The sequence below is a fragment of the Chiloscyllium plagiosum genome, unplaced genomic scaffold (genome assembly GCF_037043375.1).
Source record: "Chiloscyllium plagiosum isolate Xiang-an unplaced genomic scaffold, Cpla_swu_hap1 HiC_scaffold_3, whole genome shotgun sequence".
Classification (NCBI taxonomy): Eukaryota; Metazoa; Chordata; class Chondrichthyes; order Orectolobiformes; family Hemiscylliidae; genus Chiloscyllium; species Chiloscyllium plagiosum.
Window position 1 is genome coordinate 110,091,588 of NW_028270141.1, and position 144,179 is coordinate 110,235,766.

Consider the following 144,179-nt stretch of genomic DNA (forward strand, 5'->3'; position numbering starts at 1 on the left):
CAATTGTAAAACCTACCCTGTTGCACGCACCTATCTCTCTCCATAACCAAGGTGAAAGTCACAGAATTGTGGTCACCATCACCAAAATGTTCACCCACTAACAAGCCCATCACTTGTCCCGGTTCATTACCGAGTACCAAATCCAAAATGGCCTCCCCTCTGGTCGGACAATCTATATACTGCGTTAGAAAAGCTTCCTGTACACACTGCACAAACACCGCCCCATCCAATCTACTTGATCTAAAGAGCTTCCAATCAATATTTGGGAAATTGAAATCGCCCATGACTACTACCCTGTGGCTTCTGCACCTTTCCAAAATCTGTTTCCCAATCTGTTTCTCCACATCTCTGCTGCTATTGGGGGGCCTATAGTAAAAACCCAACAAGGTGACTGCACCTTTCCTATTTCTGACTTCAGCCCATACTACCTCTAAAGGCAAATCCCCCTCGAACTGCCTTTCTGCAGCTGTTATACCATTTCTAATTAGCAACGCCACCCCCCCCCTCCTTTTTTACCACCCTCCCTAATCCTACTGAAACATCTGTAACCAGGAACCTCCAACAACCATTCCTGTCCCTCTTCTATCCACGTTTCCGTGATGGCCACAATATCGAAGTCCCAGGTACCTATCCACGCCTTAAGTTCACCGACCTTATTTCTGATACTCCTTGCGTTGAAGTGTACGCACTTCAACCCATCTCTGTGTCCGCAAGTATTCCCTGTCAGTGCTACCTTCTTCACAGCCTCCCCACATACTTGGACATCCTGACAAACAGCTAGCCTACTTGCTGGACTACAACTCCGGATCCCATCCCCCTGCCAAATTAGTTTAAACCCCCCCGAAGATAGCTAGCAAACCTACCCCCCAGGATATTGGTGCCCTTCTGGTTCAGGTGCAACCCGTCCTGCTTGTACAGGCCCCACCTTCCCCAGAATGCAGTCCAATTGTCCAAATACCTGAAGCCCTCCCTCCTACACCATCCTTGCAGCCACGTGTTCAACTGCACTCTCTCCCTATTCCTTGCCTCACTGTCACGTGGCACCGGCAACAACCCTGAGATGACGACTCTGTCTGTCCTAGCTTTCAACTTCCAGCCTAACTCCCTGAGCTCTTGAATAACCTCTCCACCTCTCATCCTACCTATGTCGTTGGTGCCAACGTGCACCACGACCTCTGGCTGCACACCCTCCCCCTTAAGGATTCTGAAGACACGGTCCGAGACGTCTCGGACCCTGGCACCCGAGAGGTAACAAACCATCCGAGAGTCTCGCCCATGCCCACAGAATCGCCTGTCCGTCCCTCTAACTATAGAGTCTCCTACAACTAGCGCGCTCCTCCTCTCCCCCTTTCCCTTCTGAGTCTCAGAGCCAGACCTCGTGCCAGAGACCCGGTCACTGCAGCTTACCCCTGCTAGGCTGTCGCCCCCACCAGTATCCAAAGCGGTATACCTATTGTTTAGGGGAATGACTACAGGAGATCCCTGCACTGCCTGCTTCCTCCCCTTCCCACCTCTAACTGTTACCCAGCTACCTCTGTTCTCTAGCATAACTATGTCCCTGTAGCTTCTATCTATCACCTTCTCAGCCTCTCGAATAATCCTCAGTTCATCCAACTCCAGTTCCAGTTCCCTAACTCGTTCTGTGAGGAGCAGGATCTGACTGCATTTCCTGCAGATGAAGTCGGCAGGAGCATCGGTGGTCACCCCTACCTCGAACATCCTGCAGGAGGAACATTCCACTGCCTGCGCTGCCATTACTCTACATTTCATCTCCAAAGCAAGACACTGAGTAGCTTATCTGTGAACTTTAAAGTTAGGTTAGAGGAGGAGGATGGGAGGGAGGCCCTACTATGTAGGGCCTGGGGTATAGAACACACCCACTCAAATATCAATCACTTACCTTCCCGACCACCTCAGCGCTCCAACCTCACTTCTGTCCAGCTCGCGCCGCTCTCTGCTGTGAAAAGTGTACCTCAACTCATTACTTTCTAGCTAATACAAGGAGCAAGTACCAGAGTTTCTTAACAAGGAAGTAAAAGACAAAGTAAAAGTTAAAGTGCCAACTGAGTTAACAGTCAAATTTTAGATTAGATTACTTACAGTGTGGAAACAGGCCCTTCGGCCCAACAAGTCCCCACCGACCCGCCGAAGCGCAACCCACCCATTCCCCTACATTTACCCCTTTTACCTAACACTACGGACAATTTAGCATGGCCAATTCACCTGACCTGCACATCTTTGGACTGTGGGAGGAAACCGGAGCACCCGGAGGAAACCCACGCAGACACGGGGAGAATGTGCAAACTCCACACAGTCAGTCGCCTGAGGCGGGAATTGAACCCAGGTCTCTGGCGCTGTGAGGCAGCAGTGCTAACCACTGTGCCACCGTGCCGCCTTGTCTTTTACTTGTCTTTCATCTCTGTTTTCACGTTTCCCACAACTAATTAACATGATACATAGAGTCATAGAGTCATTGAGATGTACAGCATGGAAACAGACCCTTCGGTCCAAACCATCCATGCCGACAAGATATCCCAAACCAATTTAGTCCCATCTGCCAGCGCCTGGCCCATATTCCTCCAAACCCTTTCTATTCATATACCCATCCAAATGCCTCTTAAATGTTGCAATTGTACCAGCCTCCACCACATCCTGTGGCAGCTCATTCCATACACATACCACCCTCTGCTTGAAAATGTTGCCCCTTTGGTCTCTTTTATATCTTTCCCCTCTCGCCCTAAACCTATGCCCACTAGTTCTGAACTCCCCGACCCCAGGGAAAAGACTTTGTCTATTTATCCTATCCATGCCCCTCATAATTTTGTAAACCTCTATAAGGTCACCCCTCAGCCTCCGACGCTCCAGGGAAAACAGCCCCAGCCTGGTCAGCCTCTCCCTGTAGCTCAGATCCTCCAACCCTGGCAACTTCCTTGTAAATCATTTCTGAACCCTTTCAAGTTTCACAACATCTTTCCGATAGGAAGGAGACCAGAATTGCACCCAATATTCCAACAGTGGCCCAAGCAACGTCCTGTACAGCTGCAACATGACCTCCCAACTCTTGTACTCAATACCCTGACCAATAAAGGAAAGCATACCAAATGCCTTCTTCACTATCCTATCTACCTGCGATTCCACTTTCAAGGAGCTATGAACCTGCACTCCAAGGTCTCTTTGTTCAGCAACACTCCCTAGGACCTTACCATAAGTGTATAAGTCCTGCTAAGAGTTGCTTTCCCAAAATGCAGCACCTCACATTTATCTGAATTAAACTTCGTCTGCCACTTCTCAGCCCATCTGGTCAAGATCCTGTTGTAATCTGAGGTAACCTTCTTCTCTGTCCACTACACCTTCAATTTTGGTGTCATCTGCAAACTTACTAACTGTATCTCTTATGCTTGCATCCAAATCATTTATATAAATGACAAAAAGTAGAGGGCCCAGCACCGATCCTTGTGCCACTCCACTGGTCACAGGCCTCCAGTCTGAAAAACAACCCTCCACCACCACCCTCTGTCTTCTACCTTTGTGTCAGTTCTGTATCCAAATGGCTAGTTCTTCATATATTCCATGAGATCTAACCTTGCTAATCAGTCTCCCATGGGGAACCTTGTCGAACACCTTACTGAAGTCCATATAGATCACATCTACTGCTCTGCCCTCATCGATCTTCTTTGTTACTTCTTCAAAAAACTCAGTCAAGTTTGTGAGACATGATTTCCCATGCACAAAGCCATGTTGACTATCCCGAATCAGTCCTTGCCTTTCCAAATGTATGTACATCCTGTCCCTCAGGATTCCCTCCAACAACTTGCCCACCACCGAGGTCAGGCTCACTGGTCTATAGTTGCCTGGCTTGTCTTTACCACCCTTCTTAAACAGTGGCACCACGTTTGCCAACCTCCAGTCTTCCAGCACCTGTGACTATCGATGATACAAATATCTTGAAACTCTTCTTCTGAAAGTGACCTGTTCGAATCAGTCTTCCTTTGTTTCTTAAGATCAACTTAAGAAGCAGCAGAGTAGAAAGAAGGACCACCTTCCTCTGATTCCAGTCATGACAGCGTGTTCCTCAGTCACCACTCTGCCCCACAAACAGCAAAGAGACATCCACATGAGAGACATTGTAGAAGGAACCAGTAGGAAGAGTTCGAGGCAATGGACAAAGTATGAAAGAACAGTTGAAACCGGGGTTAAAATACAAGAAGGATTACATGCCACATTTTGGGTGGAGAGACTGATGATCCAGGTATATAAAGGGTCTATTCAAGGCATCAAAATGGCCAACATCTAAGATTGCAGGAGTATGCAGAATATAGCTTTGGTATATAATTATTCATTTTTTAATTATTCATGGAATATATGTGCTACTGATAACACATTTTATTACCTAATGCAAATTTCTATTGAGGAGTTGAATTATTTTGGTCTGTGTGATGAGTGTGCTTTCACAATACCAATAGGTTGGCATTGCTTGGATTTTGACACAGCAATGTGAAACAACGCCAATGAATTGCCAAGTCAGGATAGTTTGTGACTTGGAGTGACACATAAAATGACTATGGTCTCATTTGTCTGATGCGCTTGTCCATCTAGGTGTTAGAGATTTTGGAGGTATTATGATAGTGAGCTAATGCAACACATCTTCTATATTGTACACACTAATCTTCTTCCTTAATATGTGCTTTATCAACTGCAGGATATTTGTACCTGATGAGACGATACTTTTGTTACCCTTCATAACATAAGAACTAGATGTGGGTAACAGTACTGAAAGGTTTAACGTGCTTATTACAGTCCGTGATAAATACATATTCCAATCAAAGGCATGTCAGTGTCTGGACTAATACTAAGCTATTCGGTAACAAACGGTAGTGTACTTTCAACAGTATTTCATGCTTCAAGCGACCTCAGACAAAACGGAGTCTGAGAGCTTTATCCTTTCAGGTCACATGCTGTGATACAGTGATGATATCACCAGCATGTCTCTAAAAGGTATACTGCATACCTGTGTATTAGCTGTAAGACATAACACAATACTTACTGCAGCCACTTTTCATTCGTAGTGGATGTTTAGGTTCATGGATATGACCAGCTGGTCTATTTTGTCCTGGATGGTGTCATTCTTTTTGGGTTTAGTTCGAAATACACTCATCCAGGAAAACGGCGAGTAATCCATAACAGTTCTGACTTGTGCTTTGTAGATGATGGACAGGCTCTGAGGAGTCATGAGGAGGACTGCTCATCACAGAATCCCCAACCTCTGATCTGTTCCTGGAGTCATATTATTCATTTGACTGGTCAAAATCAGTTTCTGGGCAATGCTGAATGCCAGGCAGTTGATGGTGGAGAATTCCATGAAGCTAATGCTACTGAAAGTAAGTTAGGATCATGTAAAGTGAATGGTATTTTCTCATCAGCCAAATTCTGAATGTTGTCCAGATGTTGCTGCATATGGGCATAGATTTTTTCATTTCTTCATTAGGTGAAAAGTTGTAAATGGTACAGTACACTTCACAAGAATCAACAAAGCATTCCTACTTCTGATGTTTTGCTGGAGGGAAGTCATTGATGAAGTAGCTGAAGATGTTGGGCTGAGGACACTATCCTCAAGAACACCTGAAACAATGTCCTGGGCCTGAGGTTCTTCATTCCAACATCCACTAGCTTTTTTACCTTCCCTAACTCTTTTTTGCATCGATAGCTTCTGTCTTAATTCTCTTGGGTTACAATCTGACCCTTTCTGATACTGTTTAATTCAAGACACACTTCCTGAGTCACACCAAACTTCACAAATTCACTGACCCCTGCGGAATTTCTGACTCTCCCTTGGCTCGTGGCCTCTTTGATGCTTCCTGTTGATTTTATTCAAGTCACTCTTCTTGAATCATCCCTCCCACTGGGTTTTTCAGACTTTGTGGAATTTCTGGACATGTTCCAGTTCCTGGTTTCCCTCTGCCACCTGCTACTCCGACCACTCGGAACTGGCCTTTACTGTTTAAGGGAGATACCCTGCAGCCAGCCGAACTTTTCCTGGATAAAATAACTATCCATGTCCTTAGCAAGCTTGTGGTCACCCTGCTGTTATCAGACCCACATCAACTTCATTCTCAGAGTCCTCCTCAATCAATGGCATCCCTCTCGTCTTTCCTATGAACTCTTTTATTATAACACTAGCATTTAGATTGAATTCAGGTAGAAAACCTTTCATTGCCTGGTGCCTCCTAGAATGCTAATCTCTGTCTCTGTTTTTACTATTTCTGTATTTAGAAACTCCTGACAGCCACCCTGATCAACCTCTATTACTCCAGACAGTAATTGTGCAGCCTGAGATGTCAAAACCAAAAACTTCCCTTAAGTGATCTAATCTGAAAAAAAATGTGGAACAGTACAGCACAAGAATGTCCATGCCAAAGTACATCCCATCCACAACTATCCTCTAGCTTCTATGACCAAGCCAGCTTTGTATCCAACTTACCAACCCATTTGGAGCTCATGTGACTTAATCTTCTGAACCAGTCTACCGTGATGGATGATGTCAAATGCTTGAGCGAAGTCCATATAGACAACATCCACTGTCCTATCCTCATCAACCATCTTTGTCATTTCCTCAAAAATTCAATCAAATGTATGAGCAAGACCTCCCCCCCCCCCCCCCACTCCACCACCACCACATAGCCATGCTGACTGCCCCTAATAAGGCCATTCTTTTCCAAATGCAAGTAAATCCTGTCCCTAGGAATCTTCTGCAATAGTCTCCCTCCACTATTGTAAGGATCACTGGCCTATAGTTTCCTGGAATATCCCTGTTCCCCTTCTTAAACAAAGAAATGATTATGGCTATTCTATAGTCTTCTGGGGCCCTGCCTGCAGCTAAAGAGGATAGAGAGATTGCTGTCAAGACCCCAGCAATCTGCTCCCTTGCCTCCCTCAGTATCTTGGGATAGATCCCATCAGGCCTAGAGGACTTATCAGCCTAGTGTTTTTCAAGAATGCCACACCTCCTCCTTCTTAATAGTGACATTCCTTAGAATATCAACATACTCCTCCCTAATCTTACCATCATTCATGTCCTTCTCCTTGGTGAAAACTGATGCAGAGTATTCATTAAAGACCTCACCCAAGTCTTTTTGCTCCAGACATAAATTCCCTACCTTGTCTTTGAGTGAACCATATTTCCCTAGCTATCCTGTTTTTCCGATAAAATGCATAAATGCCTTGGGATTCTCTTTAATGCTACTTGCAAAGAACATTTCATGTCCCCTTTTGGCCCTCCTAATGCCTCATTTTAGTTCCTTCTTGCTTCCTTTATGTTCCTCTAGGACCTTATTTAATTTCAATTTCCTAAACCCTACGTATATCACCTTTTTCATTTTGACTACATTTTCAATGTTTCTTGTCATCTAGGGTTTCTGAATCTTACCATCTTCATCTTTCATCTTCCCAGTATCATACTGGTCCTGAACTCTGATCAACTGTGTTTTAAAAGTTTCCCAAATGTCAGATATGGATTTACCCCCAAACAGCCACCTCCAATCTAATTTCCCCAGTTCCTGCCTAATGTTATTGTATTTAGCCTTCTCCTAGTTTAAAACTTTCACCCGACGACCAGACTTATCCGTATCCAAAACTATCTTAAAATGTATGTAATTATGATCACTGTTCCCAAAATCTTCCCCCACTAGAAATTTGATCACTTGGCCAGACACATTCTCCAATGAAAATTTCTAATATGGCTCCTTTCCCAATTGGATGATCTATGTATTGTTTCAAGAAACCCTCCTGAATGCACTTAACAAAGCTGCCCCGTTTATACCCCTGCTACTAAGGGAATGCCAGTCAATATTGAGGAAGCTAAAATCACCCACCTTGTTGTTTTTCCATCTTTCCTACAGATATGATCTGCCTACATATCTGTTCCTTGGTCTCCCACTGGCTATTGGTAAGCCTGTACTATAAACCCCATCACAGTGATTTTACCTTTCTTATTCCTGAGCTCAAGCCATATAGCCTTATTTGATGAGCATTCCAAAATGTAGCTGTGACATGCTCCTTAATCAGTAATGCAACTGCCCTGCTCCTCTTACATCCCTCTCTATCATGTCTGAAATATCTAAATCCTGGAATGTTGAGCTGCCAGTCCCATCCTTCTCTCAACCGAATTTCTGTGGTATTGACATGCCTTAGTCTATTATCAAGGAAGAAAAAGCTAGACATCTAGATATAAATTGTCCCATTGGGCAGATGCAACATTGGTTCATGAAGGGCAGGTCATACTTAACTAATCTTTTAGAATTCAGTGAAGACATTATGAACATTGTGGACAATGGGGACCCAGTAGATGTGGTGTACCTCGATTTCCAAAAGGCATTCGCCAAGGAGCTGCATAAGATAAAGATGCAAGGCATTATGGGCAATGTATTAGCATGGATAGAGGATCAGTTAACCAACAGGAAGTAAAGAGTGGGAATAAAAGAATGTTATTCTGGTTGACAATCAGTAACTCGTGGTGTGCCTCAGGGATCAGTGTTAGAACCACAATTATTCACAATTCACATAGATGATTTGGAAATGGAGACCATGTATAGTGTGTCAAAGTTTGCAGATGGCACAAAGATGAGTGGTAGAGCAAGTGTGCAGAAGACTGTAAAATTTTGCAAAGGGATATAGATAGTTTAAGTGAGTAGGCATAGGTCTGGAAGATGGAACACCATGTTAATAAATGTGAAGTCATCCATTTCGGTAGGAATAACAGTAAGAAGGAATGGTCAGAAATTGCAGCATGCTTCTTTACAGACGGACCTGGATGTCTTTGTGCATGAATCACAGAACAAACCTACTTGCAGATGCAACAGGTAATGAAGAAGACAAATGGAATTTTGTCCTTCATTGTGAAAGGGATTGAGTTTAAAAGCTGGGAGGTTATGTTGCAGCTGTATAGGGTGCTGGTGAGGCCACACCTGGAGTACTGCGTACAGTTTTGTTCTCCTTACTTGAGAAAGGATGTACTGGCATTAGGGAGGTTCACTAGGTTGATTCTGGAGTTGAGGGGGTTGGCTTATGAGGAGAGACTGAGCAGACTGGGATTATATTCATTGGAATTTGGAAGAATGAGGGGGGAATCTTATAGAAACATATAAAATTATGAAGGGAATAGATAATATGGAAGTAGAGAGGATGTTTCCGCTGTTGGGTGAAACTAGGACAAGAGGGCCTCAAACTTAGGGGGAGCTTATTTAAGACTGAATTGAGAAGGAACTTCTTCACCCAGAGGGTTGTGAATTAATGGAATTCCCTGCCCAGAGAAATAGTTGAGGCTTCCTCGGTAAATGTTTTAAAAGTTAAGATAGATAATTTTTGAACAGTAAAGGAATTAAGGGTTATGGTGAGGGGGTGGGTAAGTGGAGCTGAGGCCATGAAAAGATCAGCCATGATCTTATGGAATGGTGGAGGGGGCTGGCAGGGCCAGATGGCCTACTCCTGCTCCTTATATGCTTATGTAATGGCTACAACATTGAAGTTCCATAAACTAATCCAGACTCCAAGCTCATATGCGTTATGTGTTATATTCCTTGCATTAAATTAATTACACTTCCGACCACCAGTCCCATCATATCCATTAACCTGGCCTTGCTTGTTCTTCCTATTAGACTTATTAGAGTTAACTTCTACCTTCTCCTCAATCTCTCCACATGCTGATCTACTGCTCTGGTTCCTGTCCTCCTGCCACATTAGTTTAAACCTTCCCAACTGACACGAATATTGATGCCCTTCTATTTTAGGTGCTACCTGTTCTTCCTCTACAGATCTCTCCTTCCCTGAAAGAGATCCTAATGATCCAGATTTCTGAAGCCCTTTAACCACACATTCAACGGTATTATCTTCCCCTTTATGGCCTCAACAGCACATGACCCAGGGAGTAATCCCAGGATTACAACCTTCAGGGTCCTGCTTTCCAAATTTACACGTGACTCCTTAAATTCCCTTTGCAGGATCCCATCTCTCTTTCTGCTTATGTAGTTAGTAACAATATGGACCATGACCTCTGTTCACCCTCCTGTATCCTGTGCACACTCCAAGATCCTTGATCCTGGGGCAAGAGAACAACACTCCATCCTGGAGTCTCGCTCAAGCCACAGAACTGCCTATCTATGCTCCTAATTACAGAGTCCCCTATCACTCACCTACACTTCAACTCTCCCTGCTTTACAACAGTGCCAGTCATGGTGTCACTGATCCGGCTGCTGCTGTTGCTTTCCCCTGAGAGGACATTCCACCTGTCACTATCTAAAACAGTATACTTGTTTGAGAGGGCAACAGCCTCAGGGGATTCCGCCTACCACACCTAGGTCAAAGTAAGGACTGCAGATGCTGGAGATCAGAGTCAAGAGTGTGGTGCTAGAAAAGCACAGCAGGTCAGGCAGCATCTAAAGAGCAGGAGAATCGACGTTTCAGGCAAAAACCCTTCATCAGGAATGAGGCTTGTGAGCCGAGGGGGTGGAGAGATAAATGGGAGGGGGATGGGTCTGGAAGTGCGATAGGTAGTTGCAGGTAGGGGTAATGGTGATAGGTCGGAGAGGAGGGTGGAGCGGGTAGGTGGAAGGAAGATGGACAGATAGGACATGTCATGAGGATGATGCCGAGTTGAAATGTTGAATCTGGGATTAAGTGGGGGAAGGGGAAATGAGAACCTGATGAAATCCACATTGATGCCATGGGATTGGAGGGTCCCGTGGTGGAAGTTGAGGCATTCTTCCTCCAGGTGTCAGGTGTTTAGGGAGTGGCAATGGAGGAGGCCCTGGACGTGCATGTCCTCGGTGGAGTGGGAAGGGGGAGTTGAAGTGTTCTGCCACGAGGCGGTGGGGTTGGCTGGTGCAGGTGTCCCGGAGATATTCTCTGAAGTGCTCTGCGAGAAGGCGTCCTCTCTCCCTAATGTGGAGGAGAGCAACGGATACAGTAAATAACGTGTGGAAGTGCAGGTGAAACTTGAATGGATGTGGAAGGCTCCTTTGGGGCCTTGGATGGAGGTGAGGGGGGGGGAGGGAGGTGTGGGTGCAGGTTTTGCCATTCCTGCGGTGGGAGGGGAGGGTGTGTTGGTGGGGGGCTTGGACTTGACAAGAGAGTCGCGGAGGGAATGGTCTTTATGGAAAGTGGATAGGGGTGGGGAGGGAAATATATCTCTGATGGTGGGATCCATTTGGAGGTGGCGGAAATGTCAGTGGATAATGCAATGTATACGGAGGTTGGTGAGGTGGAAGATGAGGACCAGGGGAGTTCTGTTGTTTATGTGGTTGGAGGGATGGGGTTCAAGGGCGGAGGTGGGGGATGTGGATGAGATGCGGTGGAGGGCACCTTCAACCACATGGAGGGGAAATTATGGTCTTTTAGAAGGATGCCATCTAGTGTGTTCTGTGGTGGAACGGTTGTCCCGGGAGCAGATGTGGCAGAGGCTGAGCAATTGGGAATAAGGGATAGCGTTTTTGCAGGAGGTAGGGTGGGAGGCAGTGTAGTCCAGGTAGCTGTTGGAGTTGATGGATTTGTAGTCAATGTCAGTGTTGAACCAGTCATCTTTGATGGAGATGGAGAGGTCCAGGAAAGGGGGGGAGCTGTCAGAGATGGTCCAGGTAAATTTAAGATCAGAGTGGAATGTGTTGGTGAAGTTGATGAACTGTTCAACCTCCTCATGGGAGCATGAGGTGCTGCCGAAGCAGTCTTCAATGTAGTGGAGGAAAAGGTGGTCAATGGTGCTGGTGTAACTGCAGAAGAGTAACAGTTCCACATAACTGACAAAGAGACAGGCATAGCTGGGCCCATGCGGGTGCCCATGGTTACCCCTTTGGTCTGCAGGAAGTGGGAGGATTCGAAGGAGAAATTATTGAGGTTGATGACAAGTTCAGCCAAACAAATAAGAGTGTCAGTGGAAGGGTACTGGTGGGGACATTTGGAGAGGAAGAAACAGCGGGTTTGGAGGCCCTTGCCATGGTGGATGGGGCTATACATAGACTGGATGTCCATGGTGAAGATGAGACATTGGGGGCCAGGGAAACGAAAGCATTGGAGGAAGTGGAGAGCATGGGTGGTGTCCCGAACGTATGTGTGGAGTTCCAGGACCGGGGGCATAGGACAGTATCAAGGTATGTGGAGATGAGTTTGGTGAGGCAGGAACGGACCGAGATAATGAGTCGGCCAGGGTAGTCAGGCTTGTGGATCTTGGCTAGGAGGTAGAACCCGGCAGTGTGGGGTTCCTGAACTATGAGGTTGGAAGCGGTAGATGGGAGATCCCTGAGGTGACGAGGTTGTGTACGATCTGAAAGGTGATAGTTTGGTGATGGGCGGTGAGGTCATGGTTGAGGGGTCGGTAGAGGAGGCGTCTTCGAGTTGGCACCTGGCTTCAGTGGTGCCGACCACTCCTGGTCACCCATCTATCTAGCTTAATCTTTGGTGTGAGCACATCCCTGAAACTCCTATATACAAAACATTTTCTCTCCTGTATGCTCTTCAGTGAGTCCAACTGCTACTCCAACTGATCTATGTGGTCTGAGAGGAGCTGTAGGTGGACACACGTCGTGCAGACATAGTTCTCAGGGAGATTTGACTTCTCCCTGATCTCCATGTCTCACCTGAGGAGCAGACCACTCCATTAAGTGTTATTACTTCCTCTCTAGTAACTACTTGATTAAAAGAAAATGAAAGACCTTATCTTGTCGTACCTTAGTACTGCTCACCCTCCTCAGTGAGGCCTAATGCTCACCAAAAGCCTGCGCCTGACCTTAACAGCAACACTTTGACCTAACTGCTGAGGTTGTGCTGTTTCTAAGCCACAATTAAATTTTCTAATCACTCCTCATATGCTCTGTCTTTGATGGGAGAAGGGTGGGAGGGGTGGCAGTGGGGGAAGGGAAATACTACGCTAATGTAATGTACATGCCATGACATCCCTGTGGGTTTCCCACCTGGACCGCTCTATTAACTGTCAATGACAGTTCAGCTTTTTCTGTCTACCTGCTCTTTTCTCAGATGTTTTTACCTCATCCTTATCTCCCTCTGGTCTCTGAAGGTTTCCAACCTACTTGAGTTTTAGGGATCTGCCTCCTATTAAGCCACCAATGTGCTAATGTATTGTCTTCTACACCACGATCTCTCTTATTTTGTATAGTAATCTTTAACGTGACACACTATTCGGATACCTTTTTGGAAATCTAAATACACCACATTTAGATATTCATTTGCATTTCCATAGTCTCCAGGGCAATAGACCAGACACTAGACAATTGCAATAGTATAGTCAGATATTTGTTGACTGGCACAAACACAATGGGCTAAGGGGCTTCCTTCTGTGCTGCAAACACCTATGAGTCTACATCTACAAGTTCTCTTTTACCCACTTGGGTTTGCTTCCTCAAAGAACTCAAATAAATTAGTCAAACATAATTTTACTTTCACAAACTCATGATGAATGTGCCTGACTCCATTTAGGTTATTTTAAATATCCTGGTATTATCTCCTTAATAATGTATTCCAATATTTTCCTCATGACTAATGTGATAAATGGCCTGTAGTTTCCTGCTTTCTGCCTCCCAACTCCCTTGAAAAGAAGTGTCATATTAGAGATTTTCCAAACTTAAGGTTCCCTTCCAGAATGTAGGGAATTGTAGGATCAACATCAATGTATCTACTATCTCTGCAGGCACTTCTTTTAAGAATATTCAGAGATGCATATCCAAGATCACTTAATAGTTAAGACGTGCAGAAATTGAACAACAGAAGAGGCTTACTCATTCGTAGAATGTGGGCATCTTTTGCTTGGCCATCATTTATTGCTCATCCAGAGTGTGAAGTCCTACATAAACTATTTCTGTTCCTTTAATTCTCTGACAACCTCCACTCCTTCCCCATCCCATCCCCACGATTTGAGACTGACTAAATGGCAGAGTAAAGCAGCAGGCAGACATGACAAACCTACTATTTTTTTCCCTGAAAAGGACTGTACAGGGGTATATCTTTTGCAAGCATTTTTTTTTCTTACAGATTTTATTTTTGTAAAGTTGGATAAGATAATTATTGACACTTTAACAAAAAGGTGACCCTGGGACACACTGATGGGTTTAGAAATTATAAGTGAAGAAAGCTGGAAACAAAGTGATGAAATTCATGATGAGACTGGAGGGAATGAAAAGGAAACAATTAGTATTGCAGACACACCTCTGGAACAGACTGGATTTGAACTGAGGCTTTCTGACTCAGAGGTAAGGATACTCCACTGTACTATAAGACCCCCTTCACAGCAATGTTAGTCTTGTCATATATTTAGGCATAATTGCACAGTTAAGGAGTTTAATAAGTTTGCTTACAATAATCTGCAAGCACCTGCCAAAGAGCTAACCAACACTGTTAAGTAAAATAATACTACTCCATGTCATGTAAAACATAGAAGGCAGGTGTATGGTTTTGAAAATTTATCCCTTTATCAAACATCTGGCAAAATGATCATGAAGTTGGAGGTGGTAGAGAAAAGTGAACATTTTCCACTTGAATTATTTCCTAATGCCAAATCCAGAACCTTAATCCAACATGAGATTTATTTTTGTTAATAATCTGAGCAATTGACTGTCATTCATCATCAATGATCAGGCCACCTAGGTACTGGAGGAAAACTGCTGATCTGACAATGAACATTTTCCAACTGTCATTAAGAGAGTGATTGTGTGACACGTTAGACCCAGGACTATGTGTGTCACATCGTTAAATTTAGATGAAAACTTGTCAAGAAGGTGAGAAAATATTTTGTCAACAGTTTCTTGTACTGTGAAATCTTCGCTGTCACTGCTGTTTGAGCTTAAGGGAAACCCAATAAACATTCAACACTGATAAGAAACAAAGACTGATTTGGAATGATTAAAGAGTGCAGACCAGTAAAGAGGTACATCATAATGTGTCAGCTCCATAGTACTGACATGGAAGCAGTAGAGTGCCAATGATAGCTGCCACATTGCACAATTCATGCTTACCTTGGAGGATAATACATTTGTGTTTGAACAAAGGATCTAATTCAGGTTGATGAACAGCTCAAGAGAACACGTGTTAAAGGATAAGTCTAGAGCTTGTCAACAGAAGTTAATGACCAATGCATCACCACCTCCTATTCCTCTCCTCAGGAATTCTTATAAATGCTTTCCAGATCCTACATATTTTCTTGGCTTTAACTTCCAGTGGGGATCCACAGAACTCCACATTAGAAAAGCACTTGATTTAACTCACAATAAATTAACTCTTGCTCCAGAATACCAGCAAAGCAGCTTGAAATTTGAATCTAAATTGCCAAAAATAAACATGAGGCAGTGAGAACAAGAAATGCTGAAAACGATAATGTAATTTTCAAAAATGTAGGGCAAACAATCAGACAAGCATCAGATGCTTTGGTCCACTTCCCAAAAATAGTGGGAATGAAATTTTCCTTTTTGCATAAACAGTGAGGTTTCATTATGTTTCCTTTTTATTAAGCACATTACTAAGAGAGTGAAATTATCTTTGTTGGAAGTTTTGGGGGTGCCAAAAAAAATTACAGAAGTAGAATAATAGAACAGTCAAGGGCAATGAAGCTGTCTTTATATCTGTGGAGAACAATATATCCTTAGTGCAATCTTTTTTGTAGAAGTGTGAATTTTTTAATGAAGAATCAGTGAGATTCAGTACAGAGCATTCAGATCCAGAACTCCACATGCTTTTAGAAACAGAAATTTCTTCACTGTCCTTCTAGACTCCCTCTGCTGGTACATGTATCATAAATTTAAAAGGACAATTTGTATCTTGCAATTAGCATTATACAATATCTATCTTTTCTTGGAATAGCATATTTCAATGGTTCATTTGCAAAAATGTGAATAATAAACTTAAACAAGAGATTTAAGTTTTTTTTCTGTGTTGTTCAAGTATTTCTGCTTTGCCCTACTATTCAGTCCAGATGCAAAGCCAGACAGCTTGTCATGGTGGATATGTGACTGCATACCTATGCTATATCCATCTCATACCTACATGATATGCCAGCAGGAAACGTGGTGGCAAACATACTGCATATGCATCAACCAAATGGCCATGTCTCCATAGGGTGGGATTATTAGTCAAATCAAGGGAGACACCCTTCCTTCAAGAGATCCCAGTATATTAAGTCAATGGCACATTTAGCATCAGTCCTGGGGCTTAGACACAATTAATCAACCACTTCGGGCAGTCATGATCAGGATCACCATGTGTCCTGGCTCTTTCTGCCCTAAAATGTACTGTTTCTTCTCTAATGAGAGAAGGGGAAAACTTGAGTGAGATGAAATTGGTTAACATGGTTGTTAGTGCTGGTGTAACTGGAACAAAGAAGCAAGGTTCCCAAGTGAATGGATGATGCAGAGGCCATATAGTAGTCTGGGCGATCCTGTGGGTGAAAGCAATTGAGGGAAGGCATTGCATATGATAGTGGAAGAACATACGCTCTGGTGGGAGGTCAGTATGGTAGCAGAGTGTGAGGTATCAGAGAGAAGATGGTGACACTTACCCTTTCAGTGTGAAGAAGACCCTCTTGGGATATTACCGGGTGTCCCTTTGGACAGCTGAAACTGTACTGAACAGGCGAGCAGAGTCATGACCTCCTCTGCTTGTCCTGGGGCAAGAAGATGGCCCTTCTCTTCACCATGTTGTCTACTAGTTCCCTGTCTGCAAAGTGGGGTTCCAATTTTTCCTTATAGAGTCAGAGAGTCATTGAGTGATACAGTACAGAAACAAACCCTTTGGTCCAAACAGTCCATGCTGAACATAACTGCAAACTATACTGGTCCCACCTACCTGCTCCTGGCAAATATCCCTTCAATCTTATGCTTATCCAAATGTCTTTTAAATGTTGAAATTATACCTGCATCCACAACTTCCTCAAAGTTTATTCCACATGCAAAATACTGTGTAAAACAAGTTTGCCCCTCATGTCTTTTTAAAATCTTTCTCCTCTCACCTTAAAAATGTGCCCCCAGTTTTGAAATCACCCATCCTAGGGAAAAGACAACCACCATTAACTCTATCCATACTCCTCATTATTTTATAGACTTCTTTCTGATTGCATTTCAACCTCCTATGCTCCAGTGAAAAAAGCCCCAGCCTATCCAGCCTTTCTTTATAACTCAAACCTTCTATACCTTGCAACATCCTGGTAAATCTCTAGCAACCCGTCTGCAGCTTAATAATATCCTTTCTATTATTGGGCTACCAGAACTGGACACAGGATTCCAGAAGAGGCCTCACCAAAGTCCTGTACAACCTCCACATGACCTCCCAACTCCTATAGAGATAGTGAAAACTACAGATGCTGGAGATTCAAAGTGGATAACAATTTGAGCTGGAAAAAGCACAGCAGGTCAAGCAGCATCACAGGAGGAGGGGAGTCGATGTTTCAGGTCGGAACCTTTCATCAGTCCTGATGAAAGGCACCAATCTGAAACATTGACTTCCCTTCCACTCTGATGCTGCTTGACCTGCTGTGCTTTTTCCAGCTCCAATCTTTATTCCCAACTCCTGTACTCAAAGGACTGAGCAATGAAAGTAAGCATGACAAACGCCTTTTTAACCAACATGTCTCTATGTGTTGCAAACTTCAAAGAATTATGTACCAGCACCTAGAGTCCCTCTCTTCTACAGCACTACCCAAGCCCCTACCATTAATTGTGTAAGCTCTACCCTTGTTTGTTGTACCAAAATGTAATACTTCTCATTTATCCAGATTGAACTCCATCTGCCATTTTTCAGCTCATTGACCCATTTGATCAAGATCCCTTTATAATCTTAGAAAAACTTCTTCACTGTTTATTATGTCACCAATTTTGGTGTCGTCTGCAAACTTACTAACCATACCTTTGCCATTCTCATTCAAATCATTTATATAAATGACAGACAAAAGAGGACCCAGGACCCATCCCTGTGGAACACCACTGGTCACAGGCCTCCAGTCTGAAAAGAAACCCTTCACCACCAGTCCCTGTCTCCTGCTGTTAAGGCAAGCTCCCCCTAAATCCCATGACCTAACTTTACTAATTAGACTGCCAAGTCCAAGGCATGCTGTGCACCTCTGGACTGCTAGCACATGATCAGATGACAACAGCCTTTTAAATATGGTACTTATGCCAGGGATCCCAGAATATCCTGGTGGCGGCAATTCCTTCTGCCTCCGGTGAGTGAGAAAATCAAGCATTGGATGAGTGGGATGCCATTGGGGTATTGTACCTGGTTTTGAGGTGAGTTTGGGATGATAGTGCAAGAAAAATAATTGGATCTGACAGAGAGTGACACTCTCCAAGAAACTCAGCAAAACATATACATAGCTGATTTCTGGTAACCATCAATCCATTATATTCCATCTGTCATGTTCTAGTCCATTCAGTTGTCCTGTCTAAATCCTCTTGAAGCCTCTTGCATTGTCCTCACAACTTACATTCTCAATTTAGTGACGTCAGCAAATTTGGAAATGTTACAATTGATCCCCAAATCATTTACATGGATTGTGAATAGGTATGGACTTAGCATGATGGTATTCTCACTAGTAACAGTTTGTCATCCTAGAATGATCCATTTATTCCTGCTTCCGCTTTCTGTCAGTTGATTAATTCTCAATCCATTTCTCCCGAATCCATGTACTCTAATTTTGTACTAATTTCTTGTCTGGGGTATTATCAAAAGCCTTATAAAATTCAAATCCAGCACATTCACTGGTTCTCCATTATCAATACTACAATTAGTATTCTCATAAAAACTTGAGATTTGTCACATGTCGAGTCGTCACATCCTTTATGAAAAATTCCCACATTTTCTCTACCATTGAGGTCAAACTAATATTAGGTAGTTATGCAAACCAAAACATACCTGTAAGGCTTCATTCTCTTTCTTCTTCCCTTCTTAACCAGTACGATTACTTTTGTTCTTTTCCAGTTCAGAGGAACCTTTTGTAAAATCTATAGAATTTTGAAAGAGAACCACTAGTGCATGCTTTTTGTTTCTAGCCACCTACTTCAGTACTTAGGGACACAGCTCATCTGGTCCAGGTGATTTATCAGCCTTCAGTGCAGTTAAGTTTCAAGTGCTACCTCTTTACAGATAAAATTATTTTAGCTCCTCCGTTGCACAATCACGTCATCTCCTAGTATTTCTGGAAATCTTTTATATCTCCATGTGAAGATAGAAGGTAAGTAACCGCACAGTTTCTCTAGTCTTCACCACAGATGTTCCTATCTCAGTCTGTAATCGGCCCCCATTTGTTATAGCTGATCTTTACTTTTCCTGGTCCTCTTTAACTGGCTTTTAAAGCGCTTCCAAACATCAGATTTGTCACTTTTACTGCCATCATTATATTTGATCTCATGCAATCTTGAACTTTTTTCATTAACCATGGTTAATTTATCTTTTCCTTTGGGTATTTGCATGTTGGGAGAATTTATATCTGTTGCAGTGACTGTATAGTATTCTTCAAATATTAGTCATTGCCTGGCTACCATGAAATAATTTTGTTTATATTTCCAAACCACTGTTGATAATTTGACCCTCATAACTTCATAAGCTGAGATTCTTAAATCCTGAAAAAATAATTAGAATACATTATGCATGACTCTATCATAGTATGTTTGCTATTTCCCAGAAGTTACGTTATAACAAGGTGATTACCCTGTTACACACAACAGTAAATCCCAGATAGTCCAATCCTAAATTGGCTTCTCAACTACTCTGGACATGTACTTTATCCACACCCCAGGAATTCATCCTCCACAGCATTTGTACTGATTTGGTTAATCCAATCTATGTGTAAATTGAAGTCAGCCATTATTACTCCACCACCCATGTTACAATTTTCTTGATTTATGTTATTCCCAACATTATCACAGTTTGTGATTCACAAACAATTCTCATCAATGTTTGCTGGCCCTTGCTGTTTCACAGCTCCAGCCAAGCTGTTCATCCTGATTTAGGAATGTAACTCCATCCTTTTCATTTTTGCCCATCCTTCCTAAATGCCCAGTATCTTTGAATATTTAACTCTGAACATTGGTTACCTTGCCTCGCCTCCATAATGACAATTAAATCATATCTTTTTACTTCATAGAGTCAGAGTCATAGAGATGTACAGCACGGAAACAGACTATTCGGTCCAACTCATCCATGCCGACCAGATATCCCAACCCAAGCTAGGCCCACCTGCCAGCACCTGACCCATATCCCTCCAAAACCTTCCTATTCATATACCCATCCAAATGCTTTTTAAATGTTGCAATTGTACCAGCCTCCACCACTTCCTCTGGCAGCTCATTCCATTCACGTACCACCCTCTGCGTGAAAAAGTTGCCCCTTAGGTCTCTTTTATATCTTTCCCTTCTCACCCTAAACCTATGCCATCTAGTTCTAGACTCCCCCACCCCAGGGAAAAGACTTTGTCTATTTATCCTATCCATGCTCCTCATGATTTTGTAAACCTCTATAAGGTCACCCCTCAGCCTCCGATGCTCCAGAAAAAATAGCTCCAGCCTGTTCAGCCTTTCCTTATAGCTCAAATCTTCTAACCCTGGCAACATCCTTGTAAATCTTTTCTGAACCCTTTCAAATTTCACAACATCTTTCCGATAGGAGGGAGACCAGAATTGCACGCAATATTCCAACAGTGGCCTAACCAACGTCCTGTACAGCCACAACATGATCTCCCAACTCCTGTACTCCATACTCTGATCATTCAAATTATACCCAAATGATCATCCTTTTTGTGAATGGTACATGCATTCTGACAGAGGGCATCTAATTCGGCTTCTTTAACATTGTTCTGCATTCTGATTCCATTTCTTCATCTGTCTTCAGTTTTAGATTAGATTAGATTAAATTCTCTTTGGCTCGACAAGTACACACCAACCCTCCAAAGAGTAACCCACTCAGACCCATTCCCCATATTTATCCCTGACTAATGCACCTAACACTATGGGTTATCTAGCATGACTAAAACACCTAAGTTGCACAGTTTTTGAATTTTGGGAAGAAAACCGAACATCCAGAGGAAACCCACGCAGGCACGGGGAGAATGTGCAAACTCCACACAGACAGTATCTGTGAGGTAGCAGTGCTAACCACTGAGCCACCATACTATCCCTAGCTTTCTACTTTTCGACCTCCTTAGATGTTCAGGAAATGTTGACATTTGAGTTGCATGACATGAAAACATTGATTAATTTTGTGTTCTATAATATGGTCAATTCCTGGAAGCCATATATTTTTCGTAAGCAGTTGTTTGTTTTTGACAAATCCCTGGTGATCTTGATGTGCTTTACCTGCAACAACCTGCCTAAATAATTATGGAATGACAATACAGTTGCAGCATAACAGGAGATCAGATGTGGTTGTAATGGTGAGCACAGTTGAAGCATGGAGAAGAAGTGGCATATGAGTGATTTCATTTGTAGACATGTGTTCATTTATCACACAGTTGCAATGCCTCATCTATTTTTGCCACCATTTTGATGTCAGTTAGTTTTAGTGACTTTAGTACTGTGTTTTGCATAGTTATGACATTATCAAGGTCAGGTAAGCGCTGAGTAAGTTGCTTCTCTGTCTACTTTGTGACCTGAAATGGTATTTGGCACCATTAATACATGACTGGGCACTTTAGACTCTATGTACAGTTTGACAATAGACAATAGACAATAGGTGCAGGAGTAGGCCATTCAGCCCTTCAAGCCTGCACCACCATTCAATATAATCATGGCTGATCATTCCTAATCAGTATCCTGTTCCTGCCTTATCTCCATAACCCTTGATTCCACTATCTTTGAGAGCTCTATCCAACTCTTTCTTAAATGAATCCAGAGAGTGGGCCTCCACTGCCCTCTGGGGCAGAGCATTCCACACAGCCACCACTCTCTGGGTGAAGAAGTTTCTCCTGAGCTCTGTCCTAAATGGTCTACCCCGTATTTTTAAGCTGTGTCCTCTGGTTCGGCACTCACCCATCAGTGGAAATATGTTTCCTACTGCCAGAGTGTCCAATCCTTTCATAATCTTATACGTCTCAATCAGATCCCCTCTCAGTCTTCGAAACTCAAGGGTATACAAGCCCAGTCGCTTCAGTCTTTCAGTGTAAGGTAATCCTGCCATTCCAGGAATTGACCTCGTGAATCTACACTGCACTCCCTCAATAGCCAGAATGTCTTTTCTCAAATTTGGAGACCATAATTCCACACAGTACTCCAGGTGTGGTCTCACCAGGGCCCTGTACAGCTGCAGAAGCACCTCTTTGCTTCTATACTCAATTCCTCTTGTTATGAAGGTCAGCATGCTATTAGCCTTCTTCACTACCTGCTGTACCTGCATGCTTGCCTTCATTGACTGGTGTACAAGAACACCCAGATCTCTCTGTACTACCCCTTTACATAAATTGATTCCATTGAGGTTGTAGTCTGCCTTCTGTTCTTGCCACCAAAGTGGATAACCATACGTTTATCCACATTAAACTGCATCTGCCATGCATCTGCCCACTCACTTAACTTGTCCAGGTCATCCTGTAATCTCTTAACATCCTCATCACATTTCACCCTGCCACCCAGCTTTGTATCATCAGCAAATTTGCTAATGTTATTGCTGATACCATCTTCTATATCATTAACATATATTGTAAAAAGCTGCGGTCCCAGCACGGATCCCTGCGGTACCCCATTGGTCACTGCCTGCCATTCTGAAATGGAGCCGTTTATCACTACCCTTTGTTTCCTATTAGCCAACCAATTTTCAATCCAATCTAGTACTTTGCCCCCAATACCATGCGCCCTAATTTTACTCACTAACCTCCTGTGTGGGACTTTATCAAAAGCTTTCTGCAAAGGTACACTACATCTACTGGATCTCCCTCATCCAACTTCAGAGTTACATCCTCAAAAAATTCAAGAAGATTAGTAAAGCATGATTTCCCCTTCATAAATCCATGCTGACTCTGTCCTATCCTGTTACTACTATCCAGATGTGCAGTAATTTCATCCTTTATAATAGACTCCAGCATCTTTCCCACCACTGAGGTCAGACTAACTGGTCTATAATTTCCTGCTTTCTCTCGCCCACCTTTCTTAAAAAGTGGTATAACATTAGCCACCCTCCAATGCTCAGGAACCGACCCCGAATCTATTGAACTCTGGAAAATAATCACCAACGCATCCATGATTTCCCTAGCCACCTCCTTCAGTACCCTGGGATGCAGACCATCAGGCCCCGGAGACTTATCAACCTTCAGACCTAACAGTCTCTCCAACACCAAATCCTGGCAAATATAAATTCCCTTCAGTTCAGGTCCTTCAGCCACTGTTACCTCAGGGAGATTGCTTGTGTCTTCCCCAGTGAACACAGATCTGAAGTACCCATTTAATTCCTCTGCCATTTCTTTGTTCCTAGTAATATATTCCCCTGTTTCTGTCTTCAAGGGCCCAATTTTTGTCCTAACCATTTTTTTGCCTTGCACATACCTAAAAAAGCTTTCACTATCCTCCTTAATATTCTTGGCCAGTTTACCTTCGTACCTCATTTTTCCTCTGCGTATTTCCTTCTTAGTAATCCTCTGTTGCTCTTTAAAAGCTTCCCAGTCCTCAGTTTTCCCACTTATCTTAGCTATGTTATACTTTTTCTCTTTTAACTTTATATGTTTCTTTACTTCCCTCGTCAGCCACGGCCGCCCAGGCCTCCTCCTGGGATCTTTCTTCCTTTTAGGAATGAACTGATCCTGCAACTTCTGCATTATACACAGAAATATCCACCATTGTTCCTCCACTGTCATCCCTGCTAAGGTATTGCCCATTGAACTTTGGCCAGTTCCTCCCTCATAGCTCCATAGTTCCCTTTATTCAACTGAAAAATTGTCACTTCCAATTGTACCCTCTCCCTCTCAAATTGCAGATTGAAGCTTATTGTATTATGGTCACTACTTCCCAATCGCTCTTTCACTTCGAGGTCTCTGACCAATTCTGGTTCGTTGCACAATACCAGATCCAGAATTGCCTTCTCCCTGGTCGGCTCCAGCACCAGCTGCTCTAAGAATCCATCTCTGAGGCACTCCACAAAGTCTCTTTCTTGAGGCCCAATACCATCCTGATTCTCCCAGTCTATCTGCATGTTAAAATCCCCCATAACAACTGTAGTGACATCTTTGCGGCAGGCCAATTTCAGCTCCTGATTTAACTTACATCCGACATGCAGACTACTGTTTGGGGGGCTGTAGATGACTCCCAAGAGGGTCTTTTTACCCTTAGTATTTCGAAGCTCTATCCACACTGACTCTACATCCCCTGACTCTAGGTCCCCCCGCACAAGGGACTGAATATCGTCCCTTACCAACAAGGCCACCCCACCCCCTCTGCCCGTCAATCTGTCCTTACGATAGCACATGTAGCCTTGAATATTCATTTCCCAGGCCCTGTCCACTTGAAGCCACATCTCAGTTATCCCCACAATATCGTATCTGCCAATTTCCAAAAGAGCCTCAAGCTCATCCATCTTATGTCTAATGCTTCGTGCATTCATGTATAGTATTTTTAATTTGTTACTGCTCTCACCCTTCCCATCAACCCTTATTTCACTCAACCTTACAGCATGATGCCTTTCCGAGTTTTCTGCCTCATTGATACAGTTGTCTTTCTTGACTTCTCTTGTTCTAACTTTCCCTTCAATTTCCTTTTTAAACATCCAGCTTGTCCCCTCCCCCCCGCTACTTAGTTTAAATGTAGCGGTGTTGCAGTAGAAAACCTGCCTACCAGAATGCTGGTCCCTAACCTATTAAGGTGCAAGCCGTCTCTCTTGTAGAATTTATGTTTACCATAAAATATACCCCAGTGATCCAAGAACTTAAATCCTTGCCTCCTGCACCAGTTCCCCAACCACATGTTCAAGTCCATTATCTCCCTGTTTCTGGCCACACTAGCCCGAGGAACTGGAAGCAAACCGAAGATAACCACCTTGGACGTCCTGCTTTTCAGCCTTCTTCCTAGTTCTCTGAAGTCTCGCTGTAGTATGTTCCTCCTCTTCTTCCCGACAACATTTGTGCCATCATGTACCACCACCTCTGGCTCTTCACCCTCATCCTTGAGGATTTCCTGCACTCTGTCCGTGATGTCTTTCACTCTAGCACCAGGAAGGCAACACACCATCCTTAAATCCCGTCTGCTGCCACAAAAACCCCGGTCAGTTCCTCTCACAATGGAGTCCCCTATTACCACGGCTCTGTGCAATGTCCGACACTCCGTTCTGCCTCTGCGGCAACTTTTGATTGACAAACTTGGCCGCCTTGCGAACTGGCAGTGTCATCAGTCTCTGTTTCCAAAAGCTTCAACTTGTTCCTGACAGGTACTTCTCCCGGGGTCTCTTGCACCTGTCTCCTCTCCGCCTTCCTCATCGTCTGCTCTCTTCTGCTCTCTTCTGGCATGATTGGTGTAATAACATCGCTGAAGGTCTTGTCCAGAAAGATCTCGTTCTCTCGGATGAGCTTAAGATCTTCGAGTTCTTTCGTCAGCGCTGCAATATGCTCGGTCAATTGCTGAATGTGCACACATTTTCCACACATATACGAGCCAGACACACCAGAGTCGTTGACCTCCCACATCAAGCACGTAGCGCACTGAACCAGCTGGGCAGTCATGTCTTCCCCCTCTTCAACTGTGGTGTAATCACTCAACCTCCTTGTCAAAGATTCCTGAGCTGAAGCCTCACTCTTCGATCTAAACTTCCTTAGACCCTCTTTTTGTGGCCCGTCTGTGGACTCTTAATTAAGGTTAGAGGAGGAGGGAGGGAGGGAGACCCTACTTTGTAGGACCTGGGGTTTAGTTTGTGTGTAACATCTTTCATTTTGCTGATATCAGTGAACTGGATATCATACAGTTCAAGAATGTTGTTAGTATGAATAGAAACTGTGTATGTGATGGCAATCATGAGCAGATATGGAAACTGATATGTATGTCACATTTTCCAGATATACAATAGAATGCAGCATTCACTCTAGTGAGTTGGACCTTTCAAAGGTTCTCAGAGACTTCAATGCTGTTCCAATCTTGGAAGAGAAAATTGTTGATTTCCCTGGTATATTCAGTGTTACCCACATCTACGCAGGTTACTGTTGCCCTTTTGTTATGAGTGTGCGACACTCAGCTGGTGGTATTGATTTTACAAGTTGAGTTTGATAATGAGTGATAAACATAAGCAAAGTGGTCAGATTTTACAAAAGCTTTACGTTGTTTGCAGGTAGCAGGATATTCTGTCCAGTGTGAATAAGCACCACCGTAGAAAGAGGTGCTTGGACAAATCACAACTCTGAGATTTCTGTTATCATTTTGCAAATTATTTCTTGGAATGTGAGCAATGAACAGAGTTCACAGGAGTTGAGTATGGATTATGCTAGTCACTCTTGGCAGCCTCAACTTCAGTAGCTTTGGACTCTGAAAGTGATAGAGATCTCGTTAACTCAAGCAGCTTTGAAAACTCTCCATCTTTCTCATGTGACTCTCCATACAGTTAACCAGAAGGATAACCTTCCATTGTTTGTGTCTTGATCTCCTGCTCAATGTGTTTAAAATCAGCTTTGCCACATCTGGCTGTTAGTTGTTACAAATGCAGGCAACATTGATCAATTTTCATGTTTGCATCCTGCTCAGTGCATTACATAAGTATTGTTTTCTTATTATAATTTTCTTTGGCATGAAATTATCTGTTAGTGCATTTGTGTCTGACTGTGTGTGGTTTTACTCAGGTATCAAAAATACCTGTTAATTCTTCACCTCCATACCGGAGAAGTGAGGTCGATTTTCTTTAGTCATCTGATTGAAAAACTGACCTTTACCCCTTTGAAACCACTTTTGTCAAATTAGGTAAACAAATGATGGCACGTGAAAACCTGGTAGATCAGGCAGAGACAATGTCACCTTGAACAGCAATGCTAAAGTTATGGCAGAAGTAAAGCAGAGCTCAATTGGAAGTTCAAGGCTAGTATGTGCTAAACTAGGACATTGACATGAGGAATTTTAAGAGGATTGGGAACACTTAGTGACCACTCCATTGACAATTCTGTGCCAATTTACTGCATATTAGCACCTACTATAATGAATGTGCTGTAAAATGTGGAAGAATTTACCCAAAACCTCAGGTCTGTGGATGTTTGGCTTTGACTTTGTGCTCAATCTATAGTTTGACAAGAAAAATGATCTAAAACAGTCCGAGCTCCTTTCCATAACAATTCTGTGTTAACAGGCTGTGTTTATTTTCTATGTTGAGTACACTAATTATTAATGAGGTCTGTGTGTAACTGTTTACATGGGTGATTAGAGATGAGAATTGAGCGTATAGGCTGCTCCTGAATGAAAGGCCTGTTGAAGTCATCAGCACCAGCCATTCATCAAGCTAAATGTGCTGAATCTGACTGCGAGCAGCGAAATGTCACTTCCAATATGCTTTTCTCATAGAATTCCAAAAGGCAGTTACACGTGATTCTATTTAGGTTATCTGACCGAACAGAGTCCAATAAGATCTGAAATGGTTCAGCGTTGCAGGTTTCCTGCATTTCCTTTTGTACCTGATTAGTTAGGATCACCAGATTGAAATAAAAGTCAAGGACCTATCCTTCATCTGGTTTGAGTGAGCCGAAATACCTCCGTGAATAGATTGGTAATAATTACATGTTAGACAAAAAGTATCTCACATCCCTTTTTCCCACCTTCCAAGCAACGTCTATCTCATTCCAAGAAATGGATATGTTAGAAAAAATATCACCATTCTTTCTAGACTAATTGGATTGTGGATTCCTTAGACAGTGTCACTCATTTCACTCAGGCATGGTTGGAGGAAAAACAGGAGTGCTGGAAATGCTCAGTATCTAGGGAGTGAGAAACAGAGGCTAAAGTTTTAGGGCATTGACTTTTTGATTCTTGTGAAGCATTATAGACCTGAACATAGTGTTGAATTTTCGTGACCCCAACATTGGCCTTATATAAGGATCCTGAGATTGTTCATTTGCACAACCTATGGCTCAGCCTTGCAGGAGGCAGTTTCTGATTTGGCTGGCTTCATGTTTAACATCTATTCAGGAATAATTGGCCTACTAAGGCTGAGACCCAATCTAGAGGCCCACACAAAAACACCAGATCAGCAGACCCACTAGGAAATGGGGATGCTGCTAAGGCAGTCACATGAGGCTGACAGTTGATCAACAGGAGGGCCTTTCATTTAATGCCTGGATAGAAGTAATCCGTTCAAAAGACCTGAAAGCCTGTGAGATAATCTCCCAAAAGATCCAGTTTTGCAGTCTGTCTGTGTGGTGTGGAGCCTTGAACTTTCAGGGCCACCCAGCCTGCTCTTGGGGGCTGCCTCAGTTGAACTGGAGCCCTTCATCAACATTAGTAAAATACCAGAGAAAACTGATCCATAATTGGGATATGAACTAGACTAATTGTCTGCCTGTTTCCAAGGAGAATACAGCTGGCCTGGTTCCCAGTGCATTTCTGAGAAAGATCTCTCAGAGTAGGGAATACCTCGGAGAACTGCCCCAAGCAGAGTCTGTTATTTTCCTAATTGTCCTCCTAAAACTCATCAGCTTGGTTTCTGTCTTCAGATGCTGTGAGATCTGATAAGTATATCCAGTTTTGTGTTCCTTGCTTTTTCAGATTTCCCACATCCACAGTATCTTACTTTGGAGTTTCAAGGTGGTTGGCCTCCATTTATATATTGATCATGTCACAGGCAACTACAGGAAAACAGGCATTCAGGATACTTGCAGAGATATGCTGGAGCTGATATAACCAACCTCTGAAAACAGCAATTCTCCTCCTTTGGGCCAGGTACGACTCCAGCCTGTGGCGAGATTTCCCCCGATCCCCATTGAACTGAGTTTTGCTAGGGCTTCTGAATACCATCCTTGGCTAAATACTTTGATTCCTATTTTAATTAGCAGATGTGGACCTCGGGTTTCTGCAATGTTATGTTGGCTTTCTTATCACCATTCTACCTCAACACTGACATGGCCAACACAACAGATGATGGAACTTTAAGCACAAATTCCTTTCAGTGCAACGGAGTCTGAAATTTTAATGCTAAAACCAGCCCCTCAACACCTACTGTGTTTCTGTGTACCTTCTCAGGGTGAATCAATCTGGTTGTGAATTTTGACAATGTATCTATTTGCAGATCTTTGAGAAAACTTCAGGAATTAAGATTTGGCTTTGGCTATTAGGGCACTCAAAGACTCATTTGAAAAGGTTTAAAAAAGTTTTAAGGAGTTGAATAAAGAAAAAAGAATTAAATATTATGTATATTTTAAAACATTATTTTGAGTCATTTAAGATTGGACTACTCCCAGATGGCAGGTGACCTTCTAGTTAAATGCTCATTTTTCTTGAAATGTTCATTTTCTATGATACTAGAGTCATAGAGTCATACAGCATAGAAATATACTTTTTGGTCCAACTCGTCCATGCTGACCAAGTTTCCCAAACTAAACTAATACCACTTGCCTGCGTTTTGCCAAATCCCTTTAAACCCTTCCCAGTCAAGTACCTGTCCAAACATCTTTTAAATGTTGTAACCACTTCCTCTTCCACATATGAACGAGGGTTTGTGTGAAAAGGTTGTTCCTCGGGTCCCTTTAACATGTTTCTTGTCTCATCTTAAAAATATGCTCCCTAGATTTAACTCCAAACTGTAGGGGAAAGATCTTGCTATTCATGCCCATCATGATTGTAAAAGCCTCTATAAGGTCACCCCCTCAACCTCCTCTGCTCCAGTGAAAAAGTCCCAGCCTATCCTGACAACTCAAACCTTCCAGTCCCGGCAACATCCTGGCAAATGTTTTCTGAACCCTCTCCAAATTAATATTATCCTCCCTATAGCCGGGTGACTAGAACTGTACAGAGCACTCCAAAACTGGCCTCACCAACATCCTGCACAACCTCAACATAACATCTCAATTCCCTTTGTCATGTTGCCATGCTTAAAATTGGCAAGAAATATTTTTTAGGCGACGTTTCAAGTTATGCTTAAATTTGACCAAATTGCATTGATTCATGATGGATGTACTCAAAGTGGAAACTTTATCTTTATACCAATAAGATCCCACTAAAACACTTCTTTTTAAATGACCACATTGGAGGTAGACTAAAGGTGGTGAACAGCAGTTAATGAGCTTTTCCTCAGCAATAGAGGAAGCAGCACAAATTACTGCCATAACTGTAAATGCATTAGCACCATTAACAAAACACCAATGCATGTCATTAAATTGCCATTCCTCCTGTTGGAAATGTGAAGGTTCAGCTTCTTTGCAATTGGGCCAAGTTCTGGACAAACTTGGATACCCAGCCTCAATGGAATGCCTTCCAGTCATTGTCTGCTATTCCAGGTCATAGAGTCATAGAGTCATAGAGATGTACAGCATGGAAACAGACCCTTCGATCCAACCCTTCCATGCCGACCAGATATCCCAACCCAATCAAGACCCACCTGCCAGCACCCGGCCCATATCCCTCCAAACCCTTCCTATTCATATACCCATCCAAATGTCTCTTAAATGTTGCAATTTTGCCAGCCTCCACCACATCCTCTGACAGCTCATTCCATACCTGTACCACCCTCTGTGTGAAAAAGTTGCCCCTTAGGTCTCTTTTATATCTTTCCCCTCTCATCCTAAACCTATGCCCTCCAGTTCTGGACTCCCCCATCCCAGGGAAAAAACTTTGCCTATTTACCCTATTCACGTCCTTCATAATTTTGTAAACTTCTATAAGGTCACCCCTCAGCCTCCGACGCTCCAGGGAAAACAGCCCCAGCCTGTTCAGCCTCTCCCTAAAGCTCAAATCCTCCAACCTTGGCAACATCCTTTAAATCTTTTCTGAACCTCTTAGAACTATCTCACAATCATTTCACATCTGCCTTAATCAGGGAACAAGGAGTTATGTGGTAATATGTGATATACCAGTTGCTACTAAAATCGGAGACTTAAGGTGTTGAAGATGCTGTTTTGTGTTGGGAGAAGGGAATGAAGTGATTCCTAGCTAGAGGCTGGATTTCCCCAGTTTGAGCTTGGTGTACATGCCTGAAGCCCTGAACCAAAGCAGACAGGAACTTCATTTATAAATGCAACTATGATCAGGGAGAGGCTTTTGCCATTTTCTGGCCTCTGGAATGCTGCATTTTCTGCATGAAAAGTTGCCAGTATAAAGGCTTTGAAGTATAAGGATGTCTTAGAAGTTGAGAGATTTTTAAAGGAACCTTTTAATTTTTCCAGGTGGGCCTTATGCTTTCTGGCTTTTGCTGTCTTGTTTGCTGCCAAATACAACTGTCTAAGCAGGGTTTTGGGAAGAAATTTTGGATATTGTTCCAAGTAAAGTAAGCAGAATTTACAAGACAATTGAGCTGACGGCCTTGATGTTCTCCTTCCTCTGAAAAGAATGAATGGAGCAGGGGATGGAATTCTAGTGACACTCCGGTTGTGTCATCAAAACAGTGACTCTCAAGTTCCTGGGACAGGAGATAGCTCATGCCCTAGGAGTCCGTGATATGGGCCAGAGCCCTGTTTGGTTGTGGGGGGAGCAAAGTGGCATGAGGTCAAGCCTTTGAATAAACTGGGGTGAGGGAAGATGGGTTAAATATGGGGAGGGGGGTACAGGTGAAAAGGGGATCAATCCCGGGGGAGGAAGGTTCAGAACGATCAATAGGAGGAACAGAAAGCCAATACTGGTGGTTAACTCATGGAGTGAACAAAAGAGGGGATGTAGAGTGATCGATTTGGGGAGATAGGCATGCTGAATCCAAGAGGTTAGTGTAAAATGCATTCATCTCTTGGGTACTTCCTCACCTTTGAAGTACCTTTCTGAGGCTTGTGAAACCCAGTTGAAAACCGGTCAGGTTGGCAAAATTATCACATGGAGCCAGCCAATTTGCCCTCTTGGCTCTGGTTGCTCACTCACCCACCTTCCCATCCCACTTAAAGCTGGAGATAGGTAGGTTGGAGGTGGTTTGTGTCAAAATTCTGGATGTAAAAGTGCAAGCAACTCATCACCTGCCTCCCCTCTCCAGCAACCGGCCAGTCACTCACATTTCAGGCAAAATCCAAACCCCACCCAACAACCTGAAAAGTCAGCCATTTCCTTCAAGTTGCATTGAGGAAGGAAGCAGGCATTGGTGAATGTTGAGTTGTTTTAAGCCTTAATAAATTGAATCATAACAGAATCAATCTTTGGCTTTGATGGAATGTGACATCAGGTTAGTGTTAGCATACTTCAGACATGTGGATCTCTTCATGCAGTAACTACCAATAGTGTATTTCAGGCATACAAATTAGATTTTGAACCTGAATTATACTGCATTACTGAGTTGTGGAAGTCAACTGCATGTTTTTTTTTATTCACTTGTGGGATGTGGGTGTCCCTGGCTGGCCAGCATTTATTACGCGTCCCTAGTTGCCCTTGAAAAGATGGTGATGAGCTGTCTTCCTAAACCATTTCAGTCCACATGCTGTAGGTTGAGCCACAATGCCATTAAGGAGGGAATTCCAGAGTTTTGACACAGCAACAGTGAAAAAGCAGTGATATATTTTTAAATCAGGATGGTGAGTAGCTTGGAAGGGAGCTTGAAAGTGATGGTGTTCCCATATATCTGCTGCTCTTATTCTTCTAGATGTAAGCGCTGTCTAAGGATCTTTGGTGAATTTCCGAAGTGCATCTTGTAGATCGTACACACTGCTGCTACAAAGTGTCAGTGGTGGAGGGAGTGGACGTTTGTGAATGTGATGCCAATTGAGCATGCTGCTTTACCCTGGATAGCATCAAGCTGCTTGAGTGTTGTTGAAACTGTACCCATCCAGGCAAGTGGGGAGTATTCCATCACACTCCTGACTTGTGGTTTATAGACGCTGGGCAGGTTTTGAGGAGACAGGAGGAGAGTTACTCGCTGCACCATTCCTAGCTCTTGACCTGCTCTTGCAGCCACTGTTTTTATATAGTGAGTTCCATTCAGCTTCTGGTCAGTGGTAACATCCACAATCTTGATAATGGGGGCTTCATTGATGGTAACACCATTGAATGTCAAAGGACAGTGATTATGTTGTCTCTTTTTGGGGATGGTTGTTGCCTGGCATTTGTGTGGCGCTATCGTTACTTGCCACTTGTCAGCCCAAGTCCAGTTTTTGTCCAGATCTTGTTGCATTTGAACATGGCTGCTTCAGTCATCTGCGGTATCAGGAATGATGCTGAACATTGTGCAATCATCGGAGAATATTACGTTATGATGGACAGAAGATCATTGATGAAGCAGCTGAAGATGGTTGGGCCTAAGACACTACCCTGAAGAACTCTTTGTAGAGATGTCCTGGAGCTGAGATGACTGCCCTCCAACAATCACCACCATCCTCCTATATGCCAGGTCTGACTCCAGACCATTTTGCCCACTGATACTCATTGATTCCAGTTTTTTGCCAGGGCTGCTTGATGCCATGCTCAGTCGAAAGTGGCCTTGATGACAATGGCTATCACTCTCACCACTTCTCTGGAATTCAGCTCTTTTGTCCATGATTGATCCAAGTTTGCAATGAGGTCAGAAGCTGAGTGGTCCTGTTGGGACCCAAACTGGGCTTCACTGAGTTGGCACTGAGCTGAGTTTCTCTAACACTTTGTTTTTATTTAATAAAAAACATCATATCAATTTCCCAGCCTAAACTGAACATCGACTGGACTGAATCATCAATCCCCGTGCTTCATTCTCATCAAAGATCAACTGTCACCACTTTGTCGCAGATACAAATTGAATTTTCAACGAAGTGTGCGGTTATGCAATCACACTTGCTCCATATTAGGTAACAAACTATTGGAACTAATAAAAAATAACCATAAAGCAATAAAGCAAAATCAAAATACTGTGGTTGCTGGAAGAAAAAAGTAATAATGTTCAGGATATATTCATTGAGTTTGAAAATGCCATTAGCGTAGCTGCAGATTCTCTGCAGTTGTACACAGTGGGTGATAACTGGTCATGTACTTTATATCCAGTGATTGCAAGTTAAAAGAGAGGGGAATCATAAAGTGGCTTGTTGACTCTTTATGATCTTCTTTATGAAATTGTGCAAAGTCATGATCTAGCTTTGTTGGTTACAAGTGCTAAGTCTAAAACATTTGGAAAAACTGTATACCGAAACAACTCAAGGTTCAGGACAAATAGCTGCTAAGTGTCCCACTAAGTATGTGAATGATAAGGCAAGGCAGGAATTCACTGCAATTGTGTGTGAACTTTAGGTTTTACTCACATCTGGTTTCCCATCAGCCATATTTAGCTCCTCAGAATAAAGAAAGTCCTGTGATGATTGCTCAGCACAGCACTTTTGAGCTCTGTGCAAATCTCAGAGCTCTGTACCGCTCTGTTCGAGTTCCCCTCTTTTGTTTATTTGTCTTTTTCTCTTTCAGTTCAGGAAGTTTTTTGGTGAGTGGTGGGGGGATTCAGATGAAATTCTGTTTATGTTCTTTGGTGCCTTTGGTGAGTTGAACTGCTTGTTGCTGCTAGTCAGGAAAAGGAAGAGACAAAGTATTGAAAAAATAGGGTCAGAGATAAAACAAACAGTGTGTACCTTGGAAATACAGACTGTCACACTGATGTGTCAACGTTTCTTTTCTATACGTTGCAAACAAATATCTGTCAGCACTCAAGCAGTAATGAATTCTGTCTGGTATTAATATCTACAGTGGTAATGCCACATGACAAATGAAAATACACATTAATGCATCATTTGTAATGGATGGAGAGGAGGAAATGGGATTCTTTGTACAATGCTCTTCATCGCTGCTGTCCACCTAATTAAAAAAAGGCACGATTTGTTCTTTATAGGTTTTTCTATAGGTTTGGAATGTCGTGGACAAGTCGTTCACTAAGCCCTGTTGCAGTCTTGCCATTCTGTTTACCCTGTCTGTTCTTGCACACATTTTCAAACTCATTTTCAGACACATGAATGAAAAAATCAAGATGTGATGAAGAATGTCATGTCATTCATGTCAGTTCATCCTCTGTTTAAATGCACAATCATTTTGGCAATGTTATGAAGAAATTCCAGTTTATATTGACTGCTATTGCGGCTAAGTGTAAAATGAAGATAGACATATTGAAAGGACAAGTTGAATATCAGGGAAAAAAAACTGAAACAAGTTCATGATCACTGGCAGGGAATTAGAGAACAACCTCATCTAAGGTTGTTCTCTAATTTTGAGGTCATCTGCTTTTTGACTGAACAGAGCAATCATCTTTCAGACTCAAAAAAAAAGCCACTAGTTAATAAGCCTGCATTATTTTCACATGATTCTGAAATAAATGTAAGAATGGTATATTTTTCTGTCCCAATATGAAGGCTCATCCATCAGGCATAAATTGGAAGGCTTGCTCAGAGTCTTGTCTGGAGTAAGTTAGATTTTCTTTAGCATTTTAAGACTGTGATTGGATTGATCATCTGTTGTTCTTGGGTGGAAAGTTGTGGAGTTAACGCCCAGGATTGAACACAATGGAATGCTACATCGTTGGTGAGTTTGTCACAAGACCTGACTTGCTTGCTCAAGTATGCTAAAAGAATTCATGAAAATGTTTCCCATGGTGGTAGTTGTGTGGAATGAGGGATGGGGTAATAGATAAGTGGGATCATACTCTGCCATTTGATCATCTGTAGTTCAAACCAATCTAATTTCAATCAGGGATGTATTGAAGGAGAAAACCTGTAAATTTGAAGAATTTCTTGGTGCTCAGAAAATCTCCTTGGATAAATTGCCATTGGAGCCAGAATGAGCAATTAGTTATTGCATCAGTTGATATTTTAGTCAACAATAATTCAACGAACCAGGGTGGCTGTGAATTGAGGGCCCATTTCATAAAATAACTTTCATGGTGTCAGAAGACTGGAGAAATGTTAGTCTTGGGGATTGTCTAGTTTAAACCCAGCTATAATGGTAGAAATCTTTGTTGGCTGTTGATGGCTGTTGAAAAAGATGGATGACTTTGAAGTAATTGAGACTTTTACGGAATTATTCTGTTGTGAAGTGAAAATGATGGGAATTTCTTTGAGGTGACAACACCTGAAGGATAAAATGTCTTCCTGTTTCTTCAGACATGCTCATTCTCAGCAAACAGTGACATTTAAGATGATGTTCAGATATCCTTATTAATTTATCTTGCACACATCTTTCAAGCCACATTTCAGTGCATGATGTGACTTTTCCAATCAGCTGGGATCATGATAAATTGGGGCTCGTCTGGGATTTGAATTAATTGGATTCAAGAGGGATTAGTGTCTCTTTTTTTAAGGAGTTTTTGAATGGAATTTGAAGATAGCTGTGAATGTTAATCAGAGTTTCCTGGAATTGGAAGATATAGCAGTGGATTATTTTAAATATTTTGACAATAGCTAAGCTGAGAAAATTTGTAGATTCTTTGAAGGTACAGTAGAAGCAGAAGTCGGATCTCAGAACGAGGAGATGTTTCAAGTAATTATCAGCCACGATCCTATTGAATGATAGAGCAGGCTGGAGGGGCTGAATAGCCTCTTTCTGCTCCTATGATCTGACTATCTAACATTTAGAATCAGATGGAAAGAAACCTCAAATTGAAATGTCACAACTGCAATTATTTAAGAAACAGTTAGAAATGAAAAGAAACTGGTCTAAGAGAGAAAAACAGTGAAAAGAGTTGAGTTAGCAGGAAGAAGGATATAAATAAAAAGCAAGGTAAGAGAAAACTACAGGAAGATGCAATCTTTAAAAAAAACTTGAACTCCACAGAGATAAATAAATTATACAATACAATTTGGCCAAAGAAAAACTTAGAATATAGAAGGAAGAACATGGTAATAGCTTTGAAAATTATTCTGATGCCAATGATTTGATTTAACAAGAATCTATGTTGAGTACTCACATTTACTGAGGATGGAGGGGAAAGGTATATTAACTCTTATGTGAAGGTAGCTGGAAAGCTGAAGTGGCCAAAAGTTGTTTGGATATTGCAGAGTGTTTTGACAGGTGCAGCTATGACTGTGTACACTAATTCATCAGGAGAACATTCTACAGGTTATTAAACTGTCAAAATGGCAAAACTCAGTGCTTATGATCTTGTCCATGAATCTTATCAATTGAAATGTAGGCCTTTAAGAAAGAAATCAAACATTTGTAGGATTTGGAAAGAAGAAAAATGTTGTGGGACCAGTCTTCAAAAAAGCTTGAGGAAACTTTTGACAATGCAAAGGAAATTCTGATTTTGGAATAGTTCAGATATAGCATGCTTGCAAATTTAAAATCATTAAGATGGGCATTAAGTGTTAAAAATTAAAGAAGCAAAATTTCTGGCAAATACTCATGATTTCTCACACATAATTACAGATAGGGAAATCCACAAGGAAATTGGAGGAATACAACATTTGTGGATGGAAGAGGGACTAGTTTTAGAGAACAGACAGAAGAATGCCAAGTAATAAAGAAAAACATGTGTCCCGATAAACACAGCCAGTTGATTTGGCCTTTTCAGTGTCATTCTTGTGTAGCCCACTCTATTTTCGAACTCACTGCTGGGCTGCAGCACTGAACACATCATTGATAAAGGAAATGACCTGGTGTGATTTTGTACAGCTCGTATTGTCACTGTCCTGTTGCCTTTCTGGCTGTTTTGGAAAGGTTTAGCACAAGTCTTCAGTGTTCTAGCTGGAATGCTGTCTGTGTTTGCAGTCTCCAGTGTCTTAAACTGTTTCTTGATATCATGTCAAATGATTCGAATTGACTGAACACTGATTTTGTGATGCTACAGACCTCCGGAGAATGGCAAGATGGATCATCAACTCGGCACTTAGAGTCATAAAGTCATAGGGATTTACAGCATGGAAACAGACCCTTCGGTCAAACTTGTCCATGCTGACCAGATATCCCAACCCAATCTAGTCCCACCTGCCAGCACCCGGCCCATATCCCTCCAAACCCTTCTTATTCATATACCCATCCAGATGCATTTTAAATGTTGCAATTGTACCAGCCTCCACCACGTCCTCTGGCAGCTCATTCCATACACGTACCACCCTCTGCGTGAAAAGGGTGCCCCTTCGGTCCCTTTTATATAATTCCCCTCTCACTCTGAACCTGTGCCCGCTAGTTCTGGACTTGCCCACCCTTTTGCTGTGAAAACTTCAGCTTTATCTTTTGCACTGATGTGCTGGGCTCTTCCATCATTGACCGTGGGGATATTTGTTGACCCTTCTTCTCTGAATTCTTTAATTGTCCAACACTGTTCATGACTGGATATGGCAGGGCTGCAAAACTTAGATCTGATCCATTTATAGAGGGAACGCTTTGCGCTGAGTATCACTTGCTGCTTATGATGTTTGGCATGCAAGTAGTCCTGTTTGGTGGCTTCACAAGGTTGACACCTCATTTTCAGTTATGCCTGGTGCTGATCCTGGCAGACTCTACTGTACTCTCCATTGAACCAGGGTTGATCCCCTGTGTTGATGGTGATGGTTGAGTGGGGGATACGCCAGGCCATGAGGTTACAGATTGTGCAGAAGTAAAATTCTGCTGTTGATGGCTCACAGTGCCTCATGAATGTCCAGTCTTGAGTTGCTGGATCTGTTCAAAGTCTGCCCCATTTAGCACGATGGAAGCGCCACTCAACACGATGGAGGTTATTCTCAACGTGAAGGTGGAACTTTGTCTCCACAAGGTGGTTACTCCAACGATACTGTCATGGACAGTTGCATCTGCAGCTGGCAAATTGGTAAGGATGAGGTTAAGTATGTTTTTCCCTCTTGTTGGATCTCTCACCACCTGCCACAGAGTCAGTCCAGCAGTTGTGTCCTTTAGGACCCAACCAGCTTGATCGGTAGTGCTATTACCAAGCCACTCTTGATGGTGGACCTTGAAATGGCCCACCCAGAGTACATTTTGTGCCCTTGCCACCCTCAATGCTTCCTCCACGTCTTGTTTAACATGGAGGAAGACCGATTCATCAGTCGAGGGAGAATGGTACGTAGTTACCAGCAGGTAGTTTCCTTGCCCATGTTTAACCTGAAGCCAATGTTGAGGATTCCGAGCACAACCCGTTCCCAAATTGATACCATTGTGCTGTCATCTCTGCTGAGTTTGCCCTGCCGGTGGGACTGGACCAATCCAGGGATGGCAGTAGGACATTGCCTGTAAGGTAGGGTTGCGTGAGTATGGCTATGTCAGGATGTGGCTTGACTAGTTTGTGAGACAGTTCTCCCAATTTTGACACTGGTCCTCAAATATCAGGAAGGAAAGCTTTGCAAGGTCAACAGGGCTGTTTCTGCCCTTGTCTTTTCCAGTGCCTAGGTCAATGCCAGCTGGTCCTTCCAGTTTCATGTCAGTTTTGAGATTTTCTGGTGTTTGTTACAACTGAGTGGCTTGCTAGGCCATTTCAGAGGGCAGTTGAAATTCAACTACATTACTATGGGTCTGAAGTCTCATGTAAGCCAGACCAGGTGAGAATGGCAGATTTTCTTCCTTAAAGAGATTTGTGAACCAGATGTGTTTTTCTGACAACCAACAGTGGTCATCGTTAGACCCTTAATTCCAGATTTTGTTTTTATTGAGTTCAAATTCCATCATTTTCTGCAGTAGGACTCATACTTGGGTACCCAGAATATGGGTCTTTGAATTAATAATCTTGCAATATTACACTGCAGCCATTGCAAGGCAAGCCTTTTCTTCCTAAGCAGACTGCAAGTGGGTCAGAGAGTTACTCCAATGGTCATAAGTGGTTGGCAAATGTCAAATGCCAATGTCTGTGGGTAAGGGGCATGTGTTGCTGATACCCATACATCGTGCTCTTAGATGCTGTTTTGTGTTCAGCAATATAGAGGCTCCTTGCTGCCAGTTATGAGCTGAAGTTGGAGGTACCCTGATATAACTCCAGTATCCCATCACCTAATCACCCTTTATTTATAATTGGAGAGTCCTTGACACTGATCCAGCTCCCTCAGAGCCAACTTTCTGAGCAAACAGAACCTCTGACAGTCCTGTTCTTAACTGTAAGCCAGGGTTCCCTGATAGGACCAGATTAACAGCCCCAATCAAGGAACTCATATTAAATGAGGTCCATCTGGCTGACCCCGTTACAATCACTACATGCCTGCTCTGACTTCCATTGAAAATTCTTGATGTCTTGCTTGTTTGGTGCATTTGGTAAACTAAATGAAGTGAATTGCAGCATGAATAAGGTATTTAACAAATTCTAATCCCCCCTGAATTGACAACTCGCTGCAGCCACATGAGAGACCCACTTCGCACACTCAGCAAATGTATGAAAGATGGAAGAAGTTGCTCCTGATATTGAGATGGTCTTCACTGAACCTCAATTCTCCCACTAAATCTACACATAGCCCACATTACTCAGGCTCCTACAAGATTCTGCCCTGTGAGTTCCTTCAGGAGTTAGGTGCTGTAATATATGCAGGGGTAGCCTCCTTTTGGTTTAACAAGGAGTTTATGATGCAGTAAACATGCTACAGTTTATTGAATCTCCACATCTATATTTTTAGATTATAAGAATAGATTTTGCACAATTTCAAAGACTGTCGTGAGGGCCTAGCCTATATCTGTCTCCCACAATATCCAACATTACTCTCTCCCCAAGTCTTCATGACATGATCACAGTGGTGGTGTTTGTTGTATTCCATGAATTATTCACACACTCAGCAATACAGACCCATATCCAAAAATGATAATTCAACTTCTCCACCTGGTCTCCATGTTAGGCAGTATTGTCAATGTTTGAATTTATTAAATGGCTTATTAAGACCTTTCTCCTGCATCAATAAGAATTCTCCAGTATGGAAATGGGCCCCAAATAGAGATTGAAATGTGACCTGTGAATCAAGTTGGTGGGTGAGTGTGCATTCTTCTGATGGAGGGGAAGTGATTGATGAAAGTAGATGGCTGGACCTAGGACTCTACTCTGAAGAACGCTTCCAGTGATGATATGTGACTGAAATGATTGGCACTTAAAAATCACAACCAATTTTTTTTTTTTGCTGAGTATCAATCTAAAGCTTCTGAATAAAACATTTGTTCCCAAGTATGTTTACTAATAGAGGTGGTCCTCTTGGAATAGAATGTGACTGGGAGTATAAGCAGTAGCCATGTAGAGCAGGCTGAGTTGTAGAGCTGGTTGAGAGAATAGGAGAAATGGTTGACTTTCTCTTAGCAGGAGATCATATCTGCCTAGGAATTCAGGAGCAAGACTCCTACTTGGACCTCAGTGAGGAGGGAGCTGGTGAGATGCTGCTACTTCAATAATGAGATTCTCACTAAAATCTGTGAACCACTGCAACCCTTCTAACAATCTCAGAACTTGGCAGCATTGCCATCGGCTGTGAAGGTTACAATGGCGATGAACTATTATGCAGCTGGCTCCATCCAGATTGAAACTGGAAATGGTATAACACCTTCCCTGCTTCAGATGAGAGGTCATTCAGGCCATCCAATCCAGCGCTGACTCCATTTCATTGTCTCTTGTCAGAAGAAAAGAAGACAGACCTGAATTCACTCAGAATACAGACTTCCCCATGGTGCAGAGTGCTTTGACTGCAGTCATTGTAGGGGCTGTTTACCAACACTGCCCAAAACTCAAACTAAAATGGATTGTTTCCTCAGTGTGTGACTGTAAGCAGTGTAAGGCTGGCCATTATGTATCCTGTCATTAACACTTCAAAAGTACTTTATAGGCTGCAAAACATTTGAGACATCCTGAGGTCATGAAAGTGCTTTAAAAATGTGAATTTTTCTTCCTGATTCTTTTTTGTGATGCATGTTAATTCCTGACATATTGGTAGCAGTGATGATGATTTTGTTCTGTAGCAGTCTGCATTTCAATTCTCGGGGCAAACCATATGGTAATTATTGAATGACATGGTATCCATTTTTATGACCAGCCCAGACTGTGTTTCTAGATGGATACCTCAAACCATTAACCTCCTGGGTGCGGAGAAGGGGCAGGTGTTTTGGGGGGGGGGGGGGGGGCGCGGAAATGAACTGGCTTCCCTTGTTTATTCCCCCACTTCCTTAGTTGGTCACAATGAGGTAAATTTTAAAAAGATTCCTTCCCTTGTGGATACCTTTTGCTCAGACCCAAATGAACTTCTGCTTTAAAAGGAGCCAATTTAATCACACTTATTTGAATTAACAATAAGAATATTATGACTACTAAACACAAGAATAATTAATATCACAATATGCAACATACTAATAAGAAATAAGAGGTGAACCCAAAATGACAAAAGTTTAAAAAAAAATACAGATCATCTCTGAGTTTTTTTGTGAAAAGTGGATCCTTAAATGTTATGGACATAGTAATGGACAATACTGGTCACATTGCTGTTGCTATTTAAATAGTTGATTTTGAAGTGCTTGGTTTTGAGGGTTTATTGAAACATACACTCAGAATGGAGAGAGATTTCCATTCTTTACCTGCAATGCAGGGATGTTTAAATGCCTCTTCTCAGAACTGTAACCCTCACAGCAATCAGGCTGCTAACACATAGACCAATTTACCTTTAAACCTTGGCCTCGTGTATTCACAAAACGGGGAAACCGTAAAATATGTCTCTTGCCCACACTGCTGTCTTTTCTTATTATCATATTCACTGTTTGAGATAGGCCCAAACCTTTGAAAGCTCAGTTTGTAGTGTGTTTTCTCCCTTTGTATCTTTTTTGAACCTAGTCAGGTGTGACAATCCAGAGTCTTTCTCTGAATTTACACCTGGCGTCATATTTTGGCTGTTTGTTCTTTTTAAAGAAAGGCACATGTTGTAGTTAAAGTTTGATATGTCCATTGATAATTCAAGGTTATGATCTATCAGGACATTTTTCCCACATGATGAATGACATGAGGTTCATTCTTCTATCATTACAAAATAAAGCATTTTTTTTCAAAGCAGGCATACTCACACATGCAGATGATGGAAATGTGTTGCTGGAAAAGCGCAGCAGGTCAGGCAGCATCTAGGGAACAGGAGAATCGACGTTTCGGGCATTAGCCCTTCTTCACACATGCACTCATTCCTTGAGACTTTGCCAATCATATCTCTTCAATTCTAACTGGGCCTCTTTAGGTTCTGGACAGGACATTTGCAATTGCATTTGATTTCTTGGCAGTATTGATGATACTTAAGTGGTATCATTGATAAAACCATTCAATGGAATAATCTTGCGTTCTGAGTTTTAAACCTTTTCACAAAACTTAACAGGTTATGGTCAGTATAGACTATGGTCTCTCACTGCCCACTTCGGACATGTATCTTATTATGCCTGAGAACCAGTAATAACTGGGTTTCCTTCTTCACTGCAGAGTACCAATTCTGATGTTTTTTAGTTCTTTGGGCAGTGTTTTGTCTTCCTGGAGAAAGGAAACCCCTGGCCAGTTGTCACTTGGCTCAATGGCTTTTTAAAATGCTTGGTTAACGCCAAAAAAAACTGCAGATGCTGGAATCCAAAGAAGACAGGCAGGAGGCTGGAAGAACACAGCTAGCCAGGCACCATCAGGAGGTGGAGAAGTCGACATTTTGGGTGTAACCCTTCTTCGGGACTGGGGGTGGGTGTAGGGGGTGCTGCAGGGTGTTGAAATGGGGATAGGTGAAAACAAGTAGAGGGTACGACCTGGTTGGTCAATGGGAGGAATGAATCCGAATGAATGGAGTCAGGGGATAAGAAGGGAGGCTGGAATTGGAAAACTCAATGTTGAGTCCTCCGGGCTATAGGCTGCCCAGATTGAAGATGAAGTGTTGTTCCTCCAATTTATGGTGTGGTTCATTGTGGCAATGGAGGAGGCCAACCTTATCTTCCACCTGGGCAGCCTACTGCCCAGAGGACTCAACACTGAGCTGTCCAAGTTCAAATAACCTCCCTCTCCATCCCCGACTCCCTTCCCAGCTCGTCCCCTTCCCTTTCATTCCTCCCTGCCACTTACTGGATTCATTTCTCCCATTGACCAACTAGGTTATACCGTCTACCTGTCTTCACCTATCCCCACTTCACCACGCTGCCCCTGCCTCCCCCTTTATCAGCAGCTCTCCTGACACCCACCCCCAGTCCTGAAGGAGGGTTTCACCTGAAATGTTGACTTCTGCACATCCTGCTGCTGCCTGGCTTGCTGTGTTCTTCCAGCCTCTTGCCTGTCTACTACGGTTGAAGTTTGGAGCTATTAGTACTGGCACATTTTAAAAAATTGCTTTCAGGTTTTAAAAAGCAGTTTGTAATTTTTCAGTTGACACTACCTTTTTAATAGATCTGTCAGTCGTGCGGCTACTGTTCTGAAATTTGAGACGACCTTTCCATAGAACATGCACATTCCCATGACAAATGGGAGAATTGTGCTACTGCTTCCATCTTTGTAACCCTAACCAGTCCTCATCATTGACCCATTGGTCACTTGGGCTTTAGCTAATCATTCTTAGCAAGATTCTTCAAGATCTTCTGACTTCCTTGTGGATCTGTGGCCATTAAAGATGCTGGCTGATGCTTTTCTGTTTACACTGATATCTCCAGCTATCGGAACTTCATGGGTTAGCCATAATACATCCCAGTGGTACCTGGCCAGTGTCACTATCTAGTGGATCACTGTCCACTCATTTTCAGTGAAGGCCTTTCGTTTCCTCATCAGCACCTCTTTGTAGCTATAGTGATACTCAGAGGCTGTTTCTGCCTCAATCTCAGTGTGAGTAGTCTGAGCTAGTGTTTTGGAAGTGGGCCTTCCTTGGGTGCTACACAAGGAAGCTCAATTTATGACAGACTCCCAAAAAAAAGTTTTGGAAAACCAGCCTGTAGAGTCTTCCATTTGCAGTGCCATTTCAGCACCAAGTCATTGAGCTTGTTTGGCTATGGACCGTGTACCCACACAGTTAGAGAAATGCCAGGTGCTTTATCCCATAGTGGTTCGATGTCCCTGAACTGAATGGGCTTCTCAGAGACCACTAGGGAATCTATTGCCTTTGATCCTATCAGATCAAAGCAGAAGAGCATGTTGATTCCAACCACAGGCAAACTGGGGATGACTCCCACATTCACTGGTCCTGATATAGGGTCCAAATACAAAATATACATGCATCCCCCCTCAATCCCTTTTGTCAGCACCATTGCACTTATTGTAATAGCTATTGGGAAGAAGATGCCTTTTCTCAGCAGTAGAGCTAGCCTTTGTATCCCTAAAGATCACTGCAGGCTTAGAACATAGAACATAGAACATAGAAGAATACAGCGCAGTACAGGCCCTTTGGCCCTCGATGTTGCGCCAATCCAAGCCCACCTAACCTATACTAACCCACTATCCTCCATATACCTATCCAATGCCCGCTTAAATGCCCATAAAGAGGGAGAGTCCACCACTGCTACTGGCAGGGCATTCCATGAACTTACGACTCGCTGAGTGAAGAACCTACCCCTAACTTCAGTCCTTTATATCTACCCCCCCCTTAATTTAAAGTTATGCCCCCTTGTAATACCCGACTCCATACACGGGAAAAGGTTCACACTGTCAACCCTATCTAACCCCCTAATCATCTTGTACACCTCAATCAAGTCACCCCTAAACCTTCTTTTCTCTAATGAAAACAGCCCCAAGTGTCTCAGTCTTTCCTCATACGATCTTCCTTCCATACCAGGCAACATCCTGGTAAACCTCCTCTGCACCCGTTCCAGTGCCTCCACATCCTTCCTATAGTATGGCGACCAAAACTGCACACAATATTCCAGATGCGGCCGCACCAGAGTCTTATACAACTGCATCATGACCTCAGGACTCCGGAACTCAATTCCTCTACCAATAAAAGCCAGTACGCCATATGCCTTCCTCACCGCACTATTTACCTGGGTGGCAACTTTCAGAGATCTGTGTACATGGACACCAAGATCCCTCTGCTCATCCACACTACCAAGTATCCGACCATTAGCCCAGTACCCCATCTTTTTGTTATTCTTCCCAAAGTGAATCACTTCACACTTAGCTACATTGAATTCCATTTGCCACCTTTCTGCCCAGCTCTGCAGCTTCTTTATATCCTGCTGTAACCTGCCGCATCCTTCCTCACTGTCAACAACTCCTCCGACTTTCGTATCATCCGCAAACTTGCTCACCCAACCTTCTAACCCCTCTTCCAGGTCATTTATAAAAATGACAAACAGCAATGGTCCCAAAACAGATCCTTGCGGAACACCGCTAGTGACGGCACTCCATGAAGAAACTTTGCCATCAACTACTACCCTCTGTCTTCTTCCATCCAGCCAATTCCTAATCCAAACCTCCAACTCACCCTCAATGCCATATCTCCGTATTTTCTGCAGTAGCCTACCATGGGGAACCTTATCAAACGCCTTACTAAAATCCATAAATACCACATCTACCGCTTTCCCCTCATCAACCTCCTTCGTCACCTTTTCAAAGAATTCAATAAGGTTTGTGAGGCACGACCTGCCCTTCACAAAACCATGCTGACTATCCTTGATCACATTATTCCTATCCAGATGTGCATAAATCCTATCCCTTACAATTCTCTCTAAGACTTTGCCCACAACAGAAGTGAGACTCACCGGCCTATAGTTACTAGGGTTATCCCTACTCCCCTTTTTGAACAAGGGAACCACATTTGCTATCCTCCAGTCTTCTGGCACTACTCCTGTAGACAAAGAGGACATAAAAATCAAGGCCAATGGCTCTGCAATCTCCTCCCTTGCTTCCCAGAGAATCCTAGGATAAATGCCATCAGGCCCAGGGGACTTATCTATTTTCACCTTTTCCAGGATTTCCAACACCTCTTCTCTACATATCTCAAAGCCATCCATTCTACTTATTTGTGACTCGGTATTCACATCGACGACAATGCCCTGTTCCTGAGTAAATACTGAAGAAACGTATTCATTCAGTGTCTCCCCAATTTCTTCCGCCTCCACACGCAACTTCCCACTACTATCCTTGACTGGACCTATTCCTACCCTAGTCATTCTTTTATTCCTAACATACCTATAGAAAGCCTTAGGGTTTTCCCTAATCCTACCGACTAAGGACCTTTCATGTCCCCTCCTTGCTGCTCTTAGCTCTCTCTTCAGGTCCTTCCTGGCTACCCTATAACTCTCAATCGCCCCAATTGAACCTTCACGTCTCATCTTGAGATAGGCCGCCCTCTTCCATTTAACAAGGGATTCCAATTCCTTATTAAACCACGGCTTCCTCGCACGACCCTTTCCTCCCTGCCTGACAGGTACATAATTATCAAGGACACTCAATAGTTGCTCCTTGAACAAGCTCCACATATCATTTACACTCTTGCCTTGGAGTCTACTTTTCCAAGCCACACATCCTAAGTCATGCCTCACCGCATCATAATTTCCCTGACCCCAGCTATAACTCTTGCCCTGTAGTACACACTTATCCCTCTCCATCACGAGAGTAAAAATCACCGAATTATGGTCACTATCCTCAAAGTGCTCACCTACCTCTAATTCTAACACCTGGCCTGGTTCGTTACCCAGAACCAAATCCAGTATGGCCTCACCTCTTGTTGGCCTGTCTACATATTGTGTCAGGAAACTCTCCTGCACACATTGAACAAACACTGACCCATCTAACGAACTTGAGCTATAGCTTTCCCAATCAATATCAGGAAAGTTAAAGTCCCCCATAACAACCACCCTATTACTGTCACTCATCTCCTGAATCACCTTCCCTATCCTTTCTTCAATGATTCTAGGACTATTAGGAGGCCTGTAAAAGACTCCTAACAGGGTGACCTCACCTTTCCTATTCCTAACCTCAGCCCAAACTACCTCAGATGGCAAGTCCTCATCCATCGTCCTTTCCACCACTGTAATACTATCTTTGACAAGCAATGCCACACCTCCCCCTCTTTTACCCCCACCTCTGACCCTACTAAAACATTTAAATTCTGGAACCTGCAACAGCCAATCCTGTCCCTGTTCTAGCCATGTCTCCGTAATAGCCACAACATCGAAGTCCCAGGTACCAACCCACGCTGCAAGTTCACCTACCTTATTTCGTATACTTCTTGCATTGAAGTATACACACTTCAAGCCACTTTCCTGTTTACAGGCACCCTCCTTGGAAATTGATGCCATGTTCCTAACCTCCCTACACTCCAGGCCCTGCACCCTGAAGCTACAATCTGGGTTCCCATGCCCCTGCAGAGTTAGTTTAAACCCCCCCCAAGAGCACTAGCAAACCTCCCCCCAAGGATACTGGTGCCCCTCAGGTTCAGGTGTAGACCATCCTGTTTATAGAGGTCCCACCGTCCCCAGAAAGAACCCCAGTTATCCAGATACCGGAATCCCTCCCTCCTGCACCATCCCTGTAGCCACGCATTTAACTGTTCTCTCTCCCTATTCCTCGACTGTCTATCACGTGGCACGGGTAACAAACCAGAGACAACAACTCTGTTGAGGTTGCTTGCCTCACCCTGGGGAAATGCAAACACTGTTCCTTTAGATATAAAATTCCTCTAAATCATGAAGATTTGTTCAGCCTTATTCACTCTCTGGAATACTTTTACAGGAATTTGCAGGTGCAATCAGACACATAGCTGCCAGAGGAAGTGGTGGAGGCTGGTACAACTGCAACATTTAAGAGCACAGCAATTCAGGCAGCATCCAACGAGCAGCAAAATCGACGTTTCTGGCAAAAGCCCTTCATCAGGAATAAAGGCAGAGAGCCTGAGGCGTGGAGAGATAAGCTAGAGGAGGGTGGGGGTGGGGAGAAAGTAGCATAGAGTACAATAGGTGAGTGGGGGAGGAGAGGGTGGAGTGGATAGGTGGAAAAAGAGCTAGGCAGGTCGGACAAGTCCGGACAGGTCAAGGGGACAGTGCGGAGCTGGAAGTTTGAAACTAGGATGAGGTGGGGGAAGGGGAAATGAGGAAGCTGTTGAAGTCCACATTGATGCCCTGGGGTTGAAGTGTTCCGAGGGGGAAGATGAGGCGTTCTTCCTCCAGGCGTCTGGTGGTGAGGGAGCGGCGGTGAAGGAGGCCCAGGACCTCCATGTCCTCGGCAGAGTGGGAGGGGGAGTTGAAATGTTGGGCCACGGGGCGGTTTGGTTGATTGGTGCGGGTGTCTCGGAGATGTTCCCTAAAGCGCTCTGCTAGGAGGCGCCCAGTCTCCCCAATGTAGAGGAGACTGCATCGGGAGCAAGGGATACAATAAATGATATTAGTGGATGTGCAGGTAAAACTTTGATGGATGTGGAAGGCTCCTTTAGGGCCTTGGATAGAGGTGAGGGAGGAGGTGTGCGCACAGGTTTTACAGTTCCTGCAGTGGCAGGGGAAAGTGCCAGGATGGGAGGTGGGGAGTGGTGCCGGTGTAATTACGGAAGATCAACTGTTATACGTACCCAACAAAGAGACAGGCATAGCTGGGGCCCATACGTGTGCCCATGGCTACCCCTTTGGTCTGGAGGAAGTGGGAGGATTCACCACTCCCCACCTCTTCCTCCGCTACATTGATGACTGCATTGGCGCCACCTCGAGCTCCCGCGAGGAGGTTGAGCAATTCATCAACTTCACCAACACATTCCACCCTGACCTTAAATTTACCTGGACCATCTCTGACACCTCCCTCCCCTTCCTGGACCTCTCCATCTCCATTAGTGACGACCGACTTGACACTGACAGTTTTTACAAACCCACCGACTCCCACAGCTACCTGGATTACACCTCTTCCCACCCTACCTCCTGCAAAAATGCCATCCTGTATTCCCAATTCCTCTGTCTCCGCCGTATCTGCTCCCAGGAGGACCAGTTCCACCATAGAACACACCAGATGGCCTCCTTCTTTAGAGACCGCAATTTCCCTTCCCACGTGGTTAAAGATGCCCTCCAACACATCTCGTCCACATCCCGCACCTCCGCCCTCAGACCCCAATAAATCCTATTGATTTTTCTGTAGCTTTCAGCAATTAATGTGGACAAGCCTTTGACAGTTGAAACACAGTATTTTTTTGGCCTAATTTTTAATCTCCACATCACTCTTCCTGTCCTGAGTAGTGCTTCAGGATGATCTCCTCTCCCATGGGGTTCAATTTCTCTCTGTCCCTATCCTTTTCAGTTGGTTGGGGTTAACAAGGTAAGTGTTTCCTCTGGATAGGGCTTTATGGATCATCAGACAGTGTGGTGGTATGTCTAGACCAAGTCAACCTCTGGGGGTATGACCTTAGCAGAAAGGCGATGACTTCTTAAAACCCTAATGGAGAATTATTCATGGAAGTTTTGTAAGTGATTTCTGTCTTAATTACTTGTTGGTTGAAAGCAAGCTGCTGAAGTGTTTCAAATCCCCGCTACCTCTTGTCAGGCTATTTCCTGAGGGTATGGAATTTCTGATCGTGTGCCTCTGGTACCATTTAAGATGGCTTTTTTACTGTCTCATAATCAGTGGCACTTTCCTCAGGCAAGAAAGATTAAATTTTGTAAGCTTTCCCTGAACACTTACTCCGAAGAAATAGGGATCAATATTAGACTGGCTACATTAATTGTTGTACTACCCGGTTAAAAAGATTAAAAGGAGTCTTGACTCCTTTCAGCAGTAGTCGACTGACACCACTCAGAATGAGGGAGATGATCTCTACTTCCTTTATTCGCAATGCTGGAGTGCTTTAATGGGTGTTCTCAGAATTGTAATCTTTAGTGAACACTAGTCCACAGATTAGGATGTCAACATACGCAGACAAGGATTGAAGCTCACTTTTAACCTCATCCCTGTGAAGACTTAAAAGGGGAAAATGCATATATGTCCGTTGCCCAGACTGCTGTCTCTTCTCATGAGCATTTTCACTGCCTGAGATATTCCTGGGAGATTCAACTGCAGCTGGTAGTGCATTCTTCTCCTTTGAGGGTTCTTTGATACCTCATCAGATGTGATATTCCAGTGTCTCTCCCTCTCTCTCTCCAGGTAGTCGATGAATTTATATCTACAGTCAACTTTTGGATGTATGTTGTTAATCTTAAAAAATGTCATTATTAACTATCAACATGTCCGTAGGTCACCCAGTGTGATTTGGGCACTCCCTACTCTCATCCCCTTCTGTACCTGTCCCACAGTTTTGGTTCCCATCACTGTGTCATGTGATTCTGAATTGTAATCCATGCCTAGTATGTGCACAGTATGTATAAGACCATAAGACATAGGAGCGGAAGTAAGGCCATTCGGCCCATCGAGTCCACTCCACCATTTATTCATGGCTGATGGGCATTTCAACTCCACTTACCAGCATTCTCCCCGTAGCCCTTAATTCCTTGTGACATCAAGAATTTATCAATCTCGGCCTTGAAGCCATTTAGCGTCCCGGCCTCCACCGCACTCCGCGGCAATGAATTCCACAGGCCCACCACTCTCTGGCTGAAGAAATGTCTCCGCATTTCTGTTCTGAATTTACCCCCTCTAATTCTAAGGCTGTGTCCACGGGTCCTAGTCTCCTCGCCTAATGGAAACAATTTCTTAGCATCCACCCTTTCCAAGTCATGTATTATCTTGTAAGTTTCTATTAGATCTCCCCTTAATCTTCTAAACTCCAATGAATACAATCCCAGGATCCTCAGCCATTCCTCGTATGTTAGACCTGCCATTCCAGGGATCATCCGTGTGAATCTCCGCTGGACACGCTCCAGTGCCAGTATGTCCCTCCTGAGGTGTGGGGACCAAAACTGGACACAGTACTCCAAATGGGGCCGAACCAGAGTTTTATAAAGGCTCAGTAGCACATTGCTGCTTTTATATTCCAACCCTCTTGAGATAAATGACAACATTGCATTCGCTTTCTTATCACGGATTCAACCTGCATGTTTACTTTAGAGAATCTTCGACTAGCACTCCCAGATCCCTTTGTACTTTGGCTTTATGAATTTTCTCACCGTTTAGAAAGTAGTCCATGCTTGTACTCTTTTTTTCTAAAGTGCAAGACCTCGCATTTGCTCACGCTGAATTTCATCAGCCATTTCCTGGACCACTCTTCCAAACTGTCTAGATCCTTCTGCAGCCTCCCCACTTCCTCAGTACTACCTGCCTGTCCACCTAACTTCATATCATCGGCAAACTTCGCTAGAATGCCCCCAGTCCCTTCATCCAGATCATTAATATATAACGTGAACAGCTGCGGTCCCAACACTGAACCCTGTGGGACACCGCTTGTCACCGGCTGCCATTCCGAAAAAGAACCTTTTATCCCAACTCTCTGCCTTCTGTCAGACAGCCAATCCTCAATCCATGCCAGTAGCCCACCTTGAACACCATGGGCCCTCACCTTACTCAGCAGCCTCCCATGTGGCACCTTATCAAAGGCCTTTTGGAAGTCTAGGTAGACTACATCCACTGGGTTTCCCTGGTCTAACCTACTTGTCACCTCTTCAAAGAATTCTAACAGGTTTGTCAGGCACGACCTCCCCTTACTAAATCCATGTTGTTCTAATCTGACCCTGCTCTTCCAAGAATTTAGAAACCTCATCCTTAACGATGGATTCTAGAATTTTACCAACAACCGAGGTTAGGCTAATTGGGCTATAATTTTCCATCTTTTGTCTTGATCCTTTCTTGAACAAGAGGGTTACAACAGCGATCTTCCAATCTTCCGGGACTTTCCCTGACTCCAATGACTTTTGAAAGATCTCAACCAACGCCTCCGCTATTTCCTCAGCCACCTCCCTCAGAACTCTAGGATGTAGCCCATCAGGGCCAGGAGAGTTTTCAATTTTAAGACCTTTTAGCTTTTCTAGCACTATTTCTTTTGTAATGGCAACCATACTCAACTCAGTCCCCTGACTCCCGTTAATTGTTGGGATATTACTCATGTCTTCGAGGAGAAAGTGAGGTCTGCAGATGCTGGAGATCAAAGCTGAAACTTTATTGCTGGAACAGCACAGCAGGTCAGGCAGCATCTAGGGAACAGAAGATTCGACGTTTCGGGCACATGCCCTTCTTCAGGAATGAGCAGAGAGTGTTCAGCAGGAGAAGATAAAAGGTAGGGAGGAGGGACTTGGAGGAGGGGCGTTGGAAATGTGATAGGTGGAAAGAGGTCAAGGTGAGGGTGATAGGTCGGAGTAGGGTGGAGGCGGAGAGGTCAAGAAGAAGACTGCAGGTCAGGAAGGCGGTGCCGGGCTGGAGGGATTCGGCTGAGACAAGGTGGGGGGAGGGGGGATGAAGAAACTGGTGAAGTCCAAGTTCATCCCCTGTGGTTGGAGGGTTCCCAGTCGGAAGATAAGACGCTCCTCCTCCGACCGTCACGTTGTTGTGGTTTGGCGGTGGATGAGTCCAATGACCTGCATATCCTCGGTGGAGTGGGAGGGGGAGTTGAAATGCTGTGCTACAGGGTGATTGGGTTGGTTCGTCCGGGTGGCCCAGAGGTGCTCTCTGAATCGCTCCGCAAGTAGGCGGCCTGTCTCCCCAATATAGAGGAGGCCACACCGGCTGCAGCGGATGCAGTAGATGATGTGGGTGGAGGTGCAGGTGAATCTGTGGCGGATATGGAAGTTTCCTTTGGGGCCTTGGAGAGAAGTGAGGGGGGAGGTGTGGGCGCAAGTGTTGCACCTCCTGCGGTTGCAAGGGAAGGTGCCGGGAGTGGAGGTTGGGTCGGTGGGGGGTATGGATCTGACAAGGGAGTCGCGGAGGGAGTGGTCTCTACGGAAAGCTGATAGAGGAGGGGAGGGAAATATATCCTTGGTGGTGGGGTCCGTTTGGAGGTGGCGGAAGTGACGGCGGATGATGCGCTGTACATGGAGATTGGTGGGGTGGTAGGTGAGGACCAGTGGGGTTCTGTCCTGGTGGCGGTTGGAGAAACCGACCGACTCTACTACAAACCGACCGATTCCCACAGCTACCTGGACTACACCTCCTCCCACCCCGCCCCCTGTAAAAACGCCATCCCATTCTCCCAATTCCTTCGTCTCCGCCGCATCTGCTCCCAGGAGGACCAGTTCAAAATACGCACAACACAGACGGCCTCCTTCTTCAAGGACCGCAATTTCCCCCCCGACGTGATCGACGATGCCCTCCACCGCATCTCCTCCACTTCCCGCTCCTCCGCCCTTGAGCCCCGCCCCTCCAACCGCCACCAGGACAGAACCCCACTGGTCCTCACCTACCACCCCACCAATCTCCATGTACAGCGCATCATCCGCCGTCACTTCCGCCACCTCCAAACGGACCCCACCACCAAGGATATATTTCCCTCCCCTCCTCTATCAGCTTTCCGTAGAGACCACTCCCTCCGCGACTCCCTTGTCAGATCCATACCCCCCACCAACCCAACCTCCACTCCCGGCACCTTCCCTTGCAACCGCAGGAGGTGCAACACTTGCGCCCACACCTCCCCCCTCACTTCTCTCCAAGGCCCCAAAGGAAACTTCCATATCCGCCACAGATTCACCTGCACCTCCACCCACATTATCTACTGCATCCGCTGCAGCCGGTGTGGCCTCCTCTATATTGGGGAGACAGGCCGCCTACTTGCGGAGCGATTCAGAGAGCACCTCTGGGCCACCCGGACGAACCAACCCAATCACCCTGTAGCACAGCATTTCAACTCCCCCTCCCACTCCACCGAGGATATGCAGGTCATTGGACTCATCCACCGCCAAACCACAACAACGCGACGGTCGGAGGAGGAGCGTCTTATCTTCCGACTGGGAACCCTCCAACCACAGGGGATGAACTTGGACTTCACCAGTTTCTTCATCCCCCCTCCCCCCACCTTGTCTCAGCCGAATCCCTCCAGCCCGGCACCGCCTTCCTGACCTGCAGTCTTCTTCTTGACCTCTCCGCCTCCACCCTACTCCGACCTATCACCCTCACCTTGACCTCTTTCCACCTATCACATTTCCAACGCCCCTCCTCCAAGTCCCTCCTCCCTACCTTTTATCTTCTCCTGCTGAACACTCTCTGCTCATTCCTGAAGAAGGGCATGTGCCCGAAACGTCGAATCTTCTGTTCCCTAGATGCTGCCTGACCTGCTGTGCTGTTCCAGCAATAAAGTTTCAGCTATTACTCATGTCTTCCACTGTGAAGACTGACGCAAAGTACTTATTAAGTTCTCCAGCCATTTCTTTATCTCCCATCACTAGCCTTCCAGCATCAGTTTGAAGTGGCCCAATGTCTACTTTTGCCTGTCATTTGTTTCTTATGTATTGAAAGAAACTTTTACTATCATTTCTAATATTACTGGCTGGCCTACCTTCATATTTGATCCTCTCCTTCCTAATTTCTCTCTTTGTTATCCTCTGTTTGTTTTTGTAGCCTTCCCAATCTTCTGATTTCCCAGTGCTCTTGGCCACTATACAATAAGAGTTATGCTGCTTCAAGACACCGAGAGCCAGGAGGAGGTGACGTTGGTGCGAGGTGATTGTTGGGAAGGCCGGTAAGTATATTTTAAACTTCTTACCCTTCCCAGAGGTCCTTTGCTTGCTCCTCCCTCGCTAACCTGAAGGTAAGTAGAACAGGTTATATTTGCGTGGTTGCAGGGATCCTCTGTGGCCATTCACCTCAACAATAAATAAACCATTTTGGATACTGTTGGGGGGGGAATGACTTACCAGGGGAAAGTAGTGGGGCATTTGCTGCTCAGAAGGGAAGGGGGAAGAGGAGCAGAGCAGTAGTCATTGGGGACTCCATAGTTAAGGGGACAGATAGGAGGTTCTGTGGGGACGAGAGAGACTCATGGTTGGTGTGTTGCCTCCCAGGTGCCAGGGTCCGTGATGTCTCTGATCATGTTTTTGGGAACCTTCGTGAGAGCATACCCAAGTCATGGTCCATGTTGGCACCAACGACATAGGTTGGAAGCGAGATGGGGACTTGAGGCAGAAATTCAGGGAGCTAGGATGGAAGCTTAGAGCTAGGACGAACAAAGTTATTTTCTCTGGTTTGCTGCCCGTGCCACGTGCTAGTAAGGTGAGGAATAGGGAGAGAAAGGAGTTGAACATGTGGCTACAGGGATGATGCAGGAGGGAGGGTTTTGGGTTTTTGGATAATTGGAGCTCTTTCTGGGGTAGGTGGGACCTCTACAAGCAGGATGGTCTTCATCTAAACCAGAGGTGTACCAATATCCTGGGTGGGAAATTCACTAAAGCTATTAAGGTGGATTTAAATTAATACAGCAGAGGGATGGGAACCAAAATTGTAGGACAGGTACAGAAGAGGATGAGAGTAGGGAGTTCCCAAATCAAGTATCTGACACTGGCAAGCGAGAACCTGGTTTGAACTGTGTATACTTCAATGCGAGGAGCATCTGAAATAAAGTGGGTGAACTGGCAGCGTGGGTTGGTACCTGGGACTTCGATGTTGTGGCCATTACGGAGACCGTGGATAGAGCAGGGACAGGAATGGCTGTTGCAGGTTCCGGGATTCAGATGTTTCAGTAAGAAAAAAGAAGATGGTAAAAGAGGGGGAGGTGTGGCATTGTTGATCAGGGACAATATTACAGTTGTAGAAAGGATGTTTGGGGACTCGTTAACTGAGGTAGTATGGGCTGAGGTTAGAAACAGGAAAGGAGAAGTCACCATGCTAGGAGTTTTCTATAGGCCTCCGAATAGTCCCAGAGATGTAGAGGAAAGTATAGCAAAGATGATTCTCGATAGGAGTGAAAGAGACAGGGTAGTTGTCATGGGGGACTTCAACTATCCAAGTATTGACTGGGATCACTACAGTACGAGTACTATAGATGGGTCGGTTTTTGTCCAGTGTGTGCAGGAGGGCTTCCTGACACAGTATATAGACAGGCCAACAAGGGTAACGAGCCTGGCCAGGTGTTAGATTTGAAGTAGGTGAGCACTTTGGTGACAGCAATCACAATTTTATTATGTTTTCTTTAGTGATGGAAACGGATAGGTGTACTCCACCGAGCAAGAGTTACAGCTGGGGGAAAGGAAATTACGATGCAATTAGGAAAGATTTAGGAAGCGTATAATGGAGAAGGAAACTGCAGGGGATGAGCACATTTAAAATGTGGAGCTTATTCAAGGAAAAGCTGCTGTGTGTCCTAGATAAGTATGTACCTGTCAGGCAGGGCGGAAGATATAGAACCCGTGAGCCGTGGTTTACTAAAGAAGTGGAATCCCTGGTCAAGAAGAAGAAGAAGGCTTATGTTAGGACAAAATGTGAAAACTCAGTTAGGGTGCTTGAGGGTTACAAGGAAGTCAGGAAAGACCTATAAAGAGAGCTCAGAAGAGCCAGGGGGGGACATGAGAAGTTGTTGGCAGGTTAACCCTAAGGCTTTCCATAGGTATGTCAGGAATAAAAGAATGACGAGAGTTAAATTAGGGCCAATCAAAGATAATAGTGGGAAGTTATGTGTGGAGTCAGAGAAGATAGGGGGAGCACTAAATAAATATTTTTCAACAGTGTTCACTATAGAAAATGAAAATGTTGGTGAGGAAGATACTGAGGTAGTTGCATCTAGACTAGAAGTGTTTGAGGTTCACAAGGAAGAGGTATTAGAAATACTACAGAGTGTGAAAATAGACCATACCCCTGGGCCGGATGGGATCTATCCTAGGTTCCTCTGCGAAGTAAGGGAAGAGATTGCTGAGCCTTTGGCATTGATCTTCAAATCATCATTGTCTACAGGAATAGTGCCTGAGGACTGGAGGATAGCAAATGTGGTTCCCTTGTTCAAAAAGGGTAGTAGAGACAACCCTGGTAATTACATACCAGTGTCTCACTTCAGTTGTTGGTAAAGTGTTGGAAAAGGTTATAAGAGAGCGGATTTATAACCATCTAGAAAAGAATAATCTGATCAGGGACAGTCAGCACGGTTTTGTGAAGGGTAGGTCGTGCTTAACGAATCTCATTGAGGTTTTTGACAAAGTGACCAAACAGGTAGATGAGAGTAAACCGGTTGATGTGGTGTATATGAATTTCAGCAAGGCGTTCGATAAGGTTCCCCACAGTAGGCTATTGTACAAAATGCGGAGGAATGGGATTGTGGGAGACATAGCAGCTTGGATCAGTAATTGGCTTGCTGAAAGAAAACAGAGGTTGTAGTTGATGGAACATGTTTATCTTGGTGTCCAGTTACTAGCGGCGTACCGCAAGGGTTGGTGTTGGGTCCACTGCTGTTCGTCATTTTTATAAATGACCTGGATGAGGGCTTAGAAGGGTGGGTTAGTAAATTTGCGGACGACACTAAAGTTGGTGGAGTTGTGGATAGTGATGAAAGCTGTAGTAGGTTGCAGAGAGACAGAGAGAGGATGCAGAGCTGGGCTGAGAGGTGGCAAATGGAGTTTAATATGGACGAGTGTGAGGTGATACACTTTGTCTGGAGTAATCGGAATGCAAAGTACTGGGCTAATGGTAGGATTCTTGGGAGTGCAGATGAGCAGAGAGATCTCGGTGTCCAAGTATACAGATCCCTGAAAGTTGCCACCCAGATTGACAGGGTTGTTAAGAAGGCATACAGTGTTTTGGCCTTTATTAATAGAGGGATTGAGATCCAGAACCAGGAGGTTATGCTGCAGCTGTACAAAGCTCTGGTACGGCCACACTTGGAGTATTGTGTACAGTTCTGGTCACCGCATTATAAGAAGGATGTGGAAGCTTTGGAAAGGATGCAGAGGAGATTTACTAGGATGTTGCCTGGTATGAAAGGAATGTCTTACGAGGAAAGGCTGAGGGCCTTGAGGCTGTTCTCATTAGAGAGATGAAGGTTGAAAGGTGACTGAATAGAGACATACAAGATAATCAGAGGGTTAGATAGGGTGGACAGGGAGAGCCTTTTTCCAAGTATGGGGACGACAAACTCAAGGGGACACAACTTTAAAGTGAGGGGAGGTAGGTATAAGACAGATGTCAGAGATAGTTTCTTTACTCAGAGTAGTAAGGATATGGAATGCTTTGCCTGCATCGGTAGTAGATTCGCCAAGTTTAAGTGCATTTAGGTCATCATTGGACGTGCATGGAATAGTGTAGGTGGAATGGGCTGCAGATTAGTATGACAGGGCGGTGCAACATCGAGGGCTGAAGGGCCTGTACTGCGCTGTAATGTAATGTTCTATGTTCTAAGACATATGTCAGACTAGAAGCCATTGGCAATCTGAAGGAATGATTCCACTCCACAGACTGATTCATGATGGTCTGTTGCACAGCTTTACAATAATCAGGGGACAGTCCTTTTTCATAACGTCACGTTCAACTGTTCAGTATTTGCATTAGCAAGTTTTGAGAAGATTTGTAGCTTAGTTGAGGTTCTGGATGTAGGTTTGCTCAGAGCTGGAAGGTTCATTTTCAGACATTTCATCATCATACTAGGTAACATCTTCAGTGACCTCTGGATGAAGCACTGCTGATGATTCCTGCTTTCTATTTATATGTTTGGGTTTAGTTGGGTTGGTGGTGTCATTTCCTGTGATGATGTCATTTCCTATGGTGATGTAATTTCCTGTTCTTTTTCTCAGGGGGTGGTAAATCAGGTCCAAGTCAATGTGTTTGGTGATAGAATTCCGGTTGGAATGCTATGCTTCTAGGAATTCTCGTGTGTGTCTCTGTTTGGCTTGTCCTAGGATGGATGTATTGTCCCAGTTGACAGGAAAAAGAACAGAAAATGACATCACCACAGGAAATGACATCACTAACCCAAAGAAACCCAAACATATAAATAGAAAGCAGGAATCATCAGCAGTCCTTCATTTGGAGGTTGCTGATGATGTTACCTAGTATGGTGACGAAACATCTAAAAATGAACCTTCCAGCTCAGCAAGCAAACCTACATCCAGTGTTTATATATGGGTAACTGCGTGCTGAACAAAGGCCGAAGGGAGGTAGTCAGAGGGGACTTTGCTGGGAATGGATGCAGAGGAAGAGAAATTGAAAAGAAAGCTTACAGTATGTAAACATTTAAAAAGCTTCTGTCATAAAGTCCTATTCATTTGGAACCGGTGTACCTTATCTCTGCACACCTCTCAGGCACAAAGCACACTTAACCAGTGAGATGTTGAGGAGCAGGAGAAGGATGTGGAGGTGGAACAAAAGCTGGAGCCTGAACAGTCATCTTCTTGTTCCATTGTCCAGAAATAGCTCATCTGAATCTGACACCAAGTATCACAGGCTTATTTTTCTCCATTAACCAACAGCTCCAAACTCCTTAACTTTTCTCTGTCACTGGCCACCATATTATTCCGCTAGCCACAATGCAAACAAAAGCTATTGCAAAATTCACATTCCAAACCAAGATTAAAAATTAAAACATGTCCATTTGCTTATGCTGACCTTCTGTCCACCTTTGGTTATTCCAGAGTTTCTAAACAGTGTCTCCAGTGTGGCTTCCAATTTGCAGTGAAGGATGAGGCTCTATTTGATATCCTTAGTGGGTGTCTTGGAGCAGTTTTGGGTGTAAATTGCATTTATCTTGACATGGTTTAGTGAAAGTCTGGGCTCATCCATTTGACAAGGAACAGCTCGGGCATTGCTGTGTGGCAGGAATGGGAAATTGCTGTTTTTGTGAGAGAGGACAGCAGATTTATACTCCAAAGGCCCACTGCCATATCACTGGCTGACATCTCAGCAATACTAGCTATCTGTTAAGAGACAGATTCCTGGAATATTTTAATACCCTGCTGGCCCCTTTGAACACTGGTATCAGTAGCCCTGATGGCAGCAAGCTGAACTGGCATGACCTGGTTCTAAACAAATTTAACATCACTTCTCTGCTCGAAATGTACCTCAAGGCTTGTTTTCTTTCTCTTATCACCTTGTTAAACCACATTGCTACTTTTAGTGATGTGTATACCTGCACCTCCATATCCTTCTGCTGCCTTATCGCATTCAGACTCTCATTTTTCAAGAGCTATGTGGCCTCCGTGTTCTTTTTTATTAAAATATAGTGCCACATCGTACTTAGCTATATTGGTGTTCATTTGCCAATTACATGTCCATTCTTCAAGTTTATCCCTGACTTCCTGTACTTTTTCCCAACTCTCCTCTGTGGTAATTGCATCCCTCTCCTCCCCAATTTACACGTTAAGAGAGTCTACATAAAATAAGGGAACTATAAGTTTATTGTTGAATGTTATTCAGAATTAATGTAATTTTGCCTCTCGGGTTTGGGTACAATCCAGAATTCTGCACTGAGTGAACCAGTCCATTAAACTCACTTCCCAATGTACACCAGATTACAAGATGAAACTGCTTCAAACCACCACTAATTGGCAAAATCTGCTGTGAAACATTTTAAGGATATTGAGTTCAGACAATTGATGCAGTAGAGATATTTTAATGAAGCATTTGATGAATATTTGATACTATCATTGGATACTAATTATGTGAAGAGATAAGTTTGCATTCCCAGTAGCTTAAAGAACACAAAACGAAATCCAATTTAACATACAATAAAGCAAATAATTCATTTTCTGATGTTTAACTTGGACTGTTTTGCAGATTGCCTAGAAAATCAAAGCAGAGTGGAACTAGGATTTTAAAAAATCGAAAGAACTCCCATAATAACTTAAATAAGTACAGAATAGGCTTGAAGAGGAGGTGTCAATTAACAGCATGAAGAGGCAGCTTGTTTTATGTGTGTTGGAAAGAGAGCATGAGAAGTAATTGAGATATTCATCATTCCGTTTGATTTTTAGCAGGGAACTTAGAGCAAGAAAGTTTCAGAGTCATTTTCTGCCTTTCCTCCTGATAAGGGCTTCTGCCCACAAGCAGAAGACCCACGAGTAGGAACAAGAACCACCAGCAAGCAGAGGTCCCACCAGCAGGTAGAAGTCTCACCAGTGGACTGGTGGGACTTCCGTCCACTGGTGGGTCTTCTGCCTGCTGGTGGGTCTTCTGCCTGCTGGTGGGTCTTCTGCTTGCTGATGGGACTTCTGCTTGCTGGTGGGTCTTCTGCTTGCTGATGGGACTTCTGCCTACTGGTGGGTCATCAGCCTGCTGGTGGGTCATATGCTTGCTGGTGGGACTTCTACCTACTGTGGGACTTCTGCTTGCTGGTGGGACTTCTGTCCACTGGTGGGTCTTCTACCTACTGGTGGGTCTTCTGCTTGCTGGTGGGTCTTCTGCCTACTGGTGGGACCTCTGCTTGCTGGTGGGTCTTCTGTCTAATGGTGGGATCTCTGCCCACTGGTGGGCCTTCTGCTTGCTGGTGGGTCTTCTGCCTACTGGTGGGACCTCTGCTTGCTGGTGGGTCTTCTGCCTAATGGTGGGACTTCTGCCCGCTGTTGGGTCTCCTGCCTGCTGGTGGGACCTCTGTCCACTGGTGGGTGTTCTGCCTACTGGTGGGTCTTCTGCCTGCTGGTGGGACCTCTGCCTACTGGTGGGTCTTCTGCTTGCTGGTGGGTCATCTGCCTACTGGTGGGACTGCTGCTTGCTTTTGGGTCTTATGCCCACTTGTGGGTCTTATGCCCACTTGTGGGTCTTCTGTCCACTGTTGGATCTTCTGCCTGCTGGTGGGTCTTCTGCCTGCTGGTGGGTCTTCTGCCTGCTGGTGGGTCATCTGCTTGCTGATGTGCCTTCTGCTTGCTGGTGGGTCTTCTGCCTACTGGTGGGTGATCAACCTGCTGGTGGATCGTATGCTTGCTGGTGGGACCTCTGTCCACTGGTCGGACCTCTGTCCACTGGTGGGTGTTCTGCCTGCTGGTGGGTCTTCTACCTACTGGTGGGACATCTATCCACTGGTGGGTCTTCTGCTTGCTGGTGGGACTTCTGCTTGCTGCTGGTGGGTCTTCTGCCTGCTGGTGGGTCTTCTGCCTGCTGGTGGGTCTTCTGCCTGCTGGTGGGTCGTCTGCTTGCTGGTGGGTCTTCTGCCTGGTGATGGGTCTCCTGCCCACTGGTGGGTCATCAGCCTGCTGGTGGGTTGTCTGCTTGCTGGTGGGACTTCTGCCCACTGGTGGGTCTTCTGCCTACTGGTGGGACTTCTGTCCACTGGTGGGACTTCTGCTTGCTGGTGGGTCTTCTGCCTACTGGTGGGTGATCAACCTGCTGGTGGATCGTATGCTTGATGGTGGGACCTCTGTCCACTGGTGCAACCTCTGTCCACTGGTGGGTGTTCTGCCTGCTGGTGGGACTTCTGCCCGCTGGTGGGTGTTCTGCCTACTGGTGGGTCTTCTACCTACTGGTGGGACTTCTATCCACTGGTGAGTCTTCTGCTTGCTGGTGGGACTTCTGCTTGCTGCTGGGTTGTCTGCCTGCTAGTGGGTCTCCTGCCCGCTGGTGGGTCTCCTGCCCGCTGGTGGGTCTCCTGCCCACTGGTGGGTCGTCAGCCTGCTGGTGGGTCGTCTGCCTGCTGGTGGGTCGTCTGCCTGCTGGTGGGTCTTCTGCTTGCTGGTCGGACTTCTGCCCACTGGTGGGTCTCCTGTCTACTGGTGGGTCTTCTGCTTGCTGGTGGGTCTTCTGCCTACTGGTGGGGGACTTCTGCCTGCTGGAGGGTGTTCTACCTACTGGTGGGTATTCTGTGTACTAGTTGATCTTCTGCCTACTGGTGGGTCTTCTCTCTACTGGTGCGACTGCTGCTTGCTGGTGGATCTTCTGCCCACTTGTGGGTCTTCTGCCTAATGGTGGGACTTCTGTCCACTGTTGGATCTTCTGCCTGCTGGTGGGTGTTCTGCTTGCTGGTGGGTGTTCTGCTTGCTGGTGGGTCTTCTGCCTACTGGTGGGTCATCAGCCTGCTGGTGGGTCATATGCTTGCTGGTGGGACTTCTACCTACTGTGGGACTTCTGCTTGCTGGTGGGACTTCTGTCCACTGGTGGGTCTTCTACCTACTGGTGGGTCTTCTGCTTGCTGGTGGGTCTTCTGCCTACTGGTGGGACCTCTGCTTGCTGGTGGGTCTTCTGTCTAATGGTGGGATCTCTGCCCACTGGTGGGCCTTCTGCTTGCTGGTGGGTCTTCTGCCTGCTGGTGGGACCTCTGCTTGCTGGTGGGTCTTCTGCCTAATGGTGGGACTTCTGCCCGCTGTTGGGTCTCCTGCCTGCTGGTGGGACCTCTGTCCGCTGGTGGGACCTCTGTCCACTGGTGGGTGTTCTGCCTACTGGTGGGTCTTCTGCCTGCTGGTGGGACCTCTGCCTGCTGGTGGGTCTCCTGCCTGCTGGTGGGTCATCAGCCTACTGGTGGGTCTTCTGCTTGCTGGTGGGTCATCTGCCTACTGGTGGGACTGCTGCTTGCTTTTGGGTCTTATGCCCACTTGTGGGTCTTCTGCCTAATGGTGGGACTTCTGTCCACTGTTGGATCTTCTGCCTGCTGGTGGGTCTTCTGCCTGCTGGTGGGTCTTCTGCCTGCTGGTGGGTCATCTGCTTGCTGATGTGCCTTCTGCTTGCTGGTGGGTCTTCTGCCTACTGGTGGGTGATCAACCTGCTGGTGGATCGTATGCTTGCTGGTGGGACCTCTGTCCACTGGTCGGACCTCTGTCCACTGGTGGGTGTTCTGCCTGCTGGTGGGTCTTCTACCTACTGGTGGGACATCTATCCACTGGTGGGTCTTCTGCTTGCTGGTGGGACTTCTGCTTGCTGCTGGTGGGTCTTCTGCCTGCTGGTGGGTCTTCTGCCTGCTGGTGGGTCTTCTGCCTGCTGGTGGGTCGTCTGCTTGCTGGTGGGTCTTCTGCCTGGTGATGGGTCTCCTGCCCACTGGTGGGTCATCAGCCTGCTGGTGGGTTGTCTGCTTGCTGGTGGGACTTCTGCCCACTGGTGGGTCTTCTGCCTACTGGTGGGACTTCTGTCCACTGGTGGGACTTCTGCTTGCTGGTGGGTCTTCTGCCTACTGGTGGGTGATCAACCTGCTGGTGGATCGTATGCTTGATGGTGGGACCTCTGTCCACTGGTGCAACCTCTGTCCACTGGTGGGTGTTCTGCCTGCTGGTGGGACTTCTGCCCGCTGGTGGGTGTTCTGCCTACTGGTGGGTCTTCTACCTACTGGTGGGACTTCTATCCACTGGTGAGTCTTCTGCTTGCTGGTGGGACTTCTGCTTGCTGCTGGGTTGTCTGCCTGCTAGTGGGTCTCCTGCCCGCTGGTGGGTCTCCTGCCCGCTGGTGGGTCTCCTGCCCGCTGGTGGGTCTCCTGCCCACTGGTGGGTCGTCAGCCTGCTGGTGGGTCGTCTGCCTGCTGGTGGGTCGTCTGCCTGCTGGTGGGTCGTCTGCCTGCTGGTGGGTCTTCTGCTTGCTGGTCGGACTTCTGCCCACTGGTGGGTCTCCTGTCTACTGGTGGGTCTTCTGCTTGCTGGTGGGTCTTCTGCCTACTGGTGGGGGACTTCTGCCTGCTGGAGGGTGTTCTACCTACTGGTGGGACTTCTGCCCACTGGTGGGTATTCTGTGTACTAGTTGATCTTCTGCCTACTGGTGGGTCTTCTCTCTACTGGTGCGACTGCTGCTTGCTGGTGGATCTTCTGCCCACTTGTGGGTCTTCTGCCTAATGGTGGGACTTCTGTCCACTGTTGGATCTTCTGCCTGCTGGTGGGTGTTCTGCTTGCTGGTGGGTGTTCTGCCTGCTGGTGGGTGTTCTGCCTGCTGGTGGGTCTTCTGCTTGCTGATGGAACTTCTGCTTGGTAGTGGGTCTTCTGCCTACTGGTGGGTGATCAACCTGCTGGTGGGTTGTATGCTTGCTGGTGGGACCTCTGTCCACTGGTGGGACCTCTCTCCACTGGTGGGACCTCTGCCTACTGGTGGGTCTTCTGCCTGCTGGTGGGTCTCCCGTCTGCCTACTGGTAGGTCTTCTGCTTGCCGGTGGGTTTTCTGCCTACTGGTGGGACTGCTGCTTGCTGGTGGATCTTCTGTCCACTTGTGGGTCTTCTGCCTAATGGTGGGACTTCTGTCCACTGTTGGATCTTTTGCTTGCTGATGGGACTTCTGCTTGCTGGTGGGACCTCTGCCTACTGGTGGGTCTTCTGCCTACTGGTGGGTCTTCTGCCTACTGGTGGGTCATCAGCCTGCTGGTGGGACGTCTGCCTACTGGTGGGACTTCTATCCACTGGTGGGTCTTCTGCTTGCTGATGGGACCTCTGCCTGCTGGTGGGACCTCTGCCTACTGGTGGGTCTTCTGCCTACTGGTGGGTCTTCTGCCTACTGGTGGATCTTCTGCTTGCTGGAGGGTCATCTGCCTACTGGTGGGTCTTCTGCTTGCCAGTGGGTCTTCCGCCTACTGGTGGGACTGCTGCTTGCTGGTGGGTCTTCTGCCCACTTGTGGGTCTTCTGCCTACTGGTGGGACTTCTGTCCACTGTTGGATCTTTTGCTTGCTGGTGGGTCTTCTGCCTGCTGGTGGGTCGTCTGCCTACTGGTGGGACTGCTGTCCACTGTTGGATCTTTTGCTTGCTGATGGGACTTCTGCTTGCTGGTGGGACTTCTGCCTACTGGTGGGTCATCAGCCTGCTGGTGGGACTTCTGCCTACTGGTGGGACTTCTTTCCACTGGTGGGTCTTCTGCTTGCTGATGGGACTTCTGCTTGCTGATGGGACTTCTGCTTGCTGGTGGGTCTTCTGCCTACTGCTGGGTCTTCAGCCTGCTGGTGGGTCTTCTGCCTAATGGTGGGTCTTCAGCCTGCTGGTGGGTCTTCTGCCTGCACGTGGGACTACTGCCTGCTGGTGGGACTTCTATCCACTGGTGAGTCTTCTGCCTACTGGTGGTACTGCTGCTTGCTGGTGGGTCTTCTGCCCACTTGTGGGTCTTCTGCCTACTGATGGGACTTCTGTCCAATGTTGGATCTTCTGCTTGCTGGTGGGTGTTCTGCCTGCTGTTGGGTCTTTGCTTGCTGTTGGGTCTTCAGCCTGCTGGTGGGTCTTCTGCCTGCTGGTGGGTCGTCTGCTTGCTTATGGGACTTCTGCTTGCTGGTGGGTCTTCTGCTTGCTGATGGAACTTCTGCTTGGTGATGGGTCTTCTGCCTACAGGTGGGTGATCAACCTGCTGGTGGGTCGTATGCTTGCTGGTGGGACCTCTGCCCACTGGTGGGACTTCTGCCTACTGGTGGGTCTTCTGCCTGCTGGTGGGACTTCTGCCCGCTGGTGGGTCTCCTGTCTGCCTACTGGTGGGTCTTCTGCTTGCTGTTGGGTTTTCTGCCTACTGGTGGGACTGCTGCTTGCTGGTGGGTCGTCTGCCCACTTGTGGGTCTTCTGCCTACTGGTGGGACTTCTATCCACTGGTGGGTCTTCTGCTTGCCAGTGGGTCTTCTGCCTGCTGGTGGGACTGCTGTCCACTGTTGGATCTTTTGCTTGCTGATGGGACTTCTGCCTACTGGTGGGTCATCAGCCTGCTGGTGGGACTTCTGCCTACTGGTGGGACTTCTTTCCACTGGTGGGTCATCTGCTTGATGGTGGGTCTTCAGCCTGCTGGTGGGTCTTCTGCCTGCACGTGGGACTACTGCCTACTGGTGGGACTTCAGCTTGCTGGTGGGACTTCTGCCAACTGGTGGGTCTTCTGCCTACTGGTGGGACTTCTGCCTACTGGTGGGACTTCTATCCACTGATGAGTCTTCTGCTTGCTGGTGGGTCTTCTACTTGCTGGTGGGACTTCTGCCTACTGGTGGGACTGCTGCTTGCAGGTGGGTCTTCTGCCCACTTGTGGGTCTTCTGCCTACTGATGGGACTTCTGTCCAATGTTGGACCTTCTGCTTGCTGGTGGGTGTTCTGCCTGCTGTTTGGTCTTCTGCTTGCTGTTGGGTCTTCTGCCTGCTGGTGGGTCGTCTGCTTGCTTATGGGACTTCTGCTTGCTGGTGGGTCTTCTGCCTACTGGTGGGTCTTCTGCCCACTGGTGGGACTTCTGCTTGCTGGTGGGTATTCTGCGTACTGGTGGGTCTTCTGCTTGCTGGTGTGACCTCTGTCCACTGGTGGTTCTTCTGCCTACTGGTGGGTATTCTGCCTGCTGGTGGTGCTTCTGCTTGCTTGTGGGTCTTGTGCCTATTGGTGGGTCTTCTGCTTGCTGGTGGGACTTCCGCTTGCTGCTGGTGGGACGTCTGCTTGCTGCTGGTGTGTCTCCTGCCTGGTGGTGGGTCGTCTGCCTGCTGGTGGGACTTCTGCCCTCTGATGGGTCTTCTGTCCGCCGGTGTGTCTTCTGCCTACTGGTGGGACCTCTGTCCACTGGTGGGACCTCTGTCCACTGGTGGGTGTTCTGCCTACTGGTGGGTCTTCTGCCTGCTGGTGGGACTTCTGCCTGCTGGTGGGACTTTTGCCCGCTGGTGGGTCTCCTGCCTGCTGGTGGGACTTCTGCCTACTGGTGGGACTTGTGCCTACCGGTGGGACGTCTGCCTGCTGGTGTGTCTTCTGTCTACTGGTGGGACTTCTGTCTACTGGTGGAGGACTTCTGCCTGCTGGTGGGTATTCTGCGTACTGGTTGGTGTTCTGCTTGCTGGTGGGTGTTCTACCTACGGTGGGACGTCTATCCACTGGTGAGTCTTCTGCTTGCTGGTGGGACTTCTGCTTGCTGCTGGTGGGACTTCTGCTTGCTGGTGGGACTTCTGCTTGCTGGTGGGACTTCTGCTTGCTGGTGGGTCTTCTGCCTACTGGTGGGACTTCTGCTTGCTGCTGGGTCGTCTGCTTGCTGGTGCGTCGTCTGCTTGCTGGTGTGTCTTCTGCCTACTGGTGGGTCTTCTGTCTACTGGTGGGTCTTCTGTCTACTGATGGGTCTTCCGCTTGCTGGTGGATCATCTGCCTACTGGTGGGTCTTCTGCCTACTGGTGAGTTGTCTGCCTGCTGGTGGGTCTTCTGCAAGCTGGTGGGTGGGTCTTCTGCACACTGGTGGGTCTTCTGCCCGCTGATGGGACTTCTGCCCACTGATGGGTCTTCTGCTTGCTGGTGGGTCATCTGCCTACTGGTGGAACTGCTGCTTGCTAGTGGGTCTTATGCCCACTTGTGGGTCTTCTGCCTAATGGTGGGACTTCTGTCCACTGTTGGATCTTCTGCCTGCTGGTGGGATGTTTGCTTACTGGTGGGTCTTCTGCCTGCTGGTGTGACCTCTCTCTGCTGGTGCGTCTTCTGCTTGATGGTGGGTCTTCTGTTTGCTGGTGGGTCTTCTGCTTGCTGGTAGGTCTTCTGTCTACTGGTGGGACTGCTGCCTGCTGGTGGGACTGCTGTCTACTGGTGGGTCTTCTGCCCGCTGGTGGGTCTTCTGCCCGCTGGTGGGTCTTCTGTCTACTGGTGGGAGTTCTGCCCAATCATTGGGTCTTCTGCCCGCTGGTGGGCATTCTGCCTACTTGTGGGACTGCTGCTTGCTGGTGGGTCTTCTGCCTACTGGTGGGACCTCTGTCTGCTGGTTCGTCATCTGCCCACTGGTGGGTCTTCTGCTTGCTGGTGGGTCTTCTGCTTGCTGGTAGGTCTTCTGTCTACTGGTGGGACTGCTGCTTGCTGGTGGGACGGCTGCTTGCTGGTGGGACTGCTGCCTGCTGGTTGGCCTTCCGTCTACTGGTGGGACTGCTGCTTGCTGGTGGGTCTTCTGTCTTCTGTTGGGAGTTCTGCCCACTCATTGGGTCTTCTGCCTACTGGTGGGTCTTCTGCCTGCTGGTGGGTCTTCTTGCTGCTGGTGGGTCTTCTGCCCGCTGGTGGGTCTTCTGCCTGCTGGTGGGTCTTCTGCCTGCTGGTGGGTCTTCTACCTACTGGTGGGTCGTCTGCCTGCTGGTGGGTCGTCTGCCTGCTGGTGGGTCATCTGCCTGCTGGTGGGTCGTCTGCCTGCTGGTGGGTCTTCTGCCTGCTGGTGGGTCTTCTGCCCGCTGGTGGGTCTTCTGCCTACTGGTGGGTCTTCTGCCTGCTGGTGGGTCTTCTGCCCGCTGGTGGGTCGTCTGCCTACTGGCGGGTCTTCTGCCTCCTGGTGGGTCTTCTACCTACTGGTGGGTCGTCTGCCTGATGGTGGGTCATCTGCCTGCTGGTGGGTCGTCTGCCTGCTGGTGGGTCATCTGCCCGCTGGTTGGTCTTCTGCCCGCTGGTGGGTCTTCTGCCCGCTGGTGGGTCTTCTGCCTACTGGTGGGTCGTCTGCCTGCTGGTGGGTCGTCTGTCTACTGGCGGGTCTTCTGCCCACTGATGTGTTGTCTGCCTGGTGGTGAGTCTTCTGCCTACTGGTGGAACTTTTTGAAAGTTTGAATGGCTCTTCATTATAGTGACAGTATGACATTAATCAGAAACAAAGTGATCTCCTTTACTAATTCATCCAGTTTAAGAGCCAGGAAGAGGAAGTATTCAAATTGTCTCTCCCCATGATTTTATCCAGCCCCAGGAAATTATATATTGGGATGGGGAAGATGTATGTTTTGTTCCAAAATGTCCTCTTGGTTAGGTTGGGCAATCTGGAGGGATCTGTTTATCTCTTCCTCTTCATTTTTTTTGTAGATTTGGAAGTAGAAACCATTTTACAACATTGGATCCCTGAGTTATTGACAGCACAGCAACTTTGGAAGCTATATGGATTTCCTGCAGCCTACCCTGGTGGCTGGTAGTACAGCAGCTGGAGATTTCACCCTTTAGTGTCATTCCGGGAGGTATTTCAAAAGGTATGTGGTGGTTGATGGTAGTGATAACAGTTGGGATAAATACATATGGTACACTGATACCAAGCAGAGTAGGATTGATAGGCTCATGGCTGTTTTCTCAATCTGAAAGGTTTTAGGTTATTAATTTCACTGACTGCATGGGAAATCCAGACCAGTGGGTGATAGACACTGTGCAAACTGATTTAATTAGTTAGCAAGGGATGGAGAAAAACATCACCATGTCTGGATTTTCTGTACTTTGTGTCAAAATCAGCTCAGGCTCGCAGTTCTGATACCTATTGAGCACCAGTCTATGAGAGAAATTTCTCTTCTAGCTGAAGTATTAATTTTTCTCTGTGTCACTTTACTAAAATATGTTTGAGTCCTGACTGTGTGTCCAACAGTATCAAGCCTGGCTGCAATGCTTTCTGACACTCACTGAAGCAGCAGTGTAACTAGAACTGTTGCTGCTTCAGTGATTTGTGTGCCTTAACCTAAAAGAAATAGCCTTGCCATGAGTTAAGTCATGGTGTTGCTGGTATTTAGTGCATAACACAATGGAGTTTGGATTTGGTTTATCAGACATCAACAACAATGGAAGAACTTCTGGTTGAACCTTTAGCAAAAGGGCTTGGATTTATATAGCACCTTTCAAACCTCAGTACATCATAAATCACCTTGTGGCCAATAAAGTAGTTCTGAACTATCGTCAGGGTTGGAGTGTAAGAACAGTTTGGATAAATATATAGCCCTTTAATTGCTCTGATGCCTTAAATGTATATCCAGGGAATCCATTGTAATCAATTATGTATGGGCCAAAGTACAAAATTCAGAACTCAGCTTGATAGTTCAAAAGAAACGTCTCATGTGGAATGATTTATGAAGAATGTATGGGGACTAACAATGTAAATATAATGGAACTTTCTAAGCTCTTTTGTGGAAATGGTAGTGCGAATTTTGATGAAATCCCACCAGAGAATCTGATAGTGAAACAGTTTGTGTTATTTGACTATCCAATAACACATTGAGTCAAAAATTCAGATACATAGCAGATACCAGAAGGCCTGATAGTTGTCAGAGATATGTGTTAGATCCCTGGAGATATGATCCTGGAATAAAATAGCTGTCAAATCCCTAAAAGTCTAATTGTGAAATAGGATATGTATCAGACCCCTGGTGGTCCAGTCAGTGGAGTGTGACTTGTATCACATCCTTGGCATTCCAGTTGTTTATTGAGTTTGTATCAGATCCCAGACTACATGTTAGGTTTCACACACATTAAAGCAGTGCAATGAATTTGGACCATTCTTTATTTAGTCTTTATTTGTCTTTTGCCTCCACCTTGATTTGAACATTATATCTATAAATGGTTTAAAATTCAGAAAGAATTTTAGTAAATCAAAAATAAATTGTATTTACAGTAAAAGCACTTACACAATGAGTACTGGTGACATTAATGGAGTATTATGAAAAAGGCTATTCAGTCACATTGAGAATGTTAAATCAGCTTCTATGGGCCTGTAGGATCAAAATCATATTAACGCAATAGCTTTGATCATGTCACCAACATTCATTCAGTGTTTTAATAAAAATATATTTTAAAACAATCATCAGAACCAATGAGGCAAACTAAAAGAATATGACTTTAACAAAAGGAAATTCTCCAGTAAGACTCGTCCTTAAAAATTGCTGAATTACTAGATGTGACATTACCATTACAATAATGACAATTTTTCAGTCCTTCTATTTATTTCTATAGACTGGAAGTATAGATTCACCCAACCAAATAATTCCTCTAAAACAGCTTTCCAGATATAATCTTCTTTGAAGCGGATACTCTGCTTTCTCCTGGACAATCATTTCCTTGATATGGGCCCACCGTATTTATACTAATGATCACCAAACCCCATTACATGAAAACATATCCACAATCACACACTTCTGCTCATACTTCTTAGGGATTTTTAAAAGGTGACTCTAGATTTCTTTTATCTATTCCTTTTTCTATCCTTCCCTTTTATCTTCTTATAATGTTGATCGCAAGGATATCAGAAATAAGGGTGGGGATGGACAATATGGTCCATGCTCTGCTCTGCTATTTGTTGTAATCATGGTTGATGTTCAGGTTTAACTCCATCACCCTGTTCCCTTTCTCTTGATTCCCTGAGAGAGCAAAAGTCTGTCATTCACATCCTACTTATATTCGAAGATGAAGTATTTGCAATCCTCTGAGGTGATGAATTCTGCAGATTCCTCCTCATCTCAGTCCTAAATAGAGTCATAGAGATGTACAGCATGGAAACAGACCCTTCGGCCCAATCCGTCCATGCCGACCAGATATCCCAACCCAATCTAGTCCCACCTGCCAGCACCCAGCCCATATCCCTCCAAACCCTTCCTATTCCTATACCCATCCAAGTGTCTCTTAAATGTTGCAATTGTACCAGCCTCCACCACTTCCTCTGGCAGCTCATTCCATACCCGTACCACCCTCTGTGTGAAAAAGTTGCCCCTTAGGTCCCTTTTAGGTCCTCCAACCCTGGCAACATTCTTTTAAATATTTTCTGAACCCTTTCAAGTTTCACAACATCTTTCTGATAGGAAGGAGACCAGAATTGCACACAATATTCCAACAGTGGCCGAACCAATGTCCTGTACAGCCGCAACATGACCTTTCAACTCCTGTACTCAATACTCTGACCAATAAAGGAAAGCATACCAAATGCCTTCTTCACTATCCTATCTACCTGCGATTCCACTTTCAAGGAGCTATGAACCTGCACTCAAAGATCTCTTTGTTCAGCAATACTCCCTAGGACCTTACCATTAAGTGTATAAGTCCTGCTAAGATTTGCTTTCCCACGCAATATTCCAACAGTGGCCGAACCAATGTCCTCTTATGCTCGCATCCAAATCATTTATATAAATGACAAAACGTAGAGGGCCCAGCACCGATCCTTGTGGCACTCCACTGGTCACAGGCCTCCAGTCTGAAAACTAATCCTCCATCACCACCCTCTGTCTTCTACCTTTGAGCCAGTTCTGTATCCAAATGGCTAGTTCCGCGAGATCTAACCTTGCTAATCAGTCTCCCATGGGGAACCTTATTGAATGCCTTACTGAAGTCCATATAGATCACATCTACCGCTCTGTCCTCATCAATCCTCTTTGTTACTTCATCAAAAAACTCAATCAAGTTCCCTGGCTTGTCCTTACCGCCCTTCTTAAACAGTGGCACCACGTTAGCCAACCTCCAGTCTTCCAACACCTCACCTGTGACTATCGATGATACAAATATCTCAGCAAGAGGCCAAGCAATCACTTCTCTAGCTTCCCACAGCATTCTCGGGTACACCTGTTCAGGTCCTGGGGATTTATCCACCTTTACCCGTTTCAAGACATCCAGCACTTCCTCCTCTGTAATCTGGACATTTTGCAAGTTGTCACTGTCTATTTCCCAACAGTCTATATTTTCCATATCCTTTTCCACAGTAAATACTGATGCAAAATACTCATTTAGTATCTCCCCCATTTTCTGCAGCACCATGCAAAGACCGCCTTGCTGATCTTTGAGGGGCCCTATTCTCTCCTTCGTACTCTTTTGAACTTAATGTATTTATAGAACATAGAACATAGAAAAATACAGCGCAGTATAGGCCCTTTGGCCCTCGATGTTGCGCCGATCCAAGCCCACCTAACCTACACTAGCCCACTATCCTCCATATGCCTATCCAATGCCCGTTTAAATGCCCATAAAGAGGGAGAGTCCACCACTGCTACTGGCAGGGCATTCCATGAACTCACGACTCGCTGAGTAAAGAATCTACCCCTAACATCTGTCCTATACCTACCACCCCATAATTTAAAGCTATGCCCCCTCGTAATAGCTGACTCCATACGTGGAATAAGGTTCTCATGGTCAACCCTATCTAAACCCCTAATCATCTTGTACGCCTCTATCAAGTCACCCCTAAACCTTCTTTTCTCCAATGAAAACAGCCCCAAGTGCCTCAGCCTTTCCTCATACGATCTTCCTACCATACCAGGCAACATCCTGGTAAACCTCCTCTGCACCCGTTCCAGTGCCTCCACATCCTTCCTATAGTATGGCGACCAAAACTGCACACAATACTCCAGATGCGGCCGCACCAGAGTCTTATACAACTGCAACATGACCTCAGGACTCCGTAACTCAATTCCTCTACCAATAAAAGCCAGTACGCCATATGCCTTCTTCACCGCACTATTTACCTGGGTGGCAACTTTCAGAGATCTGTGTACATGGACACTAAGATCCCTCTGCTCATCCACACGACCAAGTATCCGACCATTAGCCCAGTACCCCATCTTTTTGTTATTCTTACCAAAGTGAATCACCTCACACTTACCTACATTGAACTCCATTTGCCACCTTTCTGCCCAGCTCTGCAGCTTATCTATATCCCGCTGTAACCTGACACATTCTTCCTCACTGTCAACAACTCCACCGACTTTCGTATCATCCGCAAACTTGCTCACCCAACCTTCTAGCCCCTCCTCCAGGTCATTTATAAAAATGACAAATAGCAATGGTCCCAAAACAGATCCTTACAGAACACCACTCGTGACTGCACTCCAAGATGAACCTTTACCATCAACTAGTACCCTCTGTCTTCTTCCAGCCAGCCAATTCCTAATCCAAACCTCCAACTCACCCTCAATGCCACACCTCCGTATTTTTTGCAGTAGCCTACTATGGGGAACCTTATCAAACGCCTTACTAAAATCCATATACACCACATCTACCACTTTACCCTCGTCTACCTCCTTAGTCACCTTCTCAAAGAATTCAATAAGATTTGTGAGGCACGACCTGCCCTTCACAAAACTATGCTGACTATCCTTGATCACATTATTCCTATCCAGATGTTCATAAATCCTATCCCTTACAATTCTCTCTAAGACTTTGCCCACAACAAAAGTGAGACTCACCGGCCTATAGTTACTAGGATTATCCCTACTCCCCTTCTTGAACAAGGGAACCACATTTACTATCCTCCAGTCTTCTGGCACTATTCCTGTAGACAACGAGGACATAAAAATCAAGGCCAATGGCTCTGCAATCTCCTCCCTTGCTTTCCAGAGAATCCTAGGATAAATGCCATCAGGCCCAGGGGACTTATCTATTTTCACCCTTTCCAGAATTTCCAACACCTCTTCCCTATATACCTCAAAGCCATCCATTCTCATTAATTGTGACTCAATATTCACATCGGCAACAATGTCCTGTTTCTGAGTGAATACTGACGAAAAGTATTCATTCAGTGTCTCCCCAATCTCTTTAGTCTCCACACGCAACTTCCCACTACTATCCTTGACTGGACCTATTCCGACCCTAGTCATTCTTTTATTCCTGACATACCTATAGAAAGCCTTTGGGTTTTCCCTAATCCTACCAACTAAGGACTTTTCATGTCCCCTCCTTGCTGCTCTTAGCTCTCTCTTCAGATCCTTCCTGGCTACTTTATAAGTCTCAATCGCCCCAATTGAACCTTCACGCCTCATCTTTACATAGGCCGCCCTCTTCCCTTTAACAAAGGATTCCAATTCCTTATTAAACCACGGCTCCCTCACACGAACCTTTTCTCCCTGCCTGACAGGGACATACTTATCAAGGACACTCAATAGTTGCTCCTTGAACAAGCTCCACATATCAATTGCGCCCTTCCCTTGAAGCTTACTTTTCCAAGCCACGCATCCTAAGTCATGCCTCACCGCATCATAATTTCCCTGCCCCCAGCTATAACTCTTGCCCTGCAGTGCACACTTATCCCTCTCCATCACTAGAGTAAAAGTCACTGAATTGTGGTCACTGTCCCCAAAGTGCTCACCTACCTCCAACTCTAACACCTGGCCTGGTTCCGTTACCCAGAACCAAATCCAGTATGGCCTCACCTCTTGTTGGCCTGTCTACATATTGTGTCAGGAAACCCTCCTGCACATATTGGACAAACACTGACCCATCTAATGAACTCAAGCTATAGCTTTCCCAGTCAATATCTGGAAAGTTAAAGTCCCCCATAACAACCACCCTATTACTTTCACTCTTCTCTTGAATCATCCTCGCAATCCTTTCTTCTACATCTCTAGGACTATTAGGAGGCCTGTAGAAAACTCCTAACAGGGTGACCTCACCTTTCCTATCCCTAACCTCAGCCCAAACTACCTCAGATGGTGAGTCTTCATCCATCATCCTTTCCACCGCCGTAATACTATCTTTGACAAGCAATGCCACACCTCCCCCTCTTTTATCCCCACCTCTGACCCTACTAAAACATTTAAACCCTGGGACCTACAACAGCCAATCCTGTCCTTGTTCTACCCATGTCTCCGTAATAGCCACAACATCGAAATCCCAGGTACCAACCAACGCTGCAAGTTCACCTACCTTACTTTGTATACTTCTTGCATTGAAGTATATACACTTCAAGCCACTTTCCTGTTTACAGGCACCCTCCTTTGAGATTGATGCCATGTTCCTAACCTCCCTACACTCCAGGTCCTGCACCCTAAAGCTACAGTCTAGGTTCCCATGCCCCTGCAGAGTTAGTTTAAACCCCCCCCAAGAGCACGAGCAAACCTCCCCCCAAGGATACTGGTGCCCCTCAGGTTCAGGTGTAGACCATCCTGTTTATAGAGGTCCTACCTTCCCCAGAAAGAACCCCAGTTATCCAGATACCGGAATCCCTCCCTCCTGCACCATCCCTGTAGCCACGCATTTAACTGTTCTCTCTCCCTATTCCTCGACTGTCTATCACATGGCACGGGTAACAAACCAGAGACAACAACTCTGTTTGTTCTAACTCTGAGCTTCCAACCTAGCTCCCTGAAAGCCTGCCTAACATCCTCAGCCCTCTTCCTACTTATGTCATTGGTGCCAATGTGGACCACGACTTCGGGCTGCTCCACCTCCCCCTTAAGGACCCGGAAAACACGATCAGAGACGTCACGTACCCTTGCACCTGGGAGGCAACATACCAAACGTGAGTCTCTCTCGCCCCCACAAAACCGCCTATCTGTGCCCCGAACTAGCGAGTCCCCAATAACTATTGCTCTGCTCTTCTCCACCCTTCCCTTCTGAGCAACGGGGACAGGTTCCATGCCAGAGGCCTGAACCCCATTGCTTACCCCTGGTAAGTCTTCCCCCCCACAAGTATGCAAAACGGTATACTTGTTCTTGAGGGGAATGGCTGCAGGGGGTCCCTGCACTGGCTGCTTCCTCCCAGTCCCCCTCACTGTCACCCATCTGTTTGCAATCTTTGGAGTTACTACTTCCCTAAAGCTCCGATCTATGACCCCCTCTGCCTCCCGAATGATCCTAAGTTCATCCAACTCCAGCTCCAGTTCCCTAACACGGTCTTGGAGGAGCTAGAGATGGGTGCACTTCCTGCAAGTGTAATCAGCAGGGACGTTGTAAAATCTCCTTGGATTCTCCTTAATTCTATTTGCTAAAGCTACCTCATGTCCCCTTTTTGCCCTCCTGATTTCCCTATTCAGTATACTCCTATTTGCTTTATACTCTTCTAAGGATTCACTCGATCTATCCTGTCTATGCCTTACATATGCTTCCTTATTTTTCTTAACCAAACCCTCAATTTCTTTAGTCATCCAGTATTCTTTATACCTACCAAACTTTCCTTTTACCCTGACAGGAATATACTTTCTCTGGATTCTCGTTATCTCATTTCTGAAGGCTTCCCATTTTCCAGCCGTCCCTTTACCTGTGAACATCTGCCCCCAATCAGCTTTTGGCCTTTCTCCAATTTAAAACTTCAACTTTTTGATCTGGTCTATCCTTTTCCATCATTATTTTAAATCTAATAGAATTATGGTCGCTGGCCCCAAAGTGCTCCCCCACTGACACCTCAGTCACCTGCCCTGCCTTATTTCCCAAGAGTAAGTCAAGTTTTGCTCCTTCTCTCGTAGGACATCCACATACTGAATTAGAAAATTGTCTTGTACACACTTAACAAATTCCTCTGCATCTAAACCCTTAACATTATGACAGTCCCAGTCTATGTTTGGAAAGTTATAATCCCCTACCATAACCACCCTATTATTCTTACAGATATCTGAGATCTCCTTACAAGTTTGTTTCTCAATTTCCCTCTGACTATTAGGGGGTCTATAATACAATCCCAATAAGGTTATCATCCCTTTCCTATTTCTCAGTTCCACCCAATTAACTTCCCTGGATGTATTTCCGGGAATATCCTCCCTCAGCACAGCTGTAATGCTATCCCTTATCAAAAATGCCACTCCCCCTCCTCTCTTGCCTCCCTTTCTATCCTTCCTGTAGCATTTGTATCCTGGAACATTAAGCTGCCAGTCCTGCCCATCCCTGAGCCATGTTTCTGTAATTGCTATGATATCCCAGTCCCATGTTCCTCACCATGCCCTGAGTTCATCTGCCTTCCTTGTTAGGCCCCTTGCATTGAAATAAATGCAGTTTGATTTATTAATCCTACCTTGTCCCTGCCTGCCCTGACTGTTTGACTCACTTCTGTTCTCAACTGTACCAGTCTCAGATTGATCTCTTTCCTCACTATCTCCCTGCGTCCCAACCCCCCGCCACCTTACTAGTTTAAATCCTCCTGAGCAGCTCTAGCCAATCTTCCTGCCAGTATATTAGTCCCCTTCCAATTTAGGTGCAATCTGTCCTTCTTGTACAGGTCACTTCTACCCCAAAAGAGATTCCAATGATCCAAAAATGTGAATTCTTCCCCCATAAACTAGCTCCTCAGCCATGCATTCATCTGCTCTATCCTCCTATTCCTGCCCTCACTAGCTCATAGCACCGGGAGTAATCCAGATATTACTACTCTCGAGGACCTCCTTTTTAAATTTCTGCCTAACTTTCTGTAATCCCCCTTCAGAATCTCAACCTTTTCCCTTCCTATGTCGTTGGTTCCAAAGTGTACAATGCTCTCTGGCTGGCCCTTCTCCCCCGTGAGAATATTCTGCACTCTCTGTGAGACATCCTTGATTCTTGCTCCAGGAAACAAAGAACATGGAACATAGAACATAGAACAATACAGCACAGAACAGGCCCTTCGGCCCACGATGTTGTGCCGAACATTTGTCCTAGCTTAAGCACCTATCCATGTACCTATCCAACTGCCGCTTAAAGGTTACCAATGATTCTGACTCTACCACTCCCACAGGCAGCGCATTCCATGCCCCACCACTCTCTGGGTAAAGAACCTACCCCTGACATTCCCCCTCTCCCTTCCATCCTTCACCTTAAATTTATGTCCCCTTGTAACACTCTGTTGTACCCGGGGAAAAAGTTTCTGACTGTCTACTCTATCTATTCCCCTGATCATCTTATAAACCTCTATCAAGTCACCCCTCATCCTTCGCCATTCCAATGAGAAAAGGCCTAGCACTTTCAACCTATCCTCGTATGACCTATTCTCCATTCCAGGCAACATCCAGGTAAATCTCCTCTGCACACTCTCCAAAGCTTCCACATCTTTCCTAAAGTGAGGCGACCAAAACTGCACACAGTACTCCAAATGTGGTCTTACCAAGGTCCTGTACAGCTGCAACATCACCTCACGACCCTTGAATTCAATCCCTCTGCTAATGAACGCTAATACACCATAGGCCTTCTTACATGCTCTATCCACCTGAGTGGCAACTTTCAAAGAGCTATGAACATAGACCCCAAGATCCCTCTGCTCCTCCACCTTACTAAGAACCCTACCATTAACCCTGTATTCTGCATTCTTATTTGTCCTTCCAAAATGGACAACCTCACACTTGACAAGCAACACACCATTCTGCTTTTTCACAGCTGGCTACAGAAACGTCTGTCTGTTCTCGGACTACAGAATCCCCTAACATAATTGATCTCTTGGAACCCGACGTACCCCATATGATTTGCACTTCGCCCTAAAACTGTACCCAGTGTTTTAGACCAGCAACAAACAATTTCATAGTGTTTACCCTCTTGAGCTCTTCTGGAACCATGCATGTCTCATTGAGATCATTTCTCATTCTTCAAACGTCCATGGACTCTAACCCCAATTTATTCAGCCTCTGAAATGGATGCATTCTCACCCAAGGAGACACAGTTTCATTTTGGCTACAGGATGGATGTGCACTCAATACAGCTTCTTTGCACTGTACTGTGAAGAAAAGGTAGAGGATTCTGCAAAACAAGGCTACGCTGCTAGATGTTTGGTGAAGAAAATGGAGGTTAAAGGAGAATATAATGTATCTGATCTTCGATGGTATTGATTTTTTCACAAACAAGCAGAATTGTGAAAGCAAAAAGTGAGCCAAGGAAGAAGGTGCTTTTTTTTAAACTGTTCAGTATTTTGGCAAATCCATGTAATCAGGTCTACTTGTGTTTAATTGTAAATGCAGACCTTACCCTCGAGAACTGTTTAAGTTCATCCAATGGGGGCAGAGTTATAGGAGTGACAACTCAGCCATAGATCTTGATCTCACAGTCTACTGGTTAGGAATCAAGTTTACATCTATTTGAGTCATTGGCCTGTTCCCTGCCAAATGAGACTTGCATGCTTTACACTTTTCATCTTTTTCACTAAACATCTTTGTTGTTCAACTGGGTTGCAGTTAGCTTCTGCAGATAAACTAAAATATGGTTACAAGTCTTATCAGCCTGCAGATGAACATCCCATTTAAGACCATTCACTCCCCCGATCATTTATTTCCTCCTCAGTCTTGAAGCCAAACATTTGAAGGAAAAGGTCCAGCGGGAACTATTGTATCAGAAAAACTTCAGCCTGGCTCTGAATGAGAGAAATTTCTATTTAAGAAACACACTGATGTCATGCATCTCCCAGAAGACTCACTTTCTGCTCTGAGTCCCACAATATTTGAGAGAAACACTGAGAGATTGTGCAACTGAAAACTTCTTGTTTTGATTATTTTAGTATGACTAAAATTCTGTTTTGAATTCTGATAGCAGGATGTCTTTATTTAACACTCTTTGGTTCATTAATTAATGGCACAATAGAGTTCCTTTCAATCATTCCTTCAGATGTGTGGCTAAGCTCCATTTCAAGCTTTTTTTTTCTAATTTCCTGCCAAGAGTTTCATTTTCTGCCAAATCGTTAAAACTCGTTGTACTTTGCAGACGTAACTGTGAAAACCTCTCCTGCTTGGTGGATGATTTTGGTGATTTTTTTTCTCTCTGGGACTTGTAAAGTTAGAATGATTTGGCCATAGCCCTGACACCTCATGCCGAAACAATCAATTTTGTGTCAGGCGATCAGTACTTGCCAAGACTGCCAGTATTTCTTCACCTCCTCTTATTGAACTGTGACAACCTTCATGAAACCTTGGAAAGCACACTAAAACACAAAGTCACTGATACCACTTTGTCCAGGCTGGGGAACCATGAAACTGGCTCCTGTCATGCTGCCTCCCCTTCTCAATCCGGTCACTGTGTTCAACTATGTCTACCCTGTCAGTGCACTCCCTCAGCTCATTGCTGAAGACACATAGGGGTTTGCCTGAATGATTCACACCGACCTTTCAAAAGTGTGAAAAATTATCAGCAAGGAATTCTTCTGAAATTGACACCTGACTGCTATCGCACAGTACATTTTTGTGTGGCAAGCCAAGCATTTTGATAAAGAAAATGTGGTCTCGAAAATGTGGTTGCTTTCTCTTGTGGGCTCTTAACAGTTTCCTCACCAATATGTACAGCAGGTGGTGCTACAATGTATGGGTTGAAAATTATGGGGAAAATCTTCTCAGGCTTCAATTGCTTTTTGGCTTTTTAAACTTCCTATTGTAAAGTGCCTGACTACTTCCAGCTGGAAACCTGGGCTAACATCCCTCTCAGACCTCAGGCTAATGTTCTGAGTACATGGATTCGAATCCCACCAAGATTGATGATGAATTTTAAATTTAAAAAAAAATCTGGAATTAAAAGTTAGCCTAATGACAACCATGTAACTGCTGCCAAATTGTTGTAAAACCAAATTATAAAACACACTGTTGTAAAAAAAAGTCTGGTTCATTAAAATCCTTAAAGGAAGGGAATCTGCCATCTTTACATGGTCTGGAAAAACACCGCAGGTCAGGCAGCATCTGAGGAGCAAAAGAATCAACGTTTCTGGCATAAGTCCTTCATCAGGATTTGATTCCTGATGAAGGGCTTATGCCCGAAACATCGATTCTCCTGCTCTTTAGATGCTGCCTGACCTGCTGTGCTTTTCCAGCACCACATTCTCAACTCTGATCTCCAGCATCTGCAATCCTCATTTTCTCTTACATAGTCTGTCCTACATATGACTCCAGACATATAACAATGTGTTTGAGTATTATCTCTGGGTAATGGATGAGCAATGAATGTTGGTCTAACCAGAGATGCACATATACCATGAATTAATTTTAAAAATGAATGGTTTAAAATGTAATTAAGTGGCATAAAGAGGCAGCACATATACTTTTTGGGCTTTGGACTGGAAGTATATTAAATGCCAGCGATGCCCATTACGCAAAGAAAGTAATTTTTACATATACAATGCTTTCTTTGATGTGCAATAATGTTTACAGAAGCTTCTGTGGTATATACATCTACTCTTTGATCTCACTTTAAAAGTGCTGATGGGCATCCCAGTACTCCTTAGTTTTGTGTAAAGACAGGCAAAATCAGTAAAGGAATAAGGTCAGTTCTGATTAAAGGCTGGGCAGAATTCAATGATCCTGATTGGAAAACCAGTGGCAGACTTGCCATAGCCATTTTTTGGGAGCTCGAATGGGTTTAAGTCCCAATTACCTTCCTGACATCGGACTTCCTACAGTTCTTGTGAGGGGCATTTCTTCCCAGGAATCCTGGGGTGGGCAGCTGTCCTGCCTCTTACAGGAGACGGCCAATCAGAGGCCAGCAGTAGGAGAAGTGGCCACTGCCGATACTGCAGTATATCCCAGGCTGAGGATTTTCAGTGGAGCTCAGGAATATGAAGGATGGGGTGGGTTCGCTGGGCCAAGTCAAGGTGGCCTTACCAAAGGAGACGAGTGAGTTTGATCCGAAGGTGAGAAGGGGCTTAATAATCCGGGTTCCTCTCTCCTAACTGCCTGGTACCTCCAGGTATTTCCTGTGGTAAATTCACATGTTGGCCTTCATTGGATATTTGTTCAATACCTACAAAGCCTGGATGAGTGCATTTGATAGCTAAGATCTGGCTAAAAGACTAGTTTTGATTCACTCTGATAGAATCATATAATTCCTGCAGTGGGAATATGGGCCATTTGGCCAATGGAGTTCACATCAACCCTCCGAAGAACATCACACCCTGACCCATACCCCTTATCCTATCCCTGTAACCCTGCCCTTTTCATGGCTAACTGACCTAGCCTGCACATACCTGGACACGAAGGGCAATTTATCATGGCCAATCCATCTAACCTGCACATGTTTGGACTGTGGGTGGAAACCAGAGCACCCAGAGGAAACCAGCACAGATATGGGGAGAATGTGTAAACTCCACTCAGACAGTGGTATCAAACTCAGATCCCTGGTACTGTGAGGCAGCAGTGCTAACCATTCAGCCACTATGCCACCCCGTTTGATGGACATCTTAATGTGCACAAGACCATGGGGGTCTACCTTCAACTTTCCCTTACCCTCTGTATTCGAGAACATAGGGGTGACACATTACAGTCTAGCAAACTGTGGGCGGCATGGTGACACAGTGGTTAGCACTGCTGCCTCACAGCGCCAGAGACCTGGTTCAATTCCCGCCTCAGGCGACTGACTGTGTGGCGTTTGCATGTTCGCCCCGTGTCTATGTGGGTTTCCTCCGGGTGATCCGGTTTCCTCCCACAGTCCAAAGATGTGCAGGTCAGGTGAATTGGCCATGCTAAATTGCCCGTGTTAGGTAAGGGGTAAATGTAGGGGTATGGGTGGGTTGCGCTTCGGCGGGGCGGTGTGGATTTGTTGGGCCGAAGGGCCTGTTTCCACACTGTAAGTAATCTAAAATCAAATGAATGGGCCTTAGGACTAAGAAAATAGTGGCTGTGTGGATAAGGATATGGCAAAGGTACAGAAAGGTACAGAAAGCAGAGAATAATAATAAATCAATAGTTTTCAGACTGGGCAAAATTGTGAAGTAGTGTCATCCAGTGGTCCATTAAACCATAAGACCATAAGACATAGGAGTGGAAGTAAGGCCATTTGGTCCATCGAGTCCAATCTACCATTCAATAATGGCTGATGGGCACTTGAACACCACTTACCCGCACTCTCCCCGTAGCCCTTAATCCCTTGCGAGATCAAGAATTTATCAATCTCTGCCTTGATGACACCCAACATCCCAGCCTCCACTGCGCTCAGTGGCAATGAATTCCACAGGCCCATCATTCTCTGTCTGAAGAAATGTCTCCTCATTTCTGTTCTAAATCGGCCCCCTCTAATTTTAAGGCTTTGCCCACGTGTCCTAGTATCCCCGCCTAACGGAAACAAGTTCCCAGCGTCCACCCTTTCTAAGCCATGCATTATCTTGTAAGTTTCTATTAGATCTCCCCTCAACCTTCTAAATTCTAATGAATACAATCCCAGGATCCTTAGCTGTTCATCGTATGTTAGGCCTACAATTTCAGGGTCAGGGTTGAGACCACTTTTCTTTCTCATGAATCTTAGTGATATGAATTTGGGCATGTAGGATAGAGTTTAAAAGCAATTTAGATGTGTACTAAACTGTGAGCACAACAGCAATAGATTCCTCTCTGGAATTCACTGCCCAGAGTGTGGTGGATGCCTGGACACTGAATAAATTTATAGAGGAAATAGACAGATTTTAATTAATGCTGAGTTGAAGGGTTATAGGGAGTAGGCAGGGAAATGGAATTGAGGCCAAGGTGAGATCAGCCATGATAGTATTGAATGGCAAAGCAGGCTCGGGAAGCTGAATTGCCTAATCATGGTCCTGGTTCTGACTGTTCCTATGTTCTTCAAATAGAATAGTCTTATGAAATAACAGACATGTGACAAAAACTGTGAAGAAATTTAGCAGGAGTAATGAGAAGAAGCAATAACTAAGCATAATAATTTTACATGGAATACAGAACAGAAAGAATTGGATGTGTGTGCATATCCAAGTCTATAAAACATGGCAGGATAAGTTGAGAAGGCTATTAAAAAGATATATGAGATCCTAAACTTCCAGAGCCATGGACTACTATAACAGGAATCCTGAATCTTTGTTAAACGCTGGTTTGGCCTCAATTGGAGTATTGCTGTCAATTTTGTACATCACATTTAGAAAAGATTGCAAAGTCTTGGAGAGGGTGAAGAATGGATTTAAAAGAATAGTACCAGGCATTAGTGCGTACAGTAATGTAGAGAGACAAGAGAGGCTGGCATGATTCTCCTCAGAACAGAGCAAGTTAATGGTGAAACTTGACAGAAGCATTCAAAATCATGAAGGGTGTTGATAGACTAAAAAGGAGGAACTGTTTTCACTAGCAGAAGCACCAGTAATCAGAGGACACGGATTTAAGGTACTTGGCAAAAGAAAGGCAATATGAGACAAATTTTTTTTCACAAGGAGAGTTGTTATAATCTGGAATCCGCAGCTTGAAGAAAAGTGGCGAAATAAGATTCAATAATAACTTTCAAATGGGAGTTGATAAATTGAGAGAGAATTTACAGAACACTGGGGAAAAAGCAGGTGCAGAGACGGGCATGATGGGCCACATGACCTCATTCTGTCCATTTTCATGATTCTATACTTAAAGTATCATTATGTGTTTTTATTGTAAAAGTTGTAGAAAATGCAACTGCCCTGTAGATCACAGCTTTGGCTGCAGTTTCAGGCCACAGAGCAGCCAAATATAATGTTACAAGCAATTATATGCTGCATTGGCCATTTTATTGCAGCTGTTGATCTCCTGGTCTAACAATGTTATGGAGGAGTACATTGTTGAGGAACTAAAGTTATCCACAGCAATTAGTTTTGTGCCTCCTAGCGCAACACAAAACTATACGCCGTGGATAATGGGCTTATTCTAAAGTTAATCCGCTGAACTTGGGAACAGAATTTATTTCTTTAAACTGATAGCCAAACCATAATCCCATCCTACCCCAGCAAATTGATCATTTAAAGGGACAATGATATGAGGCTGTACCCCAGTACAATTATCAATTATGGCGTTCAGAGCTGTCTGAGTTCAGTTATAAAGCAATAAGGAGGTACATTGCTGATCACCAAATACCCTGTAATGGGAATGAAATTGAGGTGATGGTGTGCAAGCAATTTAGAGAATTTGTGCTTGTAACAGAGTTGCAATCATCGGCACTTCAATCCTCCTCGATTGGGTTAAGCCAAAATGTTTTCAAAATGGTTAGAGGCTTTTAGAATGCATCTAGTTCTGATACAAGTTGAACAAAAAAGGATGCATACAATTAAGCAGGTCAAACAAGTATCATGAAAACTGGAGAACACTTCAATAATAGTGGTCATAACCTAAATAGGATCAGTTTAGAAAGAGAAACAAGTTGAAGAAAAGATGTTATATGAAAGGCGACCTGGTTCTGATTAATGTGTTGGCAGAATGACAGATCAAACAATGAGCCAGCAGTGGGAGGTACTCAAAAGCAGAGACAACTATGACAATTAGAAAGTTTCTAGAAACGAATCAACATGAGAAATTTAGAAAGCCAAAAGGTGGTATTAAAGAAGATTAATGGTGGCTATCAGCATAAAGGGATGATTTGGAGATGCCGGTGTTGGACTGGAGTGTACAAAGTTAAAAATCACACAACACCAGGTTATAGTCCAACAGGTTTAATTGGAAGCACACTGGCTTTCGGAGTGATAGACTATTCACCTGATGAAGGAGCGTCCCTCCAAAAGCTAGTGTGCTTCCAATTAAACCTGTTGGACTATAACCTGGTGTTGTGTGATTTTTAACAGCATAAAGGGAAATAGTATTGACTTTTTTCAGCATATAAGTAAAAGGTTAGCCAAAGAATAAAGACAGGTGGGGCCATCTTATACATGAGAAGAACAAAATAATGGAGATGGTCAATCAGTACTTTTGATCCAATTATTACAGAGGAAGGTAAAAGTCGACTTGTTGGAATATCCTGAAGAAAATGTAGGGAAACCACTACCAGATTTAAGTATCTAAAATGGAACAAAAGGATTATTTAGCCTGAATGGATTACAGGAAACAAAGAGAAGATGGGAAAAGAGAGATATCAGAAGCAGCAGTTGTAATCTTCTTATTACAGTACTTTGGAATCAGGAGTTATGCTGAAGGACTGGAGGTTCATTTGAACAGATCAGGTTAACAGGGAGAGTCATGAAGTGTCTACAAAATTCTGAAATGTCTTGCAAACTAGTGAGTGACTGTGTGCAATACTTGGTAAATAGTGAAGGGAATTAAGTAGTTGTAATACACTATAAGGCCTTAAGAAATAGGAACAGGAGTAAGCGATTGGGCCGCTCCAGCCTGCTTTGTCATTCAAGAAGACCATGGCTGATCTGACATTCGTCACACGTACTCTCCTGCCATTTTTCCACATTGGTTCCCCTATTGATCGAGAATCTATCTCTCTCTGCTTCACAGCTCTCTGTGGCCAGGAGTTCCAAAGACTCACAATGCTTCATCGTCATAGTCTTAAATTGGCACCACTCTAGTCTGAGACTACATCTTCTGATCCTACATACTCCCATGAGGGAAACAGCATTTACCCTGCTGAGCCCCTGAAAAATCCTTAAGGATTGTAAGAGGATAATATGAAAGGATATCCTTAATGGAATAGAGAATTGATGTTAGGGTGGTTGAGGTGGATTTTTGTACAGCCTTCAATTGTGATTAACAGGTCCTTCAGTTGTGTCTGACATATCCCACAATTCTGCCCTCACCCCTTTCCAGAACGACAATAGGTTGCATTCACCCTTACTTTCTAAAGGATGAAAGGATCGTCCTTTGCCATTTCTGTCACCTCCAGCAGGATGTCACCACCAGACAAATCTTCACTTCCCCTCTGTGATTAGCACTTTGCAGGGATCCATTCCCTCCATGACACTCTGGTCCATTCTTCCATCACTCTGAATGCTCCTCCACTCCACATTGGCACCTTACCATGCAATTGAAGAAGGTGTAACATTTTCCCCTTCACATCCACCCTCCTACTGACAAAGTCTCCAAAACATACCTTTCAGAAGAAGTCACATTTCACTTGTATTTCTTAGTCTACTGCATTTTCTTCTCATAATAAGATGTTCATTACAGTAAGGACAACAATGGCAATTTGTGTTCAGAGATGATGCATTTGGACAGGACAAACAAGGCAAGGGAATATATTATGAAAGGTAGGACCATGTGATGCATGAAAATCAGAGTGACCTTGATGTACATGTCCATCAGTCCTTTAAGGTAGTGGGACAGCTAGATAAAGTGGTCAAGGCTGCATATGGGATACTTGCTCCAATTAGCCAAGATGTAGAGTTTCAGAGTAGGGATGTGATACTGGAATTAGAGAGATTGGTTAGGCCACAGCTGGAGTATTGTGTTTAATCCACATTATAGGAGGCATGTAATAGCACTGGAGAGAATGCAGAGGAGATTTACCAGGAACTTTCAGCTATGAAGATAGACAGACTGGTGTTGTTTTCCTTAGAGCAGAGAAGATTGAGGTGGGAATTGACTGAGATGCATATAATTATGACGGGCATAGACAGGAAGGAACATTTTCCTCTTGATGGAGGGACCCAGTGACCAGACGGCATTGATTTAAAGGAAGGGACAGGAGGTTTAGAAGGGATGTGAGGAAAATCTTTTCACCCAGAAGGTCGTGGGAATCTGGAACTCTCTGCCTATAAGGGTAGTAGAGGCAGAAACCTTCATTACATTTAAGAAATATTTAAATGTGCACTTGCGATGCCAAGGCATACAAGGCTGTGGGCTAAATGCTAGAAAATTAGATTTGAAAAAGTTAGGTTATTGTATTTGACTTTCGATGGGCCCAAGGGCCTTTTTCTGTTCCGTAGACCTCAATGACTCTACGAGACTGGTGAGACCAAATCCAGACTGGGTGGCTGCTTTGCAGACTATCTCTGCTCTGTCTATAGGAATGACCCTGGCCTCCCAGTTGCTTGCTTTCATGCTAACATTTCTGTCCTGCGATACTCCAAAGAAGCAGAATGTGAGCTTGAGAAACAACACCTCATTTTCTGCTTCGACAGTTTATGCCCTCAAGGTCTCAATGTTGCATTTGATAACTTCAGCAACTGACCACATTATATCTGTTCTCCATTTGATTTGATTTTGATTTGATTTATTGCTGTTACATGTACTAAGTACAATGAAAACATTTTGTTTTGCATTCCGTATAGGCAGATCATAACATACAAGGACATGCAGATTATAGGGTGATTGAACAGAGTGAAGTATACAAGGTTACAACTGCACAACAGGTGCACAAAAGTAAGACCAACATTAGATTTGAAATTAGAGCAGTCTAATAACAGTAGGGAAGAGTCTGTTCTTGAACCTGTTGGTGCATGTGTTTAAACTTCTATATCTTCTGCCTGACAGAAGAGGTTGCCACTCACTGGGATTGGAGGGGTCTTTGATGATGCCTTTCCACGACAGTGAAGTGTAAATGGAGTCAATGGATGGGACTCATATATTCTCATATATTTTGCTATATTCTCTGGCCGCCTCTCCATCCCCACCCCCGCCTCCCATTCCCCCCATCACCATAATGTTATCGCATTTGAGTATTGCTTATTTCACTCTTAGTATAAAGATCTCAGTCCCTCCTTTCACACCTTAATTTTACACCCAATTTACATCTCTTTTGATCTTACTCTACCATTAACAACCCCTTTGTCTTTTGCACTGAATTGCTGCCCCTGTCAAAATTATCTTTCAGTTCTGAAGATGACTCATATCACACATAAAACGTTTCCTCTGTTTCTCCCTCTACAGACTGGCTGAGATTCTCTTGCATTTTCTGTGTTTGTTTCAAATTTCCCGCATCCGCAGAATTTCGCTTTTATCCATTTCGACCTAAATTGGGCAGTGAGGCATGAGGACAGACCCCAATAATGGGAGCAGTGATAGGAAAAGAAAAACACAATGGGTGCTGCAAGTCCATTTGACTTGATAAGTCAATGCTATTTCTCTATCCACAGATGATGGCAGGCCGACTGAATAATTCCAGCACTTTGATTGTAGTGCTGGTGTTTTACTCAACGGATATATAATGAGTGAACCCCAAATAAACAAAGTGCCTGTCATTCCAAAACACCTTAAAAATCTCAATGGGTGTGCCAAGGCATTACAGTGCACTGTATTACTACAATGCACTAATTTACACAGCATTCCACCCACATATTCCAACAGTAATTCATTAGATTTGTACAAATTTTCATTGGCCAATATTTTCAGGCTGGAGATTGGATGTACCCTGAAATATACATGTTGGAACCCCTTGGAGGTCCCAAAGCACTGACTACATTGTAATTGCACAGGAAGCTTAAACTACCAATATGCAATTAGGTGCATTTGGAACCACCTGAAAAAAATCCTGACTTGGACATGACAGCAAGTTAAATTGAAGTATTTTAAATCTTTTCCTCTTCTGTCTATAACAGAGATGATTTTAATTTTGTTTTGTTTTCTCTTTTAAATATGGTGATGGTAACTTACTTTTCCATCCCACAGTAAATTATTTCGGGTTAAAACAAAGCAGTAATTATTTCTCTTTTCAAAATCTGGGGGAATGGTTCATGACATGCGTTTGTACTTGCATTCATTCAAATAAACGGAAGAGAAAAAAAGGGAAGAAGAGAAGCTGCAAATTGCTCAAACTAATTCTGATAGGTTTGATTTTATGAGAATTAGAGAGTCCGGCGAGTCAAAGCTCCATTGTGATTCTATCAGTAAACGATAAACAACAGTCTTTTCTGGTGGTCCAAGCAAACTGACAAACACTAAGCAAAACTGTATCTTTGTAAATAATTCAAACATATATTTCAGTTATGAGGCATGTGACTACTTCAGGTTATGGCATTCAGCCAGTCACATAGATTTTGAAATCATTGTTCAAAATCATCATGTCTTATAGCAGATGACCAAGGTGACATTTGCACCAAATAAAATCTGGGCAGGTCTGGCAGCATCTGTGGAGAGAAAGCAGAGTGAACATTTTGAGGCCAGGAACTGTTCTTCAGAACTGATTGTCGCTGGGAAAAGTTTGGCCTATATGCTAAAGAAAGGGTAGGGGGAAACGAGAAGAAGTACACGATAGGTGGAGATGGGTCAGACAGAGAGAACAGCATTTGGGTAGACAAAGGAATGGGTAACGGTCGTCCTCGGAAAACGAATAGCTGCTAATGGGGATCGTTAGTGGCTGACAATGGGTTGACTGTGGTAGCAGGCCATGTGATGACGAGGCCTGGTGTGTGGGGGTTGGAGTAAGGGCATCAGACAAGGTACTCAGACTCTAAAAATATTAAATTCAATATTGAGTCCAGAAGACTGTCGAGACCCTAAACCGAAAATGAAATGCTGTTCTTCCAGCTTGTGGGGGTTGGGGTAAGGACATGGGAGGAGCATTAAAATCATTGAATTTGATATTGGGCTCTGAAGGCTTCAGGATCTCCAGTGGAAAATGATGCGCAGTCCTTCCAGCTTGTGTTGAGTTTCACTGGAACACTGCAGCAAGCCTGAGGCAGAGATATTGGCCGGGGAATATGACGATGTGTTGAACTGGCAGGGAACACAAAGCTTAAGGTCATTTTTGCGAACAGAATGTAGGTGTTCTGCAAATTGGATCCCCCCCAATCTATGTTTCATTTCACAATGCAGAGGAGACCACATTGTGAGCAGCTAATACAGTAGACTGGATCACAGACTGGATTGTGTGAAGTGCAGGTAAAACACCGCTTCACCTAGAGGGTGTATCTGGAACCTTGGACATTGAGGAGGAAGGAAGTAAATGGGCAGGCATTACACTTTCTGTGATTGCATGCAAAGGTGCCTTGGGGCGGTGGGTGTGGGGGGGGGCAGTGTGGGAGGAGAGGGGATTAGGGAGGTTGAGGGTTGGGAATCGAAGACTGGACTGGAGTGCCCCAGATGGAATAATCCCTGCAGAAGGCTGACAAGGGAAGGGAAGGGAATTCGTGTCTGATAGTGGCATCCTGCTGCGAGAGGCAGTATTGGCAGCAAATAATCTTTTGGATATGGATACAAGTGGGATGGTAAATAAGGACAAGGGGGACCCTATCACAGTTGTGGGAGGGAAGAGAGGGAGTGAGGGTCAAAGCGTGGGGATGAGTCAGACCTGGCTGAAAGTCCTGTCAACTAGGATGGTGAGGAATTATTGGTTAAGGAAGAAGATGGATATTTCAGCGCCCCCTTATAGAAGCGGGTGTCATCAGAGTAGATGCAATGGAGACACAGAACCTAGGAAGTGGATTGAGTCTTTACATGAAGTAGGGTGTGAAAATTTATAGTCAAGGTAACTGTGGGAGTCAGTGGGTTTGTAATGGATACTGGTGGCCAGCCTATTTCTAGAAATGGAAACAGAGATGGAAAGGTAAGGCAGAAGGCAAAACTGAACCAGATGAAGGTGGAGAGCGGGGTGGAAATTGAAAGAGAAATTGATGAACTTTTCCAATTCTGAGTAGGAGAGTGACACAGCACTGATGATGTCATCAATGAACCGGAAAAAAAGAGTTATGCGTGGGAGCTGGAATAGGACTGGAACATGGAATGTTCTACATACCCCACAAAGAGACAGGGATAATGGGTGCCCATGCATGTACCCTGGAGAAAGTGGGAGGAGTGAAATGCGAAGTTGTTCAAGGTGAGGGTGAGCTTGGCCGGGTGGAGGAAGATGGTGATGGATCGAGATGAATCAGGCCTTTGTTCCAGGAAGAAGCAGAGAGCCCTGAGACCATCCTGGTGGGGGATGCATGTGTAGAGGGATTGCATATTAATGGCAAACTGGAAATTCTAAAACTGACATTAAGCTTCATACAAATTGTGTGTATAAGTGGGAAGGGACTGGCATTAAGGAATGCAAAAAGCAGCAACTTAACGATATCCATGTCACTCTGGAACTTTTCTCCCCTCCCCTCTTCTTAGAGGAATTAAAAGATGCTCTAGCTCCTGGATAACTTTTAAACTAACTTCCCAGTCTGTCACACAGACCGCTCAGAAAATCAGTTCCCACCCACAACAACTGACCTTCCCCAACATAATTGTCGAGATATAAAACACTGGTGAGGCAACATCTAGAGTATTCTGTGCAGTTCTGGTCACCACATTTCAGGAAGGACATAATTACTTTGGAGAGACTGCAGAGAAAATTTACTGGAATGTTGCCAGGGCTGGAGAATTGTAGCTACAGTGAGAGGTTGGGGATGTTGAGGTTGTTTTCCTTGGAACAGTGAAGGCTGGGGGATGACATGATTGAGGTATACAAAATTGTGAGGGAGAGAGATAAGAGTAGATAATAGGTGCCTGTTTCCCTTGGTAGGAAGTTCAAAACCAGGGTCAGAGATTCAAGCAAAGCATTGGAAGGATTAGAGGGGATGTGAGGAGAAGCCTTTTAATGCAGAGGGTGGCAGGTATGTGGAATTCGCTGCTTGAATTGGTTTTGGAGGCAGAGATCCTAAACTCTTTTTAAAACATGCCAGGTCACCTTAAGTGCTGTAAACTGCAGGGCTATGCACTGTGAGAGGAAGATGGGATTAGAAAGGGCATCTGGGTGTCTTTGGGTTGGCATGGACAAGATGGGTCAAAAGTCCCCCTTGTGTTGTATTTCAATGGTTCAATGACACTCCCTCTCTGCCATTCACCACCCCATCTCCAACACCAACACCAGAACCCCCAACCAGAACTCCCAACCAGAACACCCACTTCCCACCCCTCTCTTGTAGACCAGACACTAAAAATAATGACACCCGACTGTCAGGACCTTTGAACAGCCTGTTCCAATCTCTCTATCCACTCCTGCCACACACCTCAATGCCACCATTCACTAAGCCCCACACACTCCCAAAACCAGCGCCAATGCCTGACATGTCCCAAGTTGTCATCTTCCATTCTACCCATTTGCCCACCTGGCACCATATACCCTCAACCACTGGCACCCAACCTCCTTATCCACCTGCCACCAGACCCACTTATCACCCCCCCCCCCCCCCCCACCTAACACCCATTTTCTACTGGAATACAGCAGCTATTGCTAAAACATGGAACATAGTTTCTGCAATGTTTCAGCTACTTGGATTACATGGGTTGGGATAGATTTTGCATCAGAAGTCTAGCCGAAATGTTCTTGCAAAGAAACTGGGATTCCAACGGAGATTGGAAGGTTTGGGGTATTATGTCCCAGTCTGCACATTTGTGCAGCATCCTCCCCTGTGAGTGGATTGAATCCTTTGCTGCTGATGCCCAGAGATCCCCTTTCAATTATAACGTCATGATACATGCTGTTTCATTCATACCTTCTGTCTCTGAGTTTGGCCGATTGCTCTATTTGAAATTGTGTCAAACATTGCTTTCCTAAATAAAAGGGGTGCAGCCAGTTCTAATTTACTTTCACACATATGTTTTCATCAACTAACTGAAATGCAGTTTAACAGTGTCTCGTTATTATATTGACATCTGACAAATTAGCCACTTATTTTATGGCTCAGCTCCACAACCTGCTCTGGCATCATTCTTTCAAAGTGTGCTGACGGTCATATGAAGGAGAGCTTAGTTGGATTAAGTCGACGAGTAATTATTTACAGGGGAAAATCAACAGCCTGCAATTTGTCACCAAATACTTTTCCAAACACCTCAGTGGTTGACACAGAGGAAACATTGTCAGTCCACATCAGCAGGCTTTGTTTAGTTTGTTTGAAAGGCTCTTGAGATGGCATTCCTCAGCTAGTGAGCAGACTGCACGCTGCCCACAATCCTCCATTGTCCGGCACATTCAACAAACAAACACAAAAACACTGACAGCATTTGGGGTCCTGCCCTGGGCCCACCATTACCAAGAGAGCAAGTAATTAAATCAGGCTTGCAAGCATTGGTGGGGAGCTGCCTGCAGAAATGTAAACAACATTCAGTCAGCCTGAGAACTCATTACACGCTGACAGTTGGTCAGGGTTTCTGCTGAATGCTCGTCTTGCATTTGGTTCACAGTGGGGATGAAGCATGTGGTGAATCCAGTTGATTACACACCACCAGTACAAATGGTTTGTTAATTGGTGTGTTAACATTCCAATTAGCGAGGTTGGAGCAGATAAGGAGATGAGAAGTATCTATGACAGCCATAAACTGTTCGGAATAAGCATTGTGACCAACAATGATGTCCATTGCATAGGAAATGCTTAGAAATGGAAATTAATTAATTTGAGGCCAGCTGACTTACATATTTCCATGGCAGTCCCCTGGAATGTAACAAATGACCCAGGGAGAAGGCTTTCAGCTTTTGAAGCTGAAATTTCTAACTCCATTATCTATGGAAAAACCTGCCATTCTTTTTCACAGCAGAGCCTCAAATTTCTTTCTACAGAATGGGCTGTTGACAGTGGTTGTGAATTTAATAAGGAGCATCCTATATGGTGAAGGGAATCCAGAAGGATTATTTGGAATTGATATGACTTTCAGTAAGGGATGCACAGTGACTTAAACACAGCTCCACTACTTGCATCACATTGAAGAGATTACAGAAGTAAGATACCATAAAACCAGAAATTTGAAGAAATATCAAAGACCCTGGAAGTAACCAGCACCTTCCAAACATCTTCCAGTTCTGATGAAAGGTCAATTTGAAACATGAATTCTGTAGCTTTCTTTAGTACTGACAAGACCTGCTGAATATTTCCAATATGCTCGATTTTTATTATATGGTGGGCGGCACGGTGGCACAGTGGTTAGCACTGCTGCCTCACAGCGCCCGAGACCCGGATTCAATTCCTGCCTCAGGCGACTGACTGAGTGGAGTTTGCACGTTCTCCCCGTGTCTGCGTGGGTTTCCTCCGGGTGCTCCGGTTTCCTCCCACAGTCCAAAGATGTGCAGGTCAGGTGAATTGGCCATGCTAAATTGCCCGTAGTGTTAGGTAAGGGGTAAATGTAGGGGCATAGGTGGGTTGCGCTTCGGCGGGGCAGTGTGGACTTGTTGGGCTGAAGGGCCTGTTTCCACACTGTAATGTAATGTAATATAATGTAATGTAATGTAATGTAAAGAAGGGGATGACCCTCATCTGCAACACCCTAACCACGGTTACCTCCAGGTCCATATTGGCAAAGCATATTATCAATTTCCCCTTGTCCGACATATCTGGGGTCCTTGACAGGATCTGTGAGGGGCAGCCTTGTACTGCTAGCAAAGGACTTGATGCAAGGCTGGGTTTTAAAGATGGTGCCAGTGCTAGGAGTGGGAGGATCCAACAAACATTGTGCCACATGAGCATCTGCGTAGGTAGTGAGGCACATCTGGGAAGTTGCTGTAGAAGATTCACTGGGCCTCACAGACAGTACCTCACAGACGAAACTCACCAAAGTTGGCAATGAGCTGATTTCTGGTGAACTTCAGTCCCAAGCTTCAATAAAGCAATCAATTACAAAGATCGCTTGTAAGACTACAGCCTTACCAATCAAGAGAGAAGGCTAGCTTCTTTTCTTTCTTTTTGGGATATTTCAATGTGCAACCAACTAGTGGATGGAACAAAAGCCCAGCGGAAATGATGGGATTCTTAAAAATCAATCTGTGGAAGGGATGTGTCTGATGCTAATATACATGGATTGTAGATGTGGGCAGTCACTACCCAGGGAGTGTGCCCTGAGCTATTGATGACTGGTGTCCAAGCTGGTAGGCTGGATATCAGGAATTGTCACTGTCTAGTTTCTTTCCAGTATGTGGGAGAATGAGATGCTGCGTATAAATGAGGTGACATCATCTAATAGTGAGATGTTAATGCATTGTAATAGATTTGTTTAGGCGTCTCTTTCCACTGACTCACAGGAATCCTGTCTCGCTGTTCAACACTTGGTTGAGAAATCGAACATTTAGCTCTTGTCAACGAGATTCACTTTATTGCTGATCTGATTGATTTTCCTAACTTTCTCACCAATGTCATTCCTTGCCTGGTCATATTCTGCACTTGATATTTTAGTTTGGCCATTCCCAAATATCCTTGCAACAATGATTGTCCGGGATGCACCAGTGCCATGAGAATCTATCATTGTCAAAATATTGCTGGGAATAATAATACATAAGGTGACTCCTGCACACTTATATCTTTTATAGTAACTCCCAAATTCTGAGAACATTTTGATGGACGGAAAGAAAGAGGGAGGAACCCAACATAACCTGTCTCTAAATTTTTAGCTTTTTCTTCCAAAGAATTTGTTGAAATATATGGCCAGTTACAATGCCATTGTGAAATATCAAAAAGGCATAAATCATTGTGAGCTTGATTAGTATTCACATTGAATGACTACATGCAGTAAGTTAATGCAGTCAGAGACCTGCTAAACAATAAATGGGTTAATGATTGCATTTAAACTGGTGCAGGCAGAAGCAAATCAAGTTTTCGAACTGAAATATGGTCCATAGTAAGTTCTATCCCAGAAAAAAGTTCAAATCTGCTCATTCAAATTTCAATTACTATCAATTACAACGCATATAAAGGAGCCTGAAACTGACCATATGTGTGGCTGCATCTTTCATCACAAAAGGTGACTTTCTGTAGAATCTAAATCAATTGCACCTAAATTGGATATGACTATTAAAGTCACATTGCCTTTATTATCTCTCAAAGGCACTGGCCAATAAAATTCAAATGAGACTAAACACATGGTGTCCTATAACCAAACTATTTGTGAAGGTAATAAGTTCTGTTCATTGCAAGTTAAAAAGGCTGCTTCAGTTTGCTATCAAGTATTGAACAATGCCTTCTTCTTAACCAAACTATTTGTATTTTCTTGCCTGTGACATGTGTTTCTCCCATCCACCACCTTTATGTTTATTTCAATTCACTTGTGAGATGTGGGCATCTCTATCTGGGCCAACATTTATTGCCTGTTCCTAATTGCCCTTGAGAAGGTAGTGAGAGCTATCTTCTTAACCTGCTGCTGTAGGTATTCCCATGATGCTGTTTGGAAGGGAATTTCAGGATTTTTATCAGGTCTTATTCACCCACATACGTTATGTCATTACATTGAACCTTCAGGTGATGTTTGGGATCCTTGCCTGAGTGGGCTTGGTCATTGAGTGTGTTGAGGATTGTGATAGCTTTCTACAAATTAGTAACATCAAGGGATATCGAGGTAGTATAGGAAAACGCTGTCAAAGCAGATCAGCTATGATCTCGTTGAATGGCAGAACAGGATCAAAAAAACTGAATGGCCAAATACTGTTTCTATTTTGTATGTTTTCACATAGATACACATTCACATGTAAATGCAGAAAGATTCCCATGACAGGAAAAAAATATAATACAAATACTCAAACATGTACAGAACTGCAATCATTAACACACTCAGAAATTATATAAAGAAACAAGTAAGAATAATACGCACAGGTAACTACACATTTTCCCTTGAGGTGCAGACCTACTACAGAGGTCTGAGTGTGTCCAGTACTGCACAGGGTGCTAGATATTATGGTGACCCCAATGTACAGTGCCACTATGTGAATCCTACATGTAAAGCAGGCTCCAGTCTAATGATTATATTAATTACTCTTCATTCTTGTAGGAACGTTCCTCTGTCTTCTGATAGCAGCATTCTCTCCACCCCCACATTTGACCACTCACCAGGACAGCTCATTTATCCTGCTTCCCACCAGACGTCAGCACATGCCCACACCATAACGAGGAGCAGGGAGTAGGCGCCGGATATTAGGATCTTCCTACTGATCCCTAGAGGAGTTACTTTTTCTTGTGATTAATATTAATTATCTCTGCAAAGTCTGCATTTGAAAACAAACTAGGAGATATCCAGAAATGAATCACAAAATAAAGGAAATTGTAAAGTGGAGATAAATGTTTTTTAACTATTTAAAATGGAAACTATGTGTCATGTATTCTCTTCCTCTATAATCCACTTCACATTAAATCTCAGTTTGACCCAGTTTTTCATTTCCTTTATAATAACTATCTTCCCTCCCAGTTCTCTGTGAAATAACTTAGCATATCTTTCTGCTGCAAAGATGAACTATGAAGTTAAGTTTTTTTGTATGTTTGAGGGTACTACACCAGGTACTAGCAGTCTAACTCTCTCATATGCTGGTCTCCTTGGCATGTCTTGCTTCAACAAATTCTTAAACCAAGCACCCTGTCCCCTCATCTTAGGGATATCCTTAAAAGTCCATATGGAGACTGAATCATCTCTTTTTTTCCCTTACTTTGTGAATGAGAAGTAAGATTCCCAAGGGGCAAAATGTGGGAATACTTGTCCCAATCTCGGTGGGTAATTGTGTGTGTTTACAGGGACTGCTTCATTTGCAGTGATGCAGTTTCTGATTTTTTTAATCAAAAGGGCAATGTCGTATTTTCCAATGTCCTAATACGTATATCCAGTTTAGAATGCTCCCTTTATAAAATGCAACCCATATTCACTAAAAACTGACCTGCATGATGACATGTGACTGTTATTATGTCTCACACACTATAATCATCATATCATTCAAATATCACTGTAATGCTAACAGTCAGCATGTTTGCTGTTAATGTCAAGAAATTGGAAGTCATGAGCAGTAGTCCAACAAATTAGTGTGAGGTGTATCAGTAAAGCTTTCAAGCAAACAATGATTACACAAACTATACAAACCCGCAACACAGTGTTGACATTCTGTAAAAACTATATATATAACCATTAAAGGCTGGATTTTCACTGTCATTGCTTGGATAGTGGGTGGAGGGATTGTCAAAGCTTGTCTGAACTTCAACTTTGTGAAATTTAAGACACAGGCTTGCTTATTAATTTTCTTTGGGTTGTGATTAGTTGGCTACGGTGTTTTATTTATAGACTTCTCCCTTATCCCACACCAGTGGACTGATGGTTCCTCTAATTAAACATGCATATCAGCATGATATATGGTGACACCCAGCCCAAAGTGACATTAAGGTAGGCAGTGTTCCTCTGCTGAGACAGAACAGTCTATTCACAATGCATCTGGAAACACTGAGGAACATATATCACTCTGGGATTCTTGGACTGGGATTATACCGACAAGCAAACAGCTAAATGGAGCCATGTAATTTGTCGCAGTTGGCAGAAAGACTAACCTTACACAGACATCCATTATTTTGAGTTAGAATGTCAGTGTGTTTTGAAGAAGAGACTCCTGCAGGGGAGCTGCCTAAGTGTTTTGTTGAAGAGCTGAAGCAAATCTGAAGGAGGAGGTGTTGATAACTATCACCGAGTTGGTGACCCCACTTTATACTGAAGTGCTATTGGGAGAGCTCAGGAATATAAAATGAACATGCCTTTCAATCCACTCCTGATCCAATGAGGGACACGCAACAATAATATCAGACAAATTCTCAGTGATCACTGAGTTTGTGTGGGGCAAAGTGGGAATAAAAAGACAACATTCATTCAGCGAGTCATGGCATTACTTCTATCGCAAATTAGCTAGAATTTATATACCCATTTCTGGTTAAATCAATATACATTAAACCCCACAGTTCAACATAACAGATAAGGTTCTTCTTTTAAAATCTTATAAGGTAAAGTTTTGACACCTCCAGACTGAAAAACATTTGTATTACTGTCATAGTCCATCTTAATTTCATTTCTTTAGATTTGGCTAGTTTGGTTTTGAATATTCAGATGAAACAATAAATCTGATGTGCTTACCTTGTGCAGAACTAATCCAGTAGATAATTTTCAAAATGGGGCATTTTACCAGATCTTTCTACCTTTGTGATTGATTTTTGTTTTGCATTGTCATGTTTCATTTTGTTGGTTATTAGCAAAATCTGGCTTAATTGTGACTTTGCGTGATAAAGTGGACAATGATGGATCCACCAGATCATTCTCCATTTTATCTCGATTTATATTCCCATTGACTTGGGTGGAAATGTAAATCAGAGTGATGTCAAATGAGCTGCAGAGTCACTATCACAAGCTTTCTAGTCTCACAAAGTCAAAATGTCCTGCTCTGCACTGTGTAATTTCCAGTGGGTTATCTCACTAACATTCTGTAAAGACAAAGCACCAAATTCCAACGACAGAGAGACATTTCATCCTGAGGTGCTGTTATAACTAAAATCCTCAACTTGGCGAACATTTCTATTTTAGAAAATAAAACGATCAGAATTCTGTGTTTTATTATTGTAGGCACTGGGCTGTGGTGCTGCAATGGGAATTTCTGATTCTCCCAATTGGCTACCATAGCTTTGGTGGATGATTAATGGAAACACTGTGTGGATGTGTAAATGAGGTTTCTGGCAAACTTCCAGCTAATCAGGAGAACCTCTGAGACTATTAAATCCCCTAGTGTTTACTAATTTTTGTCCATCTTTCTCTGTGCCTGTTTCTCAGGTTTGGAGACTTGAGGGAGAAAATAAAATGCAGCAAAAGAAGCCCAGGCTCAGAGGCCTATGTGACAGGCAAATCATAGATTGAATTCTATTGAGAGGCCAAATTCTTTCCTCTATGTTTTCAACTCTAACAGATGCGGAAGTGCCAAACTTCAGCAACACTAACTAAACACCTGAAAGAAATGGAACATTCACTGAATAAATACTCATTAAAACTGTTCGAAAACAGAGACAAGCGTGTGATATCATTTCACTCTCGAGTCAAAGCCTCATGATCTACTTATGTATTATTTTGTGTGAAAATTTTAGTTTTGTTATTTAATTGCAAGCTTGCATTGCAGAATAATTGATAAAATATTATATTTATTTGCTTCAAAATTGTTTTCCCAATTATATTTTTTCAACAGTTATTCTGTCACAGTATTCAGAAACATAACTAAATTTACTGTCTGGACCTGGTGATAAAGGGCAGCTAAACTTGATGATACACTGATGCCTGTTAGAATTATAGAATCCCTACCGTGTGGAAACAGGCCATTTGGCCCACACGGACACTTCGAAGACTATCCCACCCAGACTCATTCCCCTACCCTATTACTTTACAGTTGCCCTGACTAATCACCTAACCTACACATCCATGAATGTTATGGGCAACTTAGCATGGCCAATTTATCCAACCTGCACATCTTTGGGCTGTGAGAGGAAATCAGAATACCCAGAGGAAACCCACACAGACTTAAGAGAGAATGTGCAAACTCCACTCCAGAGGCTGGAATCAAACCTGGATCCCTGGGACTATGAGGTAGCAGTGCTAACCACTGAGCCATCGTGCCACCCAAGCATTTGTGAAGTTGTAAGAGTCAGATTAGTCAAATTATTTCCATTTTGGAAGGAGATGAACGTGGTTCAATGAGTTAACTTAATTTCTAGTGACTCTTTAACTGCATTTGATTCAAACTCTATATAGCTATTATCTAGTTTAATGTCTGCTGATGAAACATGAGCTACATTCATCAATTCAAAGCTGAGATGAAGCTGCCTGTCTCTGCCTTGCTCCAGGTGCTAAGCTCTGTCATAGGACTTAGTGCTGGAGCCTGACAACAAGGGACTGAATGCAAGACATTGGGCACTAAAGTATTGGGAGACTGAGCATTGGGGAATTGAGGAATATGGACTGAGCAAATGAAGATGGCTGTGCTTTAGGAAATGAGCACTTGGGATTGACCAGTTGCCATCAGCTCTGGATAGAGGTGCGAACTCAATCGATAAAATCGAACAATAGAGACTCAATGGAATAGTCCATTATCTTTTTTAACCTTTTTTTTAATCATAGGAGGGTACAACACAGAAGACGGTCACTTGGACCACTATGGCTGTGCCATTCTTTGAAAGAGTCAATTAGTCACATTCTTCTGTTCTTTCCCCATTGCCCAACAATTGTTCTTTTCCAAGTATTTATCAATTTCTTTTGAAAGGTCCATTCCATGTGTTACATCCCCTATTTCAGACAATGCTCTCCAGTTCACAACAACACAGAGTGAATAAAAAGGTATACTTCTTATATTCATTCGCAGAACATGGACATCGTTAGCCAGACTAGTATTTATTGCCCATCCCAGAGGACATTTGAGAGCCAACCACTTTGCTGTAGGTCTGGAGTCACATGTAGCCCAGACCGGGTAAGGATGACAGATTTCCTTCCTTAAAGAATGTTAGTGAACTCACCTTTCGTTCTTTTATCAATGATGAGAAATCGGTGTCTTCTTGCAATCCACTATTCTGTTAGGGAAACAGTTTTTTTGTTATTGTGAAATTCTCCCAGATGACCAGTACTAGAACCATGTGGTTTTTACTACATGCAGTGCAGAGCAGGATTATTTGAGGTAATAAACTGCTAACAATCCTTTTTTTGTATTTGCCAAGTCTTATGTCAACCTAGTTATTCTAGAGAAAAAGCACTGTTCTGAGATAACAGGAAGGTTTACTGCATGATTGCAATAAATACAATGACATCTGGTCAGGTATCATTCCAAGGAGCTTTGGGAGCTGGTACAGAAACATCTGCTCCCTCCAAAATGTTGAGTTTAACTTTTTGTCTCCACCCACAAACTGTTTATGACACCAAAAGAATGGGTGGAACCAAAGTTCCATGAACATTCACCCCACGTCAGAATCATTGACTTATTCTATCAGAATTTATAATTTTAAACACTTTTGTTAAATCTCTCTTAATCTTCCTGGATTTAATGAAACAATCTTCATTCTATTAACAAACTTTAAACACTCAATGATACTACTGTTTCTATGAATGGTTGTAGTTCTTCAATAATTAATAATTAATATTCAGGAGCTAATTGTTAATGATTGAATGGTCCTAGATGTTGTGTGTGCTGTAATCCATGTTGATAAGTGTTTTGATTCTTTCCAAGTGGACTTCCTCTGATGTCTCTGAAGGTAATCAGCTTCGAGTTTTCTGTGAAGAGTCTTTATAGAGTAAAGCAGATATAGTTTCTCACTTCTCCAATTACATATTATTAGGAGAGGCTGTCCATTACTGCAATGGCTGTTGGGTGAACCTAACCTTGGGTCTGTTCAATCCTACCTAAAGCTTTCACCAAATCCTGGTGACAATCACGATAGACATGGTGTTTATTATATTCAATCAAGTAATAACTCTTTCAGATGTATATACAATATCTCCCCAAGCTTTATTTCTGATGACTATGATTGTTATATACTTGTTTATATTATTACATTTATTATTACCTCTCTCAACTCGAAGACTGTTGTTAAATTATCAAATTGCTTATTCAACATTCAGTACAGGATGAGTAGAAATTCCATCCAGTTAAATATTGGAAAAACTGAAACCATTATTATGGTTCTTGCTCCAATCTCTATTCTCAAGTTACTGACTACATCCCTCTACTTGACACCATCTAAGCGAATGAGAGAAAGTGAGAACTGTAGATGCTGGGGAGTCAGAGTCGAAAAGTGTGGCACTGGAAAAGCACAGCAGGTCAGGTAGCATCCGAGGAGCAGGAGAGTTGACATTTTGGGCACAACCTTTCATCAGACATTTTTAAACTATGATCCCCAATTTTAGGTTCTCCCAAAGGAAGAAACATCCTTTTAACATCCACTCAGTCCAGTCCTCTCAGGACCTTATATGTTTCAATTAAGATATCTCTGAGTCTTCTGTACCCTAGAGGATACAGGCCTAGCCTGTCTAGCCTTTCTGCATAAGGCAATGTAATTATTCCAGATATTAGTCTAGTAAACCTCTCCTGAACTAATTCCAGTGCATTAACATCCTTCTGTAAGTACACTAACCAGTAATGACGTGAAGAACATAGTCCTCTTCAACTTGATGGATGAATGAGAAGAAGAACTGATTGTATTTTTATACCTAAGGAAACACAGTAAATATGTCATTTACACTTTTAAAACATTCTGATGAAGGGCTTATTCCTGAAACATTGACTCTCTTCCTCCTCGGATGCTGCCTGACCTTTTCCAGTGCCACACTTTTCGACCACACCATCTAAATTAAGCCTATTTGTTCATGTTGGTGTCACATTTTACCCCAGGATGAGATTCCAACCTTATCTGTGCCATCATAATGGCTGCTAATTTTCACCAGAAAATTGCTCAATTTAGCTCCTATTTCAGTTCATATGCTGCTGAAACTCCACCCCATGCCTTCGGATAACATCTAACCAGGCTATTCTCATGCATCCCTGGGCTAGTTTCTCATATTCCTAATGTAGTTATCCAAAACTCTGTCACCTGTGTCTTAACTTGCAGCAAATTTAATCTCTCTGTTATCCATGTTTTTGTTAGGATATCATGGCTTCCAGTCTTGAATTTAAAGGTTTCATTCTTGCTTTCAAATCCTGCTACATCTTCACTCCTCCTTACATCTATAATCTCTTCAAGTCTCACAATCCTTGGAGATAACTACATCACTAATTTTGGCCCCTATTGCAATTCTAATTTTAGTTGCTCCATTATGGGCAGCATGGTGGCTCAATGGTTAGCACTGTTGCCTCACAACACCAGGGATCCAGGTTCAATCCCAGCCTTGGGTGATTGTCTGTGTGGAGTTTGTGCATTCTCCTCATGTCTGTGTGGTTTTCCTCCATGTGTTCCAGTTTCCTCATGCAGGCTAGGTGGATTAGCCATGCTAAATTGACTATAGTGCCCCAGTATATGCAGTCTAGGTGGATTAGCATGAGAAATACAGGGTTGGGTGAGTCTCGGTGGGATACTCTTCACAGTATCAGTGTGGATTCGATGGGCTGAATGGCCTGCTTCTTTGATTATTGTTCGCCATATCTTCAGAGGCCAAGCTGCGGAACATCCTCCCAACACTTCTCCACTTTTCTCCTTCAAATCCTTCCTTAAAAGTTATCTCTTGATCAAATGTTTGGCTATCTGATCTAATATTTTGTTTTACAATGCTCCTCTGAAGCAGCTTGAGAGGTTTCATTATGTTAAAGGTGCTATATGAATGTAAGTTATAGTTGCTGTTAACGAGCTATCTGCTGAGTGTTGATCTCAGTCACTGGAAATTTGAGGCCATAGCTTTTTGCCAAGACAGATGTGTCTCTCACTCAGCTGCAACTATCAAATGCAGTTCCCAGTGCTGTTCGGTAAGGCCTTCACTTTTTTCTTATTTAGACAATCCCCAGAGGCCTGTATGTCCAATTTGCTCCTTGATTTGTTTTGGTGATCACAGTGAATTCAATGCAGATGTACAAGTGCAGATTTGCCTTGCCATATCCTGTTTGCTTATCTATCTCCTTCACTTACCCAGACAGCACACTCTCTCAAGTTGTGTATCTTGGTGGCAAGACACATGGAGGAATTGCCAAAGTATAGCTGATTTTAAACCTTAGTCTGGAAATAAAGAAATATCTGTTAATGAAACTGAAAGTCTATCGGGCAGTAATTCTGCCCACTCTATGTTATGCTTTCAATACCTGGGCTGTGTACAAAGGCACAGTTATTCATTTTGTGCCTAAGTGTTGGGGTCAGCATTGTAGTTGCCACTAACTAGCAACTCCTATCACCAAAGCACTATCATTAGCGTGACCTATCATTAACACCTGACAGGCAAATCTCAGGTCAGTCTTTCAGTCAATTGCAAACCTCTATACGAGCAGCTTGATTTGCCAGAGCTGCTGGTCTATCAGAGGTCAGCAGCTTTTGGGTCCTAACGACTGTCAGTTAAGGTCGACTCCCCAAGGCTTTCAGCCTTATCTTGCTTTGCCCATTTTTTTAATGGGGTGGGGGTTGCTAGGTGAGAACAGGGTTAGAACCAAGCACGAGGGTTGTCTTTCAGATGAATACAATCCAACAATGTACAGGTTAGATGGATTGGCCATGCTAAATTACCCATAGTGTCCAGGGAGGTACAGGCTAAGTGGAATAGTCATGGGGAATGCAGAATTGCAGGGCTAGGGGAGGGAGTGGGTTTGGGTGGAGTGCTCTTTGGAGGGTCAGAATGGACACAATAGATGGAATAGCTTACTTCCATCCTGTCACGATTCCATGATTCTACACTGTCCAACCAGCAGGCAGGTGACATAGTTTTACCCGTCAGGATACAAGCTACCATTTTATACTGGTTGGGAAGGTAGGTAATCAGAGTGGTCATGAGCTGATGCTCTTGAATGGCCAGTAACTGACTGCTGATAGTCCTTAATTGACGCTGGATACAGAAAGTCGCCAATAGACCTTCTCACCCAGAATCGAAGAGGTGAAGTGGCATTAAGGGGTGAGCATCTCCATGGTCAACTCTCCTGCTCGTTTTCCCTTCTCATCTCTTTTCTGACCACCTCCAGGGAGGAGACATGTTTGCTCCTATATGTTGTGTCAAAAAGCCTCACCACTTTCACTTGCGCTGCCTTTGGAAGATCCTGACAGTCAGATGTCATTCCTGAAGAAGGGCTTATGCCCAAAACGTCGATTCTCCTGTTCCCTGGATGCTGCATGACCTGCTGCGTTTTTCCAGCAACACATTTTCAGCTCTGATCTCCAGCATCTGCAGACCTCACTTTCTCCTCCTGACAGTCAGATGTCAGGGCAAAAAGAATCACATCTTGAGGTGCTCACCTGATCAGGGCCAGGCACCTGCATTATATTGAGCCAGGGATAACAGAGTTGGACTGGCCATGTAGCCAGAATGTCTAGTCAAGCAAATCTTCCACAAAGTGTCTGAGTCTGTAGGACACTCTCGTCATAGGAGCTGTCACAAAGACCAGCTAAAGATTTCACTGAGGAGTTCAAGTCGCCCAGAATCACAGCACCTGGTGCATCCAATAAAAACATGGCGCAGCCTCTTCTGAAAGCAAATACGTAACAGAGGCAGACAGCAGATTCCAGGAATTGAGATCCCAAGCCAACAGCTCATTTGTCTGCTTAGAGCAGCATCTTTCCAGCTCAAATCTGTCTTAGCCCATAGTATCGACTTTCATCCTACCCAAATGAATAGACAAACCTGCATGGGCCGGTCAGTCCTTCCAACCTGCTCCACCATTCTATAAGGTCATAGCTGATCTCATTTTAACCTCAATTCTACATTCTTGCATATCTTTAATAATCTTTCACTCTTTCAGTAATCAACAATCTATCCACTTTCATTAAAAATATTTAAACATTCTGCCTCCACTTCCTTTTGAGGAAGGGTATTCAAAAGACTCACTACACATTCAAAGAGAAAATTCCTCATCTCTGTCTTAAATACACCCCCTTATTTTTAAATTATAATCCCTACATCGAGGTTCTCCCAAAAGAAGGAACATCCCTTTAACATCCACTCAGTCATACAGTCATAGAGATGTACAGCATAGAAACAGACCCTTCGGTCCAACCCGTCCACACCGACCAGATATCCCAACCCGATCTAGTCCCACCTGCCAGCACCCAGCTCCTATCCCTCCAAACCCTTCCTATTCATATACCCATCAAAACGCCTCTTAACTGTTGCAATTGTACCAGCCTCCACCACTTCCTTGGACAGCTCATTCCACACACGCACCACCCTCTGTGTGAAACACTTGCCCCTTAGGTCCCTTTTATGTCTTTTCCCTCTCACCCTAAACCTATGCCTCTAGTTCTGGACTCCCCAATCCCAGGGAAAAGACTTTGTCTATTTATCCTATTCATGCCCCTCATAATTTTGTAAGTCTCTATAAGGTCACACCTCAGCCTCCGACGCTCCAGGGAAAACAGCCCCAGCCTGTTCAGCCTCTCCCTATAGCTCAAATCCTCCAACCCTGGCAACATTCTTTTAAATATTTTCTGAACCCTTTCAAGTTTCACATCATCTTTCTGATAGGAAGGAGACCAGAATTACACGCAATATTCCAACAGTGGCCTAACCATTATCCTGTACAACCGCAACATGGCCTCCCAACTCCTGTACTCAATACTCTGACCAATAAAGGAAAGCATACCAAATGACTTCTTCACTATCCTATCTACCTGTGACTCCACTTTTAAGGAGCTATGAACCTGCACTCCAAGGTATCTTTGTTCAGCAACACTCTCCAGGACTTTACCATTAAGTCCTGATAAGATTTGCTTTCCCAAAATGCAGCACCTCACATTTATCTGAATTAAACTCCATCTGCCCCTTCTCAGCCCATTGGCCCATCTGGCCAAGATCCTGTCGTAATCTGAGGTAACCTTCTTCGCTGTCCACTACACCTCCAATTTTGGTGTCATCTGCAAACTTACAAACTGTACCTCTTATGTTCGCATCCAAATCATTTACGTAAATGACAAAAATTAGAGGACCCAACACCGATCCTTGTGGCACTCCACTGGTCACAGGCCTCCAGTCTGAAAACAGCCCTCCATCCCCACCCTCTGCCTTCTACCTTTGAGTCAGTTCTGTATCCAAATGGCTAGTTCTCCCTATATTCCATGAGATCCAACCTTGCTAACCAGTCTCCCATGGGGAACCTTGTCGAATGCCTTACTGAAGTCCATAAAGATCACATCTACCGCTCTGCCCTCATCAATCCTCTTTGTTACTTTTTCAAAAAACTCAGTCAAATTTTTGAGACATGATTCCCCACGTACAAAGCCATGTTGACTATCCATAATCAGTCCTTGCCTTTCCAAATACATGTACACCCTGTCCCTCAGGATTTCCTCCAACAACTTGCCCACCACTGAGGTCAGGCTCACTGGTCTATAGTTCCTTGGCTTGTTCCTTACCACCCTTCTTAAACAGTGGCACCATGTTAGCCAACCTCCAGTCTTCCGGCACCTCACCTGTGACTATCGATGATACAAATATCTCAGCAAGAGGCCCAGCAATCACTTCTCTAGCTTCCCACAGAGGTCTAGGGCACACCTGATCAGGTCCTGGGGATTTATCCATCTTCACCCATTTCAAGACATCCAGCACTTCCTCCTCTGTAATATGGACATTTTGCAATGTGTCACCATCTAGTTCCCTACAGTCTATATCTTCCATATCCTTTTCCACAGTAAATACTGATGCAAACTATTCGTTTAGTATCTCCCCTATTTTCTGTGGCTCCACACAAAAGTTGCCTTGCTGATCTTTGAGTGGCCCTATTCTCTCCCTACCAGCCTTCCCTTTCACCCTAACAGGAATATACTTTCTCTGGACTCTCACAATCTCATTTTTGAAGGCTTCCCAATTTCCAGCCGTCCCTTTACCTGCGAATATCTGCCCCCAAATGGTTTTTGAAAGTTCTTGCCTAATACCGTCAAAATGAGCTTCTCTCCAATTTAGAACTTCAACTTTGAGATCTGGTCTATCCTTTTCCATCATTATTTTAAGTCTAATAGAATTATAGTCGCTGGCTCCAAAGTGCTCCCCCACTGACACCTCAGTCATGTGCCTGCCTTATTTCCCAAGAGTAGATCAAGTTTTGCACCTTCTCTAATAGGTACATCCACATAATGTATCAGAAAATTTTCTTGTACACACTTAACAAATTCCTCTCCATCTAAACCCTTAACACTATGGCAGTCCCAGTCTATGTTTGGAAAGTTATAATCCCCTACCACAACCACCCTATTATTCTTACAGGTAGCTGAGATCTCCTTACAAGTTTTTTTCTCAATTTCCCTCTGACTCTTAGGGGTCTATAATACAATCCCAATCTTTCTTATTTCTCAGTTCCACCCAAATAACTTCCCTGGATGTATTTTTGGGAATATCCTCCCTCGGGCACAGCTGTAATGCTATCCCTTATCAAAAATGCCACACCCCCTCTTCTCTTGCCTCCCTTTCTATCCTTCCTGTAGCATTTGTATCCTGGAACATTAAGCTGCCAGTCCTGTTCTTCCCTGAGCCATGTTTCTGTAATTGCTATGATATCCCAGTCCCATGTTCCTAACCATGCCCTGAGTTCATCTGCCTTCCATGTTAGACCCCTTGTGTTGAAATAAATGCAGGAGAAAGTGAGGTCTGCAGATGCTGGAGATCAGAGCTGAAAATGTGTTGCTGGAACAGTGCAGCAGGTCATGCAGCATCCAGGGAACAGGAGATTCGACGTTTCGGGCATAAGCCCTTCTTCCTTATGCCCGAAACGTCGATTCTCCTGTTCCCTGGATGCTGCCTGACCTGCTGCGCTATTCCAGCAACATATTTTCAGCAATTGAAATAAATGCAGTTTAATTTATTCGTCCTACCTTGTCCCTGCCTGCCCTGACTGTTTGACTCGCTTCTGTTCTCAACTGTACCAGTCTCAGATTGATCTCTTTCCTCACTATCTCCCTGGATCCCACCTCCTCCCCCCCCTTTACTAGTTTAAATTCTCCCGAGCAGCTCTAGCAAATTTCCCTGCCAGTATATTAGTCCCCTTCAAATTTAGGTGCAATCTGTCCTTCTTGTGCAGGTCACTTCTACATCAAAAGAGATTCTAATGGTCCAAAAATTTGAATCCTTCTTGCATACACCAGCTCCTCAGCCATGCATTCATCTGCTCTATCCTCCTATTCCTGCCCTCACTAGCTCGTTGTGCCGGGGGTAATTCAGATATTACTAATCTTGGAGGCCTCCTTTTTAAATTCCTGTCTAACTCTCTGTAATCTCCCTTCAGAATCTAAACCTTTTCCCTTCCTGTGTCATTGGTGCCAATGTGGACAATGACCTCTTGTTGGCCTGTCTCCCCCGTGAGAACATTCTGCACCCTCTCTGAGACATCTTTGATCCTGGCACCAGGGAAGCACACACCATTCTGATTTTTCGCTGCTGACCACAGAAACATCTGTACCTAGGACTGGAGACTCCCCTAACACAATTGATCTCTTGGAACCCGACGCACTCCTCATTGCATTAGAACTAATCTCAATAATAGAAACTTGGTGTTCGTGCTTCATTCCCCTGAGAATCCATCACCCTCTACCTTTTCCAAAACAGCATACTTCTTTGAAATGGGTATAGCCACACCCATCTATATGACTGTACCTGAGACTTTCCCCCCTTCCTATAACTGCCATCTATCACATAGTGTTACTGTTGCAAATTCCTCATTGCTTCTCATTGTCTCTCCAACCGATCTATTCGATCTGATAAGATGCACAACCAACAGCATTTATTGCAGATATAATCCGCAGTAACCCCTAAACACTCTTTTTGCTCCCACATCTGACAAGAAGCACATATCACTCTACTAAAGGCCATTTTTGCTCCTTCACAATCTACAGAAGCTAAAAATAACACATTCTTATTCCTCTACAAAACACTGCCCTAGGTTAAATTAATAGTTATGGCTTACACTTTAAGTTTTATCAAGAGACATATCTCAAAAAACATATAATCAAGAAAGAACCCACTCTACTCACTACTGCAGACTCTCTGTAGGTCACCATTAAAAACAATACACTTACCAGCTTCTGTGCTGTGAACTTTGTCCAAGCAGTTCCTCCAAGATAGTTGTGAATTTCACTGTTTGTTAATTTTCCCCAAACGCACTCTGATGTCAAGAGATACATGAATTCAAACAGCAAAGGCAGTAACTATGCAGGTTCACTGCTGTGTCAGTTTCTTTCTCTCTCTCTCCTGCACTGACCTCACCATGTACTCCCTCTGTCTGTTCTTCTCCATTTTAAAACTGCTGTTGTTTTGACTTTTTTTTCTAACGTTCTGAAACAGTGCAACAGCATATGAAACAGTCATTGCTGCTCCTCCAGTCCTCTCAAGATCTTATATGGTTCAATTGAGACATCCCTGAGTCATCTCCTAGTGGATACAGGCCTAGTCTGTCTAGCCTTTCTCCATAAGGCAATGTGTTTATTCCAGATAAAAAGGGAAGCTCACACAGGGCAGCACACACCTTCAATACATTATCTGGGCCAACATGAAACTACTTGTTAAAGTTCACTTGAGAATGTAACTTTAAAAAAAGTTTTGCGTTTTACAAATGAAAGAACTGAAACCAACATGGTCATTCTAACAGATGAGAGACTTAACAAACAATCAAGGTCTTTTTCAATATATAATTTCAGTTACATCACACTGTAAACCTTTGCTATAAATTCTGTGTCTTACAATCTTATACTCCATAACCACCTGATGAAGGAGCAGCACTCTGAAAGCTAGTGCTTCCAATTGCAGAGGAACCTCGATTATCCAGTCTTGGTGACTGTCTGTGTGGAGTTTGCACATTCTCCCTGCATCTGCATGGGTTTCCTCCTAGTGCTCTGGTTTCCTCCCACAGTCCAAAGATGAGCAGGTCAGGTGGGTTACTCTTCAGAGGGAAATAGGTCTGGGTGGGTTACTCTTCAGAGGGTCGGTGTGAACTGGTTGGGCCAAAGGGCCTGTTTCCATACTGCAGGGAATCTAATCTAATTTAATCATGGTGATGGGTGGGCACTATTTCGTTTGGATAATTGATTATTCGCTTAATTGATTTCCTCTGGGGCTCAGAGTTTTCTGTGAAGTCTGCTCCCCGTTCAGGAAACGAGGCAAAAGCACACTGTGCGCGAGCTCCTGCTCCTCGCCCGGCCCCAACCCCATCCACCCCAACCCCATCCACTCCCATCCCACCCCCACCCCATCCACTCCCACCCCACTCCCACACCATCCACTCCCACCCCACTCCCCACCCCATCCACTCCCACCCCACTCCCACTCCATCCACTCCCACCCCACTCCCCACCCCATCCACTCCTACCCCACCCCCACCCCATTCACTCCCACCCAACCCCCACTCCATCCACTCCCATCCCACCCCCACCCCATCCACTACCAACCCACCCCCAACCCATCCACTCCCACCCCACTCCCTACCCCATCCACTCCTACCCCCCACTCCCAAACCTCATCCACCCCCCCGCCTGCCCCCAACCCCCTTGGCTTCTACCCTGCTCCCCCATCTGCCCCCCCACCTGCCCCCAACCCCACTCCCAAATCCCGCACCCCCCCATTCTCACCCACTGTCCGACACCCACCTGCACCCCCATGACCCCCCCCCCCAAAGAACACCCCGGGGGCAGCCGGATTGGACACCAACAGCAAGACTGCTGCTGCCTTTGTGGGTAAGTCTCCAAATAACACACACACACGGGGGTTTAGGGTTCACCCCTGTGTAGAACTGCAGGGAAGGTGTGGGGGGAAAGAGAGAGGGCGGGAGGTCAGTCATTTGGAGACGGTGCCTGGACTGTCCAGGACTGTTCTCGGCAGCATTTCAGTGAGCTGGGTTCATTTTTAATCATAGTACCTGTAAAGAAAAGACACCATCAGGGTTAAAACAGCTTTTTTACATAATGTTTCTATTGAGACCTTGAGATCCTCTTCGGATAATCTGATATTCGGATAATTGATATTCGGATAATCGAGGTTCCTCTGTAAACCTATTGGACTATAACGTGATATTGTGTGATTTTTAACTTTATACACCCCAGTCCAATATTAGCATCTCCAAATCATGATTCCAGATATTAGTCGAGTAAAACTTCCCTGACCTGCTTCCAATGCATTAACATCCTTTTGTAAGTACAGTGACCAGTAATGACATGAAGAACACAGTCCTGTTCAACTTGATGGATGAATGGGAAGAAGAATTGATTGTATTTTTATACCTAAGGAAACACAGTAAGTATGTCATTCACACTTTCAAAACATTATCATTCTTTCTTGATTAACACATCAAACCAGTCTGAAGGTCAAGAGCCCTGAGCACTTACAGCACTTCAGATAATCTGAAACCTGTCAAACATCATAATCTTTCTAGGCACAAGAAAAAATTGTCTTAACTATTATTTAACTGAAAATGGCAACATGTCTACGGAATGCATCACACAAACTAATAAAAAAAAGCAGAAAAGTCAGTGAAATGAGATAAATCTACCCTTGTCAAGAAAGCTGGTCAAGTCAGCTGCCAGACACCTAAAATGAATGAGGTGTTAGCTGTAGTCGGTAGCACTCTGGTCTCTGAGTCACGATGTTTTAGGCTCATGTCCCACTGTGCAGCATGTAATCCTGGCTGGCATCTCCTGTGTAATACTAAGAGAGTATTGTGTTGTGGGAGATGTCACTTTCCTGATGAGCTGTTAATGTGAGGCCTCCTCTGATTCCTGGGTGAAAAGTTACAAGGCATTCCTTGAAGGGGGACAAAGGAGCTATCTTCAGTGTCCTGACAGCATTTACTTCTGATCCAACATCACGAAAAGTTATTGCATAATTTGCCTTGCTGCGTTTCATGGAACCTTCCTGTGTGAAAACTGGCTGTTGCATTTTATAAATTAAAACATTGCTTTATAACATTATTTAAAGAAAAGCTTGCATTCATGTAGTAGTTTTCACAACCACTGGTTGTCTCCAAGTGCTTTGAAGCCAATGAATTGAAGATTAGTCGCTGTGTAATGTAGGAAATCAGTGGCAGGTGGTATGATCAATGCAGCAGTGTGACAATAATCAAATTATCTGTCTTTTGTGATGATGATTGAGGAATAGGTTTGGGCTAGAATAGCAGGAATAATGGTAATAGAGAATGAGAGTACAGAAAAAGACCCTTTGTCCCATGATACGGATATAGGGATGATCTGAAAAAGAATCATACCAGGTTTGAACCATTAACTCGCCATTTCTCTCCACAGCCGCTGCTGAGCTTCTCCAGCATTTTCTGTTTTTATTTCAAACATCCACAGTATTTTGCTTTCATTATCAGAGCTACTATCTCACTTCACCTTTGAAATCAGAGTCTTAGAGACATACAGCACAGAAACAGACCTCCAGACCAACCAGTCCATGCTGAACAAATTTCTGAAATTAATCTAGTCCCATTTGCCAAATAAAAGCAAATTACTGCGGATGCTGGAATCTGAAACCAAAAAAGAGAAAATGCTGGAAAATTGCAGCAAGTCTTACAGCATCTGTAAAGAGAGAAAAGAGCTGACGTTTCAAGTCTAACTGACATGTTGTAAGGGTCACAAAGGGTCAGTTAGATCGAAACGCCAGCTCTTTTCTCTCCTTACAGATGCTGCAAGACTTGTTGAGATTTTCCAGCATTTTTTCTTTTTTAATTTCTAGTCCCATTTGCCAGTGTTTGGCGCATATCCCTTTCAATCCTTCCTATTCCTGTATCCATCCAGATGCCTTTTAAATGTTGTCATTGTACTAGCCTCCACCAATTCCACTGGCAATTGTCCCATCAATGCAGCACTCTAGATTAGTGTGGTGCTGGAAAAGCACAGCAGGTCAGGCAGCATCCGAGGAACAGTTCTACTCCCCAGAACTGTAAGACAGCAGGTGCCATGATCTTTGTGCTTAAACTCTTTAGTGGAACTTGAACCTAGAACCATCAAACTGAAATATGAGAATGTTAACAACCAAAAACTATACATCCACTTATCTTTTAATACAAGCCTTTGTGTTTTATTCTTTAGTTTCTAATTTAAAATCAGCTCAGTCCAATGTCAGTGCAAGCATTTCCTGTTAAATGGACAAAGCTGTTTAAATTCTTAGAGAAATTGCCTACTGAAATTCATTGTCACTGACTGGGAACCAAAACATTCGTAGATACCAAAAGCAACAAATTCTGGAGATCACAACGGGTCAGGCAGCATTCATGGAGAGAGAACAAGCTAACTTTTCAAGTCTAGATGACTCTTCTGACACGCTGTGAGCTCTAGCATTTGTTGCATTCAGTATAGATTCCAGCAACTGCAGTAATTTGTTCCTATAATTAGTAGATACTGCTAGTTGGTGCTTCAAGACCAAATTGGAATAACCAAACGTGGAAATGTGGGAAATTTATCAGAGAAATCCCACCTCATTATCTTATCAATGCAACATTTGAAGGAGGTTGCTCAGTGGAGCATATTTATTTTATAAAACTTCAAAATAATTCTAATTTTTTTTTACATAAAAATGTGTAACCATTTCTTGAATGACCAGAAAGGAACCTTTTCAAAACTATGGCCTTAGTTTCTTGAAGTCAGTACGAACAGGTGGGATCTGCATGATCTTGCTATCACCAAGGAGTGATGTCCCTTTAAAATGGTGGCAGCGGGACCGTTCATTTTAATGGAGCAGAAAGCTGGCTGATGTTATTTTGAGACCTTTACCACCCCATTAACACCGATTTCAGCAGGTTATGATTACTCTATGCAGTCAGATTGAGCTATATTTAGATACAAGCTGCACTGTTGAAAGCTGCCTTAATTTAGATCACTTTAGCAACCCAGTTAGATTCTGTGAATATTGATAAATTGTATCAAAGTATCAAATTTTGTAGGCAAACAAATAACTGATTGTGATTATATATTTCAAACTCTATAGTTAATGTAAACATTTGAGTCCATTATTTGAATCAATGAGTAAAAGCCTAACTTACATATAGTAATGGTAAGGAATTCAGCGTGGGGGATCTTCATTTTTCTTCCAACATCACTAACTGGGATTTCAGAAATATAATTGGGACCATTTGCGGCTCCAAAAATATTTCCCAGCAATAGGGCACTGTGTCATGTAACACTTAGCGGAGATAAGCACAGGGGCTGTTTGCAGTTGGTATCTGTGTCCTCCCAAAGCTGCACTAATAACAATGTCAGGCTGCACTCAGTAGAGATAAGCTCACAGACAGATTGTGAGTACAGAGAGGAATATCTCTACCATTTAACTCCGCTGGATTGCAATGGAGCAATGAAAGGGACATCTCAGTGGCTGCACATGCCTAGTGTCTGGTTATAACCAAAGACAAGCCAGTCATCTGAAATAATCAAGACTCAAAGTATAATCCATGAATCTTCCAGCATAACCTCATTTTACATTGCATGTTAATCATTCATGGGTAAGGACTTGTATTTCAACTGCATTCTTTTAAACTGCTCGTAAACTTTATTTAACTAAATACTTTGCTGTTTCGAGCCCATCTTCACCAGGAATACACAATACTGTTACAGCTGTTAGGATGCCTTCCGAAGTCTGGGCCAGAGAATCGGAATCAGGATTTTCCATATCAATATCAATCCACAATGATGTTGCAGTACCTCTGAGCATGTTTCTTCCTCTTTCTCCACTTTATGAGAATTGTTTCTCAACTAAACATCTGACAGTCAGGTTTCAGTATTCAAGTGAGGTGTGATTGAATATAGCAGTATTACACAATGAGAAAAAACTATTATTGTGATTAAACAGTAACTTACTTCAAGAGGTTTTAATTTATCCTAATAATAACTGGCACTATTTTGCAACAAACACACACTGCTGGAGAAACCATATTTCGAGTTTGGTGTGCCTCTTCTTAGAACTCAAATTTGTTTCAGATTTTTAGCCTCTGCAGCATTTTACCTCTCCTATGCTACTAATTGCTGAAGTAATTACAAGCCAATGACTGTTTGACATATGTAGTAGGCAGGCAATAATTGTAACTGGATTGTAACCATAAATGACCTTTACCTCAAGCAATCTCCCTGAGGTAACAGTGGCTGAAGGACCTGAACTGAAGGGAATTTATATTTGCCAGGATTTGGTTTTGGAGAGACTGTTAGGTCTGAAGGTTGATAAGTCTCCGGGGCCTGATGGTCTGCATCCCAGGGTACTGAAGGAGGTGGCTCGGGATATCGTGGATGCGTTGGTGATTATTTTCCAGAGTTCGATAGATTCGGGGTCGGTTCCTGAGGATTAGAGGGTGGCTAATGTTATACCACTTTTTAAGAAAGGTGGGTGAGAGAAAGCAGGAAATTATAGACCAGTTAGTCTGACCTCAGTGCTGGGAAAGATGCTGGAGTCTATTATAAAGGATGAAATTACGGCACATCTGGATAGTAGTAACAGGATAGGACAGAGTCAGCATGGATTTATGAAGGGGAAATCATGCTTGACTAATCTTCTTGAATTGTTTGAGGATGTAACTCTGAAGATGGACGAGGGAGATCCAGTGGATGTAGTGTACCTGGACTTTCAGAAAGCTTTTGATAAAGTCCCACACAGGAGGTTAGTGAGTAAAATTAGGGCGCATGGTATTGGGGGCAAAGTACTAGATTAGATTGAAAATTGGTTGGCTGATAGGTAACAAAGGGTAGTGATAAACGGCTCCATTTTGGAATGGCAGGCAGTGACCAGTGGGGTACCGCAGGGATCTGTGCTGGGACCGCACCTTTTTACAATATATGCTAATGATATAGAAGATGGTATCAGCAATAACATTAGCAAATTTGCTGATGATACAAAGCTGGGTGGCAGGGTGAAATGTGATGAGGATGTTAAGGAGATTACAGGGTGACCTGGACAAGTTAGGTGAGTGGGCAGATGCATGGCAGATGCAGTTTAATGTGGATAAATGTATGGTTATCCACTTTGGTGGCAAGAACAGGAAGGCAGATTACTACCTCAATGGAATCAATTTAGGTAAAGGGGCAGTACGGAGAGATCTGGGTGTTCTTGTACACCAGTCAATGAAGGCAACCATGCAGGTACAGCAGGTAGTGAAGAAGGCTAATAGCATGCTGGCCTTCATAACAAGAGGAATTGAGTATAGAAGCAAAGAGGTGCTTCTGCAGCTGTACAGGGCCCTGGTGAGACCACACCTGGAGTGCTGCGTGCAGTTCTGGTCTCCAAATCTGAGGAAAGACATTCTGGCTATTGAGGGAGTGCAGCGTAAGTTCACAAGGTCAATTCCTGGAATGGCGGGATTATCTTACACTGAAAACTGAAGCGACTGGGCTTGTATACCCTTGAGTTTAGAAGACTGAGAGGGGATCAGATTGAGACGTATAAGATTATGAAAGGATTGGACACTCTGGCAGCGGGAAACATGTTTCCGCTGATGGGTGAGTGCAGAACCAGAGGACACAGCTTAAAAATACGGGGTAGACCATTTAGGACAGAGATGAGGAGAAACTTCTTCACCCAGAGAGTGGTGGCTGTGTGGAATGCTCTGCCCCAGAGGGCAGTGGAGGCCAAGTCTCTGGATTTATTTAAGAAGGAGTTGGATAGAGCTCTCAAAGATAGTGGAATCAAGGGTTATGGAGATAAGGCAGGAACAGGATACTGATTAGGAATGATCAGCCATGATCATGTTGAATGGCGGTGCAGGCTCGAAGGGCTGAATGGCCTACTCCTGCACCTATTGTCTATTGTCTACTGTCTATTGTCTATTGTTGTTGGAGTTGGATTTTCCAAAGAACAGTAATTATGAATGAATTAATGACTGCATGAAAGACTTCAGAGAGAAAGTGCTTCATTCAGGATTGTAGATCAGAGTTTGTGCAACTTTTAATCTGGATTGGTACTGCTAACAGAGCTAGAGTGATGCTCTTAAAATTTGTTCAAATGTAAACTGCTTTCATGTCATATCTGTGGTTGAGCAGCCTTAGCTTTTGTATTTGTTACATTGCGTTGGTAGATATTCACATTGGAGCTAAAGATTATATGTGCAGTAGAACTAATACTTATAAACAGCCCCACAGTCGAATGTAACAATTGTAGAGAGGTTTTCAGACCAAGTCAAGCCTTTACATTACCCAGTGAGTGCGGGAGAGGGAAATTCACATTCTTATTGTTTTAAAAATAACTTGATAATTTGATTTGATTCATTTTGATTTATTATTGTTATATGTACCAAGAAATAGTGAAAAGTATTGTTTTGCATGCTATCCAATACTTTACATAACTATGTTAGTTTAATAGAACAGAATACAAAATATAGTGTTACAGCCACAGAGATGCTATAGAGAAAGATCAACTCCAGTATATGCGAGGTCCGTTCATAAGCCTGATAACAGTGAGGTAGAAGTTGTTCTTAAATCTGTTGGTATGTGTTTTCAAACTTCTGTATTTTCTGCCTGATGGAAGAGGCTGGTAGAGAGTATAACTGGGTGGGAGGGGTCTTTGATTGTGTTGGCTGCTTTCCTGAGGCAGTGGGTAGAATAGAAGGAGTCAATGGATGGAAGACTGGTTTGTGTGACAGACTGGGCTGTGTTCACAACTCTCTGTAGTTTCTTGCTGTCTTGGGCAAAGCAGTTGCCATACCACGCTGTGATGCTTTCTATGTTGCATCCATAAAAATTGGTAAGACTTATATGGAGGTGCTGAATCTCCTTAGCCTTCTGAGGAAGTGGAGACATTGGTGTAGCACCGATGTGGATGGATTAGCATAGATTGTTGGTGATATTTACTCCTAGCAACACGAAGCTCTTGACCAGCTCCATCTCAGCACCATTGATGCATAGAGGGAGTGTACACCAACCTGCTTCCTGAAGTCGATGACCAACTCCTTCATTCTGCTGATGTTGTGGGAGAGATTGTCTTCTTTGCACCATGTCATTAAACTGTCTACCTCTTTCCTGTACTCTGTCTCATCATTGTTTGAAATCCAACCCACTACAGTGGTGTCATCAGCAAATTTGTAAATGAAGTTAGAGCTGAATTTGGCCTTACACGTTCCCATGTTGCTTACTGGTAATCAGACCTGATTCATTCTTAGCCAAATCTATCAATAACTTTGTTTGTAGACATTGCTTTCATCAGTGCCGTGAATGTCAGCTGGCTCAAAATTTAGGTGATTAAGTTTCCATCATTCTACTTAGCATCTGCAGTAACCTGTTACATCCCATTCAATATTGGTTTTGGAGTTTATCATTTTTGGGATCCATCTTTAGAGTCTGATGGTATTTTTTTATAATTGGAATGTTGGGATGGCAACAAGTTGGTAAATCTAAGTGGTCATCTTGGCCTTGGTGCCAAAACAGGATTTGTAACAGGTGTCAATGTTTAATACTAACACCCAACCTCATGTCATTGTGTATAACTGATATAAAAAACAATCAAAAATAATATTGTCAAAAATAAGTACAGCTCAAAAGTTCAGCACATCAGGATTTTTACTTCTGGGGTTCCCACCCACCGGGTTCCCACCCACCCTCGTCAGGATGAAAAAAGTGGGGAATCGCAGAAGGAAGAGTCTCCAGAAATGACAGACTCCTCACTCTGTGAGTCAATAGGATATCGCCCAGCTCTGAAAGAATGACAACCCCATTGTCAGAAGTCGGCACTGCTGAAGGAAGTCAGAAGACATGAGAGTTTCTCCAGACCCAGACACCAGCTACAGATGGAAGGGAAAGGAAGGGTCAATAAGGGGTTAGGGAAATTGGATAGAAAATGGAAAACCTCCTTTGATAAAAGCAATTATAAAATAAATAACAATAATAATAACAATACACCTGCTTCATTGAAAAGGACCTTTGACTCCAACAGCTATCTGTCTGCTGCTGGGAGCTCACTATCATTTCATGGATAGCCTTCTGAGCTGGCAGGTAAAGCTAGGGGCTGAATTGAAGCCCCACCATGGCTGGTTGGATGATTAGCGCTGCCATCACTTCATTTCCTGAACGAGGCTCATGGAGGCAGCAATGTGTCACAGAGTCAGATTTCAGGAATTCCTTCCACTCTTTAGGCTGCACTGCCTCTCGGCTTACCTTCATGAACCTTGAAATTTCTGCCCAGAGAGTCTTCTTTCACTGTGGCCTTTTTTGGGGGGACCCCTATACAGCCCAGGCAGCTGAATGGGCAGGTGGACAATCTCCTTCGAGAGCTCTGACAGCACTGACTTGATTCCAGCTGCTAAGGGGTTTGTGAGGAGAAAGAGGAGCCGAAGCATCCTCTGCTATTCACACTCTCCCTGAGAGAAACAATCTGGATTTGTCTGCTAATGCTACATTTCAGCAAACTGTGTCTCTACACTTCATTCAGTCCCATTCACATTGAATCGTGGAATACTCTGATTGTTTAAAAACACTTGGCTTTTCCCATGTTATGGTTGTGGTTCTGGGAGAGCAGCTTCAGTTTTACAGATGAAGTGCTGCCCACTGTATGACAGGACATGACAATGTTCATAACAAGCACCTACTGCATGCCAAAGGGTTTTTTCCTTTGGTGCACTTGTCATTTAGGATGTTTATAGCGTCTTGACTGCACTTTTCACCTGTGTCATGTCAGAAATCACAACCCTGGATCATGTAGAAATAGACAAAATATTTAATTACAGCACTTTTGTTTTGAAAAGGACGTACAGCCTAAAAATGACCAAGGGTGTAATTTCAGTCACTGTCTAGAAAGAGAGAAACTCTAAACTCTTACACCTGATGAGATGTCAAGGAGACTTCAAAGGGATGGACTCAAAAAGGAAAAATGCACTACTGAATTGTAATTCCTTTTGTGGCTCTCAGACTGTGAACATGATTTAAAATATACAAATTTAGTGAGAGAAAAATATGCATTTGCCTCTTTCAAGAATTGACAGGGACTGGGGTTTAAAATGACTGGGTGAGTGTCAGTGGCCTGATCTCTGAGTATATGGATTGGTGTGCTGTGAGGATCACAGCTTGGGCAGCACCCCTACAAAGTAGGTAAAGAAAGGGAAAAGACATTTGCACCCTACAAGTTGCCAGCTCACCTTTGGTGAAAGAAACTTGGACAAAAGAATTTTAATCAGCTTGCAGAACCAAGGGTTTCAAAATGGTCTGTTCAACTACCAACGCCTGTACTACCTTAACCACCAATGTAAAAGCTGTAATGTTCTTCCATCTTCTCCTCACAAATGACTCAGTGTCTAATCTGTTTATCTTCTCAATTCTACCTTTTTTTAGACTCGCTTTTTATTTATAATCTGTAGTGTATGTGTTTTGCAACATTATTCCTTCTCATGTTTATTAACCAATTATCTCACTTTTTAGGTAACTCTGAGAAAATCTGATTAAATGGGCTCCTTTTAGACCTCGAATTAAGACACTTTGGAAGGATGATGAGGCAATAGATCCTTGTATAACAACCTTGTTGTGACCAACTGAGTTGGGTGGTCGTGGTGATGGCAGGGCAAATAAATATAGAATCGGAGATGGTTCATCCCTCTCCAGTATACTGTATGAAACAATAATAACGTGGGGAAAGTCACCCAGGATCCGGCTGTAACAACCTGATCCTTGAACACATTGGACAGTTAGGAAAAGGAATGGGTTGAAAATAATGAATGGTAAGAATATGTGTTTCCTCAAATTTTTGCTTCAAATTAAAATGCTTACTATTGCACTTCAAACCCTGGAATGTTAGAGCAGAGGAAGAATGAAGGATTTGTTAACTTGACACATTTGTCAATGAATGGCTATAAATATGATTAATATAGACATTAGAACTTTCTTATCACAGAGCAGTCATTATCAGGCCACTGCTGGAATTCAATTGAACTGTTTTGGAGTTTTGTGTGATATAGTGATTGGATGGCGACAGCAGTCTGAGAAGTCCTATCTGTTGCATTTCCCCTTAGGTTTCTTCTCATTACTTCATTAATTATTCAATGCAGCGGTATCCCAGTTATCTGGGACCACTGATCCAGTTATTCTAATGTGATTTTGTGGCCATGAGTACAGCAAGCCAAGCAGTTTAACCCATTAGTGCACGTTCATTGTGATTATTTATTGCTTTGAATAGCAGTGCTATGAAGCAGCTTTGCTCAAGTTGTCTCCTTCTACATTAATTATTTTGCAGCTTGGGATTTCTTTTCAAAGAGTTACTGATACCTCCTCCAAATAGCACTGATTGTGTGGATGTCACCTGACCTTTGATACATCATCCCAATCTTCTGCTGTCAAGTCTGTATGGGAAAGTATAAAGCTCGTATCACATCCTCAGCTTGACCTGCTCACAAATGGTTTCATGCAATCAGAAAAATTCAACAAACTATGCAATGGTCTCTTGTTCCAATTCTGATTATAAAGAAGATTCCTTTATTCATTTATTCATTTAAAGTATTTGGGCAGCTCTGGCAAAACCAGTATTTGTTTGCTACCACTAATTGCAATTGAAAGGTTAGCAGAGAGCCACTTTCTCAAACCATTGTTATTAATGTGCTGTTAGTTGGTGGCTCCAGAATTTTAATCTAATAACAGTGAAGGCACACTTTCAAGTCAGGATTGTGTGTGTGTATTTGTGTTGAAGGGGAGCTGTCTGACAGAGCTTTACCCTTGTTTACTAGGCAGACATCTTGGGTTTGACATGTGTTGCAGAAGAATCGTTGGCGAGTTGTACATACACTGCACCAAAATAGGGGACAGCCATTCTATGGTATATTACTTTGGGTGATTACTTGACCAATCAGTGTCAGCTTACCTGATTTAACAGAGCTTGGCAGTTAAGTGATAGTCATCGTTAACCAGTGCATTCCCCATGGCAATGGCTCGACCAATCAGAGTCCACTTGCCAACTAATCAGTATTCCCTGCTCATAAAGCATAAATGTTGTTTTTCCTTTACTTTGGTATTTCTTGTGAATTATCCCAATGAGTGCAAAATGCAAAGCTTTGTTAAAATGTACATCTTTTTCAGCAATATTGAAGTACTGCCAAATACCCATTAGCAATCATTTGTTAATGATTTAAACTATTTATTTTCTGGAGAGTGGCTTAGTGGTACTGTCACTGGATTAATATTCAGAACCCCAGATTAATGTTCTGGGAAATTGGTTCAAATTTCATGATGGCAGATGGTGAAATTTAAATTCAAAAGCTAAAATCTGGATGAACATGTTATTTATCATAAAACATCAGGTTCACTAATGTGTCTTAGGAGAAGAAAACTGTCATATATACTTGGATTGGCCTATATGTGACTCCTGACCCACAGCAATGTGGTTGACTCTTAACTGCTCCCTAGCATTTAAGAATGGACACTAAATGCTGACCTAGTCAGTGACATCCACATCCGATGCACAAATAAAAAGAAAATACTGAGACGCGTCTGTCTCCATCAAAGGCGAGATTTAAATGCTTTGCTCCGATCTCTCTTCTTATCCTGATTTCTGGCATGAGCACAATGGGTGATGTCATTCATGTACTAACCTTTTTCAAATCTTCTTATACTACAGATGTTAAACAGGCTTTGAGCAGTCAGGAGATGAGTCACTTGCCAGAAACAATAATGTCACTCTTGTCCCAGAGAACCATAAGGCTACTCTCTCATTAGAGAGAGATGACTGGTGGTGAGTTTAACCTGAGAGTTACCATGCCTCAGGAGAAGGGTGAGTTTGAGAAGGCAGGACCTTCACAATAACATCAGCCAGTATGAGAAGTGAACCAGTGTTGTTGGTGTCACTCTGCACAACAACCAGCCAACTCGCCAACTGAGGTAACCAATGCCCTCATTTGCTAAATTAACACCATGGCCATTACTGCTTGGTTCTGGGGTTTTCCATGTGTCCTTGTATCAGCACTGCAGGGAGTTATCGCAATACATATAAGTGAGAGTTACAGATATCAAATTGGTGAAATCTCTTGAATTATGCCACAGTGCACCAACAGTAACTTAGGATAAATGAAAATGGATATGCATATTACAAGCCTCCACTGTTGTTGGTGTGAAGTGCACTTTTTTGGAGCATATAACCTGAGTAAGCTTAATGAATGAATACTTGAGAAACAGATTTTGGAGAGTTTTTATTGAATTGTACATGGAATGAATTGCCTGCCAGGATGGAGGGCTCGAGACCATCAAGTTACATTACCTCCAGCCCTTTGCTCTCTATCTTAATGGAAGAAGAACAAATGTACAGGGTGGAGGATTAAAAGTACATGAATGAGGCAGCAGGTGAGGAATGTGCGCCTTAGTCTCTTGGAAGAGCTTATAGGCTGCACAGATGGTATGCAGGTCTCATTGAGGAACTGTGAGAAATGAGTGCACTGCAGTGAAGATCTTGTTGATAGCAAAACTTCGTCAGCTTCTGTTCGAACATCTGCAGCCAAGATTGGCTGACGAATTTTACCCATAACAGCATTACTACAGTCAACTACAATGCTAATACCTCATTACAGGCTACCATGATGGATTTGTGTAACATTATCTAGAGTGGCATTTGGTTACACAGTCACTAAGTGATTGAAAATTTGAGAAGAACTGACAGCTATATCAAATTCAACATGGTCGTGGCCTATACAGTACATCAAAGCTTCCTTGTCCAGCTGGGTTCCCTATGCAATGTGTAACAGCTGGGACCAATACAGCATCGAATATTCTTTCCTTAAACTCCATGACTCTTCTGAATAGAAAGGAGCTCCACACCAGGATAATACATGGAGAAATAGTGAATGGAAGCAAAGAATCCTCCTCAAAATGCTCCAATCAAGTATATGCATCTCTGAGCATTATGATGAAGAAAACCATTGAAAAAATATAACTTGATGGACCAAGAGAGGCTCTGCAATATATCTCTGAGAGTGTATTTTGTCCATGGTAGTTTACTATGTTCTGAGCTATTTTGCCATCCAGAATGACCTGGACGTGAAAGATCTTGTATGTTGGCCATTAACTTTAGAAATAGAAGAAGCAGATTAATGTTTGTACAACATTGGAATTATCTCACCCATGTCGTGGTCTCATCTGTGGAGAAGCTTCTTTATTCCACCACTGTCAAAGATTATAATGCCATTAATTCAGTACACCTTCTGGAATTTCACAACAGCTTAAAATGCTCTCCCATAATCTGACTACACAAGTATAAGTAAGATTCACAAATAAATGAGCATATAGTAATTCTCCTCATTCTTACATGATGGCAATAACAACAAAGAATAATTGAGTGTGGAACAATATAAGTATGTGAACTGTGAGTCAGACAGATATATTGATTGACAATTGGTTACATCAATGGGATTCATGAGCACATGTCATCAATATTATCTAAAGATGGAAATTCTTCCCTTCTGTTCCCTTCCTCAACCTCCTCATTATTTCCTGCCTTTTTTTTATCATCTACTGTTCCTCATTATTGTGATTCATCTGGATAAACTCAAAATAAGTGCTCATAATCTCTTGAGATTAAAGCTAGGAATATTGAGGGAGTGTTCAAATGGCTTCAGGGATGTTTGGCATTTATGTTGATCTGTGCCAACTAACCTGTCTACTGTATTGTTTCCCTGAACTTGACTATCTTCCATTGCTATTAGATCAGACCTCCTCAGCAGTTTTACATCTTGGTCCTCACAGGTAGTGAACTCATGAATGTTTGGATTAACAGAACATAAGAGCAGAAATAGATCATTCACTGCACAAGTTCCTCAGGGTAGCGTCTGAGGCCCAAACATCTTCAGCTGCTTCATTAATAACCTTCCCTCATCATATGTTTAGAAATGGTGATGTTTGCTGATGAGTGCAGAATTACCAGCACCATATGCAAATCTGAGCCCATGTCTATATGCAGTAAGACTAAGACAACATCGAGGCCTGGATGGATGTATAGCAAATAACATTCATGCTGCACAAGTGGCATACAATGACCATCTCTGACACGCAATAGTCTAGTTACTTCCTCTTGATGTTTGACAGCATTAGATCACTGAATCCTCCACAATGGAACTGCCATTGAACAGAAACTGAGACGATAGCCCTATGAATATTGTGGCTGAAAGAGCATTTAGAAGCAGGAAATTCTACAATGAGTGACTCATCTCTTGTCTCCCCAATGCCTGCAGCATGATAACCATCATTTTCCAGCTCCTTTCCGTTCTGAAGAAGAGTCATCCTCAATTTAAAACATTAACTTTGTCTCTGTCCACATACTCTGCCAGACATGTTGAGTTTATCCAGCACTTTTTGTTTTTATATGGCGTCTTTAAATTAGGCCCACATTGTAAAACTCCTGCTTCTGTCTCCAGTACAGTGGCCAACAAGTGGTCACGAACTCATCTCCATATCAAGTAATAGTTCGTGTCTGAATATCGTGGATCATTTCTGCTTCTCTCCAGGGATGGAAACATGGGCCAGAATCATTGTGACTCACGTTGGCCATCCTGATATAAAAATACAGCCTTATATATGAGCAAACTGTACGCAGAAGAAATAGTTTAGACGTGAAACGGCAGGTTTTGTGGTAAATCGAGGAAACCGATCAGAATTCCTCAGTTAATGTACATTCCATCACAATTTGCATCAAGCGGAAAATATATTTCTGGAAGACAATCAAATGGACTGGTCTTTAACAATTCTGTTTAAGGATTACATTTGGTGCTTTCTGCTGACCCTTCTCTTTGTGTCAATGAAGTAACTCATACTATTTTTCTTGGCATTGAAGATTTTGTTATCCACTACGTCTCTATCCGCTCTAAGATGACATTTTACCATTTTGAGCCACTTGCAGCACCTCAAGATGGTTTCATCTTTTTTCATTTGCTGTTGTAAACCCACTGTTGGTGCTGTCTAATGCAATTTGATTGAAAAGAAGCAGCAATTGTGGTACAACCTTTGGCTGAAGCAACTGCTCCACATGAATCTTTGCCAAAATAATTTCACAGAACCTCTGTGAATCTTGTTTTCCATCCCTTTTCATCCTACAGCTGCTAGCTCTCCTGAAATAAAACCTAACCTCATTGGCTTTTCTCAAGCTAATTTCAGTGATCTTCCAGCACAACATACCAGATCTGTAGCACATTACATCCTTTGAACTCCAACAAGACTTCTCATCCCAAATGTAATCATCTTATCACCCTTAGGCTGTCAACACCTGTACTGTTTTATTGGTATTTTCTAAAGTTATGTAAGATTTTGCTAACTCTTAAATTACCTTTCGTTTTCTGACATTACTTGGGACTTATACACTTAATGGTAAGGTCCTAGAGAGTGTTGCTGAACAAAGAGACCTTGAAGTGCAGGTTCATAGCTCCTTGAAAGTGGAGTTGCAGGTAGATAGGATAGTGAAGAAGGTGTTTGGTATGCTTTCCTATATTGGTCAGAGTATGGAGTACAGGAGTTGGGAGGTAATGTTGCGGCTGTACAGGACATTGGTTCGGCCACTGTTGGAACATTGCGTGCAATTCTGGTCTCCTTCCTATCGGAAAGATGTTGCGAAACTTGAAAGGATTCAGAAATGATTTACAAGGATGTTGCCAGGGTTGGAGGATTTGAGCTACAGGGAGAGGCTGAACAGGCTGGGGCTGTTTTCCCTGGAGCGTCGGAGGCTGAGGGGTGACCTTATAGAGGTTTACAAAATTATGAGGGACATGGATAGGTTAAATAGACAAAGCCATTTCCCTGGGGTCAGGGAGTCCAGAACTAGAGGGCATAGGTTTAGGGTGAGAGGGGAAAGATATAAAAGAGACCTAAGGGGCAACTTTTTCACGTAGAGGGTGGTACGGGTATGGAATGAGCTGCCAGAGGATGTGGTGGAGGCTGGTCCAATTGCAACATTTAAGAGGCATTTGGATGGGTATATGAATAGGAAGGGTTTGGTGGGATATGGGCTGGGTGCTGGCAGGTGAGACTAGATTGGGTTGGGACGGACGGGTTGGACCGAAGGGTCTGTTTCCATGCTGTACATCTCTATGACTCTATGACTGATTTGTAGATGTGATGACATTGTTGCTTAATAAATGTGTTCAGAAGTCTGTTCTTCAGAAAATCATTTTTCTGGACAACTTCAAAACCCTTGACTGTGCCTGTATTGTGCACTTGAAAACAAGTCATTATTTAACATCCTACCAAATCTCTGTTCATGGCTAACCAGTCTTGATTCTAATCCCTCCCCCTGCTCTTGGTGACCACTAGTTCTTTGACTCTTATTTTACTAACTCAACAGTTTTCCAGGACATTCCCATTCTGTAGCTTTATTTTACAAGACTCTCCAGTTCATGTCTGTTTTCCCTCCATTTATAAGTGTAAGTGCCTGATCAACATATTTTCTGCAAGGTTTGAAACTGGCTTGTTCCAGGGACTTGACCGCAGTCGGTCAGCTGCTTGGGCTGTCTGCAATATTACAGTCTGGGAAGTGGGCCATAGTCAGTCCTGAAGATGCAGATCAACCAGTTTGGGATTAGCAGTAAGACATTCGGGGAGCTGCACTGAGATCAGTTAGAGCTGTCTTTCAAATTGGTTAGAGGTTTGGGCCACAGTCAGTCCAGGGAGTCTGTTCTCCGCGAATCAAGATGAGTCATCAGGAGGAGAAAGTGAGGTCTGCAGATGCTGGAGATCAGAGCTGAAAATGTGTTGCTGGAAAAGCGCAGCAGGTCAGGCAGCATCGAGGGAACAGGAGAATCGACGTTTTGGGCTTATGCCTGAACATCGATTCTCCTGTTCCCTGAATGCTACCTGACCTGCTACGCTTTTCCAGCAACACATTTTCAGCTCTGAGTCATCAGGAACCAATGCTGTGTTGCGAAAGTGGGAAATTGATTGTGGAGATGAGAGACAACATGCTGGGATGCAGAGAGATTCAAAATTATGAAATAGTCAGTTCAACACATAAGGATAGGAACTGATCGAAGGCCAGAGGGCAAGACAAGGAGTGAGACATCAATGGTTCCTCCTTTTGAGAGGGGAACAATGCATGACTGTGTTGATATGGCTAGGCTGGGATACATGGGGTAAAGTGGGGAGATGAGCAGTTTAATAAACTGGTTGGTTCGAAATGTAGAGAGGCCCTTGACTCTCTGTATCAGGTTTCCATGCAGGTCGTACATGGTTTGATACCAGTACCATGCAGACAGAAGATAATCTTGAAATGTCTGCTTTGGACAACTGGAAGATTCTATGTGCTGAACAATAAAAATCGGAGAAAACCATGTCATTTTGTTGAGTGACATTCAGCCGATGTTTGGTAAAATTCAGCCCGTGAGTGTTTTTGTCTGCTGTGCAGTTGACTGTACAGTTTTCATGTAGATACCAACCGAGCCAAGTAGATATTTTAAGATATAAAGACCATAATTTATCAAATACATGATACTCTCAGACACTTTCCTTATTGCTGACAGGACTTATCTAGTTCCTGAACTGCATATACGGAAAACACTGTAGAGGTTCAACATTGACAATCTTTCAAAGGACTTTCGGTGTAATTAACATAAAACTCTCATTATGAAGATAGGAAACAGAAGCAAGAATAGATCATTTGGGCCATTCTAGCCTGCACCCACATTCAATGAGGTCATAGCTGATATTCAGTCTCATTTTCCTGCAGTATCCCCATATTCTTCATCAATGGTTTTTAATTCATGAGAACAGTGCCACTACAATTTGCAATGACAGGAACAGTGACAACCCTGGTGTCTTTAGACCATAGGACCAGAAGACATAGGAGTGGAATCAAGGCCATTAAGCCCATCGAGTCCAATCCAACATATAATCATGGCTGATGGGCGTTTCAATTCCACTTACCCGCACTCTCCCCATAGCCCTTAATTCCTTGTAAGATCAAGAATTTATCAATCTCTGCCTTGAAGACACCCAATGTCCTGGCCTCCACTGTGCTCCATGGCAATGAATTCCACAGGCCCATCACTCTCTGGCCGAAGAAACATCTCCTCATTTCCATTCTAAATTGACCCCCTCTCATTTTAAGGTTGTGCCCAAGGATCCTCGTCTCCCCGCCTAACGGAAACAACTTCCCAGCATCCACCATTATACGCCATATATTATCTTTCTTTCATACTTCTTTCCATTTTGTGTTTTTTTTCCTTTCACTTTTCTTTAGCATTCTTTCACTTTGTAAATTCTCTCTCCTCCAGGACGCTCTGAGATAATACTTAGACTTCAAGGAGCCAAATGTGAAAAATCTTGGAAGAACTGCATGCCCGAGTTGCTGGTATATGGTGCATGAAGGCCTGCACTGGGAGCACTGGGGATGAGAACTTCCTCTTCTACTTCCTCTCTGTTTTAACTCTGCTCCATTATAGAATATTCAGCCACATTTGAACATCATCGTGCATAACTTATTATGCATGGAAAAACATACAGCAAGAAATAGCGAGAGCAGCAAAAGATGCAAAGACACATGGAGAGCAAATGGTTCTAAGATTGTGTTCACTCTCCAGCACCAGAGTCGCAAAACTAACAACATAGCTGCCAAGAAATCTAATGCCCAATTTTTAATGTTTTTCTCTCATTATCTGCATAATCAATTTTCCATTGAATGTGAGATTCTCGGTAGATATAAGACCTTCCAATTAGATATATAAAGTGACAGGATACCAACCACTTCAAATTTTGAGAATTGCATACCAATATAACAGTGGTAATATTTTGAACCTGATACTTTATGGCCACATTTCATTTATAACATAACCCAGTTCCAGATTGCTCATTGGGGTAACATACTCACTGATGTGATGCTAAGACACACTGATTAGGAAGGTCTGGATCTGATTGCTGGTTATTGATATTCTTTGAGTTCACCTGTGGGGAGTTTGATTCCCTGACGCAGGGAGGAATGTGGGTGGAAGATCTGCCTGCACTCAGCTTCTGGAATTTGAAGGTCACATTCATATTCCAGACGGAGCAGCGTTCTGGGTATACGTGGGACTTCCCACCTGGCAATCCCACCAATTTTCTGGTCTCGTTGTCTTGGATCCCAAAGCTGAGTAATGACAGATTCCTTGAGGGGAGGGGAGAAAATTGTAAAGTATTAGCCATCACCTTTTGAAGATAAGGAAACAAAGATTAGTAGTTTTAAACATATCAGCATTTTAATATAAACACAAACATCAAAACTCTAGATTTAAAGTAATGATATGAAAGAGTGGATAATATCCCCATCAAACAGAAGTCAACTAATTTACTTAAAAGTGAAAAATTGATTTGACATAGACAGCTTTATTTATAACAGAAATAAGTTGTAGTAATCCTGACTTGGTTAAAGTTACTGTAAAGCAAAGTTAAACCACACTTTGCTAAACCAGTTAGGAGAAAGTCTCCAGTGACCAACTAACCATGGACATCTACTACAAACCCACTGACTTCCACAGCTACATGGATTACACCTCCTCCCACCCTGCCTTCTGTAAAAACGCCATCCCTTATTCTCAAATTCTCCGCCTGTGCCGCATCTGTTCCCAGGATGACCAATTCCACCTCAGAAAGTCCCAGATGGTCTCCTTCTTCAATAACCACAATTTCCCCTCCCACTTGGTCACAATGCCTTCCAGCGCATTTCCTCCACTTCCTGCACCTCTGCCTTTGAAGCCCACCCCTTTCAACGCAACAAGGACAGAACCCCTCTGGTGCTCACCTTCCACCCCACCAACCTCCGCATACATCGCATTATCCTCTGCCATTTCTGCTTCCTACAAACTGACCCCAGCATTAGGGATATATTTCCCTCCCCACCTCTATCAGCATTTCGGAGAGACCATTGTCTCCGCGACTCTCTTATCTCCACCAGACCACACCCCTTTCCCAGCACCTTCCCTGCCACTGCAGGAAGCACAAAACCTGTGCTACACTTCCCCACTCATCTCCATCCAAGGCCCCAAAGGATCCTTCCATATCCGACAGAAATTTACCTGAACTTCCACTAATGTCTTCTACTGTATCTGTTGCACCCGATGTAGTCTCCTGTACATCGAGGAGACAGGACGCCAATTTGCAGATTGTGGCTGAACACTTCAACTCCCCCTCACACTCCATCAAGGACATGCAGGTCCTGGGCCTCCTCCATCTCCACATCCTAACCACCCGATGCCTGGATGAAGAACACCCCATCTTCCGCCTTGGGACCCTGCAACCACTCGGGATCAATGTGGATTTCACCAGTTTCCTCATTTCCCCTCCTCCCACTTTATCCTAGTCCCAAGCCTCCAATTTGGCACCACCCTCTTTGCCTATCTATTGTCTTTCCCATCTATCCACACCACCCTCTTCTCTGACCTATCACCTTACCATCCACCTTCATCTTCCCATTGCATTCTCAGCTACCTTTCCTCAGCAACCTCCCCCCCCTACCCCACCGCGGCCCACTAGCCTCATTCCTGAAGAAGGGCTTAAGCCTGAAATGTCGATTCTCCTGCTCCTCAGATGCTGCCTGACCAGCTGTGCGTTTCCAGTACTACAATCTCAACTATGCTAAACCAATGGTTCAAAAATGTCTATCAGAGTCATTAAATGATTTTATAACATTGGCTTTTTTTTGTTACAATGGAAGTCTTCACTATCACACGAAACATTACAGATACTAATAAAGAGTAATATTATGGGAAAGATTGTTTAATGATGGTCAGAGTCCAGTAATTACAGCCATTGGTTTGTCCTCAGATGGATACTAAAGTATATGCCTGATATAATATATACCTTTACAGCAAACCAAGAAAATTATAGATGCTATTGTTACACTTAAAACTGTCTGCCAGATCTGACTTTTACAGTTCATTGAAACTATTTTACTAGCCTGTGAAAAGACATGATCTACAATTCTATTTCATTCTTCCTAACGTACATCTGGAATTCTAATACAGAGATTTGTATTCAAATGGTTTAGAAAGCCACTGAAACTGAACAGTGACTCACAAGTCTGTGGATTGAGAATAAAAGAATTAATGGAATGATATAATGATGTTATCATCTGTTGTGTAACAATGTAAGTTGAAGGTGACAGCCTAATACGCCACCAGGAGGTCCTATAATAGCAAGGCTCAGTTTCATGTTGACTGATGTTGTCAGGGTTAGAGATGGAAGAAGCCTAGTTGAGTGGGGCAACTGGATGTTCAGGTGAGAACGAGAAAAGGAACCCAAAGAGAAAAAGCTTAGTACAAAAATAAATAATAATGAGGAAGAGAATGGCACATGCATTTCTATCTTACCTTGCAGTTTAACATGGAGACAAAGCTTATAAACAGTCATCAGTTAAGGAACAGAATGTCACAAGGGAAGGAATGAGATCTGGCCAAAATTCTCAATGTGAAACTTTGGGCTGAGTCTTCTCACATTTTATATTTCTGTTAAATTTCATAGAGGAAGAAAGTACAACCAGAACTGTTAATTAGAACGAAAATATAAATTGCTGGAAAAGCTCAACAGTGCTGGCAGCATCTGTGGAGAGAAAGTAGAGTTAATGTTTCGCACCCAGTGACCCTTCTTGAGAACTGACTGGAGCCAGGGAAAGCATGCTAAAGATGAGGTGAGGGAAGAAAAGGAATAAACAATAGGTGGAGATGGAGCTCAGAGAATGAGAAAAACAGTTTGGTAGACAAAGGAATGGGTAAAGGTCAACCTGGGAGAATGAAAAGCTGCTAATGGGGATGGTTAGTGGCTGATAATGGGTTGACTGTGGTAGCAGCCCATGTGATGACAAGGCCTGGTGCGTGGGGGTCGTGGTAAGGGCATGAAAGAAGCTACTCAGGCCCTAAAACTATTGAACTTAATATTGAGCCCAGAAGACTGTAGAGTTCCCAAGGTGAAAAACGAGATGTTATTCTTCCAGCTTGTTTTGAGCTTCGCTGGAGCACTACAGCAAGCCTGAGACAGAGATGTTGGCTGGGGAACAGGCTGTGCATTGAAATGAGACTAAATTGATCATATTTATTATTGGGGAGATGAAGTGCAGACTGGCCTACCGCTTTGCAGAGCACCTAGACTTCTGTCCACAATAATGTCACTAAGCTTCCAGTTGTCTGCCATCTCACTACAAAATTCATTTAGCATTGTGTGTTTTCATTTTGCTTCACAGTAACATTACCCAAGTCAGGATTACTACATCTTATTTCCGTTATAAGTAAAACTCTCTGTATCAAACCGGATGTTCACCTTTATCTAAACTAGTACGTTACCCTCATTGGGGATGTTGGCAGGGCCAGCCTGGGAATTGGAATGGCCATCTGCTTTATAATAGTAAATGTCGATTCAGGCTCCTGGTCCAGTTAATACTTTCTAAAGCCAACAATAGTGAAGACCTATGTTTTGTTGATGGAGCTCGTGAATGAAAGGCTGTCAGTGCTGCCCAAAGTAAAGGACGTATTTCCCATTCACCACCACATCCTCACTGGCTTTGGGGGTATTTATTTCCAGTCTTCAGTGAGGGCACCTCAATGTTGTAGTGACCTTGTAGTTCGCAGTCTACTTTAGGAACATACAGGTAGATGGACATAAGAATTCAGAGCAGAATTAAGGCCATTCAGCCCTTAAAGTCTGCGCTGCCATTCAATAAGATCAAGGCTGATCTGATTGTGACCTTCAGCCTGGGTTTCAGCCCCAGCTTACTAACCTTCCACTCTCTGGCTTAATAAGAACCGAGCTACCTCTCCCATAAGAGTAATCAATGTCCCTGCTTCCACCAAATTGCCATATCCACTGTTGCAGGTTTTGCAGGATTCTTGCACATTGACTTGTGATGTTGAAAGTTTTCAATCCTTGTCTCAGTGTGGTGTGGTGGTCGGGGTGTGGGCATGAAAGAAGGTACTCAGGCCCTAAAACTATTGAACTCAATATTGAGACCAGAAGACTGAAGTTCCCAAGCTGAAAACGAGATGTTGTTCTTCCAGCTTGTGTTGAGCTTCGCTGGAGCACTGCAGCAAGCCTGAGACAGAGATGTTGCCCAGGGAACAGGCTGTGCATTGAAATGAGACCACATTGGTCACATTTATTATTGGGGAGATGACTGTGGAGTTCCCAAGCTGAAAACAAGATGCTGTTCTTCCAGCTTGCGTTGCGCATTTCTGGCTGAGTTCCTGCAGCATCCTCCCAAGGACTCAAGGATCCATACTTAGCTATTGGTTTGTAATTGACCAAAATCAAAGCACTCCAGTTCCTTTAAACAACACTACTTTCTGTCTGGACAAGGTATAATCTCGGCTGCTGAGCATCAAACCTATGCCCATAGGCTCTTGGTTCGGGAACCACAATTGGGATCTTTTCCCATGTATAGGAAGGTTGTGTTGCTGCTTCAGGATGCAAGCTTGATTCATTCTGTGGTACAACGAGATTCACGTTAAATCATGTTAAGTAATAGAAATGCTCACATCGCCCAAGGCAGTAAAAGAGAAGACATCAGTCCAGAGGGAGCGTATAAAGACAGGTATCTTAGACACTATGCTAGAGAGCTAGATAACTACTATCTACAGATGCAAATAAAGGACTATTGCAGAACAAAATGAGTTGTAAAGCCTTACTCAGAGATGAGAAGTAAACAGCCTCAGGGACGATGTATGCGTAGAGCCACAAAGCCCATACCACTTTAGTTTGGTATGTCATTGTGCAGGGATCAGTATAGGCTTAAATTACAAGGTTACAGAAGCACAAAGTGTAATGGTGCAGAAGGAGGTAACTTAGACTATCACAGCTGGACCTGCTCTCCGAATGAGCATTATAAATTAGTGTCACTCCCCTCTGTTTTCCCCATAACACTGAACATTGCTTCTTATTAAGAAGTCATCTCATGTCCTCTTGACTCCTTCAACTGAACCAGCCTCTAAGACAGTTCCAAGCAGTGCATTCCACATTCTAACCACGAGTATGTGAAAAACAGTTTTCTCATATTGCGTTTGTTTATTTTGTAAATTACTTTAAACGTGTACTCTCTTGTTATGGAATGTATAATATAACATTTATAGACAAAGGAACAGAAAGCAGGCCATTCAGCCCATTGAGTCTGCTCTGCTATTCAATGGGATCGTGGCGGATTTGATAACCCTCAACTCCACTTTCCTGCCTTTTCCCGATGTGATATTATTACTGATTAAAATCTATCGATCTCAGCCGTGAATATACTAATTACTCAGTTTCAGCAACCTCTGTGGTAAAGAATCCAACGATTCACCTCCCTCTGAGAGAAGAAATGTTTCTTCATGTTTATCAGAAATGAAGACTCTGAGATTATTCTGAGATTATGCCCTTGGCCCTGGGAACTCCGACAAAGGAAACAACATCGCCACATCGAACCCATCCAGCCGTTAATCTTAAATATTTCAAGACTCTCTGATTTTATACTTCATTTCTTTAAAAATAAAGGCCAACACTTCATTTGCCTCCCCTATTACCTGCTGAATGTGGATGCTAGTTTGTCGTGGTTTATGAACAAAAACTCCCAAATCCATCTGTACTGCAGCAATGTGCAGACTTTCTCTTTTCAGTGGTTAGCACTGCTGCCTCACAGTACCAGGGTCCCAGGTTCGATTCCTGCCTTGGGTGACCTTGAGTTTGCACATTAGATTAGATTAGATTACTTACAGTGTGGAAACAGGCCCTTCGGCCCAACAAGTCCACACCGACCCGCCGAAGCGCAACCCACCCAGACCCATTCCCCTACATTTACCCCTTCACCTAACACTACGGGCATTTTAGCATGGCCAATTCATCTAACCTGCACATTTTTGGACTGTGGGAGGAAACTGGAGCACCCGGAGGAAACCCATGCAGACACGGGGAGAATGTACAAACTCCACACAGTCAGTTGCCTGAGTCGGGAATTGAACCCGGGTCTCCGGCGCTGTGAGGCACTAGTGCTAACCACTTTGCCACCATGCCGCCCATTTGCCATCGTGCCGCCCATAAATTTTACCCGTGTCTGCGTGGGTTTCCTCCGGGTGCTCCGGTTTCCTTCCACACTCCAAAGATGTGCAGGTTAGGTGGATTGGCCATGCTAAATTGCCCATTGTGTTAGGTGAAGGGGTAAATGTAGGGGAATGGGTCTGGGTGGGTTGTGCTTCAGCAGGTCAGTGTGTTCTTGTTGGGCCGAAGGGCCTGTTTCCACACAGTAGGGAATCTAAAATCTACTATTTTTCCGCCAAAGTTCATAACCTCACATGGTTTTTGGGCCAGTGATTGGTTCAATGTTGCATGCTTTGAAACATAGAAGATAGGAGCAGGAATGGGCCATTCAGCCTTTTGAGCATACTCTGCTATTCAACATGATCATGGCTGATCGTCCAACTTAATAAGAAACAATGTGCAGGGTTATGGGAAAAACAGAAGAGAGTGACACTAATTTATAATGCTCATTCGGACAGCAGGAACAGAATTGATAGTTTGTTCCCACTTTGTCCCATACCCTTTGATCCTTTTAGCCCTAAGAACTATACTTAACTCCTGCTTGAAATGTTTCAATGTTTCAATTCAATGTTTTGGTCTCAACTGCTTTCTGTGGCAAAGAATTCTACAGGCTCCCCACTCTCTGGGTGAAGAAGTTACTCCTCATTTCAGTCCTAACTGGCCAACCTCCTACCTTGAAACTGTGATCCCTGGTTTGTGAGAATATCCTTCTGCCTGTGCTTTGCGACTTGTATTTGCCATCTCTTTTCACATGGGATGTCACAAAGTCTTTCTTTCTCCATGTTGCAGTACTGCAGCACCTTCAGTTTTCACCTGCCACTGGAATTTGAGTTCTGTTGATTTGGCTAATGGCTCAGTGTTGGTGATAGGTCACTGCTGGTCAACTTTGTTCCCCTTTCTGTATTCTGCCCTGATATATCCTTATGTGGCTTGGTGACCAATGTTATTTTTTAACTTGTCTGTGAAATACCTTAGGACGGTTATAGAGTCATAGAGATGTACAGCACGGAAACAAACCCTTTGGTCCAACTCGTCCATGCCCACCAGATATCCCACCCAGCCCATATCCCTCCAAACCCTTCCTATTCATATACCCATCCAAATGCCTTTTAAATGTTGCAATTGTACCAGCCTCCACCACTTCCTCTGGCAGCTTGTTCCATACATGTACCACCCTCTGTGTAAAAAAAATTGCCTCTTAGGTCCCTTTTATATCTTTCCCCTCTCACCCTAAACCTATGCCCTCTGGTTCTGGACTCCCCCACCCCAACGAAAAGACTTTGTCTATTTATCCTATCCATGCCCCTCATAATTTTATAAACCTCTATAAGGTCACTCCTCAGCCTCTGATGCTCCAGAGAAAACAGCTCCAGCCTATTCAACCTCTCCCTGCAGCTCAAATCCTCCAACCCTGGCACATCCTTGTAAATCTTTTCTGAACCCCTTCAAGTTTCACAAAATCGTTATCATTATTAAAAGTGCCACGTAAACACAAATTGTTCTTGTGACTGCCAAGACACTGTCAGTGAAGTCAATGCAATGAATTTTGCCATTTACCTGGAAGTGCTGTCATTGGGCCTGAAAGTGAGAGGTGATCCCAGTTCAGTGGGAGGTGTGACCTGTGTGCAGAGACCAATTAGGAAGCTGGAGTTGGGCCCAATGTCCTATATCCCTGGAGTAGTGATCCACAGGCCTGGGCCAGGGCACTGGGGAAAGGGATTCAATTCCCACCACAGCAACTGGTTAAATTTAAATTCAATTAATAAATGTAATCAATTAGTCACAAAAAAGTCAGGAAAGGAATTGAATTTGAGTAATAACATTAGGAAACAATCTTTGTTTGTTGTAAAATCCCATCTGGTTCATGATGTCCTTTAGAGAAGGACATCTGTTCTCCTTACCTGCTGTGGCCCGTGTGTGATCCATAGCAATGTGGTTGAATCTTAACTACCCTCAAGTGAGGAACAACTTCAGGCATTGTCAGTGATATCCACATTACATCAAAAAATAAACATGACAAGATTCGAGATGATGGCCTTCCTCAAAGGGGATCAGCTCAATACACTTGGCAATCTCAACAGGAAGTAACGGCCATCATTTAAGCTCCCACTCCATGGAAAAAGGGCTCCTTAACAGCTGGCCACTCTGAGAAAAGGTCTACTGGGAGGGAGGTGAGGCAGTCATTGAGTGCTGGCAATGTGGTTTGTGCCAGGGTAGAGACTGGGCCCCTCCTTGGGGTATGCCGTGTTCATCAAGGTGAACCCTTCTCCCGTGGAGCCACTGGAAGGTCGCTAAAGCTGACCTAACACTTTCACCATATGGAAACAGGTCCCTCAGTTTTGCAGAAAGTACCAGCAGATGTGGGATATGGGCTTGATTGACCAGATATATGGTTCAGTTGGTCCCGTGATGGGTAGCCAACCCACTGAGTTTTCCACCATTGTAAAAATGGCATGGTGGCTAGAGGGTATTGGCCTTCTCTCCTGACACTGTTCCTACCATCTTGTGACCATGTCCAGCTGTTCCTGATCTACTTTAATGACCTAGAATTTGGTAAACTAGACTCAACTTCAAAATTTGTGATGGCACAAAATTTGAGATACTGGACTTTGTGGAAGATGTTGTGGAACCTGAAAAGAAGATGGACAGTTATTGGAATGAACATAAGAACATCAGAACAAGGAGCAGGAACAGGCAATTCAGCCTGTCAAATCTGCTCCACAATTTAATGCAATCGTAGCTGATCTTAGCTCAGCCTCAACTCCACTTTCCTGCCCACTTTCCAAAGTCCTTCAACCCCTTACTAATTAAAAACTATCTGTCTCCTTCTTAAATGTATTCAGGTTCCTGACATACATTGCACTTTGAGATAGTGAAGTCTACAGATTTATGACCCTTTGAAAGAAGTAATTTCCCCTCATCTCTGATGGAATTCAATGCAGAATACTGACATGATACATTTATTAAGAAAATAAGGAAAGAATAATAAAGAAAGACAATATAAACTAAAGGGTAAAATTCTAAAGTGGTTGCAGGGCCAGTGGCACCATAAGACCATAAGAAATAGGATCAGGAGTAGGCCATTTGTCTCCTCAGGTCTGCTCTGCCATTCAATAAGACGCTCCTCACTGTGTCTTCCTCATAACCCTTGATTCTCTTCCTGATGAAGATTCTATCTATCTCAGCCTTAAATATACACAAGAACCCTCTCCCCACGGGTCTCTGTGGCAAGAAGCTCCAAAAGCTCACAACAAGATCAGAAATTCCTCTTCATCTCAGTCATAAATTAGCACTCCTTAATTCTGAGATAATGCCCTTGACAGACTGGACAGCCTCCTTGGGTGCCACCACCATTCGTGTGTTGCATTATGTTGAGGTGTGAATTCAATGCCCACCCACCCACCATTCCCTAACTAAAAAGATTGTGGGGAGGATAGCTGTTCCTCTGCAATTCAATGATTAACTTGCGATGAAGTGGCTGACAGTGGTACTTGTGCCCCTTAGGGGCAGGAGCTCACACCCCACAAGGTTAACCAATAAGAAGTCAGAAGCTTCTTAGCATATCTGGGCAGACATGGGAAATTTGGTCAAGTGTTTGGGGCAGAGAGAGCAACCATCTTGGACATCTTGCATTGTGCAGGAATGTATCCTTGGCCCTGAATATCTCTGGACAGCAACGGAGGAGGCTGATTAAGGCTTCTTCTTGCTAAAATGCGAACACTTTAGTATCTGCATGCGCGCAGTGCAGAGATAACACAGAGAGAGCATGCACATTCACTCAACCACCAAGGGGATCTTGATCACATGGCTAAGGGCCAAGGAGTGGCAGATGGAGTTTAATTTAGATAAATGCGAGGCGCTGCATTTTAGAAAGGTGAGTCAAGGCAGCTCTGGGTCTGAGGGCTGTTTTGAGAGGGAGTCTGGGAAGGTGAGGAAATTAAGGGTGGTGTAGAGGAGGGAGAAGATGGGAGAAGGGGGTCTGATGTAGATGGGGGCCTGGGAAGGTTTGAAGGCTGGGGTAGGCTACAGGGGCCTCAGGGGCTTGGAGGGAAGGCTGTGACTGGGACTAAGTGTGAAGTGTTTTTAGACAAACCCAAGAAGTAGTCTGAATGAACTTGAGTGTTTTGGGGGCCAAGATCCTCACCCACATGATCGCAATTCCCCCCCCCCCCCAACCCACCACCACCACTCTTTCAGTTTCACACCACACCTCTCCTGCCTTATGGTCTCACTGCTATCGATTATCATCTCTCCTATCTCACTTTAAAAATATTCCTCTTCTGGTTTGGGCATCTTGTTGGATGTCAAGGTGTGAGTCTTGCCCAGCAAGCGGTGTGGGGAATAGGTGATTGTAATTTGAGAAGCCAATGAACAGAGGTGAAGCCTCTGATTGGCTTAAGAGTCTCTTACAGAGGAGGGTCCCCACAGTTCACCATCAACTTGACATGGCCTCTGCCTGTTGTTTCCTAGCAGCACTCCCAGAGGTAAGCCATGA